This window comes from Hyperoodon ampullatus (assembly GCF_949752795.1).
Source record: "Hyperoodon ampullatus genome assembly, chromosome: 6".
Classification (NCBI taxonomy): Eukaryota; Metazoa; Chordata; class Mammalia; order Artiodactyla; family Ziphiidae; genus Hyperoodon; species Hyperoodon ampullatus.
The window spans coordinates 29,905,384-30,049,562 of NC_136919.1; the positions used below are offsets into that span (position 1 = coordinate 29,905,384).

Below are 144,179 nucleotides of genomic sequence, written 5' to 3' on the forward strand. Positions count from 1 at the left end.
AACTGTCCATTGGAGAGTTTGTAACTTGCCTAGCTTCCTTCCACTCAGTGGTAGAGCCTGCACCAGAGCTACATAGTGGTCCTTCCGACTCTAAATCCAGAGCCTTAGCCATTGTATTCTTCCTGTTTAGCTTGCAACAGTAATTCAAAGAAAATAAAATGTGTTGTGATGGTGTCAGGCTTAATATATTGCTTAAAGTACTTTGTTGTGTTGACAAAGTCCAGTTAAAAAGAATGTGAAAATCTTTAAAAGTTGTATAACCACCAATACTGTTATCCCATTAAGTAGACACGCTGGTATCATCTTAATTCAAATATTTGTAAGCAGAAAAGAGATGCTCATTTTTATTCACAACACCTTTCCTATACCATCTGGAACAAGCAATTTCCTTTTGTGTGCCTTTAAACTGTGTTATAAAGAAATTAATTTTACCCTGAAGGCTTTCACTATGAATCTCACAACTTTCCTTCTGGTTATTTCTCAATTTCATCATCAGTAACAAATTGTTCTTATGGGGGAAATTGTGCTTGTCAATTTTTTTAGTTTAGCCTATCAGATTTCTCATTAGGTCTTGCCACTAACAAATGCCTTTGTTTTCTTTCCAAAGTTGTCGGCAGCTATTATAATTATTTTATCATAAGAACACAATTTACGTTGGTGTGTAAGTATTAATTGGAAAATTACCTTTTCAAATTAGTTTATAATGAGAACGATTATGTTTACTGTCACTTAGACAGTGGCAAATAAAAAAGAGTCAATTCAACTAAATATATGTTTTTTTGTTGTTGTTTTTGTTTTTGTTTTTGTTTTTGCCATACGCGGGCCTCTCACTGCTGTGGCCTCTACTGTTGCGGAGCACAGGCTCCGGACGCACAGGCTCAGTGGCCATGGCCCACGGGCCCAGCTGCTCCGCGGCACGCGGGATCCTCCCAGACCGGGGCACGAACCCGCGTCCCCTGCATCGGCAGGCGGACTCCCAACCACTGCACCACTAGGGAAGCCCTAAATATATGTTATTAATAATTAAAATATAAATATCTGTCTTGTAATTGTTTAATTACATATTTCTTGCAGAGTTTTCATGATGACTTCAACAGGTGATTAGAAAAATCTGCTGATGCATAACCTCAGCTTCCTAAAGATCAGTGGTCTCTGGGAGATGAAAGACAAAATAATAGAAAAGTGCTATCTTTTATTAATTCTTTCTTGATTCACTACTCTAAATTGGGCTCAGGTTTGTCATCAGGGACATAAAGGTAGACAAAGCACAGCTCCTGGCCTCAAAAAGGTCAGTCTAAAATGTCACAATATCAACAACTACCAGTTAGTCAACATTTTCTGAGTAATGAACAGAACTCCAGGTTTTTTCACAAAGTACATAACTGTTTTCTCATTGAAATATCATATCAACCTGGAAGGAAAAAGCATTGTAAATAATGTGAAATTCACAGAACTCACTTATTAAAGGTTACACTAGACCTAGGAAGTAACAGATGGATTCAGGATGTGAACTGATTCAGTCTCTTTGTCTCTGTCTCTGTCTTCTCTCACTACGATGAGATAAGAGCCATACTGGTGGTGCAGCCACCATGGTACAGAAGCCCAGAAGAATCACTGCCTCACCTTTCTTGGCGAATGCTGCTAAGAAAGACCTGACCTTGAGTTAGTCAAAGAAAACCCTATACTCACTGAGCTTACCATTTTTCTAACACACACTGTCATTAGAACACATCCCAGAGACAATGTTGTCCATGGCATCCCTCTTCACAAATCATCAGGCATTACTGAGGCTTTTGGTCAAAGCTTCCACATGTCATTCTGCTCTGTCTAAGCCTAGAGCCATGACCACTTCAACTCCCACTGCAGTATCACAACCAATCTTTAGTTCAGGCAAACAGGCATTTTTGAGCCCCAGCTCTTGTGCTCTGAACCGGGAGATAGGGATAAATGGAAAATTGACACATGATGTCCACCCTCAGAAATTCTAAGGGAGAATGCACTACAAGCTCATTTTTGATGAGGATGAAGAGCACAATAGAAATCTATTTGGAGATAAATGGCAAAAAATGTTTTCTTTATTAGAAATATCCAAAACTTAAACATTGTCAGATGTACAAGAATGTTCTGCCTTGGTTGGCATCGGGTGGAGTTTAGGAGGGGCGTCTAAGTAAAGAAAGTTTAAACATTTAAGACAATTCCTAGAAATATTTATTTAAAAATTGAATTAGAGAGGCATCTCTTCAAAGTACAGACTGAAGTAGGCAGATTAGATTTAAAACCTAGTTTAATTTTATCAGTTTCAAACTTTGGTGCCAAATCATTTATCTACTTCTCGACTCAATTTCTTCAACCAAAAAAAAAAGTTAATGACATCTGTGTTTTCTTGCTGTATGTGTGATGCTAGAATGAGATAATGGGTTAAGCGCTTAGCACAGTATCTAGCATATATTATCGAAGCAAAGTGTAGACATGTAAGCTGAGAATTTGTATTAAAAATTTCAAGATACATGTAATTTACCTTCAGAGATTCTGAGTCATGTAGGGTCAGAATATAAGATGTTGGGCTGTTTTGACAATTATTTTAGATAAATGTATCAAATGTATCAAATATTTATATGTGAAAAAGGGATTAGAACTCAGAAATGCTAGCTTTTGTAGTCCTGTGATTTATGAAGCATCAGATAATGCTGCTTTTTGTTTTTTTAATCACACGGTTGTTATGAATTTTTTAAGCTGGAGACCTCACATACTCAAAGTAAACCCACGTATACATGACTTAGACCAGCATACCCTTATATGCTGATGTGAGTGCATCGTAGTTGTTCTGTAAATGCTTGTGGCGCTATTTGAGATGTGGGTTTCTCACAGCAGGAACCATGACTTCTCTCTTTGAACCTTTAGTGTCTGGTACCTAGCAGTTTCTCAGTATATACTGGTTGGAGAGAAACTGATAACTTTTACCCATTTAAACATTATACATTTCATTTTGTCTGATATGTACGTACAGTATATAACTCAGTTTCTCATCACAACATAATAGTGAGAAGTACTGAGAAAATCACACAGTTGGGGAATTTGATGCAATTACTCTACTTTAAATTCATGAATACCATGATCATCGGCCTCTGATAGATATTCACTTACACTCTGCAACCCTACTATGATTCTCCAAGAAGCTTATTTTTCTGTTATCTACTCAGCAACGTACTTTTCATTACTTTCACCTCCCCCCACAACCACTTTATTGTGGTTGTCTTGCCTCATAATTCACAGATAAAATAGAAGCGAAATTTGGGAAACCCCTCCTCTTCCTATCGCTAAGTCAACAAACCTACCTGACTCTGCGTCTATCTTCTCCTACCCTCCAGATGCAATGGAGATGGTATCTCCCTCACCATGCCCAAGCCAGTCATTCCTACACATGTACTCTGAATCCCTTTGATGCTCACCTTTTCAAGGACTTTGCTTCCTGATTATTCTCCCTCTCTTCTGCATCCTCCATTGCTCCTTCTATACCTAATTATTCCTACTGGCCTACAAAGATTGTCCACCATTGCTCGCCTTTGAACAATATTTCCTTACCTCCTCTTTCCCTGTTCCCCATTTCTCTGCTCCGTTCATAGCCAAGCTTCTTACAAGAGTTGTCAGCACTCACTGTCTACACTTCTCCCAGCTGCTCACTCTTCGATTCATTGCTGCTTAGCATCTGTCCCCTCCATTTCTCTAAAACTATTCTTGTCAAGGTCTCCAGTGCTTTCTGTTCTCCCTAGACCTTCAACAGTGGACCATTCCTTCATGAAATACTCTTCTTTCTTTGGATCTACAATACCTCTTTATCCTGACTTCTCTCTCTGCATACTCCTTCTGTCTCCTTGATCTTTCTCCATTCTACAACCTTCTCTTCTCTCTACATCCTTTCACTAGGTGATCTCATCCATTCCCATGACTTTAAATATCACATATGCACCAACAACTCCCCAGTATATATCTGTAGCCAAACAGTTTTTTCTTGTCTCTGACCCCATGAATCTAAATCCATTTAACATATAAAAAACAGAACTTCATGTTTTCCCCTTTAAGATTTATTCTTTCGTCTACCTTGCCTATATCAAAAAAATGGCATGACCATCCACCGAAGTACTAAAGCCATAAATCTAAACATCATTTTTAATGCCTCCTTCTTGTTCATCTTTTATATTCAATCTATCAACAAATACTTTTTTATCTTGAAAATGTATCCCTTCCTCTCCTTCTTCCCTGCTACCATCCAGCATCAGGTCACTATCATCTCCTACCTGGACATCTGCAGTAATCCTCCTACTGAGGCACTGTGCTTTCTTATTTTACCCTTAGTCCCCAATGCCTTCTTCACACATCAGCTAGTAATTTTTTGTAAAAACCCAATCAGATTATAAGACTCCTCTGCTTAAAACCCTTCTATGTAATTCCATTTTGTTTAGAATGAATATGAATTGCTTATGATGGCCCAAAAAGAACACTATGATCTTATTTACATCTATCAGCTCATTTCCAGTCATTCCCTGCCTTGCTCACTATACTTCTTTCAGTCCATAGGACCAACAAACTCATTCCTGCTATAGGGGCATTCTGTCTCTGGAATGCCCTCCTTCTTGCTCTTTATATGGTTAAATACTTCACATCCTCAAATACTGCTTTCTCAGAGAGAAACTTCAGTCATTAACTGATCATCTTACTAAGTAGCATTACTCGCATCTCCTTAATCATCAAAAAACACCTTTTTCACTTATCACTTTCATTGGTCAAGTTCATCAGTTGACTTTCATGTTGCCAATCCAATGATCATTTCTTAATATTCTACTTGCTCATGCTGTCAGCAGCATTTGACACGGTTTATCAGTTCCTCTTCCTTAAAACATCTTACTAGCTTTCAGGTAGTGGTATACTGGAGCCCACTTTGCAAGAGACAATGTTAATATTTTTGGAATTTTGCAAGCCTATTATTAAATAATTCATAGTTTAAAATAGTCCATGGTAAAAGTATTTACACTAAAGAAACTGGCAAGCACTATAGATCAGGGCATTGCTCTTTTAGTTTTTCTCCTGCCTTGCAAAATTTTCCTGATCTTTCAATGTTGGAGTACCCCAGGGCTATCAATTCTTGGACCTGTTCTCTTTTTTAGCTATACTCACCCTCTAGGGGATCTCATCCAGGTCCGTAGTTGTTGATGTTGACAAAATTTATATCTACTTTTCGTTGACTACAAAATGTATATCTCTAGCTGTGGCTGTTCTACAGAATCTCAGATTCCATCTATCCCCAACCACCTTGTTAACTTCTTCATTTCAGTGTCTAATCAAGCATTTCAAGTTTAATATTCCAAAAGCAAATAGTATGCCAGCTCTCCCCAAAAACCCCTCCATGAGTCTTCCCCATGTGTCTGGCCAAAATCTTAGAGTTGTCTTGACACTTTTCTTGCTCTTACACCCCATATCCAATCCATCAGCAACTCTTTCTACCTTCAGAATATACTCTGAATCTTGCCACTTCTCATCATCTCCACTGTTTTGAAGTACTATAGTTTCTTACCAAAATTTTTTCAATAACCTCCTAACTAGTATCCCTACTCCGCCTGCCAACAATCTATTCTCCACTCATCAGCTCTAAGGATTCTTGTGGCTTTCTACCTCATTCAGTGCAAAATCCAAAGTGATCCCTAGAACCCATAGGTCATATCCAACATGGACTCTGGCTATCTCTCTGACTTTGTTAACCATCCACTGGCCTCCCCATTCCCTAGGCTCCAGACACAGTGGTCTCATTGCTCTTCCTTTAAGTTCTAACAACCTTCAAGTAAGAGCCTTTGCTTTTCCATCAGGCTAGAATATTCATTGCCTGGATATCTGCAGGGTTCATTTCCTTCAGTTCTTTACTCAGATGTCAGCTTATCAGAAAACACTTCTATGATCACCCCCAATACTTCTATTTTCCATTTATAGTCTTTATGAAAATATGCTTTAATATTACATTATGTGTTTAGTTGATTCCCTCCATTAGAATTTAAGCTCCAAGAGGGAAGAGACTTGGCCTGTTTTATTTACTACTGATTTCTCAACTCTTAGAACCATGCCTTGCACTTAGTAATATTTACTGAGTAAATGATGACTAAAACCTTTTGTGTGTGTGTACTTGTTTACTTTTGCTGGGATATAAGCTCCAGCTCCATGAAAGCCTACCAAAAAGATTATATACTATCACAGAAGCTGTTGATAAACCCCTAATAAACCTGCTTGATACTTCCACCCAATTTTTCCAACAGAACCAAACTCAACATGTCAGAAATGAACACATCATTCTACCCATCGAATCATGTGTTTCTGACTTTACTGTTTCCATTAGAGCAATGTAATCCTCTCAGTCATGGAAATTTAAATATTTAAAGCCACATTTCACCTTTCATTCTTCTCCCTTATTATTAGGTCTTACATCAACAAATGCCAAATTTTAAATGATTACTTCTGTGAGGACTTTCTGCCTCTTTATTCTCACTGCCACCACACTAGTTCAGACTTTAATCTTTGAACTGTTTCAATCATCTTCTAAATAGTCTCTTGATTTTTATCTCTGAGTGATTTTTTATCCCATTATTAACTAATCACTCTAAATTATATCTCTTGTACTCAAATCTTTAAATGTCTAAAATTATCTATTTTAGCTTCAGTGACCATATAATTTATTGTCCAAACAGGAACACTTTTGAGAGTGAAAGGGGCACTATTATTAATTCCACTGGGACAGCAGGTATGGTCCAGAACTGTTCAGGAAGACTGTGGTCACTTTAACTTTCACAGGGACTGTTGGTTGCCTACTCAATAATCATGCCTCCCTTTTTCTTTCTGAAAGAAAAACTTTTTTTTTTTTCTGGAATTCACTCCTCCTCAACATAATTTAGTTGATACAAATTAAGTCATCTTAGCCAACATGACTTTTGTCAGTAATTGATCTAGGAAGAAGCATGTGATGTAATTTTAGCCCATGAAATATGAAAGATAGTCTGCTTCAGGGAAGGAGATTTTTGAAAGATGTTTCTATACATGTATTAAGACGGTTCTTATTCCTCTGATGGTTCATGTCTTGTCCACATTGGATGCCTGGGACTATAACAGACAACTTGTGATCATGAGGTAGCTCTCAGAGGACAAAGCTGATATCCTAGCTTTAGCAGAGAGAAAAATGAACAGAATTTGGTTCTTTGATGATATGGTTGAGATACTGAATTAACCAAACCCAGGATACCCTGAATCCAAAAGCAGGGTATTTTTCTGCTAATGTGAGATAACAAATTTTCCTTATTCTTTAAATGAATTAAGGCAGAGTTTTCAGTTACTTGCTGCAGAAAGCATTCCCATTTGATGCAAGCTAAATACAAATCTCTCTTTCTGGCTTTCAAGATACTTCAACTTATGTCCGTGTCCTCCCCGATCTACAACCTGTTTCAATACATTTCACTTATGAGCCAAACTGGAAGGCAGTAATCACTTTTTGGGAATATTCTTTGATTTCCCATGACCATATCTTTGTATAGGCTGCCACTAATTTCAGAAACAACCTCTGTTCATTTGTGCATACTAAAATACTTAGGGCCCACTCCTCTCAGATATTATCTCCTCAGAAAGGTACCCTGATTCCTGAGATAAGTCTTATCTTTCTCTCTTTTGAATTCATGCTGCAATAATGAGCATACTTCTCTCATGATGTACATTTGACCCCATTCTCTAGAATTATGTACAGTTCTTTTTTTTTAACATCTTTATTGGAGTATAATTGCTTTACATGGTTGTGTTAGTTTCTGCTGTATAGCAAAGTGAATCAGCTATATGTATACATATATCACCATATCCCCTCACTCTTGCATCTTCCTCCCACCCTCTTTATCCCACCCCTCTAGGTGCTCACAAAGCACCGGGCTGGTCTCCCTGTGCTATGTGGCTGCTTCCCACTAGCTATCTATTTTACATTTGGTAGTATATATATGTCAGTGCCTTTGTCTCAGCTTACCTTTCCCTTTCCCTGTGTCCTAAAGTCCATTCTCTCTGTCTGTGCCTTTATTCCTGTCCTGCCCCTAGATTCTTCAGAACTTTTTTTTTTTTAGATTCCATATATATATGTTAGCATATGGTATTTGTTTTTCTCTTTCTGACTTCACTCTGTATGACAGACTCTAGGTCCATCCACTTCACTACAAAAAACTCAATTTTGTTTCCTTTTATGGCTGAGTAATATTCCGTCGTATATATGTGCCACATCTTCCTTATCCATTCATCTGTTGATGGACACTTAGGTTGCTTCCATGTCCTGGCTATCGTAAATAGTGCTGCAATGAACATTGTGGTACATGTCTCTTTTTGAATTATGGTTTACTCGGGGTATATGCCCAGTAGTGGGACTGCTGGGTCATACGGTAGTTCTATTGTTAGTTTTTTAAGGAACCTCCATACTGTTCTCCATAGTGGCTGTATCAATTTACTTTCCCACCAACAGTGCAAGAGGGTTCCCCTTTCTCCACACCCTCTCCAGCATTTATTGTTTGTAGACGTTTTGATGATGGCTATTCTGACCAGTGTGAGGTGATACCTCACTGTAGTTTTGATTTGCATTACTCTAGTGATTAGTGATGCTGAGCATCCTTTCATGTGTTTGTTGGCAATCTGTATATCTTTGGAGAAATGTCTATTTAGGTCTTCTGCCCATTTTTGGATTGAATTGTTTTTTTTTTTTTTGATATTGAGCTGCATGAGCTGCTTGTATATTTTGGGGATTTATCTTTTGTCAGTTGCTTCGTTTGCAAATATTTTCTCCCATTTTAGGGCTGTCTTTTTGTCTTGTTTATGGTTTCCTTTGTGTGCAAAAGCTTTTAAGTTTCATTAGGTCCCATTTGTTTATTTTTATTTCCATTTCTCTAGGAGGTGGGTCAAAAAGGATCTTGCTATGATTTATGTCATAGAGTTTTCTGCCTATATTTTCCTCTAAGAATTTTATAGTGTCTGGCCATACATTTAGGTCTTTAATCTATATTGAGTTTTTTTTTTTGTATATGGTGTTACGGAGTGTTCTAATTTCATTCTTTTACATGTACCTGTCTAGTTTTCCCAGCATCCCTTCCCTTATTGAAGAGGCTATCTTTTTTCCATTGTATACTCTTGACTCCTTTATCAAAGATAAGGTGGCCATATGTGTGTGGGATTATCTCTGGGCTTTCTATCCTGTTCCATTGATCTCTATTTCTGATTTTGTGCCAGTACCATACTCTCTTGATTACTGTAGACTTGCAGTATAGTCTGAACTCAGGGAGCCTTATTCCTCCAGCTCCGTTTTTCTTTCTCAGGATTGCTTTGGCTATTCGGGGTCTTTTCTGTTTCCATACAAATTGTGAAATTTTTTGTTCTAGTTCTGTGAAAAATGCCATTGGCAGTTGGATAGGGATTGCATTGAATATGTAGATTGCTTTAGATAGTATAGTCATTTTTACAATGTTTACTCTTCCAATCTAAGAACATGGTATATCTCTCCATCTGTTTGTATCATCTTTAATTTTTTTCATAAGTGTCTTATAGTTTTCCACATACAGGTCTTTTGTCTCCTTAGGTAGGTTTATTCCGAGGTATTTTATTCTTTTTGTTGCAATCATAAATGGGAGTGTTTCCTTAATTTCTCTTTCAGATTTTTTCATAATTAATGAAATTAATTAATTTTTCATAACTAATTAATTTCATAATTAGTGTGTAGGAATGCAAGAGTTTTTTGTGCATTAATTTTGTATCCTGCTACTTTACCAAAGTCATTAATTAGCTCTAGTAGTTTTCTGGTAGCACTTTTAGGGTTCTCTGTGTTTAGAATCATCTGCAAACAGTGACACTTTTACTTCTTCTTTTATGATTTGGATTCCTTTTATTTCTTTTACGTCTCTGATTGCTGCGGCTAAAACTTCCAAAACTATGTTGAATAATAGTGGTGAGTGTGGGCAACCTTGTCTTGTCCTTGAACTTAGTGGAAATGGTTTCAGTTTTTCACCACTGAGAATGTTGTTGGCTGTGGATTTGTCATATATGGCCTTTATTATGTTGAGGTAAGTTGCCTCTGTGCCTACTTTCTGGAGAGTTTCTGTCATAAATCAGTGTTGAATTTTGTTGAAAGCTTTTTCTGCATCTATTGAGATGATCGTATGGTTTTTACCCTTCAATTTGTTAATATGGTGTATCACATTGACTGATTTGTGTATATTGAAAAATCATTGCATTCCTGGGATAAACCCCACTTGATCATGGTGTATGATCCTTTTAATGTGCTGTTGGATTCTGTTTGCTAGTATTTTGTTGAGGATTTTTGCATCTATGTTCATCAGTGATATTGGCCTGTAGTTTTCTTTTTCTGTGACATCTTTGTCTGGTTTTGGTATCAGGGTGATGTGGCCTCGTAGAATGAGTTTTGGAGTGTTCCTCCCTCTGTTACATTTTGGAAGAGTTTGAGAAGAATAGGTGTTAGCTCTTCTCTAAATGTTTGATAGAATTTGCTGGTGAAGCCATCTGTTCCTGGGCTTTTGTTTGTTGGAAGATTTTTAATCACAGTTTCAATTTCAGTGCTTGTGATTGGTCTGTTTATATTATCTATTTCTTCCTGGTTCAGTCTCGGAAGGTGGTGCTTTTCTAAGAATTTGTCCATATCTTCCAGGTTGTCCATTTTATTGGCATAGAGTTGCTTATAGTAATCTCTCATGATCGTTTGTATTTCTGCAGTGTCAGTTGTTACTTCTCCTTTTTCATTTCTAATTCTGTTGATTTGAGTTTTCTCCCTTTTTTTCTTGATAAGTCTGGCTAATGGTTTATCAATATTGTTTATCTTCTCAAAGAAACAGCTTTTAATTTTATTGATCTTTGCTATCGTTTCCTTCACTTCTTTTTCATTTATTTCTGATCTGATCTTTATGATTTCTTTCCTTCTGCTAACTTTGGCATTCTTTTCTTCTTCTTTCACTAATTGCTTTCAGTGTAAGGTTACATTGTTTATTTGAGTTGTTTCTTGTTTCTTGAGGTAGGATTGTAGTGCTATAAACTTCCCTCTTAGAACTGCTTTTGCTGCATCCCATAGGTTTTGGGTCATCGTGTTTTCATTGTCATTGGTTTCTAGGTATTTTTTTATTTCCTCTTTTATTGATTCAGGGATCTCTTTGTTATTTAGTAGCATATTGTTTAGTCTCCATGTGTTCGTATTTTTTCCTTTTTTTTTTTTGCTGTAATTGATATGTAGTCTCATAGCATTGTGGTTGGAAAATATACTGATACAATTTCAATTTTCTTAAATTCACCAAGGCTTGATGTTCCATGAGCACTTGAGAAGAAAGTGCATTCTACTGTTTTTGGATGGAATGTCCTATGAATATCAATTAAGTCCATCTTGTTTAATATGTCATTTAAAGCTTGTTTTCCTTATTTATTTTAATTTTGGTTGATCTGTCCATTGGTGAAAGTGGGGTGTTAATGTCCCCTACTATGATGGTGCTACTGTCTATTTTCCCTTTTATGGCTGTTAGTATTTGCCTTATGTATTGAGGTGCTCCTATGTTGGGTGCATAAATATTTACAATTGTTATATCTTCTTCTGGGATTGATCCCTTGATCATTATTTAGTGTCCTTCTTTGTCTCCTGTAATAGTCTTTATTTTAAAGTCTTTTTTGTCTGATATGAGAATTGGTACTCCAGCTTTCTTTTGATTTTCATTTGCATGGAATATCTTTTTCCATCCCCTCACTTTCAGTCTGGATGTGCCCCTACGTCTGAAGTGGGTCTCTTGTAGACAGTGTATATACGGGTCTTGTTTTTGTATCCATTCAGCCAGTCTGTGTCTTTTGGTTGGAGCATTTAATCCATTTACATTCAAGGTAATTGATATGTATGTTCCTGTTGTCATTTTCTTAAATGTTTTGGGGTTGTTATTGTAGGTCTTTTCTTTCTCTTGTGTTTCCTGCCTAGGGAAGTTCCTTTAGCATTTATTGTAAAGCTGGTTTGGTGGTGCTGAATTCTGTTAGCTTTTGCTTGTCTATAAAGATTTTTATTTCCCCGTCAAATCTGAATGAGATCCTTGCTGGGTAGAGTCATCTTTGTTGTAGCTTTTTCCCTTTCATCACTTTAAATATGTCCTGCCACTCCCTTCTGCCCTGAAGAGTTTCTGCTGAAACATCAGCTTAACAGCTGATCCTTATGGGGATTCCCTTCTATGGTATTTGTTGCTTTTACCTTGCTGCTTTTAATATTTTTTCTTTGCATTTAATTTTTTTTTTTTTTTTTTTTTTTTTTTTGCGGTACGTGGGCCTCTCACTGCTGTGGCCTCTCCCACTGTGGAGCACAGGCTCCGGACGTGCAGGCTCAGCGGCCATGGCTCACGGGCCCAGCCACTCCGCGGCATGTGGGATCTTCCTGGACCGGGGCACGAACCCATGTCCCCTGCATCGGCAGGCGGACTCTCAACCACTGTGCCACCAGGGAAGCCCTGCATTTAATTTTTGATGGTTTGATTAATATGTGCCTTGCCGTGTTTCTCCTTGGATTTATCCTGTATGGGACTCTCTGTGCTTCCTAGACTTGATTGACTATTTCCTTTCCCATGTTAAGGAAATTTTCAACTATAATCTCTTCAAATATTTTCTCAGTCCCTTTCTTTTTCTCTTCTTCTTCTGGGACCCCTATAATTCGAATGTTGGTGTATTTAATGTTGTCCCAGAGGTCTCTGAGACTATCCTCAATTCTTTTCATTCTTTTTTCTTTATTGTGCTCTGTGGTAGTTGTTTCCACTGTTTTATCTTCCAGGTCACTTATCCGTTCTTCTGCCTCAGTTATTCCACTATTGATTCCTTGTAAAGAGTTTTGAATTTCATTTATTGTGTTGTTCATCATTGTTTGCTTTTTAGTTCTTCTAGGTCCTTGATAAACATTTCTTGTATTTTCTCCATTCTATTTCCAAGAATTTGGATCATCTTTGCTGTCATTATTCTGAATTATTTTTCAGGTAGACTGCCTATTTCCTCTTCATTTGTTTGGTCTGGTGGGTTTCTACCTTCTCCTTCATCTGCTGTGTATTTCTCTGTGCTCTGATTTTGCTTAACTTACTGTGTTTGAGGTCTTCTTTTCGCAGGCTGCAGGTACGCAGTTCCCATTTTTTTTGGTGTCTGCCTCCAGTGGGTAAGTTTGGTTCGGTGGGTTATGTAGGCTTCCTGGTAGAGGGGACTGGTGCCTGTGTTCTGGTGGATGAGGCTGGATCTTGTCTTTCTGGTGGGCAGGTCTCTGTCCTGTGGTGTGTTTTGGGCTGTCTGTGAACTTCGTATGATTTTAGGCAGCCTCTCTGCTAATGGGTGGGATTGTGTTCCTGTCTTGCTAGTTGTTTGGCATGGTGTGTCCAGTGCTGGAGCTTGCTGGTCATTGAGTGGAGCTGGGTCTTAGCGTTGAGATGGAGATCTCTGGGAGAACCCTCACCGGTTGATATTATGTGGGGCCGGGAGGTTTCTCGTGGTCCAGTGTCCTGAACTCAGCTCTCCCACTGAGAGGCTCAGGCCTGACACACCTGGACGGAGCACCAAGACCCTGTCAGCCACACGGCTCAGAATAAATGGGAGGAAACAAAGAAAGAAAAATAAAATAAAATAAAGTTATTAAAATTAAAAAAAATTTTTTAAATTTTATTAAAATAAGAAAAATTTAAAATGTAGTAAAAAAAAAAGAAGAGAGCAACCAAACCAGTAAACAAATCTACCAGTGATAGCAAGGGCTAAAAACTAAACTAAGATAACCATATAAATCAGAAACTAATCAGTCGCATACAGCAAACCCCAAATCTACAGTAGCTCTCAAAGTCCACTGCCTTAATTTTGGGATGATTCATTGTCTACTTAAGTATTCCACAGATGCAGGGTACATCAGGTTGATTGTGGAGATTTAATCCGCTGCTTCTGAGGCTGCATGGAGAAATTTCCCTTTCTCTTCTTTGTTCACACAGCTCTCGGGGTTCAGCTTTGGTTTTGGCCCCACCTCTGCATGTAGGTCAACCTCTGGGGTTTGTTCTTCGACCAGACAGGAGGGGCTTAAAGGAGCAGCTGATTAGGGGGCTCTGGCTCACTCAGGCCAGTGGGAGGGAGGGATACAGAAGGCGGGGTGAGCCCGTGGTGGCAGAGGCCGGTGTGAAGTTCCAACAGCCTGAGGCGCCGTGTGTTCTCCTGGGGAAGTTGTCTCTGGATCACAGGACCCTGGCCGTGGCGGGCTGCACAGCCTCCCAGGATGGGAGGTGGGGATAGTGATCTGTGCTTGAACACAGGCCTCTTGGTGGCTGCAGCAGCAGCCTTAGCGTTTCATGCCCATCTCTGGGGTCCGCGCTGATAGCCGCGGTTCGCCTCCGTCTCTGGAGCTCCTTTAAGCAGCGCTCTGAAACCCCTCTCCTCGCGCACCAGGAAACAAAGAGGCAAGAAAAAGTCTCTTTCCTCTTCAGCTGGTCCAGACCTTTTCCCGGACTCCCTCCTGGCTAGCCATGGTGCATTAACCCCTTCAGGCTGTGTTCATGCAGCCAACCCCGGTCCTCTCCCTGCGAAGCCTGAGCCTCAGCTCCCAGCCCCCACCCGCCCCGGTGGGTAAGCAGACAAACCTCTCGGGCTGGTGAGTGCTGGTCGGCACCGATCCTCTGTGCGGGAATCTCTCCGCTTTGCCCTCCGCATCCCTGTTGCTGCGCTCTCCTCCGCGGCTCCGAAGCTTCCCCCCTCCGCCACCCACAGTCTCTGCCCGCAAAGGGGCTTCTAGTGTGTGGAAACCTTTCCTTCTTCACGGCTCCCTCCCACGGTTGCAGGTCCCGTCCCTATTCTTTTGTCTCTGTTTTTTCTTTTGCCCTACCCAGGTACATGGGGAGTTTCTTGCCTTTTGGGAGGTCTGAGGTCTTCTGCCAGCATTCAGTAGGTGTTCTGTGGGAGTTGCTCCACATGTAGATGTATTTTTGATGTATTTGTGGGGAGGAGGGTGATCTCCACTTCTTACTCCTCCGCCATCTTAAAGGTCCTCCCAGAAGAGACTTAAGATAAAGTTTTGTTTAAAGTAGACACTGCTCTTTTTGTGTAATTATCTAGCTGGATTATTGAAATAATCTTCAAAGGAGCAATTCCATTCTCCATTGTTACCAAAGACTGACATTTTTATAATTCTCTTTCCTGTTCTCTTTGACACTTTTATGAAAATCCTGACTTGCCCTACCTTTCAGATCTTCTTCAATATGTTCTTTGAGTTAGTTTTCCAGTCTGTTGGATCAAGGAGTTTTCCTTCTTCATATTTTACAAAGAATTCTCCCTTTTTTTTTCTGCTTCGTGCTTTCTAGTTTCACTCACTCATTTGGTGCCTGGGGCAGAGGCCTCACACCTGGCTCTTCAGACCAGAGTCCATAGTGCAAAATGGCTGCCGACCTATTATGTACAATTCTAAATCTTACCCCTACACTTACTCTTCTCTGTATGCTTGCACCTGACTGTAAACAAAAGGAATGTCACTTGCCATCTGGTTCTATAAAGATTAAGTTATTAGCCACTGCAGTCACTGACTTACAGTACAAAACAGGCCCTCAGATAGTTAGGTATATTTCAGGAGAAATTTTTATGAACACTGATGCTTGCATCTCAACTTATAGCTCTTACATTGTATTTTTTTTTTCCGTTGACATGACACAGAATTTTGCATATGCAGGAAATATTTCTTAAATTGAAGTTCTGAAAATATTTCTTTATCTCTAGTTATAGTAAGTTAAATAATATATTTTTATAATTTCAAGGCACTGCACTTAAATCACTTTTTTGTTCTCAAATCACTATTTTTAATTGTTTTTTATTTAGTTTGAGAGGTTTTTTTGGTAAGTTTATTTATTTTATTTATTATTTTTGGCTGTGTTACGTCTTCATTGCTGTGCATGGGCTTTCTCTAGTTGTGGCGAGCGGGGGTTACTCTTCGTTGCGGTGTGCGGGCTTCTCATTGCAGTGGCTTCTCTTGCTGCAGAGCACAGGCTCTAGGCACATGGGCTTTAGTAGTTGTGGCATGTGAACTCAGTAGTTGTGGCTTGCAGCCTGTAGAGCGCAGGCTCAGTAGTTGTGGCGCACGGGCTTAGTTGCTCCGCGGTATGTGGGATCTTCCCGGACCAGGGCTTGAACCTGTGTCCCGTGCATTGGCAGGCAGACTCTTAACCACTACACCACCAGGGAAGTCCTCAAATCACTATTTTAAAATAAAGAATAGAAAAAATGAGTATTTAATGATCAACATCTTTTTTTTGACTAGCAAACATATGCTACAAATAATGCAATACTTCTTTTGCACACATCAGCCCTAGGTAACCAGTTGGCCAAAGTAATTATTTTTTTGGCAGTGTATTTCTACAATAAATATCAGACGCTTTAAAGAGATATATGGAAGGTTGCCATATATGATGCTAAATTCCTTATTGAATTAAAAGGAATAGGGAGAAATACAGAAACATGTATCAGTTTATTGTTATACTTCTAACTCAGATGAAATGCCTCTGATTTAGCATGCTGTATTTCAACTAGGCTTGAGATTCTGTTCCTGTTCCAGTTACTTTATTTGAAAAAATTGAACTTAGCAAAAGAGTGAAAAGCAGGGAGAGGCAGGAAAGGACTTACTTACATTGACTGAGTGCCTATGTATGCCAGGTACTGTGTTAAGAACTTTTTGTACATTTTCTTATTTTATCCTCAGAACAATCGTATAAGGCAGGTATTTTTAATCTCCAGTTTACCAATGAGAAATTGGAAGCACAGAACAGTGCTCACAAATACAGTCATTAAATGATAGAATCAGGATTTGGAACCCAGGTAATTGATTACCTAAACCCAGGTCACCATTACCAAATATACTGGTAACTTAATATTTTTGGATTAAAAGTCAAAAGCTATGTTTAATAATATAGAATTTTTAGGATGTAAACTGAGGAACTCACAAGTTTGTAGAAGAAACAAATGCCCATAAATAATATAATATAAAGAAAAATCTAATAAGACCATAAAGAATTCAGAATTGAAGTGCTAAACTATCTGAATTTATATTTCCCTAAAGGAACTGGATGTGGATAGGTTATTTACAAAATGAATACAAAAAGTACAGTGAGAGGGTGCAGAGAGTGAGACAAGGAAGGGCAAAACACCAGTAAATGGTGCATTAATAAACAGGTACTCTGGGCAACTGATGCTTAATCCCATTGAGCGCCTCTGAGGAACTACTCCACCAGCAGATGGCAGAGCTGGAGTAGTTATCTACCCATTCCCATCGCTTAGAGCTTGAAGATTATCCCGGCGGGGTGTTAAATCCCCAGCACTTCTGGGCTTCCTTCCACTCCAAGCAGTGGCACTGGAGAAAGTCCTAAGGCAGAGAAGCAGAGATGCAAGCACTTGAGATGGGAAACTGTCAGATGCACATGCACAGGTACAGGACACGTCCACCACTCAGGGGAAATGGGTGAGTAACAACACGGTCAGCCACATATGGGAATGTAAAGGAGAAAATATTTAAGGAATACTGAGAGAATACTGACACTTATGATAGTTCTTGGATGATCAGATAGAAATAATAAAGCCAATATCTGTTTCTGACATTTAAGTTTACACCTACTGTGCCCTGACAAAATGAAATTCATTTGTATAGATTACCATAATTTGGAAATATTCTTAATTGTATTGAAGTTTACCTTTGTGCTAATGATGAAGAAATGGTTTGTTAAGCAAATTAATAGAGGAAAACCATTGTGAACAGAATACTTAAAGTTTATAACTAATTCAAAGAAGAAATTACTTTCAAGCAACCTCAATGGTGCTTTAAAAGCATCATTTACATTTATATGTAATACCTGGGATGATAGGCTAATTACAGTTGTTTTTATTTATTCACTGAGCCTATTTCTCAAAGCGTTCTCTTAAACTACATTCTCATATTCTATTATCCAGCTTCCTGGGAAGTAAAACAAGTGGGTTTCTAAAATATCCAATATTTTAGATTCTTCCCTAAATCTGCTTCCACCCAATCAATGAGGTTTGCCAACACTGAATTCACCAGCCATGAAGTAACATCCGCAAATTAAAATGTCAAAAGCCCAATGCTATAAGTTTCAACATGAAGAAATTTCAGGTTTTATAGCATTGTTTGAAAAGAACAAAGAAGCACTGAGTGAATATTATTTAAGCCAGATGCTAAGAGCTCCCTCGTGGAGTATAACACAGTGAGGGAAGCCATAGTCATATAAAGCAATCCTTTGAAGGAATCTTGTGCCTTTAGAAGATAGAGGAGCAAAGAGAAAAATGACTTTCTTGAAGTGTCTCATTGTCTGAGCACTGATATCTCCATTGCTTATTTCACACTGCAAACTCTAATGTCTTTTTATCCTGATAATTACTAGTGCTAAAAGGCATGTCTTCTGAATATTGTGTGGATATGTTCCTCCCTCCAACTACGATTCTGCCTCTGTTTCAGCCAGAAGTTCTCTGTATTTATCTATTATACTTTGTATGAGATTGTTTGAAGAAAGAACTTGAAAAACACGTCTTTAGTGTTTGCCCTAGTAATTAGTGTGATGATTTTAGTTTTTGTGTTTTAACTCTACAATGTCATTGTATATAACATTACCAGTTGCTATATAGATTCAGTGAATGAGTTTTTCTACTAAGAATAGTTATTCATACTAATTTTTCTTTGCTCACATTTTTTTTTATTCTACAAAGAAAATAGTTGCAAGCCAAAGACATATGGGAAATAGAAAGGCATGCTGAGGACAATTACTGACTGGCACACTGGGGTGAAATTAGGAGTACAAATGGGTCAGGCTTACACAGGGCTGACCAGCCGTGTCTATGCCGAAATTAGCTCCAGTATCTACTAAACAACGGAGGAAGGCAATTCATTTGATTATGCTTGGCTTAACACTCCCTTCTGTATTGTTACATCTGCCATTGAGACCCCCTACGTTGACTGGTTCAGAGACTCTCTAGTTCTGTTTCACCAGAAAAAAATATTTCTTGTCTCTTACAGGATGTGGAGGAAAGTTAGGTACCTGAAACACCTGAGTTGGGTTGACAGCCTGGAGCAATAGCTGGTCTTCATGTACATTTTCAAATCATTCTCTCATTTTTATCTACTCCATCCACTTAATCTCTCCCAAGCTTTTGTAACTAATGCTTCTAATTCTTTAGGCCTTTTCCGAATGCTATGGCAAAAAAAAAAAAAAAAAAAAAAATCTTCATTCTCATAGTGTCTCTCTCTGCAAACACTTAAATTTGAATTTGTTTATTCTGTTAAATCACATGCTATTTCACCACCCATTTCCATGTTCATATGTTTTAGATTAGAGTTAGACATTATCTAGAGTACATATTTAGAGAATGTGCTTCTGTGTCTTGTTCTCCTTACTGTTTGTGTGTGATTCTCCACAAGGAAAAAGAATTGAAACCTGAAGTTGAGTGTTCTCTCTTAAGAAAATCTGAAGTTAATTAAAACAGGAATGAGGCGAATGGTATTCCAGGGATAGGCAACAACGTGGTTTCTAATAGCTACTGTAAAGCATGTATGTGATAGGCAGAAGAATGCCTCCCTCCCCACAAAGATGTCCTTACCTTAATCTCCAGAATCCGTGGATATGATAACTTACAGGGAAAAAGGGACTTTACAGATATGATTAAATTAAAGATCTTCAGATGAGGATAGTAGCCTGGGTTATCCAGGTGGGTCCAATCTAATCACAAGGGTCATTAAAAGGAAAAGAGGGAGGAACGAGACAGATCAGAGAAGATGAGCAGAAGCAGAGATCAGAGAAGAGCAAGATTTGAAGAAACCACAATGCTAGCTTTGAAGGTGGGGGGATGGGTCACAAACCAAGGAATGCAGGTGGCCTCTTGAAGCTAGAAAAGTCAAGGAAATAGATTCCCCCTTAGATTCTCTAAAAGGAATGTGCCCTGCCAAAATATTTTTGACCTCTGACCTTCAGAATTGTAAGAGAACAAATTTGTCTGGTTTTAAGCCACTAGGTTTCTAGTAATTCTTTAAAGTAGCAATAGGAAACTAATTAAATATATATATGTGTATATATATATACATATATATTAATATATACATATGTGTGTGTGTGTCGGTGTGTATAGGAAAAATATAGGGAGGAAAGGTAAGTATGTAGTCAGGTGGAAAACAGTGAAGAGTCTGGTATATCAAGCTAAGGAATTTAAATTTTATCCTGAATGATATGACCATTGAGAGATTTTAAGCACAGGGATCTCACAATTAGTTTTGCACTGTGAGTTTTTCACTCCAATCACAATTTGGATGGAGATAAATTGGAGGGGTCAAAACCAAAAGCACATAAGTCAACTTGGAGACTATCTCTGTAATCCAGTCAATGAATGCAATATTCATTAGCTAAAATTATCAATAGGAATGGAGAAAAGGTAATAAACTGAAGATATACTAGAATGTCTGATTAGATATGGAATACTAAATAAAAAGCAGGATTCTAAGTGACTCACTAATTCTGTGATAAGGAGGATGCTTTCATTTTTATTTTTTTGAAAATAAAGAATGGAAAAGAAGGATTGGATTTGGTAAATATAGGAGCTGGATTTTAGATATTCTGTGTCTGAGGTACCTATAAGGCTTACAGGTAGAAACATTCAGTAGCAGTTGGGTACGTGGTAAATGGATTGGGCTTTTCAACACCCAGAGATGTATAATAAATGACAAAGAGGAAGAAAATATATGAAGAATAATTTAGAGAAACTTCCCACACCTTTTAACCTCATTTAGACCCATGAATTTAAATAATATTTATAAACTAATGATTCTGAATATATAGCTCTAGCTCTAGTCCTTATAATCTACCTGAGCTGAATCCCTACTCAACTGTTTTCTAGACCATACTACCTTAACATCTAAAGACATACTAAGTCTTATCCTTTATCTATCTAGGTTAATAGAACTATCACTCCTTGGTTTCCAAGCCAGAAACCTCATGTCATCTTCAACAACTCCTGTTCTCTCACTCATTATATCAAATCAATCAGCAATTCCTGTCAACTTTACTCAAATATCTCTGGAACCTATTCTATCCACTCTATCCTCACTGCCATTTCTTTGGTTCAGACTCATATAACAACCTTCAATCCATCCACTGCACTGGCACAGAAGAGATGTGATAATATCATGGTTCCAACATGGCTTTAGCATCAGGTACACACAGAATACTTTTGAGGCAGGAAAGAGCCACCATACAGTGAGCATTCTGAGGTATCATAATGAGCTCTACATATGGATGCTGAAAAAAATTAATGTATTGAATTCCCAATAATTATATTTGCAAAAAAATGTAGAGGAATAGACTGAGATAGTAATGCATTTTTATGTTTAAATGTGGGGAAGCACGTGTCTGCATGGAGGTTGGATCTAAGCTCACCTAAATTGACACCACAGTTCATCTCATGGCATACATCCAAAAGTCAGGCACAGCGCATGCAAATAATTATTTGATCTCCATGTGACTAGTCACTCATTTTGTGTTCATTTTAGAAGCATAACCTAACACATTCTGACTGCGTTTTCATATATTGCTATATCTGCCTATTTAATGTCAACATAGCAATTATAAAACAATAAAGTGGTCAGTGGTATCCAAATAAAGGATAGATGAAGCCAAATGAAAAGGGGAGAGAATATCACAGCCTTTTATTTTAAAACCCAATTTTCAAAATGCATCATCTCCGTGGCACATTCTGAATGTCAACAGTCTCTGTATTATGGTTTCTTTATTTGACCCTAAGGTGAAGCTCAATATTAGTTTCTCAGCATGTATTATCTTCTTTATTATTTTACTTTCATGTAAGTTATTGAACATAGATGTCCTTGCACCTAGATTGTAAATGACAATAAACAACTAGTACACCAAAAGGCTTACGTTACGTTACTTATAGTAAGTTTACAGTACAATCCACCAAATGTCCATTATCTACAATTATTTTTCTTCATGGACATTTCTTTTGGGTCTATTCTAGAATTCATGCTGATAATGAGTTTTTGAATATTAATTTTATATGACACAGGGTCATATTTGAAAGCTTTTTATCAAATAACTGGAGAGGTGATCTTAAATACACCTCATCAATACAGCTGTCTTAAATCTCTGAGAATAAATAGTGACAAATGAGACTTAGTTTTTGACTTGTATACCTGCAGCTGAAACAGAGTGGGTGTTTTAATGGCGCTTTTAAGTGGATAATAGACATGCAGTGAGCATTCTGAGGTATGATAATGAGCTCTATATGTGGATGCAGGACTATATTTTTCACTGTGTTTCTGCACAAGAAAGCATTTGCAATTTATAAAAGAATCAGGAGTCTATTTACATGGCCACTGGGATGTGTGCTAAATTTCCTTATGTATTTAAATATCCCTATTTTCACACCCACTACAACCATTATTTAGTTTGCAGATTCATTAAACTGTATAATGTGTTCTTATTAACTGCCAAAGAAATCATGTCAAATTAGGTGTAGATTTTTATGACTTAAAAAAAATCACACAATAATGCAACATGCTCAAGATGTTTGAATCACAAAATGGGTATGAGGAGAAAAAAAACTTTAGATAAAAATCTTTCATCCAAGACTTCAAATTAATACATTTAATGTTAATGTACTCCAATTACAGGAAAACACTAGCTGTGATTTTGGGGAGTGGTTTGATGAAACTACATCTAGATTCTCTAATTGCTAAAATGTGACAGACCACACAAGTGACTACAAACAGAATACAAGGAGCCATAGAATCCTGACAAAGCAGCAGAAACTCCTGCTCTTGCAAATCTCAGTGTGGTTAGTATAAAAGAAAGAGTAAGTGAAGGTTCAAGTATAAGCTATGGTCGGGTACTTTGACAATAAAATATTCTGATTTCCTAATAAAATCAACAATTGATTTCTTACAAATAAGATAATGTAAAAGCAAATATACAAGAATTTTATAATGCCTTATATTTCCCATTATATATACCCTACAGAAGGTGAGAACATGATTTGATAGAAACGGCATGGACTTTAGTACAGACAACTCTGGATTCCCATCCTATCTATGACACTTCCTAGCTCTATAGTTGTGGACAGACTATATATCCTCTTTATTTTTGGTTTTTCTTATTAAAATGTAGCAGGGGATGTACTTTTGACTCAGCTGATGAGCTGACTTCTATTTATAATCCTATGGAGTCAAGATATTCTGAAGGGCTCTCTAAATGATAAACAACTAGATATTTTATGTATGTATATAATCTTTAAAACATTACTGGACTCACAAGAAATTTTAGAAATTCAATATCTTCCCCTAAAAATTTTTTTAAATGGAACTAAAACCAAAAGGTTTGACCTTGATGGTATCTGAATCACCCTTAGGGCCCTCCTTCTCTTTTATTGAAGGGTAGCACAAGTTCACAGCCAAAGAACTCTAAGGTCCGGTCCTGTAGGGTATAAGAAATCCATCAGCCTTCCTTCATTTCATCCTACTTTCTCTGTCCCTTTTAGTGCAAACTGGCAGTGTCTTTGCTGGCATAATTCCATCTCTATTCTTGGCCTCTGTTGAGGTGGTTGATTGCATCCATGGTTCACACCCACACTTAATCTCCTTATCAAAAAGTCATTCAGACACACCTTGGTATTCTTGTTTTTTGTATATTTTTTGTAGTATGAACAGGCTGAGAATTTTCCAAATCTCTAAGTTCTCTTCCTTTTTGCTAAACAATTCCATCTTCAATTTATCTCTCTCCTGTCATACTTTACTATAAGTAGTCAGAAGGAACCAAGCCGTTCCTTCAACACTTTGCTTAGGAGTCTTCTTAGCTAAAAGTCCAATTTCATTGCTCATACATTGTATCTTCCAGAAAACACTAGAACACAAACATAATTCAGCCAAGTTCTTTGCTACCTTATAACAGGGATTGCCCATTCTCCATTGTCCAGTAACACATTCCTCATCTCCATCTGAGACCTCATCAGAATGGCCTTTACCATCTGTATTTTAACCACCATCCTGTACACCATTATTAATGTATTTTTCAAGACAATGGAAGCTTCCCCTACACTTCTAATCATTCAGTCCTGAGCCCTTAACAGATTGCCTTTCAAAATACCTTTTTAGGGAGATTGCCTCAACATGGTGGCAAAACATCAAACCACAAAAACATCAAAAATACATCTACATGTGGAATAACTCCTAGAGAACACCTAATGAATGCTGGCAGAAGACCTCAGAGTTCCAAAAAGGCAAAAAACTCCCCACGTACGTGGCCATGTGGCTGACAGGGTCTTGGTGCTCCAGCCAGGGATCAGGCCTGAACGTCTGAGGTGGGAGAGCCAAGTTCAGGACATTGGATCACCAGAGACCTCCCGGCCACATGTAATATCAATCGACAAGAGCTCTCCCAGAGATCTCCATATCAACGCTAAGACCCAGCTCCACTCAATGACCAGCAAGCTCTAGTGCTGGACACTCATGACAAACAACTAGCAAGACAGGAACACAACCACACCCATTAGCAGAGAGGCTGCCTAAAAACATACTAAGTTCATAGACACCCCAAAGCACCACCCCAGATGCGGTCCTGCCCACCAGAAAGACAAGATCCAGCCTCATCCACCAGAACACAGGCACCAGTCCCCTCCACCGGTAAGCCTACAAATCCCACTGAACCAACCTTACCCACTGGAGGCAGACACCAAAAAAAATTGGAAACGACAAACGTGCAGCCTGTGAAAAGGAGACCCCAAACACAGTAAGTTAAGCAAAATAAGAAGACAGAGAAACACACAGCAGCTGAAGGAGCAAGGTAAAAACCTACCAGGCCAAACAAATGAGGAAATACGCAGTCTACCTGAAAAAGAATTCAGCGTAATGACAACAAAGATGATCCAAAATCTTGGAAATAGAACAGAGAAAATACAACAAACGTTTAACAAGGACCTAGAAGAACTAAAAATCAAACAAACATTGATGAACAACACAATAAATGAAATTGAAAATTCTCTAGAAGTAATCCATAGTGGAATAACTGAGGCAGAAGAACAGATAACTGACCTGGAATATAAAATAGTGGAAATAACTACCACAGAACAGAATAAAAAAAAAGAATGAAAAGAACTGAGGACAGTCTCAGAGACCCCTGGGACAACATTAAATACACCAACATTTGAATTATAGGGGTCCCAGAAGAAGAAAAGAAAATAAAAAAGGACTGAGAAAATATTTGAAGAGATTATAGTTGAAAATTTCCCTAACATGGGAGAGGAAATAGTCAATCAAGTCTAGGAAGCATAGAGAGTCCCATACAGGATAAATCCAAGGAGAAACACACCAAGACACATACTAATCAAACTATCAAAAATTAAAAACAAAGAAAAAATATTAAAAGCAGCAAGGGAAAAGCAACAAATAACATACAGGGGAATCCCTGAAAGGTTAACAGCTGAACTTTCAGCAGAAACTCTGCAAGCCAGAAGGGAGTGGCAGGACATATTTAAAGTGATGAAGGAGAAAAACCTACAATCAAGATTACTCTACCCAGCAAGGATCTCATTCAGATTTGATGGAGAAATTAAAACCTTTACAGACAAGCAAACGCTGAGATAGTTCAGCACCACCAAACCAGCTTTACACCAAATGCTAAAGGAACTTCTCTAGGCAGGAAACACAAGAGAAGAAAAAGACCTACAATAACAAACTCAAAACAATTAAGAAAATGGGAATAGGAACATACATATCGATAATTACCTTATCGATATGTATGTAAATGTAAATGGAATTAATGAAATGTAAATGGATTAAATGCTCCCACCAAAAGACACAGATTGGCTGAATGGTACAAAAACAAGACCCGTATATATGCTGTCTACAAGAGACCCACTTCAGACCTAGGGACTCATCCAGACTGAAAGTGAGGGGATGGAAAAAGATATTCCCTGCAAATGAAAATCAAAGACAAGCTGGAGTAGCAATTGTCATATGAGACAAAATAGACCTTAAAATAAAGACTATTATAGGAGACAAAGAAGGACACTACATAATGATCAAGGGATCCATCCAAGAAGAAGATATAACGATTGTAAATATTATGCACCCAACATAGGAGCAGCTCAATACATAAGGCAAATGCTAACAGCCATAAAAGGGAAAATCAACAGTAGCACCATCATAGTAGGGGACTTTAACACCCCACTTTCACCAATGGATAGATCAAGCAAAATGAAAGTAAATAGGGAAACACAAGCTTTAAATGACATATTAAGCAAGATGGACTAATTGATATTTATAGGACATTCCATCCAAAAACAACAGAATACACTTTCTTCTCAAGTGCTCATGAAACATTCTCCAGGATAGATCATATCTTGGGTCACAAATCAAGCCTTGGTGAATTTAAGAAAATCAAAATCGTATCAAGTGTCTTTTCCAACCACAATGCTCTGAGACTAGATATCAATTACAGCAAAAAAACTGTAAAAAATACAAACACATGGAGGCTAAACAATGTGCTACTAAATAACCAAGAGATCACTGAAGAAATAAGAGGAAATAAAAAAATACCTAGAAACAAATGACAATGAAAACATGATGACGCAAAGCCTATGGGATGCAGCAAAAGAGTTCTAAGAGGAAAGTCTATAGCAATACAATCCTACCTCAAGAAACAAGAAAAATCTCAAATAATCAACCTAACCTTACACCCAAAGCAATTAGAGAAAGAAGAACAAAAAATCCACAAAGTTAAGAGAAGGAAAGAAATCATAAAGATCAGATCAGAAATAAATGAAAAAGAAATGAAGGAAACGATAGCAAAGACAAAAAAAGCTAAAAGCTGGTTCTTTGAGAAGATAAACAAAATTGATAAACCATTAGCCAGATTCATCAAGAAAAAAAGGGAGAAGACTCAAATCAACAGAATTAGAAATGAAAAAGGAGAAGTAACAAGTGACACTACAGAAATACAAGGGATCGTGAGAGATTACTATAAGCAACTCTATGCCAACAAAATGGACAACCTGGAAGATACAGACAAATTATTAGAAAGGCACAGCCTTCTGAGACTGAACCAAGAAGAAATAGATAATATAAACAGACCAATCACCAGCACTGAAATTGAGTCTGTGATTAAAAATTATCCAACGAAGAAAAAAGCCCAGGACCAGATGGCTTCACCGGCGAATTCTATCAAACATTACAGAAGATCTAACACCTATCCTTCTCAAACTCTTCCAAAGATAGCAGAGGTAGAAACACTCCCAAATCATTCCACGAGACCACCATTACCCTGATACCAAAACTAGACAAAGATGTCACAGAAAAAGAAAACTACAGGCCAATATCACTGATGAACATATATGCAAAAATCCTCAACAAAATACTAGCAAACAGAATCCAACAACACATTAAAAGGATCATACATCATGATCAAATGGGGTTTATCCCAGGAAAGCAAGGATTTTTCAATATACACAAATCAGTCAATGTGATACACCATATTAACAAATTGAAGGGTAAAAACCATATGATCATCTCAATAGATGCAGAAGAAGCTTTCAACAAAATTCAACACCCATTTATGGGTGTTGAAAGTAGGCATAGAGGGAACTTACCTCAATATAATAAAGGCCATATATGACAAACCCACAGCCAACATTGTCCTCAATGGTGAAAAACTGAAACCATTTCCACTAAGATCAGGAACAAGACAAGGTTGCCCACTCTCACCACTATTATTCAACATAGTTTTGGAAGTTTTAGCCACAGCAATCAGAGAAGAAAAAAAAATAAAAGGAATCCAAATCAGAAAAGAAGAAGTAAAACTGTCACTGTTTGCAGATGACATGATACTCTACATAGAGACTCCTATGAATGCTACCAGAAAACTACTAGACTAATCAATGAATTTGGTAAAGTTGCAGGATACAAAATTAATACATTACTGATGAAAAAATCTGAAAGAGAAGTTAAGGAAACACTCCCATTTACCATAACAACAAAAAGAATAAAATACCTTGGAATAAACTACCTAAGGAGACAAAAGACCTGTATGTAGAAAACTATAAGACACTGATGAAAGAAATTAAAGATGATACAAACAGATGGAGAGATATACCATGTTCTTGGATTGGAAGAATCAACATTGTGAAAATAACTATACTACCCAAAGCAATCTACAGATTCAATGCAATCCCTATCACACTACCACTGGCATTTTTCACAGAACTAGAACAAAAAATTTCACAATTTGTATAGAAACACAAAAGACCCCGAATAGCCAAAGCAATATTGAGAAAGAAAAACGGAGCTGGAGGAATCAGGCTCCCTGAGTTCAGACTATACTGCAAGTCTACAGTAATCAGGAGAGTATGGTACTGGCACAAAATCATAAATAGAGATCGATGGAACAGGATAGAAAGCCCAGAGATAAACCCACACACCTATGATCAACTAATCTGTGACAAAGGAGGCAAGAATATACAATGGAGAAAAGACAATCTCTTCAATAAGTGGTGCTGGGAAAACTGGACAGGTACATGGAAAAGAATGAAATTAGAACAGTCCTTAACACAATGCACAAAAATAAACTCAAAATGGACTAAAGCCCTAAATGTAAGGCCAGACACTATAAAACTCTTAGAGGAAAACATAGGCAGAACACTCTATGACATAAATTACAGCAAGATCCTTTTTGACCCACCTCCTAGAGAAATGGAAATAAAAACCAAAATAAACAAATGGGACCTAATGAAACTTAAAATCTTTTGCACAACAAAGGAAACGATAAATAAGATGAAAATACAACCCTCAGAATTGGAGAAAATATTTGCAAATGAAGAAACTGACAAAGGATTAATCTCCAGAATATACAAGCAGCTCATACAGCTCAATATCAAAAAAACAAACAGCCCAATCCAAAAATGGTCAGAAGACCTAAATAGACATTTCTCCAAACAAGATATACAGATTGCCAACAAATACATGAAAGGATTCTCAACATCACTAATCATTAGAGAAATGCAAATCAAAACTACAATGAGGTTATCACCTCACATCGTTCAGAATGGCCATCACCAAATGTCTACAAACAATAAGTGCTGGAGAGGGTGTGGAGAAAAGGGAACTCTTCTGCACTGTTGGTGGGAATATAAATTGATACAGCCACTATGGAGAACAGTATGGAGGTTCTTTAAGAAACTAAAAATAGAACTACCATCCAACCCAGCAATCCCACTACTGGGCATATACACTGAGTAAACCATAATTCAAAACGAGATATGTACCACAATGCTCATTGAAGCAGTATTTACAATATCCAGGACATGGAAGCAACCTAAGTGTCCATCAACAGATGAATGTATAAAGAAGATGTGGCACATATATACAGTGGAATATTACTCAGACATGAAAAGAAAGAAAACTGAGTTATTTGTAGTGAGGTGGATGGACTTAGAGTCTGTCATACAGAGTGAAGTAAGTCAGAAAGAGAAAAACAAATGCTGTATGCTAACACATATCTATGGAATCTAAAAAAAAAAAAAAAAAAAGGTCATGAAGAACCTAGAGGCAAGACGGGAATAAAGCCGCAGACCTACTAGAGAATAGACTTGAGGACACGGGGAGTTGGAAGGTTAAGCTGAGACGAAGTGAAAGAGTGGCATTGACATATATACACTACCAAATGTAAAATAGATAGCTAGTGGGAAGCAGCCGCATAGTACGGGGAGACCAGCTCGGTGCTTTGTGAGCACCTAGAGGGGTGGGATAAAGAGGGTGGGAGGAAGATGCAAGAGTGAGGGGATATGGTGATATATGTATACATATAGCTGATTCACTTTGTTATACAGCAGAAACTAGCACAACATTGTAAAGCAATTATACTCCAATAAAGATGTTAAAAAAAATCCCTTTATGGAAACATTGGATTTTTCTAGTATGCACCTCAAAAACTCTTCCAGCCTCTACTCACTATCCAGTTCTAAAGCCACTTCCACATTTTCAGTTATTTGTTAGAGCAGAACCCTACTTCGTACCAGTTTCTGTCTTAGCTCTGGCTGCCATTATGGGAGCTCTATACTCATGACCTCATTCAAAACTACTTCCTAAAGGCTCCACCTCTAAATACCATCACACTGGGGATTAGGAATTCAACATATGAATTTGGGGGGGGACACAAACATTAAATCCATAGCACTGCCATGGTACCCTACCATAAAATTTATTGATCTGTACAGTTATTGGCTGTTCATTTATCTGCCTTTTTTTGTTAGAATAAAGAACAGTATTTTTGCCATTTTTATGGTTGTATTCCATGCATAGAGCATAGTGATTATTGGGCCCAGATAAATATTTATTGAATTGCAAAAGGAATTAATATATGGAATAGAAAGATATAGTTCTTTTTCTAATAGAATGTTTTCAATATTTATTAATACTTCTCTAAAGGGCAGCAAATGCAATTTTATTATTTTACATATTTTCAATGAATTCACAGTTCTTTTCATTAATTTATAGTTTGTCATACCTTTTTCTGAGAAGAGAGAAATTACTATTAATTTATAGATAAACTCAAATCAGGTGATACCTCTTTCAGAAGTTAGTGCTAGCATTCAGACCAAGATCTCCTAAAAATCAGCATTCAGCACATAAAAATGATTCCTTAAAATGCTCAGTATTATGATGGTTCTTTCTGTGGTGTAGACAGAAAAAAGAACTCTATATTTTTAATAAAGAATTGTGTAACTTAATGGGGAATGTGAATGGTATAATTAGCCAAAATCCATACAGCTATTATTATTGAAAAAAAGTGTTCTCGTTTTTCAAAAATAACACACAAGACATTGAAAACACCATTTTCCAGAATTCATTTTTTCCTTTTTCCCTGTCTAAGATGTATTGAAGTGTTGAGAACTGGTGAATAATTGTTTTATCATTCATTCTAAACTCTACCCAATGCAGACTACATAAATCCAAGCCTATTATTCTCATAGCATTTATTTCATATTGATGTCAGTTTACTGCTTCAAGAACATTTAATTGAATCTGTTGAATAAAGGAGATGAAGCATTTTTGGAAATAGGAAATTATACTGATATTGATAAACTATAAAAAATCAACTTATAGGTGCCTCCAAGGTCTGACATGGGAGTAATTAGTTCCATTTTATCAATTTCTAATTCTGCTTTCTGTTTATAGCACAGGAAGCATTTTATCAATAATGAAAAATATAAATAAAAATTAAAATCTCTTGCAATCCCACCTCAATAAAGAATCCTTTGTTTTCATATTTTATGTTCTCTTTATCATAAGAAAACAAATTTTATGCATTTGAAAGTAGTGCACACTTTAATGTTTTTTGCACTTGACAGTATGTATAAGCATTTTTACATGCTGCTGTTCTTCACAACAATATGTTTTAATGGGTGGTTTATAGTGTACATATTGATATCCTGCTTTTTACTGAACCATTTCTCAGTTTCAGACATTAAGCTGCTTTCAAGTTTTCACTATTATAATTAAGTTGGCAATGAGTACTTTTGCATGTGATTTCTTTTTTCCTTAAAATAATATAGTCTCAAAAATGTCAACGAGAGGTCCAAAAACTTGAAAATTTTCAAACTTTTTTTTTTTTGCTATTTGGTTTTCAAAAAATTACTACAATTTATACTCAGGGCAGTGTGCATTAATGCAGTAGTTTCAACACACACTCACTTGCTCATATAAGGTAATTTAATAGTTGTAAAAAGATATATCATTTGATTTTACTTCTTTAATAAATAGTCACATTAAACTTTGTTCCCTATGTGATTATTGGTATGTGGACTCATTATCCCCTTCTAGATTGCATCTCCCTGATATAAGGACTCTTAAGACAATGACAAGATTATAAAGGAAGCTAATAATCCTCTGAAGGGAAAATGATCCCATCCCTCTTTTAGACCCTTTCCAATTTGCCGGTTTATTCTTTAACTATGTCTGATAGGGATTTGTATTATACTTTATTCTTACCACAAAATCACTAATTCAATATTTTCTGATGTTGGGACATGATATGTATCATTCTGCATTTCATCTTATAGAGGAAGTAGGGATACTAATTAAGTTGGGGACGTGGGTAGGTGCAAGCTCTATAATTACAGAATAGCATAGGTGTTTCTATTTGACATATAATCTAAGAAATCGTATCAGTAAAGTATGAGGAACCCCTGAACTTAAGAGTACCACTGAGCTTATTCATGATTGTGTCACTTTAAGGTCGCTATTAACACTTTGATTCTAAGGGGACTTTTAAAATGTATTAAATGCTAATTTTGTAAAAAATAGCTACTATGTATCAAGTGGTATATTTTTTCTATATACCTTATATCTAATTTTGCCAATAATCCTATAAAATAGATATCCATTTTCTCCACTCTACAGGTTAGGAAACTAGGAATCAGAGAAGTTAAGTATCTTGTCCAGGTCCATGTAGTAAATGGCTAAGGTGAATTTCATATCCAATGTTGTCTCTCTCTACAGCTATGATCTTTCACTTATACTGAGTTATTTAAATGGGTAAGTATATTTTCTTCTTTAAGCCTTAATTTTCTATTATAAATTATACTTTAACAGTATATTTTAAGATATGAATAAATTATAATCCATGTAATCAAAACTCTCAACCAATTTCTATTTCTGCTTATAAACCAAAGAATATTCCTTTCCATATAAATTTTCACCTGAATTTTAAAAACCCAGTATAAATAAAAACCACTTTGGAGGCCTTATCTCCCAGTGCTCTGTTACACTAACTGTACTTTCTGGGTAACAGGCTCATTTGCCATTCTTTGAACATGATTTACACCTTCTTGCTTTTGCACCTTAGCTTATTTTCAACTGCAAACCTCCTTCTCCAGCTATTAGGGGCGTAATCCAAAAGATATCTTCCTTATGACAGATTTCTTAATTACTTCAGTCAAAGTAACTCCTACCTCTTTGGAATAGCTATACGACTTTGTTCTCTGCTCTTCTACTTCATTATTTTTATTCCACACAGTGTATGGAAAGAACATGGTCTTTGAAGTTGTACAGGCGTGATTCAGTACTCTTCCCTAGTCTAAATTATGTCACTTTTCTAAAGATTGGCGTGTCAGTTAACTACTGCTGTGTAACAAATCACTCCAAAACTCAGTGTCTTAAAACAGTACAGATTTCTTCTTGCTCTTCAGTCTGTGAGTAAGCTAGGTGGTTCTTTTGGTCTTGGCTGCACTTACTTATGTATCTGCAATGAGACTTGTATCAAGGAGGCAGCTTTACTGGTCTTGGCTGGAGTTTTTCATGTATTTGGTGGTTGGCTAGCAATAGATGATGTAGAGAAGTCTCAGGACCGCTAGACTTTTCCCACATAATTTCTCATCCTCCATTAAGCTAGCCTGAGCTTTCTCCACATGGCAGTGAGCGTTCCAAGAGAGAGCAAGTGGGTGTCTTAGAGCCTAAGCTCAGAAATGACAGTCATTTCTACCACATTCTGTTGGCCAAAAACTAATCATAAGGGAAGTTCAGATTCAAGTGGTAGGAAATAGAGTCCGCCTCTTAAAGGGAGGAGCTGCCAAAATCAGCATAATGGGAATCTCTACATTTCAGAGCTGTTAAGAAATAGGATATCTGATTAAAAAGTACGTAGCAAATGCTTTAAATATATATGTATACTCAACATGCTAAGTTACGTGTTCCTTACACATCTCAGCCTGCCATACCCTGCACAAAGTCCACAAGAAATACCAAATGAATGGATTATACAAATATATAATTTAGAAGACTTTCTGAAAAAGATTTTTTTAAAACATTTTAATAAAAATATGCAATTAAATAGATACACTATTGCCTCAAAATTATATTTAACTCAAGTTATGTAAAACATATAGCAAAATAAAGATCGATGCTAAAAGTTATGACAACTTTAACCATTTTTCCTTAAACTTCTGTTTCCTAATTTATATTTTTATGTCATATAAAAAGTGGGAATTTTGAAAGGAGGTATTTGATCATTTTCAGTATATAATTTGATCAGGACCATTATTTTTGGCAATAGATTTTCTTTTATGGGAAGAAAATAGAGTATATAAATTCTGCATCGCATGCTGGGAGAAAATCAGTATGGCTACACACTTCTCATGCTTGAAGGATTTTTACTATAATAGAAATCTACAGGAACATAACACCTTCGAACTTCACTGCCTCAATGGACAGACATGGTGAGAATGCATTCTCGTCAGTTTTACTTGCTGAAATAAAGCACACATTGTGTTTAGTAGCCAAACAAATGTGCTGACTTCACTTACAGTTTTAGAAACCACCTTATTTTGTCAAAGAGCTTTGAAACAATAATCTGAGAAAACTAGTATTTCCAAGAGAATTTTAAACTATATACTTATATATATTTTATATTTATAAATTATATATATATATAAATGGTATGTTATAGGTATTACTTTTCAAATTGCTTTGTGAGCTTTATCCATATTAATATGTCTTGCTCAGGTTTGTCTGCATTATTTTTGTAACATTCTATTTTATGACTATATTGCACTATTTATTCTCCTGTTGATGGACACTGCAATTGTTTCTGATTCCTCCCCTTTTCAAACAATGCTGCCAAAAAGTCTAGGACATATCTCCTTTTGTACACATAGAAGAGTTTCTCTGCTAGAAAATGAGCAGCTGAGTTATAGGGAATATACTCCTTCAACTTGACTAGATATTACCAGTTCACAATTCATTTGCTGTGGTTGAGAGTTCCCATTCTCCACATTTTTCTCTCTGTAATAAGTTATGTGCTTTCTTATTATCATATAATAATACCTGTAATGTGTCTCTTAACTCAGACATCAGTGTAGTACTCAACTATGGTAATTGCCAGACTCCTCATGAAGATCATGGATCATGATTAAACATATCAGTTTGTCTACCACGGTTTGCAGCAAGGAAGATGTTTATTTTGTGAGAGGAAGAAATTGGGAATGTTGAGAATGGGACCTCTCTCTGCTCCCATATGGAAGGAATGTTTGATTGGTTAAAGACTGACCATATCCAGATGAATCCTCTGCAAATAAACATACGGATCCCACAGGGCAAGGCTCTTGGTATTTTGCAGCCTGGGAATCAGTAGTTAAGCATTCTTACCCCTCCACTCCCAAGTTCTCCTAGAAAGTCTATATATTGAGAAGCTCCTCTTGTCTTTGTAATGAGACACCTTTGGTACGTGTTGTGTTACAGTCCAAGAGACACCAGATTTTGCCCTCCTATCCCCCAGAAAGTGATAAGTCTATTTTGCCTACTGTTCTGATTTTGATCTTCCAGGTAGCATCAAGTTTGTCTGATATTATAATGATACATTACAATGATATATCATTATAATGATATAATGATACATTAACCTCTTCAATTCCCAGCAGCCTCATTTATTCCAGGAGAGACAACTGGGAATCAGAGAGGGAAAGCATTTTCTCAGAGCAGCGAGAAACTAGCAAACCATAGATTGTAACCCAGTCCTTCTGCTTCTTAGCAAAATGTTCTTTTTCTTATACAATTTTTCCAAAATGACTCCCTTTAGTTGCTGTAGTTTTTCCTCTGAGATTTTATTGGCATTTGCAAAACTGGGTTTTATAATGTGTTCCTAGAAATAATACTGTGTAAATATGGACTTTAGTCTCAATATTATATAGGTCCTCTGCATTCAGTATTCTATTCCCTGTCGAGTCTTACAGCCACAGAATTTCAAAGCAGGAAAGGATCCTCAAAAAGTTGGCTCAACACTGTCAATTTCCAGATAAGACAAAGGTGAAAAATTAAATATAAAGAGATTATTTGCCCAGTGTCATACTGCTAGCAAGTGGCACTACCACTATCATACTAACTTCTTCTAATTGTAACTGTAAAGGACAAAATAAAACTCAGCTACAAAATCCTACTAAACAGAGATAACTACTATTAAAATCTCTTTGTTTCTCCAATCTAAGTATCCACCAGAAAAATTTATAAAAGAGAAATAAAGGGATGCCTTCTCCCCTGTATGAATTGTTTATATCTGAACCATAATACATTTTTAATTGAAGACAAAGGCAAATCTTTGGGTGTCCAACTTAGGCTGACTTACATTACAGTATGTCACAAGGGCCATGCCTCTGTGTTTTTGCCTATCTGTGTTTTGCTCCCACTGCCTGTATCCCCTTTTCTCCTTTCACCTCCAACTGTTCATCATCACCCTGAAGGAAAAAAACCTAACCATATTGCCAGACACAACTTGATTCTCCTCCTGAATTAAGATTTTATTAATTACTCAATAATAATTGACCTCTCCTATCTTTGTAACCCATTGTAGTTTGAACATATACTTGTCATAAAATGAAGCATTTTTTTTTCATCTTTCCAAGTATATGTCTGTACATGGGATTACAGACTAATTCATCTTTCTTTCCTCAGTACTTAGCAGAATAGGTGTTCTGTGAATATTTGTTAAGGAAGGAGAAAAAGAGAGAAGGAAGGAAAGAAGGATGGACTCTGATAAACTGGAGCCAGACTATGGTAAGGGACAATAGCCTTTCAGCAAGAGAATTGTTTTTATGAATAGAAGGAATTGGTCTGAAAAGAGATGGACCCCTTTCAGTGTTAAGTTTTTATTTGTATCCGTTCTAACCCAGCTAGGATTGTGTATATGTCCAGAGAGAATAAAAAGGGCTGTGTGTCAATTGAAAGGTTTGTTTCACTAGACTCAGTAATGATTTGGGACCCAAATAACTCTGCTGTGGAACACTTCTTTTTACAACTGAACATAACATACTTCATAAGTGCAGAGGTACTTGCATATTGGCAGCAGTAATACTGGCTCATGCCATCATAGATCACTGGACATGATACCGTTAAAATAAGGGCAAAACAGTTTTGGAGCAGCAGCTGGGAAATCCCTATTATACTAGCAACCTTGGCTGTGACATCAGCAAATCTTGAGAGTAGCTCGTTTTCAATAAATTGTGGTGGTAAAAATGGTCAGATTCTAAGGCCAGTGAGAGGTATCTCTGCTTAGAGCAGAGATGTGTCATCTTGGGGCAGCATTTCTGTAGAATTTTTGAGGCTGGTGGTTGTGGAATCCTGGTTCAGTTAACAGAAATGAATTAGCTAATTAATTTCTTCACAAATTCATTCATCATATATTTGCCTAGTGCCTTACCTCTATGTAAGTCATAGTCCTAAGTTTTTGCAAGTGCTGGACACACACTAGGGGACAAAACATTTGAATTTTCTTACCTCGTGGAACTAAAACTTTAGGAGGAGGAGATAGGAAATAAACAAGTAGATGAGTAAATAAGTAATGGAATTTTAGGTATTCATACACAGCATGGGAAAGAAAGGAATCAAGAATGGCTTCTAGGTTTTGGAGAATGGTTATGCCATTTACTGAAATGTAGTAATTTTTTGATTTTTTAGTGAGCAAAACCAAGTGTTTGGTTTTGAACATGTAAATTTGAGATGCTGACTTGATATTAATGGAAATGTTGATTAAGCAGTGGAATATAGGAGTCTGGAACTTGGTGCCCAGCAATGAATCTCCACTGCCACAAGCATGGAATTAGGGATAGGAGCATTGGTAGTGCAGCCTGGAGCAATACATATAGGCTGACAGCAAGTGGCTGCCTGGACTGATTCATAATCCATATGTCCCCATCTCTTGTGTGTTCCCATATATGTTTGAGGATGGTTACTCTGAAAGGAAAGGACCTAGAATTGTTGAGGAGCATGTGGGAGCTTGAAGCAAGAAAGATTTGAGTGCTAATGTTGATGTGCTCACATTGATACCTACAAATTAGTAAGGTATGGCATATTCCCATAATAGATGTACATGCAGAGTGCTATGTAATTGTTTAACAGTGTCCCAATGTGATTATTTACTTTCACTGTATAATTCACAATTAACATTTATTAATGTCAACAGACTAGTGGTGTTACATCAGTGGAGATGGGTGACAAAATGGGAGGGTACTGGATTTGGAACCAGTGTAAGTAATCTTCCTTCAATGAAGAACTTGTTGCCTCACTTGCTGGGAATCCTACTGGCAGACAATCCTCAGCTGTCACCACCTTCAGGGGTTGCTTCAGCTGCAGAGAACCACATTTCCCCAGTTCACGCCCCTTCCCAGGGTGGCCCACACCCAATGTGGAGAGCCCATGTAGGCAGACCACGGAGAGAGCTATGGCTGAGAAGCCCAAACTGCTCTCACACTGTTAGAGACTTCTCAGCCCAGGCATCAAGCATGTGAGTCAAGCCTTAGAGGTGACTTAGCCCCAGCCATCACCTGATGGCAACTGCTTGAGAGACCCCAGGTGAGGACTGACTAGCTGATCCTAGTCAACCCTCAGGTGAGCAAAGAAATGAGCGCTATTATTTTAAGCCACTGTTTTAGGGTGGTTTGTTCACAGCTACAGATAATTGCAATTATGATTAAATTATTTTACTTCTTTCAGCCTCAATTCCTCTATCTATGGTATGGGAATAATTTTATTAAAACTTCCTGAACCTAACTCATGAGCATGTTGTGGAAATAACTTTAATAGTAATGTAAACTAGGCATTAGAGGAGCAACTTACTATAATTATCACCGTAAATCATCATTAACTTGGAAGGGACTGTACAGAATACCAAAAAGGCAGGGCTCTTAATTTCAAGGAGCAATGATATCACCTTTCAGTTCACAATCATTTGTCCTAACCACATAAACATTTGTGGCATTATCTATGGAATTTTTTTAAATATAAATAAAGGATCTGGAATGGGAGGTGTGGAATGGAAATCAAGAAGTGGACTTCAAAGCGCTAATGTAACACTTACTTTTGTTTAGCCCCTCTATATAGCTCAGATCAGCAGGTTATTTTCAAGCATATTTGTAGAAGGCACAATTTTGTCCACTCCAGCTTCAAACCTGGAAACTCGGCACTTAACAGTTAGCCTCTTTTACACTCACTAAACACGGCCTGCCCCGCACCCGTCTTCTCTTTGTTCTCTTCCCCTATATAATTTCAATGCCTATATCTCCAACTAGATATGTCTTTAAAGAAACAGATCCAGAGATTTTTTTTTTGTAGTTGTGCCCTAAGAGTAACCATCATAGCACTTCGTAAATAGCAGATACCTAATACACGTTTTCAAAATAGATAAATATAAAATCCAACAGTGCAAATATAATTTGAAAGATAATAAAGGATCAATGAGTACTTACTACTAAGATGCTTTTCATTTAATTGAAAGTTGAAAATTCAACTATCAGTTTAACCTATTTCTTTTCTTTTTTGATTTTCTAGATTCCAAGATTTTCCCCTAGTTGTTAGTGCAGCCTGCCAAATAGTCCAGTTCTCCCCTTCTCCTTGTACCTTTCCAGGCACATTTTGAGATTGCATTTCCTGAGCCCCTTGTCATAAATAGCTGTGGTGAATTGTGAGTGTAAGTGATGTGTGTCACTTTGGATGGAGCATTTTAAATTCTGGTTCTAGGCACTTCCAGACCTCTTGTTCCCTCTAGCAGGTATCTACAAGATTCTAGGTAGTGGCTGCTCTATTAGGCTGGCTTCCTTACTGACTATGAAAAGAAGAAATGCCTCCTCCCTCTGCAATGGATATGTAGCATGAACAAGAAACAAGTCGTTGTTTTTAAGCCCTTGGTAATTTTTATTTTTTTTCCCCACAGCATAACTTCCTGATATAGCCATTCTGATAGAGCACCTAACGCTTAGCGACCAGAACTGATTGATGGGTTTGGCAAAGCCTGGGAGCAGAAGAATCACAGCTCAGGTATGATTTCTTTCCTTTTCAGTTCTTTGTCAGTGGAATATAAATCGGTTTAGTAATTCAGCACTTAACTTGAGATGCCAACTTGTTACCATAGAGACCACGAGTCAGCACTTCTAATGACTGAATCATATGCACACTTTAGGCTTTCCAAACTCTACATTAAATTCTGTTAAAATAGCCTATAGTATCCCAAATTTTATCTGGCATTATCTTAGGTGGGTTCCCCAAAGAGTAGACTGAGACAGAGATTTGTGTGCAGTAAGTTTATTTGGGAGTGCTGTGGAGAACACCTGTGACCTAGTGCAGAAAGCAGAATTGGCCAGAGGGAGAAGCCGCACTGCGATGCAGTCACAAGGCTTCAACTGATGGCATGGGGAGCTCTTTAGATGGCCCTTTATAGTTGTCCTGGTTGAAGCAAAGGGGCTTTTGTGTCCCTGCATCAAGTCACTGGATAGGGGCCAACACAGAAGAGGAGGTGTAACTTTCAGCTGGGCAGCTTCCTTCTGTGGAGGACAATGCTGGGGAAGAGGCTCAGCTGTAAGCAATCTGCAGCCAACACTCCTGGCAACTGGAGGATCTCATGCCTCGACCCGAAGGAGGATTCTGAGTGGTATGGCACAGCACCCGCTATAAGAGTGGTATAAATTTCTAGTAAAATTATTGGAAGCCTGTACAGGGTTATCTCCTATCAAAACCATTACCTCCTTGTATTGTCCCCAAATGATCTGTCCACTTGGACTGTTGTTTCCCTATCTCCAACCGTCAAAGGCATAATTTTCCTTAAGGATTCAGCTCAAATACTGTCTAGGAAAATCCTCTGAGGATGTATCTCTTGATGATGTCCCCAGCCATGACTTTTTTCTTCTTTTGGGCTTCCCTGGGACTCTGCACCAATCCTGTGTTACAAGTTTGCCTTATATGAGGAAAAGGTCCTTTAAGTGAATGACTGTAGGGTTGCTTCTCAAGCAAGGCATAGAGAAACTAAGATGGAAGATGGTGGGGTCGGGGGGAATAACAGGAGGGATTCCGATGGGACACTCTAGTGCCATTTGTTTTTCTGGGGTCCCACACAGATGACACTATGCCTGTGAGTCCCAGACTATCTTATTGACCCATGTTGTGTCTTGTAAGTTAGAGTCTTCTCTCTTTTCACCATATTCTATTGGTTGTTTCCCCAATATTATTCTTAAAGTTCTAGTCAAGGATTGTTTAAATGTTCCATTCTTGACTTGGCCTTATTTCAGAGCCTTAAAGGGAGAACAGATCATTTCAATTCCTTCTCAGGCTTTCTGTCCCCACTCCCCACCCAACTCTATCTGCACCCACAGGTGAATCCTGCATGGTGGTTGTGCTATTACTTATTGAGGTGTTTGTCGGAGGGAGAGGGAAATGTCAGATAATAAAAGTCTGGGCTGTTAGGTCTAACTGTTATTTTACAAGTAAAAATCCTACCTACAGAGTCAACCTCTGATAATCTGTTTTAATTTTTATTTCGCAGGAAAGCAATTTCTTTATACTTTGAATTAAAATCATTCATATACCTATTTTATTTCCTCATTAGACCTTAATTTATTTGAGATAAAGAATAAATTTAAGAAAATCATCAGAAGCCTTAATTTCCCCATTTTCAAAATGAGTGGCTATAATTCTTCCAGGGCCCTTCCATCTGTAGAAGTTGCTGATTTGATGTGAGTCAGCCTAAAATGATAGGAGGTCACAATTCTAGAAAAGTTGAGAATACCTTATTCTCCAGTTTCCATATTAGTTTGCTGGCAGATATGCTGCCTACATCTTTTTGTTACTGTCAAGTAAAATAACCGCTCTGGAATAGAGGGCAAGAATAACACAAAGAAAGTAAAACAAAGAAATTTCACAACAGCCATCATCAGGAACTCAGGGGCAACTTGACTTAACAGCAGCTTGAAATTTTAAAAGAAAAACAGAAAATGCAGCCTGTTTTTTCATTTGCTTTCTGTTTCTTCTTTAAACAAGCATATTCTATCTCCCCAAAGATTTTCCCCTAAAAAGAAAACACATTGCACAGCTTGACCTCTAATTTAAATCATAATTAAGCTTCCAGTTAATCCCCCAGTGTTCCGTTAAATCCCCTTATCCTCTTAAACAGCATGACCCCAGTTTTATTTTCCCTAGACATAAGATGCTGAATTATAGCTTATTTATGAGTTTCATGAATAAGACTAATTTGATTGCCGTTTGCAGAGAAATTCTCACCAGGTTATTACACTTCTAGATCCCATTAACTAATAAAAAATATACAAAATATAAAAAGAAGACGTGGGGGCTTCCCTGGTGGCGCAGTGGTTGAGAGTCCGTCTGCCGATGCAGGGGACATGGGTTCGTGCCCCGGTCCGGGAAGATCCCACATGCCGCGGAGCAACTGGGCCCGTGAGCCACAATTACTGAGCCTGTGCGTCTGGAGCCTGTGCTCCGCAACAAGAGAGGCCGCAATAGTGAGAGGCCCGCGCACCGCGATGAAGAGTGGCCCCCGCTTGCCGCAACTGGAGAAAGCCCTCGCACAGAAACGAAGACCCAACACAGCCATAAATAATAAATGAATGAATGAATAAATAAATAAAAAAGAAGACGCCACCAACCAGCCCAATTAGGAAACTTTCCTCCTGTTGTCCCTGCTCAGCACTACCACCTATGCTAAATCCAATCTATTTTTTACTTTACGGGTCAAAAGAGCAGGACTGAGGAAAGTATATGGCGCTGAGAGCTCTGTGAAACCAAAAGCTGTAATGTTCATTTCATGACAGATTCCTCAGCCTTATGAATGTCACAGTGGTCGCTGGTGGTATTACACAAAAAGAACACTGCGAGCTGAAAAAAGTTTTCAGTGTTAGATCAATGAAATAATCACCACCATTAACTTGCTGAATCTTATAATATTGACTAGTTTGTGGATCATGTCATATAATTCAATATTTTCCAAGTCTTTCTTATTTTTTAAATCTATTCTTTCCCTTTACCTTGATCAGAAAGCAGCAAATGAATCTCCTAAATTTATTCATATTCAACCAATATTGTCTACTATGTGCTGTGTCACAAAGATATGTCACAATAGGAATATAGGTCAGAAGAAAAGTGGATAAAGGGTTAAGGGATTACAGAAAAGGTTGCAAATAAGTCACCCAGAAATGGATAAGATTTGGGGTTTGAAGTATCAGTAGAAATACACATGGGGGTAGATATGGAGAAGGGATAAGCATTTCAAGTTCAGCATGGGCAAAGATACAAAGAAGATGATAAAGAAGAGAACATCAATATTTCAGGAATGACAAAAAGTTCTTTAAGATGGCACATAAAATGCTCCATAATCTGGCTTCTGTGCATCTCCTACACTAAATCTTGCTACTTCTTGCCTCATACATTATGTTTATCTTCTATGCCCTTGCCTGTGCAATCTATTCTGTTTATAATGCCTTTCACTCTTCCTCTGGTTAATGTCTTTATACATGTAATCTCTATTCAACTACGGACTCCTTGAGGACAGGCCCGCATCTTATTCATCTTTGTATCCCAGAACATAGTACAATTCTCAGAATAAGGTAGGCATTCTATAAATGCCTATTGAATTCAAACATTCATTAATCTATCCATTTAAAAAGTTATCAAACATTTTTTTTTTTTTGTCATTGGTTGGTGCTTAGTTTACAGTAGTGAACAACAAATGACATGGTAATCTAAGGAAGAAGCTGCAGGAGATGAGTCTAGGAAAGCAAGGTTGAGAATAAATTATGAAAGGCCAGGCATGCCACCTTAAAGAGGTTAGAATTAATTCTGTAGGCAATTTTCACCAAGTTTATACAGAGTAAAGAGATATCATATTTCTGATATAGAAACATATATTTTGTAGGACATTAGAGAGGGCAGAGACTGGTGGCTAATAAGTATTGTTGAAGTAGAAATTTAAGTACGAATTTGAATAATGTAACAGAGAGGAAACGTTGATTACAGAGGGGCAGATCTTGTGGGAAAAAATCTAAGAGTGAAATCTAGTAAGAATTGAGTTGGTAGTAAAAGGAAACGAATGGAGGAAGGTCAAGCAGATGTGTGTGGATTTGAAATAAAAAGTAATAAGAGACCACTGTGAGAAGGGAGAACAATGAAATGAGAATGATATTTGAGAAAGGGGAATGAATAATCCTCCCATAATGGAAGGGGTGTGGCAAAGCAGAAGAGCAATGAGATGAGTAGTGCTGGCTATTAACCAGTGTGGAAGTGATAAAAGCCAAGGAGAACTAGAAAAACTGAACAAATGTGAAATAAGTACATAGACACTGGATTTTATGAGTAGTGCATGAAAATATTTTCTTAAGTGCTAGTACCAGACATCTTTCTCTGTTTTTTAGGAAAAGCTAATTTGGATGTGGAATGTGAGAATCTGGAAGCAAGGTTCAGCAGGAACAAAACAAAGATCCCTGATGTGCTTCATGAAAGGTCAATGGGAAGACCTCCTCTAGCCTGGATGACTAAAATTCCCTTTATAAACTCATAGGAATACTGGGTAAAACATAACTATTGTCATGTAAACCATATATCAAGCGCGGTAACAAAAAACAAAAAACACTTAGAAAATTCTAAGTGCCAGAGACAAACTGAAAATTTGAAGAGCAGGCACTGACAGGCAGCCCTCCAACATTTATTTTACACTTGGCTATAGGGCTCAGAAGCCAGTGGCTGGTCTCTAATGCATAAGCACTGGCCCTTGAGCTTCACTGAGTCAGAGGAGCTGGAACTAGGCCCTTAGGTAAAACCTGGAGCCTTAAAGATCTGCCAGTCATTGGGATTGGAAAAACTCCACCTACTAGCCTGGGTAAGAGGCAAGGAAATTTGTTCTTTGCCTGGAGCTTTGGATAGGGGAATAAAACAAAAGATTACTCCTGAGCAATCAAAACCCCAGACCTGCAACAGATATAAATTTACAATATCTGTATAATTCAGGAACCAAAAACTGAGAAACAATCATTTACAAATGTTCCCAGATCTTTAAGAGCCAAAGAACCCTGGCAGAAACAAATGTGTAACTGCTCTGAAAGGACGCTTTCACAACTCAGGGCATAAGAGACTCCCATAAAAAAACAACCCCATCCCAGAACAGCACCGCAGGAGGAAATAAATCACTATGAGTAAGAGTCAGCCACAGCTGTAAACAATAAGAGTTAGGAACTCAAAAGCTGGAAATAGTAGAAGTACCTGAAAGAGAAGACAAAGATATTTAACTTGACTAAGGAGGCAAAATAATAGAAATCATAATGAAAGTACAGGCAGATTTCACAAGGCACCAAACAGAACATGGAGTACTGAAAAGAATATTGTCATTGAAATGAATGTGTCCAAGCAGATCCCACAAGTGAATGAATATAATCAACTCCTTTTCTATTCCTCATTTTAAATTATGCTCAGCTGTATTTCTTTCCAAGTTTGTCAGAAGGTTATACTTGGTGTATTCAAAATGTGCTGCTACTCAATACAATTTTGCAGTGTGAACTTCAGTTCATCCCCTTGAACCAAAAATGAATCTCTCAACAAAATGAATCAACCTTTCCTTATTTCTGCAATGAAGGTAAAGTTCTTTCAGTTTTTTCCTTCTGTCCTAAATTCCAGGGAAAGAGGATTCACCCAGGTCCACAGAAGAACTACTGTAGGACTCCAAAATTTGAAAAGTGCACCCAGGGAAAGACGGTCCCTCCCAGTGCCCTGGAAGAGTAGAAGACCAAATCTTTTTCCTAGGTCTTGTTTTATGGCTTTTATCAGTGTCCTTGCTGGTGCTGCTGCCTTCTACATAAGGACGAAGACTACACTAGCCAGCCAGTGTTAAAGCTTTCAAAAGCTTTTGATACATGGTGATGAAACAAGAACAGTGCTCTATTTATACTATATCCACCCTACAGTCTATCTTTACTTCCAGCCCTAACCTCTCCACATTAGAGTGGTTTTAGCAGCTTTGTGCCTTGGTGTTCTCCACTTCTCTGTGGTGATCTCAGGGGCCAGTTGTAAGTCAGCCATTAGTGATTTCCTCAAGTTCACCTGTACTAACGGAAATTCCTTCGTGCTTCTGATGTGTTCTAAGACTAAAGTTGCTCTAGATCTCTCCTTTTATAAGGAATTTTCATTTTAATAATTACTTTTGGTAGTAGTTAGATGTGTTTGTTTTTATAACTACCCAGAAATTCTTATCCAGCAAGCGTATTTGCATGTATTTTTTATCCACTTGACTTAAATAATATCAGCTAGTTATTAACTTATTAAAATAGTGCAAAGGCTAATAATGTCTGTCTTAACACTTACACTTTCACCCCAAAGAACTGTTTATCTCACAACTTGGTAAAATCCACATTAGGGTTTGTTGGCAAATTAAAATTCTTTATTCACAGTGATGAAGAGGACAGAGTTGAAAAGAAATGTATATTAAGACTGAATAGAATCAATACAAGTGAAGCGCTGTGGAGTGTAGATGAAGGAATCACAGTACGCAGAGATAACTGCTTGACTAAATGATGTTAGGCCTGTAACGACTGACTTATATAAGTGGGTGGGATGAGAGTAAACAAATGAATTCTTATACAAACAAAAAACTTCATAAAACTTATTCTCTTAAGTAGAGAAAGAACTTCAAAACACTGCCTCGGGGCTTCCCTGGTGGCGCAGTGGTTGAGAATCCGCCTGCCGATGCAGGGGACACGGGTTCATGCCCCGGTCTGGGAAGATCCCACATGCCGCAGAGCGGCTGGGCCCGTGAGCCATGGCCGCTGGGCCTGCGCATCCGGAGCCTGTGCTCCGCAGCAGGAGAGGCCACAACGGTGGGGGGCCTGCGTACTGCAAAAAAAAAAAAAAAAAACCACTGCCTCATTCTTGGTAGTTCTTGGTAGTTCGACTGGTGCTGAATATTGCAAAGCCAACCCGGGGAGACGAAAACAACTTTAAATATACAACCTAAAACAGCATACTGGCTGCACCATCTTTTTATACATCACCTAGGAATAGACAGCACCATAGGGCACTATGAAGCCAAGCCCTTCCTAACTCATTAGTATCAATATCCTTAACTGAGTAAACTGGCCTTTTTTTTTTTTAAAAAAAAAAGAAAAGTACACACTGATAACAGGATCTGTTATTACTAGTACTGGAGTCTATATACGAAGAGCAGTAATTAAGAGTACGTGCTCTGGAGCAAGATTGCGTGGGAACAAATCTCCGCTGCTCCGCTTACTACTTGGAATAAGTTGCTTAACCTGTGACTCAGTTTGCTCATTTGTAAAATGAGAGCAATATCACGGATTTCATAGGGTTGCTACAAGGATTTTAAAAAGCCCTTGGAACGCAGCCTGGCACACGAAACGCAATAAATATCAGCTGTTACAAGGTGTTCCCCCTAAAATTCTCTGAAATGTTAGTTCTGCCATTGCTTATCATTCTACAGCTTTTCAGTGAAAGGAGGGGAACTCCTATTCGTCCAGCACCTACTATCGGCCCCACTCAATTTCTCCCCTGGGCGCTGCATAGCTCTGGCTGCGCGCCTATCGTCCCTTCCGGCCACTAAACCCGAGATGAAAAGGCCCGCCAGGCTTCGTAGCCGGCGAGGGGTGGAGCCAGACCGCGACACAGTCCTCAGAAGTTCGGTCGGCGCTGCCCCAGTCCCAACAAGGGGCAGCTTCCATTTTTGACGAATCTGCGCCAGCATGGGGAGATTCCGGGGCTTCTGAAGCAGAGCGAGGAGACCGGTAGGAAGCCACCCTGCCTCCGCTGCTCTCAGACCACACAGCGGCCTGCACCTGCGAGTCCCCCCAGGCCCGCGGGAAGGCGGGGCTTTCCGAACGCGGCGGCCGCACAACGGGGCCTGAGGCGGGGCGGGGCCGGCGAGCGCGAGGCCCCGAGGCGGAGGTGCGGGGCTGTCCGAGGTGTGCCGGACGCTGAGCTCAAAGTATGCCACCAGCTCCTTTAGTCCTCAGGCCCAAGCCGTCGCTTTCCCGGAGCCGGCACCGTCGCGACCTTCTTTTCTATCTCCCTGTCACTTTGGTTGTTTGATGGAAGAGAAAAATGGAAGTCAGGCATCTCTGAGGCACCAGCCAATGAAATAGGCAGAGGAGGTGGGGTCCTTTGCTCGCGCCTAAATTCAAAGGCATAAATAGTTCCTCTCCGCTGCTGAGCGCGGGCTGAGTGTTGTAGCAGCTATGGTGGAGTTCGCTTCTTAGCGCCCGAAGCCGGGCAAGGCTGGCCCACTCTCCGTCCTAGTGACTAGGAAGAGCTTTGGTGGCGCCGCAAGCCCAGGCGGCCTGACGCAGCGGTGAGGCAGGTGCGTGCGCGCGGCCGGTTGGGCCTAGCCTGGCATTCCTGGCTGGAGATGGGCGTCGGGGGCTGGGGAGTCGAGGAGCAAGGGACCTCAGACTAAAGTTAGTTCTAAGGGGTTCCTGGCAGAATGGCTAGTTCCTGCCATTGAAGTAGGGCGAGGAAGTGTTGACAGAAAGGCCTGGTGAGGCGAGGAAAGAGCCTGAGTGAAAGCAAAAAGCTTCATCTCTTTATGTGGGATTTATCTATTTAATAAATATTTACGAACCTTCCCTCGCCCCCATCCCGCGCCCTCGAGTCAAGGACTATTCCGGCATACAGCGGTGGACATAGGCGAAGATGCTACGGAGATTACATTGTGATAGGTTGGATAGAGGAGTAAATAAGTACTGTTTAGTGTCAGCTTTAAGTGCAATGAAGGAAAAAGGAAGCAGAACGAGGGGGTGGGTAGAGGTGCTCTTTTATATAGGGAAGTCAGGAAGGACCCCAGTTAGGTGACGTTTGAGCAAAAACGTGAGTGTTGGAATGGAGAGTGAGCCATGCCAGTATCCGGGAGAAGGGCATTATGGGCAAAGGGGATGCGGTGTGAAATAATCAGCCTACGTTACCTAGAGTATGATAACGGTGGAAGATAAACCTGGAGAAGTAAGTGGTTGGCTTCCAGGTTGAATTAATGGTTTAATTAAGTTCTAACTAGAGACTAACACCTGTATATCTTTAAGTTAAAGAAAGATACCTTTGCATCAGAGGAAGTAGCTTGGCAGTTTTATTTCTATAGAGCTGTCATTCTTATGTTTCAGTCTTCTACATTTATTATGGTTCCAGTTTTACATTCCACTTATGTGTTGTTATTTGTTTTGTACAGAACTGCAGGTCTTATGTTTCAGTCTTCTACATTTATTATGGTTCCAGTTTTACATTCCACTTACGTGTTGTTATTTGTTTTGTACAGAACTGCTTTGTGGCTTGCTTGATTTCTAGCAGAGGTTTGCCTGTCGGAGTCAGTAGTGAAAATGCACATTAAGTCAATCATTCTTGAGGGATTCAAGTCCTATGCTCAGAGGACTGAAGTCAATGGTTTTGACCCCCTCTTCAATGCTATCACTGGTTTAAATGGTAGTGGGAAATCCAACATATTGGACTCCATCTGCTTTTTGCTGGGCATCTCCAACCTGTCTCAGGTAAAGTGTAAACTTTCTCATTTATGTGAATTTAAGTTTGAGGAGCCTCGAGGGAATCCTCATTGCACTTGGAGACTATTGCCAGTATCCTCTTCATTTGCATTTTTATGTGAAATATCTTATACCTCACCACAGTCCTTTAAAGGTCGGTATTATTACTCCATATTTAGGTGAGAAAATAGAAACTTAGAGGAGTTGCCTAAGGTTCATCTTCTTAAGATGTTTGGAGCAACACTGAAACTCAGGCATTCTCATTTCAGAGTTGTACCCTCACCCCATCCCTGCCCCCCCCCCCCCCCATTATAATGTCTTTTCAGGACCTTCTAATGGGATTGGATGAATAGTGAAATTCTTAGACACTGTCTTTTCTTAAATCTTTCAAATGAACTTTTGTTAAGAAATGAGTAGAAAACAGTTCTGTTCAGGGTTGAAAAAGTCCTATAGAGAAAGGTGCCCATTTCAGGTTGTTACCCATTTTCTTTGCTCTTCTTGCTTATGAATGCCACTGCCTATCCTTGGCTGCTTAACGGATACTACATGGGTGATTTTCCAACAGCAAGAAGCACATTTTTTGTGCTATTTTGCATAGTATGGGGTTTTGTAACTGAAACTTTTCCTTTATTTTAGGTTCGGGCTTCTAATTTACAAGATTTAGTTTACAAAAATGGGCAGGCTGGTATTACCAAAGCCTCCGTGTCAATCACCTTTGATAATTCTGACAAAAAGCAGAGTCCTTTAGGATTTGAGGTTCATGATGAAATTACAGTAACAAGGCAGGTGAGTGGATACTAAATAGTTGGTTACCTAGAAACTTGCAGGTCTGATGTGTGTTTTGGCAATGTGACTACTGGAGAGAGAAAGTTTATGAGCAAAATTGATGGATCAAATACTGACTAGGTTCCTTAAGAATATCTTCCTTATGTTAAATTTTGATCATGCAAATTCCGCCATGTACCAAGAGGATTGAAAGGGATCTGAAATCCATCAGTCCAAGCACTCAACCATGCTTAAATCTTGAACCACACTTGAGTCTTCTCTCTCTGTGCTGGAACACCTGTAGCTCTTGGGATCTTTCTATGTTCTGAGGTAACCCATTCTGTTTTTGGAAAGGTCTAATTAGAAAGTTATTCCTATATATTGAGCCAAAGTGCTGTCTTCAAGTTTTACACATTAATCCTCGTTTTCTTGAGAGCATCAAGAGTAAATCTAATTTATTCCGTATTTCAATATTTAAGTGTTCTGTAAGTCTGTTTCCTAAGCTAAATCTCTAGGTCTTTCAATTGATATTTAGTTGTTTATAGGTCTTTCAGTTGTCTCATCACATTGAATACAAATTTGCTCCAGTTTTTTATATCTTTTTTTTTTTTTTAATGCTTGGCACCTCAAATTGCATATACCAGAATTGGTCTAGCTACGACAGGATTAAGCAGAATTGTTGCTTCTTTTATTTTAAGTACTCTACTTCTATTTTTCTCAATATGATGTTGGAGAGTTCATGATACATTGTGAATTCATATCTGATTTACTAAAAATCACTCTATATTGTTCATGTGTGTTATTACTTAGCCACATACTGCCAGTTCTGTATCTAATCAGGTTTTTGAAACCAAGGGAGGACCTTACATCTGTCCCTTAAAATCTTTTTCATTATAGTCAGACTGTTTTCAGTTTGTCAAAGTTTTATTTTAAAAAATTCTGTTAATTCGCATTTACTCTCCAACTTAGCATTATGTAACTTAGATTTCCCTCTCTTTTAATGAAAGCCTCTGGTGAAAAAAAGGGGGGGGGATTGACTAGATTGGGACAGAATCCTGTTCTCTGTCATTAAGCATCTATCAAATAATAACCCTTTAAGGATTTTAAGTAAGTCTGCTACTAATCTACCCCAAATTCCTGTCCTCATGCAATCCATATGCCTGTATCTTCACCATAATTTCGTTATAAAGAGTGTCTCAAATTACTTATGGGTATATTAGGACTGTTGTTCAAATGTATTAATAAATAATCTACCACCCTCGTAATCCTGTCAGGGAAAAGGAGCGAATTAATATTTATTTAATATTTATTAAGTGCTTAATGTGTGCTGGGCGTTGTTGAATGCACTGGGAAATACAGATAGAAAGAATGAGAAACATACCTTGTCTTTAAGGACCTCAAAATATGGGTGAGACAATCATACCCAAAAAATGATAATGCAAGTGCTGTAGTAGAGTGTGAATAAGCTGGTATCTCGTATAAGTTGTTCCTATTAAACCCATGCCGAAGTTCCATGGTTACTCTTTTTCTTTCAAGTATTTTCCAGTCATGTCTTTTACTAATCCCTTTTAGCATCTTGACAAGGATTGATATTAAACTATTTGCCTTTCATTTTCAGTATCTGACTTCTTTTCCTTTGGAAATCAAAAGGGAGGAAGAGGGGTTAACCTCTGAGTATGGAAAATTGTAGAAAGAGGGTGATCAGGGATAGAAACTACAATCTACACATACTTGGAAACATGAAGCTAGAAGGGTCCTTAGAGACCTAATCCACTGCAGGGGAGGTTAGGAGGCTTGTGCTTGGTTACATAACTAGTTAGCAAAAGTCCCTGGATTAGAAGCCAATTATCCTGACTCAGTCTCATATTCTTTTTTGACCATGTCACACTTTCTTTATTATTTACCCTATATTGATTTTGTTTACCATTAGTTGGACAGAACAAACATGAAAAATAATGTATTTGGGAATTTATCATCATAGCTCAAGATGTGTGTGTTCATTTATATCTTTTAAAATTCTTTCCTTTTTAGGTGGTTATTGGTGGCAGAAATAAATATTTAATCAATGGAGTAAATGCAAACAATACCAGAGTACAGGATCTCTTTTGTTCTGTTGGCCTTAATGTTAACAACCCTCACTTTCTCATCATGCAGGTATTTCGTTTGTGGTCTTTATATCTCTTTCATAATAGTTTTGACATCTTTTATTTTTTAACTTAGAAGTGCTTCTGTCTGGATTTTTCATTTTTTATTTTACTATTAGCCTGCTGTTTGGGCACCTGTTAAGAAATGTGGGTTAGTTTTTTGTACTTACGTGTTCTAGTATATTGTATACATTTGAATTTTGAAGAATGTCTGGAAGTAATTTTCTTTGACTTATCTTGGAGGGCCATTGTTCCAAAAAATCAAGAAATGTTCAATAAGTATGCTAACATTAATTTATATACTTAACCTGTCTTAGAATTGGAGACTTCTACATCATTAATATTAACTGTCTCGGAAATATGGTCGAGTTAACTTTGTATCATTTAATAACTTATGTAATTTGTATCACTCGTGAGAAAGTGGGTAACAAAATTCTAGAGTTATAAGCTACCTTTGGTCTCAAATCTAATAAAAGAAACATCTTTTCATGTAGGTGGAAGAAATAACTCCCAAAAGATTGGTGTATTAGGATACAACAGCTTCAGTGCAGATAAACATGTATGTCTTTAGGTTATTCTTTCTGTATTTTGTTATTATCATAGTAAGTTTGCCAATTTTATTTTCAGGGCCGAATTACAAAAGTGTTGAATATGAAACCTCCAGAGGTAAGAGTACTCTTTAAGGACAGTAAAAATAGTAATTATAGATATTGTCTTAATCTTCTAGGTAATCAATTTTTTTAACATAATTTTTTCCATTATTAAAATTCTTGGAAACATTTAAGAATGATTAGTAGAGAAAATAGTTTTGTTTTTTAATATTTAACACTGTGCCCCATTTTTTTTTAAGTTATGTAACATAAACCTTCTGAGCCTTACTTTCCTCATCCATAAATTGGAGCCAATAATCCTTACCTCAGGGTCTGTTCTGAGGATTAAATGAGAATCCTTAAAAGAAGTAAAAGAAAAGCCTTAGGACGTTGTTAAGCAAAATTTTTAAAAAATTATTTTTTTAATTGAGATATAATTCATAAAGTAGTTTCAGGTATACAACATAATGATTCTATATATATACATATATTTAATATATGTATATATCACAAAATGATCACAGTAGGTCTACTCAACATTTGTCACCACACAGGTAAAATTTTTTTTTTTTTTTTTTTTTTTTTTTTTGTGGTACGCGGGCCTCTCACTGCCGTGGCCTCTCTCATTGCGGAGCACAGGCTCCGGATGCACAGGCCCAGCAGCCATGGCCCACAGGCCCAGCCGCTCCGCGGCACGTGGGATCCTCCCGGACCGGGGCATGAACCCGTGTCCCCTGCATCGGCAGGCGGACTCCCAACCACCGTGCCACCAGGGAAGCCCTAAAATTTTTTTTTAAGATGAGAACTTTTAAGATTTATTCTGTCAAATATGCAGTACAGTATTACTAACTGTAGTCACCATGCCATACATTACATCCTCAGGACTTATAGTTTGTACCTTTGGCTACCTGTACTCATTTTGCCCACCACCCTTTCCCCACCTCTGGCAACCGCCAATCTGTTCTCTGTATCTATGAGTTCACTTTTTTTTATTTTTAAAGAGTTTACATATAAGTGAGATTATACTGTTTTTGTCTTTCTGTGTCTGACTTAATTTACTTAGCATAATGCCCTCGAGGTCCTATCCATGCTGTCACAAATGGCAGGATTTCCTTTTTGTATGGCTAAATAATACTCTATTTAATTTATTTATATATATAAATATCACATATTCTTTTTTTTTTTTCTTTTTCTTTTTTTTTTTTGCGGTACGCAGGCCTCTCAGTGTTGTGGCCTCTCCCATTGCGGAGCACAGGCTCCGGACGCGCAGGCTCAGCGGCCATGGCTCACGGGCCCAGCTGCTCCGCGGCATGTGGGATCTTCCCGGACCGGGGCATGAACCCGTGTCCCCTGCATCAGCAGGCGGACTCTCAACCACTGCGCCACCAGGAAAGCCCTCACATATTCTTTATCCATTCATCCATCAGTGGACACTTAGGTTGTTTCCATGTCTTGACTATTGTAACTAATGTTGCAGTGAACATGTGAGTGCAGATGACTTTTCAAATTCGTGTGTTTGGTTCTTTGAGATAAATGTCCAGAAGTGGAGTTGTTGGATATGGTAGTTCTAGTTTTAATTTTTTGAGGAGCTTTCGTGCTGTTTCTCATAGTGGCTGCACCAATTGACAGTCCCACAAACAGTGCACAAGAATTCCCTTTTCTCCACGTCCTCACCAGCACTTGTTATTTCTTGTCGTTTTGATAATAGCCATTCTAACAGGTGATATCTCATTGTGGTTTGGATTTACATTTGCCTGATGATCAGTGATGTTGACCATCTTTTCATGTACTTGCTGCCCATTTGTATGTCTTCCGTGGAAAGATATCTATTCATACCCTCTGCACATTTTTTATTTGATTTTTTTCTATTGAGTTGTATGAGTTCTTTGTGTATTTAGTTATTAACCACTTATATTTATGATTTACAAATATTTTCTCCCATTCAGTAGGTTGCCTTTTCATTTTGTTGATGATTTCCTCTGCTGTGCAGAAGCTTTTTAGTTTGATGTAGTCCCGCTTGTTTACTTTTGGTTTTAGTGCCTTTGCTTTTGGTGTCAAATCCAAAAAACAATCATTGCCAAGACTGATGTCTAGGAGTTTTATGTGCCCGATACGGTATTAAAAGAAATTTTGCCTCTATAAAGTAGCCTTTCTCAACTGGTGTTCCATGTCAGCCTATAGAAAAAGATCTGAGTGAAATTAATTCATTACATACAATGGATTGCTTAGGACATTAAGACTTAATTTTCTCTTAGAGCCCCCTTGAGAAGAGTTGGTATGAAGGAATGAATGTTTTGTATAAGAGCAAAAGCTCTTTTGGTATTTTGTTTTCTATGGAGAAGAACTAAGAAGATGACTGATATTTGATAATACTAGTCTGGTTTGACCATAGGTCATGTTTATTTTCTTTAGATAACATCTTAAGGGAAAACTTCTAATTCAAAACCTGTCAAATACATAGAAATCAAAATGGTTTTCAGAGAAATAATCCTCTTGAGATAGGGGTTGATGGTGACTAGAAGCTTCTGAAAAAGGAGTGCTAGCAAAATTGTCCTTACAAAATTGTAATTAATATTTGCCTTTTTCAGAGTACTTCTCATGAATTATTTTACTTCATGTTTACTTCTCAGCAATGTTGTGAGATATTATCAGTACTCTGCAGAAGAAGAAACAGAGGCACAGAGAAAATTAAGTTACTTTCCCAAGTTCTTAAAGCATGTGCCACAGTTGGAATGCAGATGTTAGGCCATGCTTCATCCTTGTAGGAACAAAATGGCTGAAGTCTCACTTGGAACAATTTTAAGTAGAAATTTCTAAAATGAAAACTGAATGTTGTTAGCCTTTACTTTTTCTAAGACTCGTATTTGAAGGAAAAGAGGAGGAAGGAATTATTGGCTTCAGTTTTAAAGGAGATGTACTCTGGAACCTCAGTGTGGCATAAAGTTTGATTTCAGAATTGGCGTGAAGGCCAGAAATGTTTCTTGAATGTTAGGGTTATTAGCTAATATGTACAATTTTATGTACTTAACTTTTATGATCCATAATTTTGTTAAGATACTTAGGTTAAGGCATTAAATAATATCCTTAATGTAAATTCCAATGAGACTCATTGTCTTGGATTCTGAAAACATTAATACAATCGTCTTTCCAGATTTTGTCCATGATAGAAGAAGCAGCTGGAACCAGGATGTATGAATACAAAAAGATAGCTGCCCAGAAGACTATAGAAAAAAAGGAGGCTAAGCTGAAAGAAATTAAGACGGTAATTAAATTTATATAAAATATTTTGGGAGAAGAGAGTACTTTTGCATTTAGAGTTTCTCTGCTGTAAAAAGGGAAATTTTACCGCCCCCCTGCCCCCGCCTAGCCTTAGTTCAGTTTTCCTTAGTCTTACATCCTACTTCTCCCTTTTAAATTTCTTTAATGGTACTTCACATACTGAAAAATATGATCTTCCTTTATTTTCCAGATACTTGAAGAAGAAATTACTCCAACCATTCAGAAATTAAAAGAGGTATGTACTATATATGTGAGAACAGCCAGCTAGTATGTCTCTCAAAATTGGTGATGTATCCACGATCATACACATGGGGATGAAATGGGTACCACTTCTCAGGAATTATTCTGGCGGGTGAGATAAGGCGTTAGAGTTGATAGTCCATACTCAGCCTTCTGCTTGTAGAGGACAATGTACTTCATATCTATTAAGTCATAATGGTTTTGTAAATAGATTGCCTGTCTTAATCTCAGAAAATATGCCAGATTTTAATTCTTTGTTGAAGAGAAGTAAGTCTAAATTTTCCTGTACACTTAGAATTGAATGGAATAATATTTCATAAAGATATGGCCCTCTCTGACTTTTCTTGGTAGAGTGAATAACTTCTCCGATAAGAGGGGGCTGTCATTATAATTGCTGCTGTCAAGGCAGTTGGTAAATGAAAGGTATTGAAACAGATGACTGTTTTCTCTATAATCTTTGCAGCTTCTGACATTGTAATTAGTGTTTCAGTGAAAGAATGTTTATAGCACATTGGTTTTAAATTATGTATTTAGGAATTTATTAAATGTTCATTAAAGTTTGATATTTCTCAAGCTCTCTTCTGAATCCATATAGTAGCATAGACATTATTGGAAAAACTGAAAAATTGTGATCTTGAAGGTTCTGGCTTTTGTATGTATGATTTAGTAGAAAACACTAGATCATGAGTTTAAACCTAGATGTCATGTTTGATTTTGACAAGTTCTTTCTAAATCTAATAATATAGAGTGGTCATTTAATCACCCTGAATTTGTTTCTTCAAATTAGGAACTTTTTGTTATTTTGTTACTTTGTCCCAGTAGGTCCTAATGGGAATCAAGTTTAGTAATGTGTGAGCAAATACTTATAAATAGTTACATGAATGACTGTTGGGTGGGCATCATGGTAATACTACTACAAAGTACATTTAATAGTGCATCATTCATGGTTGTGTAGGTTGTATTTATATAGACTTCTTATTACTGCCAGTCTGTGAATCTTATGTCTGCATTTCTTTGTTAATCCCAACTGCCTGATTATATTTGAGAAGAAATAACCACAAAGGATTCACTAGAGATGGTATTATGCTATCTAACCACAGTTGTAATGTTATTTAAATCTCCCTAAAATTTATAATCCATGATCACTCAGTTTAAGACAAAATCCATTACATCATGTAATGGGAAATTTTATACATGTTGCTGTATTTTGATTCTTTCCAAATTTGTTTAAAAATATGAATTTTGAGTTATACTTTACTGGTGATTTCTCTTTCAGGAAAGATCTTCCTACTTGGAGTACCAAAAGCTTATGAGAGAAATAGAACATTTGAGTCGTTTATATATTGCTTATCAGTTTTTGCTGGCTGAAGATACCAAAGAACGCTCAGCTGAGGAGTTAAAAGAAATGCAGGATAAAATTGTGAAGCTTCAAGAAGAATTGTCTGAAAATGATAAAAAAATAAAAGCACTTAGTCATGAAATAGAAGAGTTGGAAAAAAGAAAAGATAAGGTCAGGCATATATGTAAGAATAGAATATACACTCTGAAAAAAATATTAAATTATATATTATACAATAACTATTTAGGATTTACTGGGTATTGTCTTCTGTATCGATTTCTTAATCTTAAAGTATAATAATGAAATAGCTTATAAAAAGTCAATAATTTATGTAGAAATTATACAAGAAAAGGACACCATGAACAAATTTTTAAGTACATTGATTGAATTGGGTGCATTTGATTATAGGAAATTGGAGGTATACTCCGATCTTTAGAAGATGCTCTTGCAGAAGCTCAGCGAGTTAATACTAAATCTCAAAGTGCCTTTGATTTCAAGAAGAAAAATCTGGCAAGTGAAGAGAACAAACGCAAAGAGCTGGAAAAAAATATGGTAGAGGTAAGCAAACGAGAAGTGTAATTTAATTCTAGTAGTATACATTTATCCATTCTGTTAATATTTATTGAGTGTCTGCTATGGATCAAGGGTAATTGTTTGGGGTAGGATGTAGCAATGGACAAAATACCTTGTAGGTCTTTGTTCCAGTGAGGGAAATGATGATAAAGAAGATAAATAAGTGAAAAATATCATATGTTATATAGTGATAACTGATGTGGAGAGAAAATAAAGCAGTGGAAAGGGTTGTAGTATAGGGGAGGCGGGTGTAGTTTGGGATTTTAAATTGGGTAGCTATCGAAGGTCTCATTGGAAGGGCTGTATTTCATTAAAGACCTGAAGGAGGTCAGAGAACCTCCTGTAGATAAATTGGGAGGCTGTGGGGAACGATGTTCCAGGCAAAAGAACAGCAATTGCCCCAAGTGCCTAAGGTACTGGAAAAGTAAAGAAATAAGTGTAGCTGGTTATCACTAAGTAGTAGAAATGCAAAAAGGTAATGGGGTGTAGGATCACATGTGATTTTGCAAAACATGTGAAGGACTTTGACCTTTATTCCGAGTGGCATGGGAAGTTGCTGGAGTTGGCTGAGCAGAAGCATCACTTTTTTTAATAGGACTATTGCTGTTTTGAGGATAAACTAAAGATAAATGGAAGAAGCAGGGAATCCAGGTAGTAGGTGTCCAGGTGATAGCCCTTGGATAAATGCAATAGAAGTTGGGATATTAGAGAAGTTGTGGGAATTTATGTGTATTTTAAGGATAGGTCCAGCAGACAGACCCAGTAGATTTTTTTTTTAATTGAAGTATAGTTGATTTACAATGTTGTGTTAATTTCTGCTATACAGCAAAGTGACTCAGTTATATGTATATACTTTTTCATATTCTTTCCCATTATGGTTTATCACAGGATATTGAATATAGTTCCTTGTGCCATACAGTAGGGCCTTGTTGTTTATCCATCCTATATATAATAGTTTTCATCTGCTAATCCCAAACTCCCAACCCATCCCTTCCCCACCCACCTCCCCCTTGGCAACAAGTCTGTTCTCTATGTCTGTGAGTCTTCCTGTTTTGTAGATATGTTCATTTGTGTCATGTTTCAGATTCCACGTATAAATGATATCATATGGTATTTGTCTTTCTCTTTCTGACTTACTTTGCTCAGTATGATAATCTCTAGGTCCATCCATGTTGCTGCAAATGGCATTATTTCATTCTTTTTAATGGCTGAGTAATATTGCATTGTGTGTGGGGTGCGTGTGTGTGTGTGTGTGTACATACACACTACATCTTCTTTATCCATTCCTCTGTCCATGGACATTTAAGTTGTTTTCATGTCTTGGCTGTTGTAAGTAGTGCCAGCAGATTGGTTTTTGACTGTGAAAAAGGACTGAAGGATAACTCCAGAGATTTGTCTTTGACAGTTTGAAATATGGTTACCATTTACTGAGTGGAGGATAATAGGCTTGAGGAGCCAGTTAGACATCTAAGTAGAGATGTTGGTTTGATAGTTGAATATATGAACCTTGAATCCAGGTTGGAAATACAAATCAAAATACATATGCTGGCATGCCCCAGGGCTAGTGCTCAGACTTCTTTTATATACACTCATTTCTTAGGTGATCCCATCCAGCCCTATAGCCCTAAATACCGTCTATATATTGATGCCTTTCAAATCAATAATTAGCCTTGACTCCTTCTTTGAAGGACTCATTTGTCAAGCTATTTAATTGACATTTTTACATGGATGACTTTAGAAGTCTAAAACTTAACATAACCAAAATAGAACTCTTAAATTTTCCCTACCTACCCAAACCTGCCTGAGTTACTGAATTTTCCTCATGTAAGTAAATGATACCACTGTTAACCTAGCTGTTCACTCCAGAACCTGGAGTCCTCCTGAATTTTTCCTTTTCCCTCAAACTCTAATTCATCAACAAATTCTGTTGACTCTAAAAGTATATCCAGAATACAGCCACTTTTCACACCTCCTTCACTGCTAACCTGGTTGAAGCTATCACGTCCCAGGAGGGATACTCAGTAGTGTCCTTAATAGTTACCTTGCTTTTACTTGCTCACTGTGCTCCAACCACAGTTCCTCCAACACCCAAGCATATTCCTCAGAGCTTGACAAGTATGCTGTCCCCCTAGTATTAGGGTGATCACTCCTTTTGATTCATTTAGGTTTCTGCTCAAAATATCATCACAAAAGGCCTTCCCTCATCATTCTTAAAACAGTAGTCCCATCATTTCTTGTCCCTTTACCTTGCTTTAGTTATTTGTTTACTATGTCTTCCACCTTAGAAATGTAGGCTCCCTGAGGACCCTGTGTCTTTAATGTCTAGAATAATGCCTGGTACATATCTAATAAATATCCAGTGAATCATGAATTAAGTAAGCCAAAATTTCTGGTCACTTTCATGTAAATATGACTAGATTTTTTTTTTCTTTCAGTGCTGGTATCTTACATAGCATTAGATACCTGGTTACTAGAACTTAAAAGGTGTTAAGTGGGCCTTCCCTGGTGGCGCAGTGGTTGGGAGTCCGCCTGCCGATGCAGGGGACACGGGTTCGTGCCCCGGTCCGGGAGGATCCCACATGCCGCGGAGCGGCTGGGCCTGTGTGTCCGGAGCCTGTGCTCTGCAACGGGAGACGCCACAGCAGTGAGAGGCCCACGTACCGCAAAAAAAAAAAAAAAAAAAGGTGTTAAGTGTTAGTAATGCTGTTCCCATAATTATTTAACACTTAAATTTATGGCCTTTAATAGCTTATATTTTCAAATACATGCTCTTAATCCTAAAATCTCTACTTTTAAGCTTTGGGTAGGGTGGTTATTATTTCAATTTTATAGGTTTAGAACTTGATTTTTAGTTTTTTCAAGTGGTTTGTTTAAATTTGCAATGATGTTTTAGTTCACTGTCTCCCAGATTTGACTATAACGTATGGAATGAAAGTATTATTAGGATAAGAGGTACATTTATCCTAAAAACTGAGAAAGGCTGAATTTCAAAATGGGAATAAAGTATAAAGTTATGATGGTTAAAGTACCATGTTCACTTCAAATTGCTGTGAAATTTGATGACATAAAGGTATATGTGTTTAAGAAAATGGATGGTTTTCGAAAATATAATACTTTCCAATCTGAAACTCTTCCTAAAGGATTCTAAAACTTTAGCAGCAAAGGAAAAAGAGGTTAAAAAGATGACAGATGGGCTGAGTGCCCTTCAAGAAGCAAGTAATAAAGATGCTGAAGCTTTGGCTGCTGCACAGCAGCACTTCAATGCTGTTTCAGCTGGCCTGTCCAGTAATGAAGATGGAGCAGAAGCAACTCTTGCTGGTCAAATGATGGCCTGTAAAAATGACATAAGTAAAGTTCAGACAGAAGCCAAACAGGTAAATATAGACAGTAAGCACTATGTGATTGCAGTTTTTATTCACTTTTTTATTTTCATTTTTTTTTGAGAAGCTCCTTCACATTATGCTTTGGCAGTTGTTATAAAATGTTGAAAATAATCAGATCAATATCAAGGAACTTGTTTATTGTTTACTATATTCTGTCACTCTTTAGCACCTAAAACAATGAAATTCAAATATGTTCATTGCTAACTGTTGACAATGTTAGTTTAAGATGCTATAAAACGTAAAATACCTTTATAGATTAATTGAAATTATAAGTGCCATAAATGCTGTATTCTGCTTTCAGCATTGTATGGAATATTTGAGGTTAGTTTGTTTTCATCTTTTTGCTATTTTATTGACATCATAAAATTGAAGTTTTAAGCTTTAACAGGAAAACAAAAATGTCTTCATTTCTATGTCCACCACACTTAGTTCTTTAAAACTTTGTTTCTGAAACTTTTTAGTATCCTCCTTGGAAGTATCTCTACCTCCCATTTACCCCCATTCCAGTCTTTGGTTTCCCTGCTCTGATTTCATAATCTTCAATGGCTTTTTGATCTATAAAATTGTTTTCATATTTGTTTAGATGTGCAGCTTAGAAGTCCTATGAACGCAGGAGTTTTGATGGCAGAAAGAAAAAATGTATATATACACACGCACATTCTTTTATTTGTTTTTTAATGGAGGACTCATCTTTAAAAATATTCACAGATGTGTGTGTATTAATCCCATTCAATGTTTTCTATTATATATTTGCAACTTTTTCATTTGAAGATTATGGTCACAAAAAAGGTGATGGTCAGTTTTTTTTGTTAACTTATTTTATACTGGGAAAAGTCCACCATTCAGTTTTAAAGGAAGTATACATTCATTTAGATCTTAGAATACTAGTTCATGGTTTTAAGGAATAGTGCTCAATTATATAAACTAGCATTTAAGTATCAGACTTACAGCTTTTAAATTTTTCTGTCCGTTTAGCTTCCTTTTCCTGTATAATTTTATTTCTCATTGTTCAATACAGTTGTACAGTTAATTATACAACACAAATATACATAAATGCAAACATGCATATCTAAGTGGAAAAGGAGGGAAGAAAGTGATAGAAATAGCTTTCTATTTTGTTTTTAATTTAACCAGCTAATGACAGTTATTCTTTGATATAATTTTTGAGCTCATTGATGTCAGTTTTATAAATATTAAAAATATGGACTTAAATTGCAAATTATTTAATGATTGGAGCTTTTATTCATTTATATTCTGAGTAGTGTTTTGAGGTGAAAACATTGGGAAATGATTGATCTATTGAGATATTGATCCAAGTGACCAAACAGTTACATTTTCAAGGCTGATGTCTCTTAAAGCAGTCTGAATCTGTGGCCATTTTATCACTAGCAGTGTCTGCCTCATATAGTCTGTTACATTTTTCTGTTATAGGCTCAGATGAAGTTGAAACATGCCCAGCAAGAATTAAAGACTAAACAAACAGAAATTAAGAAGATGGATGGGGGCTATAGGAAGGATCAAGAAGCTTTAGAAGCTGTGAAGAAACTTAGAGAAAAACTTGAAGCCGAAATGAAAAAGCTAAATTATGAAGGTTGGCCTTTAAAGATGTTAAATCATTAGGAAGTAGTGATTATTGATAGAAACTTCCTTAAATAAAGGAAATAGCAAGTAGGAAATATTTTATCCCATTAATATTAATGGGTATTAGTATAGGAATTATTTATAAATATAGTCACAAAAATAAGTATAAATCAACCCTTTGAATTTTTGAAAGCTCAATAGTGAGAATTTCCTGCTTCAGTCACTCTGAAGTGCCACTTGAAAACTCAAAAATGTTATTTATATATTTCTACGTTAGTAGGTATCCAATTCATATGTTGTTTCTTGGCATGAAAATGGTGTTATGTGTTGGAAATATGTCTACTTGACACTTGATAGAAATTTGAATGTCAAGCATGCTTTTATTAATAATACTTATCAGAAGTTTGTATTTTGCTTTTAGAAATGCTTTGGAAATAGAGGTTACTAATATTTTCCTTAAAGCAGTAGAATATTTGAGTTTTTAAAACTTGGTTTCAATTTACTTATGACTTATTGTTCAGAAAACAAGGAGGAATGCCTTCTGGAAAGGCACAGGCAGCTATCTCGTGATATCAGTAGATTGAAAGAAACATATGAAGCTCTCTTGGCCAGGTTTCCCAATCTTCGATTTGCCTACAGGTAAGAGAGCTAAACATTGAATTCTAACATCATGGTAATAACCAGGACATATTTTTGTATGAAAGTTATTGTAAGCTGCTTTTCCTTAATTGATATTTTTTCCTTAAATGTTTTTTGAATGTTTCAGATTTGTAGGCAGGGGAAATTCTTGTGAAGTTTAAGGCTACTGATGCCACTAATCTTAAAACCAAAATGAGGGGAATTTAATCTCGGTTGGAAAGTTCCTTTAAAGTTATTATATCATTAATATTAAATAACTGTAAACGTTAACATTTTACAGTTTGTTTTACTATATGGTTCTTTTTTCATGGAATACTTAATATATATATTACAAAGATTAGAACATCAAAGTTATTTTGTTACATTGAAAACATATATACTGAAAGATCTTTCAATTGATCTTAAAACAATAGTCAAGTGTATAGTAGCATACTGTGTAAAAAAACCAATGTACATACCTTAATTAAAAAAGGCTTTATTACTGAAAAATACTATCAGCTGACAATGCAGGGTTGCCATAAACCTTCAATTTGTAAAAAGCAAAACAACAACAAAAAACAGCAGTATTTGTGAAACACAATAAAAGGTATGCCTGTAGCTGGCTAGTCATCTGAGACATTTGAAATTTTTTGTTTCATTAAAACTATATGATTCTTGTGCTATCACTTTAATGTATTGTCAGAAAGAGCTCTTGACTACTAAAGTACAACTTTTTCTATTTTCTTATCTAAGATTAATTTTTGTCCACTTTTCTGTTTTAGGGATCCAGAGAAGAACTGGAACAGAAATTGTGTGAAAGGACTTGTAGCTTCACTGATTAGTGTGAAAGATACATCTGCAACCACAGCTTTAGAATTGGTGGCTGGGGACCGACTCTACAACGTTGTAGTAGACACAGAGGTAAATTGATTTTAATGAAAGAAAACCTATAATTGCTGTTTAGCTTGAAAAATCATGTGCTCCTAGTAGAACTGGGTACTTTCTTGATGTTTTAAGCTTCTCCTAAGGCTGGATGCTTATCTTTACAGGGTAAAACTATAGAATTAATGACTTTTTTATTATGTTATTGATTATATTTAATTAACTGTATTCCGTTCTTTATTATGGCTGAGTAATGCTAACTCAGGAGCCCAGAATGCATATTATCGATCTTAGAATTTTGATTGTTCAGGATAGTAGGCACTCAGCATTTATTTGATTATGGATTCCTAAACTTGCACTCATTCCATTTAAATGTTCTCTGTCATTAATATTTTTTTCATTTCTAATGCACAATGCTTTAGGTTACTGGAAAAAAGCTACTAGAAAAGGGGGAATTGAAGCGTAGATACACTATAATTCCACTCAATAAAATTTCAGCCAGATGTATTGCTCCAGAAACTCTGAGGATTGCTCAGAATCTTGTAAGTCTTTTTTATATGCTTTATCTGCATCTTACTTTTTTTTTTTTTTAATTACAGGACATTAGCTTTGTCCTTTGAAGTAAATTGGGATTTAAGTCATATATCAAAGCACAAAATTTTATTGTGATACCATGCTTTAAAAAGTTAAGATACCAAAGAGAATAAGTTGGCTTTTGTTAAATTAGATGGAGAGAGAATAGAAATGTTGGAAGACTAAAATACCCTTTGATATTTTAAAGTTGTAGTATTAAATGTCCTTATTTTATTTTTTAAATTTTTATTGGAGTATAGTTGATTTACAATGTTCTGTTAGTTTTAGGTGTACATCTACGTGATTCAGTTATATATATATATATATATATATATATATATATATCTCCATTACTTTTCAGGTTATTTTCCCATATAGGTTATTATGGAATATTGAGTACAGTTTCCTCTGCTATACAGTAGGTCCTTCTTAGTTATCTGTTTTATTTATAGTAGTGTGTATATGTTAATCCCAATCTCCTAATTTATCACTTCCCCTCATGTTTCCCCTTTGGTAACCATAAGTTTGATTTTGAAATCTATGAGTGTTCCTGTTGCTGGTCTCTTAACTTCAAATGCATTTCCCATTTCTTGGCATTTGTACTCTTCTCACAGTTGCTGGTTTTGATATCGTATTTGTGTCTGGATGATTTCCAACCTTTACTTTATGTTTGCCTTTCTTGGTGAGCTTTCCCATTTGTGATTTTCTTGCTTCTAGTTGTGGACTCCTTTTTGTTTTTTTTTCCTGCCTAGAGAAGTTCCTTTTGCATTTGTTGTAAAGCTGGTTTGGTGCTGTTAAATTCTCTTAGCTTTGGCTTGTCGGTAAAGCTTTTTTTTTTTTTTTTTAATATCTTTACAATGGTGTGTTAGTTTCTGCTTTATAACAAAGTGAATCAGTTATACATATGTTCCCATATCTCTTCCCTCTTACGTCTCCCTCCCTCCCACCCTCCCTATCCTACCCCTCTAGGTGGTCACAAAGCACCGAGCTGATCTCCCTGTGCTATGCGGCTGCTTCCCACTATCTATTTTACGTTTGGTAGTGTATATATCTCCGTGCCACTCTCTCACTTTGTTACAACTTACCCTTCCCCCTCCCCATATCCTCAAGTCCATTCTCTAGTAGGTCTGTGTCTTTATTCCCATCTTACCCCTAGGTTCTTCATGACATTTTTTATTTTCTTAGATTCCATATATATGTGTTAGCATATGGTATTTGTCTTTCTCTTTCTGACTTACTTCACTCTGTATGACACACTCTAGGTCCATCCACGTCACTACAAATAACTCAATTTCGTTTCTTTCTATGGCTGAGTAATATTCCATTGTATATATGTGCCACATCTTCTTTATCCATTCATCCAATGATGGACACTTAGGTTGTTTCCATCTCCTGGCTATTGTAAATAGAGCTGCAATGAACATTTTGGTACATGACTCTTTTTGAATTATGGTTTTCTCAGGGTATATGCCCAGTAGTGGAATTGCTGGGTCATATGGTAGTTCTATTTGTAGTTTTTTGAGAAACCTCCATACTGTTCTCCATAGTGGCTGTACCAATTCACATTCCCACCAGCAGTGCAAGAGTGTTCCCTTTTCTCCACACCCTCTCCAGCATTTATTGCTTCTAGATTTCTTGATGATGGCCATTCTGACTGGTGTGAGCTGATTTCTCATTGTACTTTTGATTTGCATTTCTCTAATGATTAATGATGTTGAGCATTCTTTCATGTGTTTGTTGGCAGCCTGTATATCTTCTTTGGAGAAATGACTATTTAGGTCTTCTGCCCATTTTTGGATTGGGTTGTTTGTTTTTTTGTTATTGAGCTGCATGAGCTGCTTGTAAATTTTGGAGATTAATCCTTTGTCAGTTGCTTCATTTGCAAATATTTTCTCCCATCCTGAGGGTTGTCTTTTGGTCTTGTTTATGGTTTCCTTTGCTGTGCAAAAGCTTTGAAGTTTCATTAGGTCCATGTGTTTATTTTTGTCTTTATTTCCATTTCTCTAGGAGGTGGGTCAAAAAGGATCTTGCTGTGATTTATGTCATAGAGTGTTCTGCCTATGTTTTCCTCTAAGAGTTTGATAGTTTCTGGCCTTACATTTAGGTGTTTAATCCATTTTGAGTTTATTTTTGTGTATGGTGTTAGGGAGTGTTCTAATCTCATACTTTTACATGTCCCTGTCCAGTTTTCCCAGCACCACTTATTGAAGAGGCTGTCCTTTCTCCACTGTACATTCCTGCCTCCTTTATCAAAGATAAGGTGACCATATGTGCGTGGGTTTATCTCTGGGCTTTCTATCCTGTTCCATTGATCTTTCTGTTTTTGTGCCAGTACCACACTGTCTTGATTAATGTAGCTTTGTAGTATAGTCTGAAGTCAGGGAGCCTGATTCCTCCAGCTCCGTTTTTCGTTCTCAAGATTGCTTTGGCTATTCGGGGTCTTTTGTTTTTCCAAACAAATTTTGAAATTTTTTGTTCTAGTTCTGTGAAAAATGCCAGTGGTAGTTTGATAGGGGTTGCATTGAATCTGTAGATTGCTTTGGGTAGTAGAGTCATTTTCACAATATTGATTCTTCCAATCCAGGAGCATGGTATATCTCTCCATCTATTTGTATCATCTTTAATTTCTTTCATCAGTGTCTTACAATTTTCTGCATACAGGTCTTTTGTCTCCTTAGGTAGGTTTATTCCTAGATATTTTATTCTTTTTGTTGCAATGGTAAATGGGAGTGTTTTCTTGATTTCACTTTCAGATTTTTCATCATTAGTGTACAGGAATGCCAGAGATTTCTGTGCATTAATTTTGTATCCTGCTACTTTACCAAATTCATTGATTAGCTCTAGTAGTTTTCTGGTAGCATCTTTAGGATTCTCTATGTATAGTATCATGGCATCTGCAAACAGTGACAGCTTTACTTCTTCTTTTCCGATTTGGATTCCTTTTATTTCCTTTTCTTCTCTGATTGCTGTGGCTAAAACTTCCAAAACTGTGTTGAATAAGAGTGGTGAGAGTGGGCAACCTTGTCTTGTTCCTGATCTTAGTGGAAATGCTTTCAGTTTTTCACCATTGAGGACGATGTTGGCTGTGGGTTTGTCATATATGGTCTTTATTATGTTGAGGAAAGTTCCCTCTATGCCTACGAGGCCACCATCACCCTGATACCAAAACCAGACAAGGATGTCACAAAGAAAGAAAACTACAGGCCAATATCACTGATGAACATAGATGCAAAAATCCTCAACAAAATACTAGCAAACAGAATCCAACAGCACATTAAAAGGATCATACACCATGATCAAGTGGGGTTTATTCCAGGAATGCAAGGATTCTTCAATATACGCAAATCAATCAACGTGATACACCATATTAACAAATTGAAGGAGAAAAACCATATGATCATCTCAATAGATGCAGAGAAAGCTTTTGACAAAATTCAACACCCATTTATGATAAAAACCCTGCAGAAAGTCTGTAAAACTTTTGATCTGTTGAATCTGAATGAGAGCCCTGCTGGGTAGAGTATTCTTGGTTGTAGGTTTTTCCCTCTCATCACTTTGAATATATCATGCCACTCCCTCTGGCCTGCAGAATTTCTGCTGAAAAATCAGCTGATAACCTTATGGGGGTTCCCTTCTATGTTATTTGTTGCTTTTCCCTTTTTACTTTTAATGTTTTTCTTTGTATCTAATTTTTGCCAATTTGGTTATCATGTGTCTCGGTGTGTTCCTTCTTTGGTTCATCCTGTATTTGATTCTCCTTGCTTCCTATAGTTGAGTGTTTCCTTTCTCATGTTAGGGAGGTTTTCGGCTACATCTCTTTAAATGTTTTCTCAGACCCTTTCTCTCTTTTCTCCTTCTGGGACCCCTATAATGTGAATGCTGTTGCATTTAATGTTGTCCCAGAGGTCTCTGAGACTGTCCTCATTTTTTCTCATTCTTTTTTCTTCATTCAGTGGCAGTGCCCAGTGTTGTGGTGACTAGAGCCTGCACTGGATATTGGGCGGGTCCTCCACTTTCCTCTGTGGTTGTCACTGCCGTCAGGGGCAGGGTCTGCTCCCTAGTTGTTGGAGTAGAAGCCCCCAGATCTGTTTCTGAGCTGTGTTCCTGATCTGTGGTGTGAGGTAGGCAGGATTTCTCTCCCACTGGGAGAGAAACCACTGAGTATTCCTCCTCTGGAGCTGTTCACCTGTGATTGTGCTCTGTTGTGTCACCTTCCACCCATTGTGCTGGCTCACAAAGTACACTGCTCTTGGCCCTGCTCTCGTCCCCTCTTAACTGTGGGTATGCTGGCAGTTGGCCCTGGTGTCTCTAAAGCATTGTTTTCACCAGGCCACCAATGCACATCCAGTGAAGTCAGGTGCCAGGACTGCAGCAGTCATGCACATGGAGTTGCTGTGGGACCTATGGAGGCAGCTCAGACTCTGGCCTGGTTCAACCCGCACAAAGCCCACAGCTGCTAAAGCCAGACCTGTCTCAGCTGCAGGAGCACTCGTTGTCTGTTTGGATATTCTGCAGGTGGTAAATTTACAAAGCCGGCAGCAGAGGTGTAAATCCATGGTTCACAAAGCTGCAAGGAGAGATGTCAGCTCTTCTTCCTTAGTCACACGGCCCCTGAGGCTCAGACCTACCAGCCTCTGCTCCTGAGGCTGCCCCTGAGGAGCCTGCCCAGGTGGGAGGGGGCCAGGGCAGCGGTCAGGATGTGTGGGCTGCCCAGGCAGGAGCCCCTAGTAATGCCTGCAGCGGCAGGTGCCAGTGCGTGGGGAAAGAGGCTGCCGTGGCGGCTGTGCCCTTCACACACTGCTCAACAACAGCGCTTTGCTTCTGTGGTGGCTGGGGCTTCTTCCACGAACATTCCTGGTTGCTCCTGTCCCTTCAGGCTGACTCCATGCAGACAAAAGTGGTCCTCTCTGCAGGTCAGCTCTCCAAACCCCACATTCCAGCGCCCAGCCCCTGTCCATACCACCACACGTGTCTCAGGCTGGAGCGTGCAGGACTGTGGCACGGACCATCCGTGTAGGTCTCACTCTGTCCTGCCTGTCACAGACTGGTTGCTGCACTTCCCTGTGAGCCCTCGAAGCTCCCCTTCTGTCCCATCTGATCTCCCCACTGGTGAGGATATCTCCCCAGGTGTGGGAACCTCTCCTCTCCTTCAGCTCCCCTCCAAGGGGTACATGTCCCATCCCACTTCCTCTTTTCTTTTTTATTTCTTTCATCCTACCTGGTTACATGGGGATCTTTCTTGTCCTTTCAGGTGTCTGAGGTCCTCTGCTAGTATTCAGAAGGTGCTCTGTGAGAATTGTTCCATTTGTAGATGTATTCTTGATATATTTGTGGGGAGGTGTGTTCCACGTCACCCTACTCTGCCATCTTCTAGAATGTCTTTAAACCTAAGTCACATGACTATCAGGTGGCATTAAATGTTAAATTTTTGATTTCCAAATAGAATTATAGAGCTTATAGATAAATACAAGAATTCTTCAGGTTTTTTCATGCCAGGCACACTTAAACTGGCTGCAGTGACAACCGTTATGGAAGGTATCCATCCATCTTGCAGAGATGCTTCTCTATCAGAGCTTTTCTAGATTGCTTACCAACCTATGAACATACAAAGCAGGTAACCAGTATATGCAGTCAGCTGCTGAGATAGATCTAAAGTGGTGTGGTTACTAGTAAACAGATGAGTACAAGGAAATACATTTAAAAGGCTGTAGTGGTTGCATAATATTTGGTAAAAACATGAAGCCAATCATAAGATTCAGCAGTGATATCAGTTATTGAACAGGCATTCCAAGTGCATGAGTTGAAAAGAAAATACTATGAAACCTGAAAATGCATGTATAATTAAGATACTAAATGGATAGTCAGTAAATTTCTTGAAATTGAGACACCTTCAATGAAAATTGTTTACTATCAGAAGAAGAAAGATGAGTACAGAGTAATTGAAAGGTGGTATTTTTGGTTAGTATTTACATCCTTTACTTAGAAAAATCACCTTAGGGTCTAGAAGGTTTTGGAAGTTATTTTAGTCCTATGTCAAGTTCCAGTGTTAGAAGTCAATTGGGGTTTTAAGTAACAACTAAAACACTTCTACCCAGATCCCTCAGCCAGACCCACTTAATGGTAACTGCTATGTCAGAGGACACTGCTGTACATTTGTTACATAGATCTGCCTTCATTATGATTTCTGCTACTACTAAGCTCCATAAAGTATGCTAAGTTCTAAAAATGTGGGCAGAGGTAGACATTATAAACAAAGGTTGAGAAAAGACAGTTGGATCAAAATAAAAGATTGAGGGATTTAAAAAAGATTTTTTTTTTACTCAATTATTGTTTTTATTTCTGTAACTAGCAGGTGGTTGCCTTAGCATGTTTTATTTGAATGAAAAAGTATTCACTTTGGAACAACCAAGTTAATAATTGAAGCAAAACATTTTATGTAATTGTGTTGATCCAGAAATTGATGTACTTTAATTAAGAAAGGATGTTCACTAGAGGGGTGGGATAGGGAGGGTGGGAGGGAGGGGGAGACGCAAGAGGGAAGAGATATAGGGACATATGTATACGTATAACTGATTCACTTTGTTATAAAGCAGAAACTAACACACCATTGTAAAGCAATTATACTCCAATAAAGATGTTAAAAAAATTTATTTTCTAAAATAATCCACTTTGAATTTAGAAACTTGGTAGTGGCTTCTGCTTGATTGAAACTCTCATAATGATTGGTATTCTAACTAAATATTTTACTTAGATTTTTCAGTGTTTAAACTTAGAATTGTTTTTTTCTAAAAGTGTTGAGTTTTCTATAGCATTTTAGAAAATTCGAAAGGAGTTGTAGTTCCGGATAGGTATTCAGTTTCTGTTGTGGCAGTTCTTACTATTTTATAAAATAATATTTGAAAGGAAAGGAGTAATATGTATCACGACATAACTGTTTTCCCCTAGGTTGGCCCTAATAATGTTCGTGTGGCTCTTTCCCTGGTTGAATACAAACCAGAACTTCAGAAAGCAATGGAATTTGTCTTTGGAACAACATTTGTTTGTGACAATATGGATAATGCAAAAAAGGTAGCTTTCGATAAAAGGATAATGACTAGAACCGTGACTCTAGGAGGTGATGTATTTGATCCTCACGGGACATTGAGTGGAGGTAGGTTTTATATCATTTTGTCCTCACAATTCTGTGTGGTAAATAGGATGGGGGCTTTTTTTTTTAAACAGGAAATATTGGGCTTGGAATGACTTAATCCAGTGTTTTATTCCTAATCAAAGGATCGAGTTTTCTTTTGAATACCTACTTTGTGACAGGTGCTTAATATTAATTGAGAAATTATACACTGTCATTGTCCTGAAGGAACTCATAGGCTAGTAATCAGTCCTATAGCTTTTCTTATTCATCTTAAGTCTATTCCTGTTTATTTTCTCTTGCTTTTTGTCTTATTAAGATATTCTAGTCACTGGGATATGAAGTCTTTTTAGTCAGAACATTTGTAGCTTAACTACCCACTTCTCCTTTAGGAAACATGTTAACTTGTAATTTGTGTATATGTTACTGCTCCTGTCAAAAGTAAAACAAAAAATTAAATCTGCCTGAATGCCTTAAGTAAGGAATTCTTAGATAATGACCATATATTTCTTGTTCTAATATTTGCAACACTGAGTTTCCAGATCTGTGTCAAGTGACCATGTAATAAATAACAAACACTAAATAGTACTTACTGTGTACTGGGCAGTGTTGTAAGACTGTACTGTCCAATACAGTAGCTACTAGCCACATGTGGCTCTTTACACCAAAATAAGATAATTAAAATTAAATAAAATTAAAATAATTTCCTTAATTGCACTAGTCATATTTCAAGGGCTCAGTAACCACAAGTGGTTAGTGGGTAATTGGACAGTGCAAATATAGAACATTTCTATCATTCTGTAAAGCCCTATTCTAAGGACTTTAAATGATTAGCTTATTTAATCCTTATAGCAACCATAAGGTAGACATTACTATCATCTCCATTATACAGTTTTAGAAACTAAGGTATAGAGTGATTAAGTAACTTGCTGGTAAGTGGCAGAGCTCAGAATTTGAACTCAGGTGGTCTGATTACAGAGTTTGTGCTTTTAACCAAACCAAGAGACTTGGATGTTTCTTGAGATATCAAGTGTCTTAATTTCTTTCTAGGCCAAGAAAACAGCCAATATAATGAATTCCATGATAAAGTATCAAGTTCCCCAGTGTACAAGATGACTAGCATCTGCAATTGGAAGATAGAGACCAAATATTTTTAAATATCTAAAATAGAAGAAACATTTTAGATTTCATTGAATTGGAGGTTCTTAAAATTCCTGCTTAAGAGATGGCAAATATGTAACCCCATATCTATAAACAAGGTGCTCACAATAGCATTGCTAATTGACCTTTGCATCCTCCCATCAAACCTAGAGTTTTCTTGCCAACCTAACACCTCAGCCTGTTACTGCCAGTTATAGTGCACGTAAGGTGAAACCAGTTTACACTGCTACATCGAGTTTAGACCACATTATGATGTGGTAATAAACAGCTCCCAAATCTCAGTAGCTTACAAGTTTATTCCATAATTATGCTACATTATCTGTGGGTCACTTGTCTCTGCTCCCTGTTATTCTCATTATGGGACCCAGGCTGACTGAGAAGTAAGTCCCTTTTTTGAACATACTTTTCTCATGGGAAGGGAAGGGGAAAACATGGTAAATTATGTGCTGCCTCTTAAAGCTTCCTTTCAGAAGAGGTACATTTCCCACTGATTGGCTAGAGCAAAGCACATGGCTAAGCCTGATGACAGTAGAGAGGGAAATGGGCCTGGGAGGGATGGGCCCAGACGGCAAGGGCAATGATTATTTTGAATAAATAATCCACCACATCTACTTAGAAGTATTTGTTATCAAGTATGTATGCCCTACGATTCAAATGATGAAGTGAATTCCGTAGCTTCATAAACTTACTAAAGATTGGCTGTTGAATTATTTCAAGTATAATTCTCTCAGAAAAGTTTTTATTGCTTACTAAATACATGGTAACTTGGTGTCAAAGGCCTGTTTCAATTTGCCTCTGTCAGGTGCCCGATCCCAGGCAGCTTCTATTTTAACCAAGTTTCAAGAACTCAAAGATGTTCAAGATGAGCTGAGAATCAAGGAGAATGAGCTACAGGCTCTAGAAAAGGAATTAGCAGGTCTTAAAAACACTGCTGAAAAGTAAGACTTTGGTTGGATTAAGCTGTATTTAAACATTTTCTTGGTCAAAGATTTGCATGGTAGAAGATGAAAGAAAATTTTATTTAAAGAAATACTTCTGACTTTTTAAATAATAACCTTGGTATTATTGAATAAGTTGTGAATTGATAACTTGTTTATCAGTTTTTTTTAATATAAATAGTGTCTTTGTTTTAAGAAATTGGGGAAAGCTAATTAAAAGAAGGAAAGAAAAATCAGCCAAATATTCCCCTTTTTCTGCTGAGATACGCTCTGTTAACATTCTGCTGGGATTAGTGAGGAAATCCATAGATACTCTAGAGGTTGATGCCAGAGGATATTTGAGTCCTTGATTTGAGATGATGTGATATTATAGCATCAATCAGGTGACTTCACTAAGTTTTGCAGCATTATGGCTGTCCTGTAGATGTTGAAGATCTCTAAGTTTACTATGGAGAAGTTAAACAAGTTATGTCAAAAGTCACTGCTAGAATTAAAGTGTTTACTTACAGTGTATTTTCTGTGTGGGTGTGGATATAGGTATGTATGCGTACTTTTCAACACTACTTCTGTTTGTGTATGATGCATATTTTGTGTATGACACAATATGCGTATGCCATTTTTTTTTTCAAAATTGGTACCATGCTATTTAATGTAACCTTTTTTTGTCACTTAACGTTGTTTACTATTGTGTGCCTCATGCCAAGTACTCTTCGAGGAGCTGGGAATATAGCAGGGAGTCAAACATATATTTCTTCATCTTGTTTTGATATGTGTAGCTGGGGCAACAGACAATATAAAAAGTTAAACTGGTAAAATGTATGTTAGATAATGCTAAGTTCTAAGAAGAAAAAAGTAAAATAGTAAAGGAGATATGAACTATCCAGGGCAAAGAAAGAGGTGTTGAAATATTATATGGGGTGGGCAGGGAAAGCCTTACTGAGAAGAAGACTGTTGAATAAATACCAGAATGATGTGAGTGAACTCGCCATGTGGTTATCCAGGAGAACAGTCCTTACTTGCTATAAAAGCTTCAGGAGTATAAATGCCACAGACTTACTAAGTACAGTATTTGAGAGCTTAATTGTAATTTTTTTCTAGTCACTCTGAAGATGGCAAATGGGAACTGAGATAAAATTAAAATCAAACATTTTATTTAGAATTCACAATACTGAATAAAGCTTAAAAAAAAAGAGAGCGAGAGAGATAAAAACCTTGAAATGAGAGACTTTCCTGGTTCGAGCCCTGGTCTGGGAAGATCCCACATGCCTCAGAGCAACTAAGCCAGTGCGCCACGACTATTGAGCCTGTGCTTTAGAGCCCGCGAGCCACAACTACTGAAGCCTACACACCTAGAGCCCATGCTCCGCAACAAGAGAAGCCACCACAGTGAGAAGCCCATGCACTGCAATGAAGAGTAGCCCCCGCTCGCCTCAACTAGAGAAAACCCATGTGCAGCAATGAAGACCCAATGCAGCCAAAAATAAATAAATTAATTTAAAAAAACTTGAAGTGATTTTTTTTTTTTTTTTTTGGTAAACTTTTGGCATTCATCTTCTGAAATCATCAAAACTTAGAATGGTACCAAGACTTCTTTGGGACACAGTATTATATGGAAGAGATTGCTACAGTAAGTCGAAGTGGCCATTTGAAGATGTAAATTGTATCAAAATGCCCACTTTCAAACATTATATACATGTAAAGTCTGCCTTTTACCTTCATTACCATACCTTAACCATAAAGTGAATGAACTTTTTCTGTGAGAAAGATACAAAAAGATTTCTTTGATATGTGGAAGCTCTGTCAAGGCAATGAGTTTGTGGTTACATTTGGCTTGGAACTGTTAACTTTGTTGAGCAATACTGGATCATTTATTCTGCAGAGTTGTCTTGTAGACTAATTGTGGCCCAGAGGTTAAGGAAGAGAAATAGATTTGGAAAAATGAGAGTGGAAGGGTCAACTAAAGCCATTCTTTCATAGATCATATCAGGAAAATAGCTTATATCTTTTTTCACATTTCTACACTTTACATTTTTAAATGAGTTGGAAAATGACTGAAGTTAAAATTATGCTGTCAAGCAGTCTCAGACAAGAATACTCAAGGGAGTACTTAGGCTTTATAAGTTGCTTCCTTACTTTTTCCTCAAACCTCATGAATTTCTAGTGACAAGCAACCTTTGAATTTACTGTAATTTAAAATTTCACTGCAGCTGAATTAGCAAAATACCTTCCAAAGAAATAACTTGAAGCATCCAGAACTGGGGGAGGATTATAGGGTTTGCAAAAAAAGTGCTTTGCAAATGTTTAAGTTCAGTACTGTGCCATTTTAAACTACCAGTCTCCTTACAAAATGTAGGGAACAATATTATTTTTTTAACATTTGAAACTAGGGATTAATAGATAACAAAATTTTTGAAATATTATATAATTGTTATGTATTCTATTTCTGTGATGGGGAGCTGTTATGGAGTTTTTCTTTTTGATAAGGATCAGTGGGAGGAGTTATTTTATTATTATTATTTTTTTTTGTGGTATGTGGGCCTCTCACTGTTGTGGCCTCTCCCGTTGCGGAGCACAGGCTCCGGACGCACAGGCCCAGCGGCCATGGCTCACGGGCCCAGCTGCTCCGCGGCATGTGGGATCCTCCCAGACCGGGGCACGAACCCGTTTCCCCTGCATCGGCAGGCGGACTCTCAACCACTGCGCCACCAGGGAAGCCCGGGAGGAGTTATTTTTAAGGAAACCTATTTATTCAAAGATTATTAGTATTTTCTAAAATTAAGAATATTTCTCTGGATAGTTACAATTGGTCTTGGTCATTTAGGGTTGTTTACCTTCAGTAACCAAGTCAAACGAGTTTAATTGATGCCTCAGAAATGCGGAAGTTATCAAAACGAGTCTTGTAACCAGTGGCATCTTATATTATGTTGTATGAGTTTGTTTTGGGTAAGAGCCTGTTATTTAAAAGTATGTCTCTAACATCAGAAAAACTGTTGTCATTTATTATAAACTTCTCTTTCTTAAGGTATCGCCAACTAAAACAGCAGTGGGAGATGAAAACTGAGGAGGCAGATTTATTACAAACCAAGCTTCAGCAAAGCTCATATCACAAGCAACAAGAAGAATTAGATGCTCTTAAAAAAATCATTGGTAAGACAAAAACATTCTGTGCTAATCTGTTTCTACTGATAACCTTACTTTAGGTATTTAGCAGCTCTTGTGTTTATTATATATTTATCTGCATTAATTACTTTAAATATTTTAATTTTAAAAAATATTTTTCAATTTAAATATTTTAATAATTCTCTATTAATTTGCCCTTTTTTAATTGGGTTGCTCATAGCTTGTTTTTATTGTTCTCATACACAAGAGTCCTGATTTTTTTTATAGATCACCACATTACAAATATCTTTTTTGTTATGTGCTTGTCTTTTAGTTTTATGTTTATAGTATTTTTGTTATATAGAATTTTTTAATGTGTAATTCAATTTATAGCTACCTCTGTCCCAAATTTTAAGAACCTATATTATACCTTTAATCAGAATTTAATTGTATATGGTAGTTTTAAATTTGTCTTGTTCCTTAGGACAATATTCACAGGCCTATTTCCCTCACTAGTATTTTCATTCTTTTTTTTTTCTCTTTTATAAAATTAAAAATTCATCTATTTCACTCACCTCCCCCACCCCTGCCTCTAGCAACCACCAATCTTTTCTTTGTATCTACAAGCTAGGATATTTAAGAGTCCACATATAAGTGAGATCATATGATATTTATCTTTCTCTGACTTATTTCACTTAGCATAATGCCCTTAAGGTCCATCCATGTTATTGCGAATGGTAGAATTTCCTTTTTTTTTTTTTATGGCTGAATAATATTCTGTTGTATGTATATACCACAGTTTCTTTGTCCATTCATCCATCAGTGGACTATTAGGTTGTTTCCATGTCTTGGCTGCTGTAAATAATTCAGCAGTGAACATGGGGGTGCAGATATCTTTTCAAGTTAGTGTCTTTGGTTTCTTCAGACAAATACTCAGAAGTGGAAAGTTGGATCATACAATAGTTCTATCTTTAATTTTTTGAAGAACCTCCATACTGTTTTCCATAGTGTCTGCACCAATTTACAATCCCACCAGCAGTGTACAAGTGTGCTCTTTCTTCACATTCTTGCTAACACTTGATATTTCTTGTCTTTTTGATAATAGCCATTCTAATGGTCAAAGTGATATCTCATTGTGGTTTTGATGAGCATTTCCCTGGTGATTAGTATTGAACATCTTTTTATGTACCTGTTGGCCGTCTGTATGTCTTCTGTGGAAAATGTGTATTCAGGTCCTCTGCCTATTTTTGGATTTGGTTGTTTTTTTCTGTTGAGTTGTATGAGTTAATATATTTTAGATATTAACCCCTTATCAGATATATAATTTACAAATATTTTCTCCTATTCAGTAGTTTGCCTTTTAATTTTGTTGATGGTTTCCTTTGCTGTGCAGAAGCTTTTTAGTTTGATATGTAGTCCCACTTGTTCATTTTTGCTTTTGGTGTCAAATCCAAAAAATCATCAAAACCTATGTCAAGGAGCTTACCACCTGTGTTTTCTTCTAGGAGTTTCATGGTTGCAGGTCTTATGTTCAAGTCTTTAATCCATTTTGAGTTAATTTTTATGTATGGTCTTAGTGGTCCAGTTTCATTCTTTTGCAAGTCCAGTTTCCTTCCACCATTTATAAAAGAGACTGTCTTTTCCCCATTGTATATTCTTGACTCCTCTGTCATAAATTAATCGACCATGTATGTGTGGGTTTATTTTTGGGTTCTCTATTCAGTAGTTCCATTGACCTGTCTGTTATTAATATCAATACTATACTGTTTTGATTACTCTAGCTTTGTAATAAAGTTTGAAAACAGGGAGTATGATTCCTCCAGCTTTGTTGTTCTTTTTCAAGATTGCTTTGGCTGTTTAGGGTCTTTTGTGGTTCCATACAAATTTTAGGATTGTTTATTTCTGTGAAAAATGCCATTGAAATTTTGACAGGAATTGACTTGAATCTGTAGATTGCTTTGGGTAGTATGGACATTTTAACAATATTCTTCCAATCCGTGAGCACAGAATATCTTTCCATTTATTTCGGTCTTCAATTTCTTTCATCAGTGTTTCCTAGTTTTCAGTGTACATGTCCTTCACCTCCTTAGTTAAATTTATTTTTAGGTATTTTCTTTTTGATGCAATTGTAAATGGGATTGTATAGAAACACAACAGATTTTTTATATATTGATTTTGTATTCTACAACTTTGCTGAATTTGCTTATTATTTCTAACAGTTTTTTGGTGGAGTCTTTAGGGTTTTCTATTTATAATATGTCATCTGCAAATAGTGACAGTTTTACTTTTTCCTTTCCACTTTAGATGCATTTCTTTTTCTTTCCCAATTGCTATAGGACTTCCAACACTATGTCAAATGAAAGTGGAGAGTAGGCAAGGATCCTTATCTTCTTCCTGATCTTAGAGGAAAAGCCTTCAGCTTTTTACCGTTGAGTGTGATGTTAGCTGTGAGCTTGTCATGTATAGCCTTTATCATGTTAAGGTATGTTCTCTCTGTACTCACTTTATTGTGAGTTTTTATCATAAATAGATGTTGAATTTTCTCAGATGCTTTTTCTGCTATTCAGATGACCATGACTTTATCCTTCATTTGTTAATATTATGTATCACATTGACTGATTTGCAGATGTTGAACCATACTTGTATCCCTGGAATAAATCCTACTTGGTCATGGTGTATGATCCTTTTAATGTATTGTTGTATTCAGTTTGCTAAAATTTTGTTGAGAATTTTTGCATTTGTGTTCATCAGGAATAATAGCCTGTAATTTTCTTTTCTTGTGGCGTCCTTGTCTGGTTTTGATATCAGGATGATGCTGGCCTCACAAAATGAGTTTGGAACAATTTCTTCCTTGTCTGCTTTTTGGAAGAATTTGAGAAGGAAGGATTGGTATTAATTGTTCTTTGAATGTTTGTTAGAATTCACCAGTAAAGCCGTCTAATCCTGGACTTCTGTTTGTTGGGAGGTTTTTGATTACTTACTAAATCTCCTTCTAATCTCTTTTCAGATTTTGTTTCATCATGATTCAATCTTGATAGGTTGTCTTTTCTAGTAATTTATTTTTTCTAGATTGCCTGGTTTGTTGGTGTAAAATTGTTCATAGTAACCTTTTATGATTCTTTATATTACTGTGGTATCAGTTGTAACATCTCATCTTTTATTTCTGACTCTGAGTCTCTTTTTTTCCTTAGGTCTAGCTAAAAGTTTGGCAGTTTTGAAGAACTAGCTCTTAGTTTCATTAATTTTTTTTTCTATTTCTTTTTAGTCTCAATTTCATTTATTTCCACACTGATCTTTGTTATTTTCTTCCTTCTGCTAACTTTGGGCTTTGTTTGTTTTTCTTTTTGATGTAGTTGTAAATGGGATTATTTAGTGTATAGAAACACAACAGATTTTTGGTGTAAAGCTGTTTGAGATTTTTCTTGTTTCTTGAGGTAGGCATTTATGGCTATGAACTTTGCTATGAACTTCACTCATAGCTAGAACTGATTTTGCTACATATGATGTAAGTTTTGGTATGTTGTATTTCCATTTTCATTTGTGACAAAGTATTTTTTTTATTTCTCTTTTGATTTCTTGGAATGACATTTCTACAATGAAAAGTAGTATAGGAAATTGTCTAATCATGGCTTTTAGGGTTATATTTGTACCTAGGTCCTAACGCTTAACAGCGTATGTCAGTTGTGACCATAACATGCTCATTCTATCATCTTACTTTTTTATTTTTAAAATTATAAATTTAGAGGTAATATGTTTACTATGCTTCATCCTAGACATGTTCTCACAGTGCTTCTCTACTTTAATAAGAGATTCCTTGAATAAAAATAAAGGAGCAAGGAACACTAAGTAAGCTTGCTTATGAAGTAAACTGTAAGCTTTCTTTTTTTTTTTACAACTTTATTGGAGTATAATTGCTTCACAATGGTATGTTAGTTTCTGCTTTATAACAAAGTGTATCAGTTATACATATACATCTGTTCCCTTATCCCTTCCCTCTTGCATCTCCCTCCCTCCCACCCTCCCTATCCCACCCCTCCAGGCCATCACAGAGCACCGAGCTGATCTCCCTGTGCTATGCGGCTGCTTCCCACTAGCTATCTACCTTACGTTTGGTAGTGTATATATGTCCATGCCTCTCTCTCGCTTTGTCACAGCTTACCCTTCCCCCTCCCCATATCCTCAAGTCCATTCTCAAGTAGGTCTGTGTCTTTATTCCTGTTTTACTCCTAGGTCCTTCATGACATTTTTTTTCTTAAATTCTATATATATGTGTTAGCATACAGTATATGTCTTTCTCTTTCTGACTTACTTCACTCTGTATGACACACTCTAGGTCTATCCACCTCATTACAAATAGCTCAATTTCATTTCTTTTTATGGCTGAGTAATATTCCATTGTATATATGTGCCACATCTTTATCCATTCATCTGATGATGTACACTTAGGTTGTTTCCATCTCCTGGCTATTGTAAATAGAGCTGCAATGAACATTTTGGTACATGACTGTTTTTGAATTATGGTTTTCTCAGGGTATATGCCTAGTAGTGGGATTGCTGGGTCATATGGTAGTTCTATTTGTAGTTTTTTGAGGAACCTCCATACTGTTCTCCATAGTGGCTGTACCAATTCACATTCCCACCAGCAGTGCAAGAGTGTTCCCTTTTCTCCACACCCTCTCCAGCATTTATTGTTTCTAGATTTCTTGATGATGGCCATTCTGACTGGTGTGAGATGATATCTCATTGTAGTTTTGATTTGCATTTCTCTAATGATTAATGATGTTGAGCATTCTTTCATGTGTTTGTTGGCAGTCTGTATATCTTCTTTGGAGAAATGTCTATTTAGGTCTTCTGCCCATTTTTGGATTGGGTTGTTTGTTTTTTTGTTATTGAGCTGCATGAGCTGCTTATAAAGTTTGGAGATTAATCCTTTGTCAGTTGCTTCATTTGCAAATATTTTCTCCCATTCTGAGGGTTGTCTTTTGGTCTTGTTTATGGTTTCCTTTGCTGTGCAAAAGCTTTGAAGTTTCATTAGGTCCCATTTGTTTATTTTTGTTTTTATTTCCATTTCTCTAGGAGGTGGGTCAAAAAGGACCTTGCTGTGTAAGCTTTCTTTTAACTAAAATAAAAAGAAAATACCATAGTTAGTTACACACTCAGTTCTGATGTTAGGAAGCATACAGTCATATAAAAAAAAAGATGGTCTGTGATCTTTTTATAAGTTAAGTTGTAGGTAAAGTTTATGTTACTCAATTTCATGTGATTGGAAATAATTTCTTTACAGATCATTAGATATTTCAAGTATGGCTTTTAGGCATGATCTGTGTTTCAATATACCATTTCTAGAATAAGGTTAGAACAGTTGATTTTTTTTTTAACTCTTGGCTCCAACTTTCCATACCTTTTCTTCTATTAAAAGTTGAATTTGTAAGCCATTAATATCTATACCTGTTAATAGTTGTTGGAAGACCTCACATAGGCATATTTATCTGCTTTATGATGCAGAGGAAAGTGAGGAGACCTTAAAAAACACCAAAGAAATTCAAAAAAAAGCAGAAGAAAAATATGAAGTATTGGAGAATAAAATGAAAAACGCAGAAGCTGAAAGAGAGAGAGAACTGAAGGATGCACAGAAAAAACTAGATTGTGCCAAAACTAAGGCAGATGCTTCTACCAAGAAAATGAAAGAAAAACAACAGGTAATAACTTTGTTTTGAAATGGAACTAATCTTTTAACATCAGAATAGAACTGAAGGTGGTAGAGCACCACTGGTTGGCCTTGGCCTTATTCATCGGTATTTATCACAAAATCCAAAAGTGAGATGTACTTCTTTAGGAGACACATTACACATCTTACGAGTCAAATTAAAATATGCTTTACTCTGAAACCCTGGAATTAAGTGTTAAGTAATTTTGAATAGGGGTTGCATTGGCTTGCTAATTTTGGAGAAAGAGCAAAGTTGCCTTTTGGTAAATGTTTCATTCAAGAGTGGAACAAAGCTTATATCATGTACACAGAGCTGTGTCGTATCAGAGATTCACTGTTGACATTTCTGTTTGATCATCTTTGTGAACATGCATACACTGTGAAAGAATGATGTAAGACCAGGCATGTTATATATACAAAGTGCTATTCGATCATAGACTGGTGATATCTGATTATATCTTTTGGATAGTGCCAAGGCTGGAATTTGACCTGCGTTTTTCTGTCTGCAGAGGCTGTGCTCAATCACTATTCTGTACAATTTCCCTTAAGTCTAACTTTTGTTCATAGTTTTTTTGTTTGTTTTTTTAACCCACTTTATGATTCTTTCATAGCTTGCACAGTATTTTCTAAAGAACTAAAGGCTATAATGGGAAAGAAGAAAGTTAAGAAACTAATTTTTTTGTCACTGAATAATTGTTTTTAAAAGGCTTTACCTCTGTTAATTTATCTGCTATGTAGAACTGTATATTGTTTATCCCTATAGGAATAAAAGGATAAAGGATATAGTTTATACAAAGTTCTTTGGACCCATAAAAATTGTATGTACATTTGTCTTTTTTTTTAATATAGAAAAATAAATTTCCTTTCCTCTTTCTTCTTTGGAAGTAGCTTACATGTTTTGGTAGTTGAGTAACTAAGCTATGGGTCTTACTTGCTTGAGAATCTTACTAATTTTGTTGACATGCATGTATTTATTTTTCAGTAGTTAATAACCTGTTGAATGCCCAGATGCTGTGTTTCTTATAGGAAGTTGAAGCTATCACCCTGGAGGTAGAAGAGCTCAAGAGAGAGCATGCATCCAATGAACAACAGCTTGAAGCTGTAAATGAAGCTATCAAATCCTATGAAGGTCAGATTGCAGTAATGGCAGCTGAGGTGGCTAAAAATAAGGTAAGATTTACTAACCGTATTAGAGAAATTACAGATGTTAATCTACTTCTGAAATGGTGGCTTGAAGATGTTTGACTTTAGAGGTCTCAGTCTCTTCACTCCTGTCATGATGAGTTAAAATGATTACCAATCCAGAAAGAGACCTGAAATATTACTAATAGTTTTGGTCCAGGTCTATTCAGAAGACAAAAACTACACAGTAGTTTGACCAGGCAAAGTTTAAATAAAAATTATTAACTATAACAGGAGTTTGGAATGATGCAGCATTGATTGCTAAGAGATAAAGAAAACTCTAAAGACTATATGAACAGCAGATACAGGGAACAGCGTTACCCATAAGGCTGAGGCAGTGCACCCTTGGAAGGAACAAATCTGGAAAGGAGCCCCATTTTACCTGCAGGGCTGAGAACCACATCTACTTGGAGAAGATAACTGTGGCCCACTGGTGGTGGAGTTTGGTGGAGTACTAGGGGAAATCATGCATAGGAAAGTGCTACACAGGGGCACTTGCTGGGAAATAGCTTTCCAGGATGCCATGGGGAGGTGCCCAGCCTGCGGACAAGCTGGGATGCCAGGGGAAGCCATGAAAGCTGCTAGCCCCTGCACGACAAGCTTGCCTTTGAGAAAAGCACATTGGACCAGGAAGTAAAGCCCCTTCCTTCTACAGTGACCCTATAGCATCCTTTACTGATGAGGCTTCATGCTGTTGCACCTGGCAAGGGAGAAATGTCCCCATCTCAGAAGCAGGAAGTAAAGGGTGGATTTGGGGCTGAGGGGCTTTCAAATGTTATGAAGACATTTCTGTTACCTACAAATATTAGAAATGGTCCCTCATGAGTATTGGATACCCTCTTAACCCTTTTTTTAATTCTGAACTTGAATTCTGTTTTATTTCATATTATTTCTACTCCTGCTTTTTAAAACTGAGATATAATTAGCATAACATTTATATTAGTTTCCTGTGTACAACGTAATAATTCAATATTTGCATACATTGTGAAACAATCACCACAATAAGTCTAGTAGCCATACATAATTACAGAATTTTTTTTCTTGTGATGAGAACTTCAAGATGTACTCTTAGCAACTTTCAAATATACAGTAGTGTTATTAAATATTGTCACCATGCTGTACAAAGTGTACCCACTTTTGTTTTTTCAATATAACTTTCATTTTTAAGTGTTCTGCTGTGTGGCTATATAGATACTGTTTTTGTAAGTAATATATCATTGATCTTCATGTTAACTAAAATATAACAGCTTTTAACAGGGGAGTTCCATCCATTTTACCTACATTATAGTATAGTGTGTTTTTGCCTTTTGTCATCAGCTTTTACATTTTCTGTTGTTTTTCCCTTGAGATGATTGGTTTTTTTTGTTTGTTTTTTTTTGTTTGTTTTTGTTTTTTGCGGTATGCAGGCCTCTCACTGTTGTGGCCTCTCCCGCTGCGGAGCACAGGCTCCGGACGCGCAGGCTCAGCGGCCATGGCTCACGGGCCCAGCCGCTCCGCGGCATGTGGGATCTTCCCGGACCGGGGCACGAACCCGTGTCCCCTGCATCGGCAGGTGGACTCTCAACTACTGCGCCACCAGGGAAGCCCGAGATGATTGTTTTAATTGTTGTAGCATGCAGTGTTTTAGAAAGTAGTTCCTTCCTCTTCATTCTGTTTGTGGTTAAATTCAAGTTTTGTTGTTTTTTTTTAACACATTATTTATCATACCAATAGCAGAATAACAATTCTTTACTCTTTTTGAAGATAAGGGATAGAAATGCTTTTCAGCTTTGTGTTTTGTGTTGCTGATTACACTTTCTACAGTTTCTTTTCTGCCTTCTGACTTGTCTTTTAATCTCATTTTTCATCTCGTTCCTCCATATTTTCTACCATCTTTCATGGACATCATGTTGTGGAATTTTTAAAAATTAGATGTCATGTTTCTAAAGAGAAATGTGGAAGTAAAATAAGCCACTTCTTCCTTTATCTAAATAAAGATAAAATCAAAACATGTACATATTTCTATAAAGAGGGCATCCATTTCTCTTTATGGAAAACTATAAAGTGGATCACTTAGTTTGTAAAGGTGGTTCTTTCAGGCTTTACATTCTAAATTGTTTCCATTTGCTGATAAGAGTAACTAAGGACACTCTCAGGGAGCTAAGAAGAGAAATTGCCTACTAACTAATTAGGTTCAAACAAAACTAAAATTTTATTTTTGCTCAATTTTAAGTGATAGATTTCCTTGTTTTTTCTTACCATTGTAAAGATTGAAACAGTCATACCCGTGATGCAATCTTCAACCTCTAGGCATGAGGGAATCTTCTTCATAAACACGATTTTGTCATGGGTTTTTGTTTTGGGTTTTTTAGCTGAGTGCTGTGATTTATCTTCCTCCTGCAAAGGACCTTAAGTGAGACAAATTAAACATTATAAGGAAATTAAAGCATTTATGGCACATTCATAACCTAACCATAATGTCAAGTATCGTTTACTACTCAAAATGATCTTGTTTTCTAATGAGCATGCCTAAAAAATTCCTAAATTTTTACTGGTGCTTTTCATCACTTACAGAGATCTGTTCTTCCTCAGAGTCTTTTAGCAGGTTGTTCTACTTATCTGTTTTCCCTCTACCTAAATCTGAGTTGAGCTAGGTTTTTTTGTTTTCAGACATTTGTGTGAGTCTGTGACCATATCTTTACCAGAAGGACTTTTAAGATCTAGCAAAGAGGTTTGAGGGGGAGGAGGTGAGAGTTGATAGACTAAATCCCAGCTGTCATTATCACTTTGGAGGTTGAATAACTTCAGCCTCGGGAGGTGGGGGATAGTAAGAGTCAAAGCAAGAAGTTTTCCTTTGTGCCACAGATCCATTTCTTCAAAAAAGTTTCTCTTCCTCTTCCATATCTCCGTTTTGATCCCTCTGCTAGAACGAAACACTGACTTTCTACTGCCACTGGTAAAGTCCCTATGGCTTACTTCTGTAGAAGGGAAAGGAACAAATGCCAGCTTACTTGCTTCCACCCCTGTTCTTTGCCCCTACTAATAAATGTCATTTGGGAGTCTGTCAGATTATCTTGTAAACTCCCCAAAATGCCACTTTTTTGAGAGACCTCACAAGGCGGCGGACGGCGCAGGACCACCTCCCGGGGCGGGGGGTAGTCCCCCTCCCTGAGGTGATCCCAATTACACTGTATCTTGCAGAAACATTGTTGCTTTCAGCGTGAACAATACATCCCATCCTTTTTTTTTTTTCTAGTGTTAATACAAGTTTTCACTTACCTGTAAATTCATTAGTCATTTTAATGGGGATATAAAATGTAGAGGGTTAGATGACTACCTGTCTGTAATCACATTGCCATCTTGCCCAGAAGTCTGTTAGATGATCTTTCAGTAAACTAAAAATGTCTCCATCTTACCTTGCTATATGTTGTCTTCTAATTATCTGTTTTAGGAGTTAGTAAATAAAGCTCAAGAAGAGGTGACCAAGCAAAAAGAAGTGATAACAGCCCAAGACAGCATAGTTAAAGCTAAATATGCAGAAGTAGCAAAACATAAGGAGCAAAACAATGAATCTCAGCTTAAAATCAAGGAACTGGACCACAACATCAGCAAACATAAACGGGAAGCTGAAGATGCTGCTGCAAAGGCACGATTGTGTTGTTCGTTTTTACCCTTGAGCACATTTTTGCCTCTGTGTTGAAATATTCTGGTAAACTGCTCAATGAAGACCTTACTATAAATGGCAGAACTACTGTGTAACATAATTTTGAGGCTTACAACTATGTTAACTGCCCCTCAGCAATCACCAAGAGGCAAAAATGTTTTATTTTTAAATTTAATTTCAGGTGTTTATTCCATCTCCAAGATGTTTTTAACCAAATATTGAGTGGTCTCCTATGGAAATGACTGGTTTTTATCCCCAGTTGCTCATAGAACTAGTTATTAATGTGTTAGTAGTAATAATATATATATTCTTTACCTTACTGCAAATTGAATTTAGGGAACTCACAGAGAAATATACACAGGCAACTTCTAAAATAACGTCTTAAATGGTTTCTGGATGCCCTTATGAGGATCGGGTATAGTCAGTTTTAGCAGCCTCATTTGAAATCTGATGTTTTGCCAAGCAGTTATCTTTTTGAAGTTATCCCACAGTTTTTTGGTCACTCTTGAAGTTTTTTTCTTTCATGTGTCACAGTGCTTTAAGTACTTTAGAGAAAATACATGGTTTTGTAGAAATTCGTTGTTTAGTTAAGAGATTGCATTTATGTGGTCTTAGTAATTCACTCAGCATGTTTTCTTACTGGTGTGTAACAGTTTGGTGCCTTTTAAATCTTTTTAACATCATAAAAATACAAGAGATTTAATTCCAAAAAGATAAGAACATACAAAACAGTCTTCCACCCTCTCTGAAAGAGCCATGAGTATCTGTTCAGGTTCATTACTTGGTTTAAAAAACATTTTTTTATGGCCATGTCATAATATCCTAGTATTTTATTAGTATTGCTTTCCTAGTAGCCTCCTATTAGTGGATTCACTGAATTATTACCAATGCTAATATTACTGTTAATGTTTTTTTTATAATTGAAAATGCTAGTATTGGTGATTGCTAGGGGATTTTATTTACAGTTAAGGGAAGGGGGTAGAAGGAAGGACTTGTAAGTGGAACTGCTAAAAAGTCAAGGATTCTTTGAAATACATAGTTTGTCAAATATTTATTGCATACTATGCCAGGCACTAAAGATATAAGAATGAGCAACATGAACACAGAATGTGTTCATAGAGCTTACAGATCAGCAGGAAAGAAATGATTATTTTACTTTGGATTCTAGTGGTGAGACTGTACCTATGGAATTAATAAGGATGATTGATGAGGATTAGATTCTACCAGTCAGAACCAACCTTGAACAATTCTAGTAGAAGAAAGTCTTCCTTAAGCACTATAATTAAAAAAACTTTAATTGGTTATATTATATGAAGAAGTATTTTACTGTGCCTTGTCAAAAGAGGGTGGCAAGGGGATAGAGTCAATATTTAGGACAGTTTATTACTTAGATTATAATTTCCAGAAGAATTATTAGATATCATTCAGGATTAGGCTTCCATGATTTTACCAGATCTGTGACTTAAGTATTCTTATAAGACTTTTAACTTTCACAAGTTGTTTTTTTGAAGCAATAGATTGAATTTGGTAAAATCTGGAGCCTCATCTTGTATTTCATTATAATGGAGATGTTCTATATGTGTATGTGTGTGTATATACACACACACACTTTGTAACTATTTCTCTTGAGTTGGCTCTTACTCTCATGCTTGAGTAATTGGAAGATCTTTTTCTATATAGTCTCAAGTTTCTTACCTATCCTCCAGGTAAAAATATTCATACTTATTATAGGTTCACTGTCAACAGTGAATCTCATTTTTTCCAAATGTGTCATTGTGGGATTTTTTTTCCCAAATGTTTGGTTTAAAATTAGTAAATATTTAAGAAACTAATTTTTAAATAAAGGTTTGTAAGCAATGATATCATTCTATTATCATTATCACATGTGGCTAGGTGTCCAAAATGTTGAAAGATTATGACTGGATTAATGCAGAGAAACACCTCTTTGGGCAACCCAATAGCACTTATGATTTCAAAACTAACAACCCAAAAGAAGCTGGTCAGAGACTTCATAAGTTGCAAGAAATGAAGGAGAAACTAGGAAGAAATGTCAATATGAGAGCTATGAATGTACTGACAGAAGCTGAAGAGCGGGTAAGTCACTTTGCTATGACTATTTGGCCACTTCAGAATATGAGTAGCATTGATGGCTTCATATAACCCCTGAGGCGATTATTAGAGTCAATTTTTTACTTGATGCTTTTGATAACTTGTTTTCTTTGCGTTTTCTCTTTCTCCCTTTTCAGTTATTTCTTTTCTTATTTCATTCTTTTTGCATCATCAGTTATATATTCTGTTTTACCTTGAATGACTTTTCCAACTCCTTTCTTATTTTTGGTGTAAATAAAAACAACATTTTTGGTCATGTTAGCTCTTCACATTTCTATCATTTCTTTCACTTGCCTTTTTGAAAGATTTTGAAAAATAGAGTACAGGTTTCCCCCACTGTCCAAAAGTAGCACCAATCCTGTGAAACTATTCCTGTGAAATGGTATAAAGCAAAGAAGCAATTACCTTAGGGCACACCTTGCTAACAGATGCACAAAATAAACTGAGATAAAGCACAGATGCTCATCAACACAGTTCAAAGCTCTGGCGGCTTAATGCTGAGATGCTTACTGGTGTTCCCTGTGAGGAGCTTGATGGTGCCGCTCTCCCTGCTCGGGGTGTGTGCTGCTTCTCTAAGGGCCACTGCAAGACACATGCTGAACACTATTTGTGCTTTTTACCTTTTCTTGTAAAAGTAGGGGTGTAAAGCAAACTTTCGAAAAGTGGGGGACACCTGTGTCCTGCTGTCTGCCTCCTCACGGTCAGCCACTCCATAACTCCTGTCTTCCTTTGACTCCAGTATATACTGGAGCCATCACATAAGTAAATGGCTAAGATTGTTATATACATAAACACTGTTTTACTAATCTGTAAATGCAGCAGCATCTTCTCTGTTTTAGTGCTCTCAGTTACTTGATAATGTTATCCATCTCCCCTACCTTTTAGTCTGCATGTCCCTAGAAAAACCCAAAGGAGAAAGCAGTTCCTATTCTTGATGGCTCCATAGGAAATAGCAATCTGAGTAATTTTATATTATACCTTCTTTAATTCTGTAAAATTCTGTTTGAATTTGTATAACAGAGTTAATGAGAGCTCTGTAAAGATGGAAATACTTTGAGCTCAATCACTTTTAACAAATTTTTTGGTAACAGGTTTTTTTAAATTGTTATTGACATTAGTGTCTACAGAGAATCTATATTATGTTAGATGCTGAACAGTCTAATAATGCACATGCTGTGATCTCTCTATAAAATGTTCCTGCTGGTTTACATTTCTCATTAAAGCTTTGCAATATATGGCACCTTTTTGGAAAGGAAATATTTTTTCTGAATTTGAGCTACTTAACATCATGAAACTTGTTTACTTTTACTTGTTTGCTTCCATTAGATAATGATAACTGGGGCTAATATTTTTTTAAAAGAATTTACCAACTCCCGTCTCTTTACCAGAGAGGAAGGCTCTATTGTTGATCAGCAGCTGGCCTTTTGGTTTTTGTTATATTTTGTGTCACCACATATAAGAAACTGTATGGAATTAGCAAGGAATAGGATAAAAATATGGCCAAGCTCCTAAGACCTCCTCTCCACAAAGGAGAGGGATGGCAAGGAAACTAGAGTTTCCTTGGAGTTTTTCAGGGAGAATTTGAAGCTCCTTGAAATGTGAGGCTTTGAGGAGAAATAAGTTAAAAGGATTTTTAGAAAGTTTTGCTGCTGCTCATGGTTTATTCTCCCTCTGTTGCCTCCCTCAGAATTTTTTTCAGTAAATTTCTACATTAATCAGGGAAGGCTACTTTGAAGATGTGATGTTTGAGTGGAAACTTTAGGCACCTGTTATGTTAGAAATAGAGGAAGAACAATGCAGGGGCCATAAGGCTACAGTGAGCTTATTATGTTCACGAAACTGAAAAAAAGAGACCATATGGCTGGAGCCTGGGGAGGAGTGTGATGCCAAAAATTCAGAGATAAATAAGATCCAATTTATGTAGGACTTTATACATCATGGTGAAGAATTAAAATTTTATTTGTGTCACTGCTAAGACTGACCTTGCTTCTTAAGCATGAAGGGCTACTTTTGAGTTTACATATGACAAATTTTCTTTTTGCCTTGGCTGCTAGGAAGATAAGGGAATATTAGTGGAGTCAAAATATTTCAACAGCTTGTCCTATAAATTCTCAGTTATAGTAATTGAATTTTACATATAGATGATATATTTACTTTCCTTAATTTGGCTTACATTATAACTCAATGTAGTATATCTTTTTGGTAAATAGGAGTTGTATATATTGCATACAAAAATAATGAAATATCTTTATTCTTGACTGAATTCTAGAATATAAAGGAAATTGTGTTTTCCCAATTAAGTATGCCTTTTATCTTACTAGTATAATGACTTGATGAAGAAGAAGAGAATTGTAGAAAATGACAAATCCAAAATCCTTGCAACTATAGAAGACCTTGACCAGAAGAAAAACCAAGCCCTAAATATTGCTTGGCAAAAGGTATTTGAGCCAAAAATTGTATCATTTATTCTGTATGAGGAAAGGATGAAAGATAAAGTCAATAGGGTTGTACTCTAAGATGAATTTGTAATAGCTAATTTTTGTTTGAAGCACAGCTCAGACCTTAATTAAAACCTTGCAGGCTTTTTAAAGCATTTTGTCCTTTTGGACTTTACTACTGATTTGCAAAGGTAAGTTATGTCATTCCATCATGCTCTCATAGTCTACTTCTCTGGTTCCTAAGCTATATTAAATTTCTAATTTTCTAGATTTCTACATTTTTCCTTCTTACATCGTTTGCCGGGTCTGGGTTACTGTTTACCCTCTTTCCTTCTTATGAGATCATAGGTTCTAATATTGGACAGTATCTAAGGTTTCTTCCAAATATCTGCTATAGTCCCACTCATCCTCTGCTTAAAACTGGAAGCATTATCTGTTTCACATTGGGGAAGCTCTAACTGTTGGAAAACCTCTCCAAAGGACCCCTTCAGTTCTTAGCTCTTCAGTTTCTCTTGCCCAGACTCACAGAGGTCAAATATTAGTTCTCAGAATGTTTCTATAGCAAGATTGTGTATTCCTTACCACTTATAAATTAATTGCATTTCAGAATTCATAAGTATTAGGCATTCTTAGGTTTTTAGCAAAGGATTTTTATACATGTTAGATTAATAATTACATAATTATAAAGTAATATTAATTTTATATTATTATATTATAATTAAGAGCAGTTCTGTCATTTTACATGAATTATCTTAATTCCATAACTTTGATAATTATTATCTCTATTTTACAAATGAGGAAACAAGCTTAGAAAGGTGAAATAGCCTAATATCCTAACAGTCAAAAGGTAGAAAAAGTGGAATTCGCTTTTCCTAATTAGAACTAAAGTTAAAATTGCCTTTTGTTGCTCTTTAAGAAGTAGAACTGGGTAATAAACAAGGAAGTTCAGTATTCATTTCCAGGATTCATATGCAACAGAAGCCCGATTACCATTTTTGTTTTGTTTTATGACAACTTTGGCAGATTTCAAGGTTCTTTACTATTATTTCTACTTCCCTGGCTGCATAGATTTGTCTCCTTTAGGATAATTCCTTAGCCTCTTCTGTGAAGTTTTCCTGTATCTACCATAGAAAAAGACTCCTCCTCAAAAGATTCCGTAGTTACTATGCTGTTTGGTACTTTAACAAGCCTGGGCCTCTGGGATTTAACTGGCACCTTACCTCTTTTTCTCTTTTTAATTCTTTGGGAACTTTATTTTTGGTAATGACAGAACAATTATGTCTTTCAATTGCGTTGTTTTTCCTGCTCTACAACTTATTTTCATTGTTCAGTCTCCCTGTAGTATTTGTCTTTTTAAAAATGCTTGCAAAAAGTTGGCCCCATTATTTTTGGACAATATGTGGATTTAACACTAGATCTGAGAGATTCTGTCTTTTGTTTTCCCCATGGTTCCTGGATTTAGTGTGAGTACAAATTTATCTTTTAAACTGATTTTTCCCCAGTCTCTAAAGTTCTCCCAAAGCAAGTAAATTTATTGAGTGCTTATGATATATGTCAGGCACTATTCTCCTATTAATTTTCTCACTTAATTCTCAAAGTAACCTAATGAAGTAGGTACTATTATTATCAGCATTACATTACTTCCTTATGGCTTCAAGTATAGTTGATTCACAAAGCCAGAGTATTTTAGGCACTGGTTGTGTTTTTTGCTTTTTTGTTTCCTTCTTAGCCTTATTGGAATTTCAAAATTCAGTTTATTTCTTATCTATATTCTTCTCTACCCATTAACTGATAAGTTTGTCTTTTCCCTTTTGGAGGAATTTCCACATGGGATCCATGGTCATCTTTGGGATTTAGTAGCAATTAGTAGTCTTAGTTTTGAGCTGCCTCTCTCCTGCCTGGTCAAAAAATTTAAAAAAGAACAGGGTGTGTATAAATACTATGCTATCTTCTGTCAGTCATTCTCCTAGAAAAGACAGTGATCCTCTCCTCATTGTGATGAACCTTGCCTAGCTCTGGAAATCTATCCCAGATAAAACTAGAATTTACTTTCTCTGTGTAGGGTATTAGCATGTGTGCAGTTGTTCTTAAGATATGTGTTCCTTAGTAAATTTATATTTGGAGACTGTTTATGTCTAGGAGATTTCCTTATTACTACAAATATTCATAAAAAGTGTATTTACACTTGAATTTTATACTTGAAGGTGGAGATTTCCCTAGAGAACATGGATGTCAAATCCTCGTGTGTGTGTGTGCACATGTGTGTGTGCATGTATACATTCTCAATTTTGTCTGCTGAACTCTCTAAGATTATTAGTCATGTCTTTGAAGACAGATGGCTGAATTCTCAAGGCATTGATCAAGTGTGTATGCACAAAAATTACTCAGTTACAGTCTAGAATATTGGTCCTAAATCTCTGTAATATTCTGCTGAGCCTTTATGGGAATAGGCCAAATAGCTTCTTTAGCCTTTTTCTTTTGGGGCTCAATCCTGTTCCTGTCCCTTGATACCTTAACTTCTTTGGCTTTGAGAAGAAGCATAGAAAAGAACCATTGAACACCTTTAACAGATCTGGTTTGATTTCATGCCTCTTTTTCTCCTAGACTTCACCCTGATCTTAGCCTTCTTAAAGTTAGCTGATAACCACAGGCCTTACCATACCAGTCAGCAGAAAACAAATTTTTTAAGAGAACATTTTATGCCAAAAAGTTTTTGTTTTTCTTCTCCAGCTGAAAGTTCAATCTCCTATATTATCCAATTGGGTGTCTCTGAGGATTCCGGCAACCATGGCTTTTTGTTGTATCAAAACTTCATGGTAGGGCTTCCCTGGTGGCGCAGTGGTTGAGAGTCCGCCTGCCGATGCAGGGGACACGGGTTCGTGCCCCGGTCTGGGAAGAGCCCACATGCTGCGGAGCGGCTAGGCCCGTGAGCCATGGCCGCTGAGCCTGCGCGTCCGGAGCCTGTGCTCCGCAACAGGAGAGGCCACAACAGTGGGAGGCCCGCGTACCGCCAAAAAAAAAAAAACTTCATGGTAGAGTTAGAGGTATAGCCTCTAGTTTCCCCTGGAAGTTAGAGCAAAGCTCAGTAAACTCTTTCTGTAAAGGGACAGGTAAGTATTTCAGAGCCATATAGTCTGTGTTGCAACCACTAGACTATATTGCTGGCAGCCATAGACAATACATAAATGAACGGGCATGGCCAGATTTGTCACATGGACCATAACTTGCCAACCTCAGAGCTAGGGTAACAGACAACAAAATGCTCCTGCTGGTTTGTGTATATACACATCATTTGGTTCTTCTTGGAAAACCTTCTGATATTTTAATATCATTTTTTTATCCAGGTGAACAAGGACTTTGGATCTATTTTTTCCACTCTTTTGCCCGGTGCTAATGCTATGCTTGCACCACCAGAAGGGCAAAATGTATTGGATGGTCTGGAGTTTAAGGTTGCCTTAGGAAATACTTGGAAAGAAAACCTAACTGAACTTAGTGGTGGTCAGAGGTGAGTGAGTAATCCCTTTGCAATAATCCTCTTATTTTATTAGAGTCCAACATCTCATTGCCTCCCAATTTTATTTCAGATTTGCTTTGCTATATTTGCATGTAGAATTTAAGGAGCCTAATATGTGAGACTACAAATTTTAGTTAGGACATTTGATTAACATAGTAGGCAACAAAGTAGAAATAAGGATTAGCAACTAGAAAACTAGACAAAATACATGAGAAACAATTACTTTCAGACACTGGAAAATGGATAACCCAGGAGATACCTGACAGAAATGAAACAAAAGTGCTGAGTCCAGCGTTTACCCTAGCTTTCTCCCTAGGAGCAATTTTTTGACTGCAGATGCAGGGAGGGAAACCCACACAAAGCCCAGTAGTCTTACTAAATGAAGGAAACAGATTAGAATTTGGGGAAACCCCAGAGAGCTACACATTAGAATTACATTTTCACTACCCCTAAAGTGAAGGCTATTTTAGACACCCCTTAGCAAAGGTTCATTGCAGGCCCAAGATGCTTTAAAGACAGACAACAAAGTTGAGACTGTAAACAACATAATCACAGTGTTCAGCATCTAATAAAAATTACTAGACAGAAATCAAGAAAATATGATTCATAACAGAGGAAAAACAGACCCAGAAATGACAGGTGATGAAACTGGCAGACAAGGAGGTTAAAGAGTTACATTAACTACTTACAAGAAAAAAAGAATGTGATGAGAGAAATGGAAGCTATCAACGAAGAATCCAGTGGAACTTCTAGAGATAAAAAATTTACCTGAAAGGAAAAGTTTACTGCATAAAATTAACAACAGATTCGACAGAATAAAAGAAAGATGACTCAATTTGAAAACATATCAATAGAATCTATTCAAGCCAAGCCAAGCTTAGAAACACAAAACTGTAAAAACAAAAAGAGCTTCAGTGACCCGTGGGACAATATTGAGAGAGCTAACATACATGTAATTGGAGTTTCAAAGGGAGAGGAAGAGGTAAAACAAAAGAACATAAAAAAATCATGGCCCCAGATTTTCCAGATTTGATGACTTCTGTAAACCCACATACTTGATTTCTGTGAACCTCAGGTAAGATAAACGCACACACCTGCTTCCTGCACATACAGTAACACAGCAAGGCATGTCATATAAAGTTGCTGAAAACCAGTGATTAGGAGAAAAATCTTAAAAGCAGTCAGAGGTAAAAGGCATATTAAGTGCCAAGGAACAAAGAAGAATGACTTTAGACTTCTTGTTAAAAACTATGCAAGCCATTATAAAGCAGAAACTAACACACCATTGTAGAGCAATTATACTCCAATAAAGATGTTAAAAAAAAAAAAACCCAAAAAACTATGCAAGCCAGAAGTCTGGAACAACATCTATAAAGTGCTAAAAGAAAGATGTGTCAACCTAGAATTCTGTATCTAGTAGAAATATTCTTCATATTGAAGGCAACATATTTTTTCAGAAAAACAAAAGGTGGAAGAATTTGATTCCAGCAGAACTGTACAAGTTAAAGGAAGTTCTCTGGTGAAAGGAAAATGATACCAAATGGAAACTTGGATCTACATAAATGAAAGAAGAGTACTGGAAATGGCATGTTCTGGGCTTCAGGGAAGTTTCTCCCAGCCTTACACGTGATTCAGACAATCAGTATATTGAGAGAAACTTAGAAAGTCATTTGGCCTAACTTCTTAACTTCAGAGAGCCAAATAATTAAAACCTCCTGAGAGAAAATTGTGACTATCAATATAATTGAAGATGCTTATTAATTTTGTATTTTTTCCCCTGCAGGATGTACAGCCCACAGTTCTTGAATTGTTCTCATGTGCTTTATGCCATCATGTAACTCTTCTCTTATGGATGTAGAAAATACTAAGACCTGTTAATTTCTCTTATGAAATATTTTGTCATTTTTATGAATAGAAGTCCACTCTTTATTTTTCATTATTGATAAAATTCTAAAATATTTTAAGTCAAAAAAGACAGCTTCTGCTGCCTGTCAATCAAAGTTGAATTCCACAATTTAGATCACAGCATCTTTAATTGTTTTTGCCAAAGTCCTACAAAATTTTTTGAGGAAAATAGAGAATGTATGCCTATTTTCTTACTGGAATCTAAAAATTATTTCCATAATTAAGATGATATAAACTTATTTTCAGATATACCATAATCCAGCATAGTAGTTTAACTGTTGAGTTGTTTTTAAGCTCAGTGCCTTAAATATTTGGTACAGAGAAAGACACTGAAAAGTAATTTTAGGTTTCTTGAGTGACCTCAGCTACCTTCTATAGCAGTAAAGATCAATTTGTTTGGTTTTTATTGTACTGTTTCATTCATTTCCTTTGCTAGAAATTTTGGTTTCACCTTCCTAGACCCCCTCTACTTATACACACAATTTTTTTCCCCACTTACATGTTTCTTATTAAACACCCTATTGGAATACAGTAAGCATTAGACTGACTATTTACTGCAGTGCTGCATGCCAGGAGATATTTGAAGTTATAGAATTAAGTGTGCTACAGATGTTATTGTAATTTTAATACTATTTTAAAATAATTCTAAACATTTGTTTTACAATAAACAAGGCTTTTTAATGAAATATTTAAGAAAAATATAAGAATTGTTATATTTCTTCATTCCAGACTAGAACAAAAACAGCTATAGTTAAAGGGGATGTAGAAAAGAACTGAAAAAGAGTTTTAGGGAGAGAAAGAGAAAACTATTAACACTAATATGATCTTTTCTTAAAGTTAGGTGCCAAATATAACATCCTAATTATCTGACAGGAAAGAAGAATATATACCTGTTTTATTCAAAATAAAACTTGTTGAAGAGAGGGAAAAATGGAAAGCTAAAGTAAAAAACATTTTAATGAAACAAAAGTTTTCAAGTTTGAAACTTAAGATTCTTTTTTCTCTAACTATCTTTTAGCTAAATCGGCACTATTCATAATAGTAACAGGATAGCAGATTTGCTTCAGTGCTTTGGTAAAAGGTGGTAAAATCAAGTTCTGACAGCTTTTCTTTCGGCCTTCTTTTCTTAGGTCTTTAGTGGCTTTGTCATTAATACTGTCCATGCTGCTGTTCAAACCTGCCCCAATTTACATCCTGGATGAGGTAGATGCAGCCTTGGATCTTTCTCATACTCAGAATATTGGACAGATGCTACGTACTCATTTCACACATTCTCAGGTAAGAACCAAAAAAAGTCTCAGAATAGTTCTAGTGTTTGTTTTCTAAAACTATTTTTTAGTTATGGTCAATATAAATAAGATATTCAGGATTGAGGAATACTAAGGTGTTATGTATCTCTTTAAATATATTTCTATTCAAATGGGTATAGAAGGAAAGAGGGTTTTGTCTCTTATTAAAGAAAAGAGCCTGGAATTATAAATTATAGGTTGTAACATGAGGGAGAATCTAATTTTTTTGTAATTTGGAATTTTTTAGGGTAATTATTTTCTCTAGCTAGCTGCCAGAAGATGCACAATCAAAACAAGACTGTTTCAAGGATACACCTGAAAAATATATCAGAAAATCATGTGGCACTTGATGGGGTACTCTTCATTCCTCCTAGAAAGTGATTTAAAAAACCCTTGAAGCTAAAAACAGTTTGTTTTTATTGAACTGTTGCTGCAGGAACTAAGGCTACTAAATATGATTGTATAGATAATGCATTGAACAATTCTGGGAGGCTTCACTTACCATAGTTAGCATAGACTGTGTATTTATTGTGGCAGTTTTTTAGCAGCTAACAGCGGCATTTAGAGCTAGCAACAAGACTAGTGATACTAACTGGAGAAGATAGCAACAAGCAGCCAACCAGCAGAAGATAGTAACTTGGGTAATGAAGTACTCAAAGTAAAATTAAGAGACTCCTAAAGCTGCCTATGGAAAGAATTCATTGAGGTGCCTAATAATAACTATTTGTTACTTGCATTTGAGGATGTGCATATGCATGGAGCCAAGCATTTAAAGCAATAACAAAATCACAGTATCTCCAAATGATTCTTAACCTCAGTATAAAAAGAGTGAACTTCTTCAAGGATACTGCAAAAAGTACTTTTTATGCTGTTTTTCTTTTTCCCTAAAGTTCATTGTGGTGTCCCTAAAGGAAGGTATGTTCAACAATGCAAACGTCCTTTTCAAAACCAAGTTTGTGGATGGTGTTTCTACAGTAGCCAGATTTACTCAGTGTCAAAATGGAAAAGTTCCGAAGGAAACCAAATCCAAGGCAAAAGGACCCAAATGATCACATATGGAAGTTAAAAGTACAAATCTATTCTTTCACCTTGACTTATTTTTTAAACATAAACTTTTTAAGAACTGGGGATTCATGTAATTTGTTCATATAAAAAATTTAATCATTTTGTTACCTAACCCATTTTCTCTTCCTTTATATAATCACTTATAAATGAGCATAAATTCCTCTGTTCTGAATTAGTGTTAACTATGGTCCAATTACTGGGATTGTGATTTTATGTATGTCATCAAATGTTTTTCCTTACACAAGTCTTTTATATATTAGGGAGCCAGAGATACATATTTGGTGGTAAATTTTGTATGTAAAAGCAAAATTACAAAGAAACAGATGAAATTAAATTATAGTATAAATATAGCTGATAATCAGCTTTTAATAATTAGCTAATTCCTACGGTAATAATTGTGTGTTTTCTATTGCTAATAATGTCATTCAGGTAAGGAAGAATTATAAAGCAAGTAGCTGGACCAACAAAAGGAACACAAAGAGAGCTATTAGGCATGGACTGAGTTATTTGTGGTTAGCTCCTTGAGGACAATGCCAGATCCTTGATTTAGACTCAGATGGGAAACAGATCTTAAAAGATTTCTGTCATTTTAATGATGTTTGAATATCATGTTTCTGTATGCTTAGTAATTGGTCTGTGCAGTCTTGGCTTTTTAAAAATATGAGTATTTTAATAAAAGCTTGGGAGAAAGGTATGTTGCATGCTGCTCTCTGTTGCAAGTTTATCTGAAGTCTCCTAATTTCAAATATTTTTGTCAGCCTTTTCATAATCCAATCAATAACAATCTATTGGTGAGTGAGAATATAGGAGCTAATATATATAAATAAATAGATCCATCTGTTCTACCAAAAGGATTCAAAATTTGATGATTATTATATTTCTTAGTGTCCTCTGCTTTCCAGCTTAAAACCATGAATTTCCTTTAAGATTTCAAAAGATGGCACTAATAAACACTGTAAGAATACTATATATGGTTCTTAGTATCTCTTAGTATGTCCCTAGAACCATGTGTTCCAAACTCCAAATCTTGAAAGTTCTGACACGATCTAATTTGACCTTGGGTATGTTATTTTGGCCCCACATTTCTTAATACTTGAGTCTCAGTTCTTTGTGGTATTCTTTTCCTAATGTATGCTCATACTTCCTGGCCTGGGTTTAATACTTCTCATCCTTCGTCCTCATATCATATCTGAGCATGTCAGATAACACCCAGGTAACCAATACTGTGGGGCACATTGGAAAGACAATATGGAATTAGTTCTGTCCACTGTGGGAGGAGAAGGAGACAAAGCTGAAAATGCTGAGTTACAGGAAGCCCAGTATCACATGCAATAGACGTAAGTATAATTCTTTTCAAATGTTTTGCAAATCATTTGCCAAAAAGAATTACATCAGTTCACACTGTCACCAATATAGTATGCCTGTTGACTAAAACCTAGTCAGACCTGGCTATTAATTTTAATATTTCTAATTTACTAGTTATAAAATGGTATTTAATTGCTATTTGAATTATAAGTAACTTACAGGATTGAATATTTTGCATATGTACTAATTTTGTTTCCTCTGCTAACAAGTTTTCTATTTGTTTGCTTTGTGATGGAAATCCCCAAACATCAAATTTTTGTGAGTAATGTCATTATTCTTTGATTAGAGGGAACACATTAAGGGGAATGGGAACATTTGTTTCAAACATCTGCAATAATATGAGTAACTAATATTTATTGAGCTTTTTCTATACATCAGACACTATTTTCATTTGCACACTTTCACACTTAATCCTAGTAATCCTAGTAATAATCCAGTGAGATAAGTAACTGTTGTCATCAGCACTATATAACTGACGAAATTGAATTGAGCAGAGAAGTTAAGAAACTTGCCCACAGTGTTCATACAGTTAGTGAATAGCAGAGCCAAGATACAAATCTTAGTAGTTGGTCTCCAGAACCTATTATACACTACCTCTCTGACAGCTCAAACATCTGCATTAATTGTACATAGTAAATTTAAAAGAGGTCTGGATGACTAGTATGCACAACATGTGAAAATTATCTTTAGGAAGAACTGCCAACATTTGAAGAAAGGATTCCTTGTATTTTTGTTTTGGTATTTCACGTATGCTAACAGCAAATGCAAAAGCAAAGACTTGAGAATCCCTCTTCCATGTGGTGGAGTAATCTAACAGGCCAGTACTCCCACAGTCATGTCATTTGCAAATAAGAGTGATGAGAGTTGGCATATTTGCCTTTTCCCCAAAATTAGGAGCATTCAATCTATCACCACTGAATATAATGTTATCTCTAGGCCTTTGGTAGATACTCTTTATCAAGTTAAAGAAGTTCCCTTCTATTCCAAGTTTGATCATCATTTTGTCATGGATGGGTGTTGAATTTTCTCAAATGCTTTTTCTGCATTGATATGACCAGATGACTTTTTCTTTACACCTGTTAATGTTATAAATTTACATTGCTTAATTTTTGAACATTAAACAAGCCTTGTATCCTTGGAATAAACCCCACTAGGTCATGATATATATTTCTTTTTAGCTGTTGCTGGATCCTGTTTGCTAATAGTTTGATCATGATTTTTGTGAATATTCATGAGGGGCATTGTTCTGTAGGGTTTTTTGTTTTTGTTTTTTTTCTTCTACTTTTTGGTTTCAGGGTAAATACTAGCTTTATAAAATGAATTTGGAAATGTTTCCTCTTCTGTTTTCTGGAGGGTTGTATAGAATTGGTGTTAATTCTTTAGAATTTTCCTGCAAAACCATCTGGGCCTAGAGATTGGGGAGGGGGGTGGTAAAATGAGTACAGTTTCTTTAATAGTTATTGGGCTTTTTAAATTATCTATTTCATATTGGGTGACTTGTATTTTTTGAGGAATTGGTTCATCTAAACTGTCAAATTAGTGTATAGAGGTTATGGCATTTCCTCATTATCCTTCTGATGTCTTCAAGTTCTAAATTGATATCGCTTGTTTTATTCCTGATAATGGTAATTTGTGTCTTTTCTCTTTTTATCTTTGTCAGTCTTGCTGGAGATTTGTCAATTTTATTGTCTTCAAAGACTTTCTAATTTACATTTTGACTATTGAATTTTTTTTGGAGTGTTTTTCTTAATATCCAAATACTTGGAGATTTTCCAGGGAGCTTTATTTTACTGATTTCTAGTTTAATTTTGTTATGGTCAGGGCTCATACTTTGTATCATTTCAATTTTTAAAAAAATTGTTAGAAAATGATAGATTTAAGTACTTCTATTAGAAAATTTAAAAAGATACAAATTCAGTGGTCTAAAGTTCTCTTAATCTTTTTTCTAGATAAGAATAAACCCAAATTAAATAGATAGAAATAATAAAGTGTAAAAGTCAACAATGTGTAAGACAGAAGAATGGAGAAAATCAATGAAACCAACATCTGTCTCTCAAAAGAGCAACAAAATCAGTAGATCTCTAATTAGACCAATCAAGTAAACCAGAGAAATTACAAATCACAAATATCAGGAATGAAGGAAGAGTTGACACTATGGATCTTACCTTACTTAAAAGGATGCAAAATTATGACCATTTTTATGCCAGTAAATTTGACAACTTAAGACAGAACAATTAGGAAAATAAAACTCACCAAAACTGACACAAGAAGAGACAAAACCTGAATAGCCTCACATCTATGAATACAATTGAAATTATTATGAAATATCTTCCCACAAAGAAAACTCCAATCCCATATAGTTCCTCTTATAAATTTTTCCATTCAATGAAGAAATAACACCAAGCATAATTATACAAAGTTTTTCAGAAAGTAGAGGGGAGGGAATACTTCCAACTTATTTTATGAGGCCAGTGTTGTCTGATACTAGAACTTGACAAAGACATTACAAAACAAGAAAATAACAGGACAGTGGTCCTCATGAACATAGGATCAAAAATCCTGAAAATATTAGCAAGCCAAATCTAACAACATCTATAAAAGTTAAGCCATTTTCAAGTTTTTCAAAAGATGATACTGACATACTTATTTGGAAAAACAAGCATACACGAAGAGTAACTAAAAATGAGTCATAGACCCAAAAGTAGTTAAAACACTTCTAGAAGACCATTTTGGTGGCCTTAGATTAGGCAAAGATTTCCTAGGTCAAAAAACAAACCATAAAAAAAAAAAAGACAAATGGAACATTAAAATTGAATTGAAAATCTCTTCAAAAGATAACAAAAAGACCACAGACTAGGAAAAATTATTTGCAGTGTACAGAGTTGACAGAATTGAGTACAAGATGTATAAAGAACTTATAACTAACATTGGATATTTGCATGAATGGTGCAAAAGCAATGGTAGGTAAAACTGCTGTCACTTGGCATAAATCAAGGCAGTGCCACACACTGTACAAGTAGTACTGATTGCATTCTTCACTGCCATTTATTTGAATTTTTTAAAAATGGCAGTTTCACTTGAGTGTATTTAATGAAGCTGTAAAAGGTATATCTCAACATCCTGAGATCCTATCTCAACGTCTTCAATAACCTGAGTGATAAAATGAGAATTATGTATAAAGCACATATCAAAACATGATGGTTTTTTTCAGAAATGCAGTTATTTCAGTTGGGGTCTGAAGTAACCCTTTTCATGGAATTCCATTTGTACTTGAACAGATAGACTAAGACAAACTATAGTTATTAAGTCTATGGTATTTGGTAGACATTTGTCAAAAATGAACAAAGTAAGCCTGTCATAAGAACCTGACATTTTTGTTGCAAATAATAAAATTGTAGCTCTCAAATGAAAATTAGAATTTTGGCAACCTTGTATTCCACATTGTGGACTTGACATCTTCTCAATACTAAAGACTTTTCTGATAACACTGGTAGTAATATTAACACATGGGATTTTTTTTAGATATTGTATTATGAAATGTGTTAACATTTTGAAGATCTGCATAACTCAGTGAATGGTATTTTCCAGTGACTAATGTGTGATGTTACAAAATCATGGATGGGTAAAATAGCCATTCTAATTACAGGAAAGACCAGTGATTCTAGTGTTAGAAGGTAGGAGAACTTTTTTTTTTTTTTTTTTTTTTTGCAGTACGCGGGCCTCTCACTGTTGTGGCCTCTCCCGTTGCGGAGCACAGGCTCCGGACGCACAGGCTCAGCGGCCATGGCTCACGGGCCCAGCCGCTCCGCGGCACGTGGGATCCTCCCAGACCGGGGCACGAACCTGCATCCCCTGCATCGGCAGGCAGACTCTCAACCACTGTGCCACCAGGAAAGCCTGGTAGGAGAACTTTTGATACAGTTTCAGATTCCACATAGCAACTGGCTTAAGAAGCTGTCACTTGCTGCATTTTGTTGTTAGTATCAAGAAAGAATATCTACATTATCTAATACTCCTCCCCTTCCCAACTATGTATTTATTCTCAACTCTAGACAGGAAACTTGAATAAGCTGTATAAGTAGAAAGGGGTGGAGGCAGGATTTAAACTCAGACTGTCTAGCTGAAGAGCCATACTCCTAGCCATTATTATGTAACAAACTGTAAGGTAGGTATACTCCTTGCTTTGTACCTGGAGCTGAGAGAACATTCACATTATTTTGCATAGGTGAGATTCTTATGTCACATGTCATGCATGGGTGGGAGCAAGGAGTGATATATTTAAATCCATTGTAGAGAACAAAGATTGCAGAGTAGTCCTAAGGGTTTAGTGAGATAGTATGGCTACTAATCCCTAAAGGTGTGACAGAATGGTAGGCATAAGCGGTCCCTTTTCTTGCCACCAGTTAAGGACCAGAGTTTTCTTCAATGGCCTGAGGCTTCACGTATTATCCTTTACCACTTACCAGGGTTATAGGATGAGCTCTGTTACCTGATGGTCATTAAGTATCTAAAGTTCTTTTAAATCTCAAGGCTCACTCTTGCTCCATTCTGCATATTGGTCCTAGTGCACACTGCTGCCCTGTTTAGACATTTTGGCATTCTAAGCCCTCTAATCACAGCCTATCTTAAACTGTCTGTATGAAGGAGCCCTACCCCACCCAATCTGCAACAGCTGCCACTCCTAAACACAGCTTTCTTCTCTATCTCTGCGTTTTTGCGCATGCTCTTCTCTCCACGTGGAACAGTTACTCTGTACCATCCTACCGACAGTGTACCCATTCCTCAAGATTCTGCTCAAAAGTCGCCACTTCTATGGATACTTCTCTATTCCCATCCCCTTCAAATAGCATCAAAAAATAGTCCAAAGTTGTAGTAACTGAACACGTCTTAGTTCTTCTAGTAGATTATAAACTGCTGAGTGCTTCACTTTAGAGCTCGTAACCTATTAGTGCCTTGATCTCAAAGATTATTTGCTTAATAAATGAGTATAAGGAATCATAAAAGTTAAAGATGGAATAGACCATTAACTCATTACCACACTGTATGGATTATCAAACTAACTAGAATGAGATAGATGGACCCACAGTCACTCTGAAAAGTTACTAGTAGGATTTTTTCATGTAACCATGCTTGTTAATGAAGTGTCACAGTAAAATTTTATAAGCCAGGATTTCATGCTAGAGATTTTTTCCTCCAAAGAATTAAAAGAATTGATGGTATAAGCACTTTTGTATATTATTATCTATTATTTCCTATTATACTGATATTTTTGTAGGTGTGAAAAGTATATAAATTGTCTAAACTGTTGTAGTCCAAAGTTGAAAGGGTTTTATTTCACATCAACTTTAGTCAAAGGCATAATTTTAAATCCCTTAGTAACTTAGGTATAGAAGTTTGCTTCATTGTTAATTACTTAGGATTAAAAATCCACAGCAGATGTTAATTTGAAGAAAAGAGAAAGATCTCAAAAAGACTTATCCTGAGAGTGCTTCCAGCTTAGCATAAGGAGGCAGGTGTTAAACATACCCTGACTACCCGTGCTTTTGGGGACCAGAAAGAGAATGAATAATTTACTTTTATAAATAACTCCAATACATGAGCTTTATCTTCCACTCCCTCTCTCAAGTAATTTCCACCAGGGCTACGTGTACCAAAACTGCACTGCACTGCCAATCCACAGCCTATGCTCTTCCCTGGTGGGTTGCTATTGAAAACGTGAGAAGGCAAAGTGTAGATTCAGGATAAAGAGAGAAAAGAAAGGAAGAAAACAAGCATACATTGCACATAGTTTCACCTGTTACCTGATGTTAACAACAAAGTTGCTGTGATCATTCTCATAGATGAGAAAACAGGCTAAGAGAAGTTAATTTACCTCCTCAGTTAAGGTGTAGCAAAATCAGAATTTGAATATGTCTAATGCCAAGGTTCATGATCTTTCAAATACACAACTGTTTCTAAAATATTTTAAAATGTAAAAACTATTTAAAGGAAAAAAAACTTTACACACAAGATTTACTTAAATATGTATGACTTTGAAATGAACTCCTTTTGCCTTCCATTCTCATAAAACTGTAAAATAACAAAAAATACAAAATAAGTATAAACCACCACAAAAACAAAGTTTAGCTCAATAACGTCTAATTATGCAGGTAAAGGTGAAATAGTTAATGCTTAGAGCGAGACTCTGAAGAGCAGCATGTTAATGAGAATCTTGTAATGACTCATTTTCCCACCACTTTCCTCACTCTTCACCACTATAAAACCTTGTACGGCACGCTATAATGTCATTTTCTCATCACCTGCTGGGTGTACATATTAAGAACACCTCGGTTCTTTTATTTCATAGCCTATTAAAATACCTCTACTTCATGCTAAAAAGATTGTTTATAGAAGTATAAATAAAATCACCATGCAATGCTTAATATGCAAGCTGTTGAGATGAGCCCCAAATATGTATGTATGTATTTTTAAACTTACCAAAATAAAAGCACAAAAATTTAACTGAAGGCATTACAGACCTGAGAATGTATCCTGAGATTGCTCCCCAGAGATCCTCAAATTGCAGTTTGAAAAAGATTGCACTATAGTATATCAAAGATATACTTACATAATTTGTATAGAGGATCATTATTCTCTAACATAGGCAAGGTTCTTTTCACAGCATTTTTACTAGTACTTCACATCTCTGTTCTACTATACTTTATGTAGGATAAAGCTTCTCCACCTTCCTGAAAGGTGACAGCTTCAGAACACTCTTCCTGCCTGTTATTTTGGGACTAAGGAAAGCTAGCTGGAATAGCTCTCCCATTTTGGGTCTAATTTTTAATTTCACAAAGTCCTGTAAAAATGTCAAATGTAATGCATCCTATTTATTATGCCTCTTTCATAATGTGAAATTGATAATATCAAACTGATAAGATGATAGAAAAATTAAATTAGACAATGGTACATGTTTGTCCTTTCTTGAAACATATAAGGTACAAAAAACATGTTAAACCCTATTCCCACTAGCATATGGAGACAAGGTATGGAAACAACCTAAGTGTCCATTGATGGATGAATGGATAAAGAAAATGTGATTCACACACACACTGGAATATTATTCAGCCATGAAAAAGAAGGACAGACATCTTGCCATTTGCAACAACATGGATGGACTTTGAGGACATTATACTAAGTGAAATAAGTGAGTCAGAAAAACAAATACCATATGATCTCACTTACATGTGGAATCTAAAACAAAACAAAAAAAACCTAAACTCACAGAGAACAGATTGGTGGTTCCCGGGGTGGGGGATGGGCGAAATGGGTGAAGACGGTCGAAAGGTAAAAACTTTCAGTTATAAAATAAATAAATAATGGGGATGTAACGTACAGCATGTGATTATAGTTAATACTATATTGTAATTTGAAATTTGATAAGAGATCTTAAAAGTTATCATAAAAAATTTTTATAACTAAGTATGGCAATGGATGTTAACCAGGCTTACTGTGGTGATCATTTTGCAATATATACAAATATTGACATTATATTGTATACCTGAAACTAATGTAATATTATATGTCAGTTTCACCTCAATTTTTAAAAAACAAAGCTGGAAAGGCAGTCTAGGACTGGATTGAGAAAAGTCTATTTGACTTTCAACTGTCCTCTTAACAAATTAATTTGAATGGAAAATTGATGCTAGAAAATCTAATCAGATATCAGGAGAATAAAACTGAAACTCCCTCCTAAAATATAAAAGGAAAACGGACAAAAATTATTCAAAGTGGCTGTAGCCCCATTTAGAATTTAGAAAATTTAGCACAATTCTAACAAGAGCAATAACCAAAGACATAATTAAAATGTTCCTGAATGGGAGAAAAATACTACAAAGGCAGGTAAAAGATGTTCCTGCATTTTAGGCAAAATTGTTGGAAAAGGAACCACACCTAAAGCTATCTAGGCCTTCTGATTTGCTTTTTATTACAAAGGCACCGTCTCTAACTAAACTGGAAGTCTGATAAATTCAAACTTGAATTCATGGTGTGAAAATCGTCAATTTACTAACTATTTAACTCCAGGCACATTAAATAGCCTACACTTTTTGGTGCCTCCCGCTCTGTCTAAACTACAGACAATGACAACAAACCTAACTCAGTAACCCGGGATGGAAATAAGGTTCCGCTTAGGTTCTTAAGCCTTAGAGAGAGTCTGGGTAACAGAGCATCAGAATCAACAAGTCACTTTCAGGAGCCTCTCATCCTTTCACGCCTGCCTCAGGCACTCCTTCCCTCCTGAACCTATCCGCTCAAGTCTTGCTGACAAACCTGATTCTCCCACTTTTGCCTGCTCTTTTGGTGTTTAATGGCATGCTCTTGTAGGTAGATCATTTGCCAGTATTTCTACAGGACAATTTTTCCCCAATACTAGCTTTTTTTTCCCCCAAAGGCCTGTTCCTACCTCACTTCCAGGTCCAGCCTGTCTCTAGAACTACAGCCCAGGCTAAGCCTTGCATCCTCTGCTTGTCTGGGAAGGAAATTTGGACCTTTAGAATATTTTTAAGTAAAAATATTTTTAAGTAAAAATATTCTAATAAGGAATTCGACTCATAAATGCTTTCTTTCTCTAAAAGAACATCCAAACTTTGGGAGAATAATGCCAACTAATCTAGTTATTGCAGAATCCCTTAAAGCAATGATGCTCTCCAACATGTCACAGAGAACATTATCAAATAATCCAGATAAAAAGGCTTGTTGCACATTAAGTTTATAAATGTAGCAACTACCACAATGGAAGAATTTCTTAGCACTGAATCTTTCAGGTGACCACAACAAATTAACGTGCTGGTGCAAAGACCTGTTTTAGCCTTGTGCAGGTTGTGACAGATTCCACTGAAATTGCAATTAGCAGTCTTCATGTTTTTACATTTTTTTTTCCTGTGAACACACGCTCAGAGATATTTCAGTTCTAGTTTTTAGCTTCTCACCCAAATTATCATTCTTAATACAAATTCCTGTTTGCACCTGAAAGCACTCCATTTCAACTGGTGTTTTCTTACAGCATGTATATATTATTTAATATTAAAATGTTTCAAAGTGAGCTTATTAAAACCCGCACCATCTTTTTGGTTGGTATGACTCAGAAAATACAGTGAGAAGGCAGCAATTATTTGGAGAGGGAGAGGCATCAGTTCGTAGATCACTTTTGTTAGAAAACATGGTGGGGGAAGTTATATGTTGAACACTTCTGCTATTTGCCATTTCCCAAGAAAGCGAAAAATGCCCCAAACCACATATAGCTTTTCCATTCTACATGCATATGAAACAAAATTAGAAAGTACTAACAGTAGTGCAGGACTTTTAGAATTACACTTGGATATTCTCTCATTTTCAAACTTTAAATTACATCATTAAACTTATTTTAACTATTTTTTTATGATTTTGTTTTTTTTTAATTTTATTTTTATACAGCAGGTTATTAGTTACTATTTTATACATATTAGTGTATATATGTCAATCCCAATCTTCCAATTCATCCCACTACCACCTCCCCACGCCCAGCTTTCCCCCCTTGGTGTCCATATGTTTGTCCTGTACATCTGTATCTCTATTTCTGCCTTGCAAACTGGTTCCTCTGTACCATTTTTCTAGATTCCACATAACTGTATAACTGTTCCCAGTTTGTGAGTCACCCACCCAGCAGTTGTGGGATTTGATTTTTATTGTGATTGTGCCCCTCCTACCATCTCATCGTGGCTTCTCCTTTGTCTTTGGATGTGGGGTATCTTTCTTGGTGAGTTCCAGTGTCTTCCTGTAGATGACTGTTCAGTAGTTAGCTGTGATTCTGGTGCTCTTGCAAGAGGGAGTGAGTGCACGTCCTTCTACTCCGCCATCTTGCAACTATTTTTTATTTATTCTAAGTTATAAGAAAAATGGATGTGCAGGGCAGAAGAAACTCAATTTATATTTTATATCTAAACATTAAAAAGAAAATTAGTCCTCCCCCCTCCCCACCCACACTCCTATTTCTAGAATAATGCCTTTGGACCACTTCTGTTTCAGTCTTTCCTAAATAATATTAGCAATTCCCTTTCCATTGTGTCAGTATCATAAAGTTTCAAGGTTCTATTTGAGCAGGTTTCTTTTTGATCTACAAGATATGGAAGTGACCTTTCTATTTAATTGGTTTAAGAAGAAATTCCATCATGCATTCTACTTATTTGCATCCTCAATTAAATATTGTAATCCACCTATCATTGTTGTATAGTGGACTTCTCACAAGCTATACAAGGCAAATCAACTTTAGCCTATGACAAGACTCAATTGAATGATACAGTACTGGTTCACACTTGTTTTTCTCTCATTGGTGATATTCTTTTATGTCACTCTTATTGTAAACATAGAACATTAGTTTGTCTCTGAGGCCATTCAATTATTTTTACAAAAGAATTCAAGGCAGTGTTTCATGTCAAGTTTTCTGCGGCTTTCCATACATCTAGTTATTTAAGGTTCAACAACGAATAGCATAGCTTCTGTATACTTTGAACTCTGTTTAGACAATATTGAATCAATTTTGCCATGGTCCGCTGACCTGCCTCACTGCCCTCTGGGTAGAAGGAAAGAAAATTATATCCTGAGGGAGGAACACAACTCTGTAGGTCCCAGCTGTCTTAGAAAGGCTTTCTTGGTCAAAACACAAATGTGCATTTTTTCCTTATTTATGATTGCTTCTAGGAGAATACTACATATGTTTACTTTCTTTCTTCCTATATAAAATTTTGAAAGATTACATAAAAGATTTGGAAGGTATTGTGCAAAACATGAAATCACAGAGGATAGTGGTATTTATGAGTGTTTTTTATATTCAAATAATTCATCCATAATATTGATAAGTATATATATTGTTATGTAGTATACTTCATGTTTTAAAAATAATGTTTATGTGGATAACATTGTTAAGAAACTAGAAACCACCGTAGTTTGTATCTGACCTGGATGCTGGGACACAAAGGAAGTTATGTAAAGAAAATTGATTCAACTCAGAAGAAGCCTAGTGAATAATATGTAACTTCCCTGCTTGAATTATCCATGACTCTATTTTGTTTCCCAATCAGCCACATCTGAGCTGATCATACACATTTATATCAATTTATTAGCCATCCATCTAAAAATGAAAGTAAGATTCTAAGAGTAATGAAAGCGTATAGTGAGGATGTCCAAGAAATAAATAACCACCTATATATGTGTAAGCACTAGGCTGTCAGACACTTCTAATAGGTAAAGTAAATAAATTACCCCCCAAAATCACTTAACAGTATATAGTGTATAACATGATTCTGCAACATAAAATAAAGGAATAAATTACTTAAAATGTAGAGAAAATACACTTTAAAACTTTTAAAGCAATAAGTCAAGAAAATCAGGAATTAGGTGCTTCCTTTTCTCTCAATATTTATGAAACAAAATACACTTTATGAAATAAGAAAGATATGATTAAATGAAAGAAGAGCCTGGAATAAAATTGTGCTGAGAAGCAAACAAATAAAAATAAACTGCATGAGATAAGAAAAAATATGATCCTAAAAAGCAAATAAAATTAAAATTTACATTAGAAACTGTTAAGCTCAGTCTGAAAAACCAAATCAATATTATGGAAAATGTACTCTTTTAGTTACTGAAAAAAAAAAAAAGGACATAAAAAGAGAAAAATAAGTAATTGAAAATAACAGAGTTTAGCCAAAAGGGGCCTAATACTCTTCCTAAAGAAGTGTCAGGAACAAATTTCCTAGAAAATAAAGATGTAAGGGAAGAATATTTTTCTGAAGTGAATAAAGGCTTGAGCTTAAAAGGTTTCACTGAGTGTTTAATGTTTAATGTATCTATAAATAATATATAAATATATAAATTAAATATAAGTAAGGTATAAACATATGTATTTTTTAAGTGTAAATAAAGAACTTCATTAGCATTTTGGCAAAAATGTCTTATGAAGGAAAAATCTCCGACTGGCCTTTATATCTCCTTCACAATATTATATATCAAAAGATACTTAAATAGAATCTACATGGAAAAAAGTTGTAACAGATGAATCCTACATTCAGTCAAATTGATAACCATTTGAGAAAGCAATTAAAATTGCATATAGTCCAAATTGTATTCCAGTGGTGCCTAACTTAAATGCTTTTCCTTCTAATTTTTTTATTTGTTTGACAAACTACCTGAAAAGAATTCAAATTAGGTTAGGCTTACAAAGCGCAGTTGAGTTCCATAAAACAAAGAAGTTATACAGCACAGTGATGTTTACTATGTACATTTCCACTAGAAGTCTACATTCTAATTTTTAAGTGGTCACAAATCTGTATTTCATGCAACATAAAATTTCTTTATAATAATAGCTTATTATAATTATGGTACCTTAAATTTATTGGGGCTCTAAATTTTATTAGAAGTATTAAAATAAAATTAGAAACAATTTAGCTCCCAATTTACTGACATACTATTGAAGAAAAAGTCAGCTCCACAGGCCAAATTAACTCTATGTGTGCATTTAAACATTAAGTGCATGCTGTTCAGATTGGTGCAATCTAGATTTATGATCAAGATTTCTATGCCAAGAATTTGAGGACAGGCTGACTTAGCCTGACATAAACAACTCTGGTGTATTGCTAAGGTAACATTCAGAATTGCAGGAATAGTGTGGACAGAGGTAAGATTCAGATATTGCTAGCTAAGAGTTTATAAGTAACCATCATGTATAGCCAGGCAAACATATTCACATTTCACCTTGCATTCATAGGTCATAGAATAGTTTGTGCAAGTTTTATTGGCCTTTGCAACCTCATAAAGAGATGGACAAGTTTTGACTATATCCGGTCAAAACTATTTTCTCTTTACAAAAATATGTAGTTCACTACTGAAAACACATATAAGACAATAAAAATCACTCACAATGTTATTACCCAGTTATAACCAATTCACATTGTCATGTATACACTTTTGGTATTTCTTTCTGTAAGTATGGAATATATACTCTTTTTAAAAAGGTGCATATTTTTACAACTTTTTCTTGAACAACCTATGTTGTTTGCAAATGTTTTCATGTTCTTTTACTATAAAATGTTAAATTATGTGTATTACTTAATGCATTCATAATTATAGTACACGTTTTTATATGATATCTCAATACTTACGTGTGTTACATGTATACATATATGCTATAACTATGAAGGAATGCATTTACATTCAGATGGCAAATAATTATGGAAATTGTTCATGATATTTTGTAAAAGGGAAGAAAATGTACAAAAATGTGCCTTTAAAAAAATAAATTGTATACATATACTATATATATATATGTATAGTGTATACGTTTGTGTGTGTATAAAATAGAAAAATAGATATTTTTAGCCAATCTAATAATTGTGGGTCTCTGATTGTTTCCAGATCTTGTTGTAAGTAACCTTGTGATGAACATCATTATAGTTAAATATTTGCACACATCCTTATATATTTCTGTTTTTTCAATGCCTGTTACATGACACAGGTATCTAGTAAATGTTTGTTAAATAATTTTCAAAGCATTTATAAATTTAATTGCAAACATATAATTCTGCCTTTGATAAGACCTTTCCAACACTGAAAATATGTTAAATGTGACAGTAAATTTTACTACTTCGATTTTTGCTATGGCCTTGCAACATGTCTCTGTCCTTTGTCTATTTCTTCATGAGTCCATTGTTCACACTACTTCCAGTATTCTTCTAAAATGAAGGATGGTCCAATTACGTCTTTCTTTTAAAACTATATGTATTCCCTGTTATCCACAAACTAAGTATCCAAGCACAGTGATATTGTAACCGTGGTCTCTGCTTCAGGTTCAGTCTCCACCACACAACTCCTTCACCCCAGGTCCTTCGCTGCAGCCATAAGGTGATAGGCATGTTCATTCATGCCCCAGCCCTCGTGCAGCTCTTCTTCCTGATGAACTCTCATTCTTCGAAGCCCAACTTACGCATGACTTGCTTTGTCATGATTTTCTTCCTGCTTCTAGGATTTTGAACATTCTTCTAGTATAGCCCTTTTGACTCTGAACTGTATTTATATTTTTAAATCCCAAAATTAGACCATAAACTACTTGAGTTCAAGGATAATATTTTCATCTATGTTTTCCTAGCACCTTAGTACAATTTGTGAATAATCCATTTTCTTTAGTATGGGTTTAGAATAAAGAGAGTAACTACAATGCTTCACATACTTCTAAACATTTTTAGAACCTAACTTTTTATCAGAGCAATTAAATACTATTACACTTTAAAGATTAGAACTGTTAGAAAGATAGATCAATGGGACAGGATAGAAAGCCCAGAGATAAACCCACGCACATATGGTCACCTTATCTTTGATAAAGGAGGCAGGAATGTACAGTGGAGAAAGGACAGCCTCTTCAATAAGTGGTGCTGGGAAAACTGGACAGGAACATGTAAAAGTATGAGATTAGATCACTCCCTAACACCATAAACAAAAATAAGCTCAAAATGGATTAAAGACCTAAATGTAAGGCCAGAAACTATCAAACTCTTAGAGGAAAACATAGGCAGAATACTCTATGACATAAATCACAGCAAGATCCTTTTGGACCCACCTCCTAGAGAAACGGAAATAAAAACAAAAATAAACAAATGGCACCTAATGAAACTTCAAAGATTTTGCACAGCAAAGGAAACCATAAACAAGACCAAAAGACAACCCTCAGAATGGGAGAAAATATTTGCAAATGAAGCAACTGACAAAGGTTTAATCTCCAAAATTTATAAGCAGCTCATGCAGCTCAATAGCAAAAAAAAAAAACAACCCAATCCAAAAATGGTCAGAAGACCTAAATAGACATTTCTCCAAAGAAGATATACAGACTGCCAACAAACACATGAAAGAATGCTCAACATCATTAATCATCAGAGAAATGCAAATCAAAACTACAATAGGGCTTCCCTGGTGGCGCAGTGGTTGAGAGTCCGCCTGCCGATGCAGGGGACACGGGTTCGTGCCCCGGTCTGGGAGGATCCCACATGCCGCGGAGCGGCTTGGCCCATGAGCCATGGCCATTGAGCCTGCGTGTCCGGAGCCTGTGCTCCGCAACGGGAGAGGCCACAACAGTGAGAGGCCCACATACCGCAAAAAAAAAAAAAAAAAAAAAAAAAAAAAAAAACTACAATGAGATATCATCTCACACCAGTCAGAATGGCCATCATCAAAAAATCTACAAACAATAAATTCTGGAGAGGGTGTGGAGAAAAGAGAACACTCTTGCACTGCTGGTGGGAATGTGAATTGGTACAGCCTCTATGGAGAACAGTATGGAGGTTCCTTAAAAAACTACAAATAGAACTACCATATGACCCAGCAATCCCACTGCTAGGCATATACCCTAAGAAAACCATAATTCAAAAAGAGACATGTACCAAAATGTTCATTGCAGCTCTATTCACAATAGCCCAGAGATGGAAACAACCTAAGTGTCCATCATCGGATGAATGGATAAAGAAGATGTGGCACATATATACAATGGAATATTACTCAGCCATAAAAAGAAATGAAATTGAGCTATTTGTAATGAGGTGGATAGACCTAGAGTCTGTCATACAGAGTGAAGTAAGTCAGAAAGAGAAAGACAAACACCGTATGCTAACACATATATATGGAATTTAAGAAAAAAAAATGTCATGAAGAACCTAGGGGTAAAACAGGAATAAAGACACAGACCTACTTGAGAATGGACTTGAGGATATGGGGAGGGGGAAGGGTAAGCTGTGACAAAGTGAGAGAGAGGCATGGACATATATACACTACCAAACGTAAGGTAGATAGCTAGTGGGAAGCAGCCGCATAGCACAGGGAGATCAGCTCAGTGCTTTGTGACCACCTAGAGGGGTGGGATAGGGAGGGTGGGAGGGAGGGAGACGCAAGAGGGAAGGGATATGGGAACAGATGTATATGTATAACTGATTCACTTTGTTATAAAGCAGAAACTAATTAAAAAAAAACTATCATGACACAGCCACCTATTAACTCCAAAAAAAAAAAAAAAAGATTAGAACTGTTAGTCACTAGACTTTGGTGTTTACGAAGTCCATTTTTGGCAAAGATAAACAAGACACCACGAATACCTATAGCTCACCTATCTCTAGTCTCAAATAAAATGAATTCAAAATGTGGCCTCTATAATACGGTTTCCTTTTTCCTTTGCTCAAACTCTGTACTCCTCTTTGTGTGAATAGGGGATAAGCCCATAAACAAACAAATGAAATCCCACAATATTTCAGAAATATGGCTCATAATAACCTCAGAGTGTCCTAAGGGAAAAAAAATAAAATTTTTCCACGGTAGCATAGTTTATGTAGATTAGGGTTATTCAGTGCACTGTCTTGTCATGATATAACTTATCTATAGATAGTTTTTACTCTTGTCCTCCAGATTAATCACTTAAATGAGCTTTCCTGATCCATAAAAATTACTAGTAACCTTTTCATATCTGAATTTTCTCACCCCAGCCTACCTGGGACTCAGGTCAAGTTGAACTTTAAATAACAGTGCTGAATACGTTTTATGGCCTGCTCAACATCAGACAGCAGAAACATTTATATTATGTGTGAAAACATTTGACATGGCTATAAATTGCTGCTGGTTTTGGCATACTGGGGTCAGTACAAGATAGGTGTTCAGGAGGGCACAGGAAGTGGGGCAGAGCCTAGAAAAACTGACCCTGAAATAGGCTGATTTTTGAGAAGGCATTAGGGTGCACAGCCCTTATTCTGTCACCTGCAGATGCCAATTAGGCAGTTATGGGCACAGCAAGGGAAACCCAGATATGACAGAACCCCTGGAGTCACAAGAGTAATATGGAAGCTTCTCATCAGAAAAGTACCAGGTAGCATTTTGTAAAAATCATTGCTGGGTTTAACTAAAGACAAGACACCTCTGAGGGCTTTTTTTAGCTGTTTGCCTTCTTTCTACACACACACACACACACACACACACTCTCTCTCTCTTTCTTTCTCTCTCTCTCTCTCTCTCTCTCTCCAATGCCTAACAGAACAATTTATCCAACTTCTCTGAGCATGTAGACAGTCTCCTCCCAAATCTTGTCCCTGTAAGATACATAAAAACTTTTTCCAAATCCTTGGTGTCTTGGACTCAGCCCTCTTATTTTTCCCTAAAGTTTTTTACTTTAATAAACATCTTGTTAAGTATAACATAGTAAAGAAGGGAGAACAAATCATGAGAATATAGCTTAATCAGAGTGAACACATCTACCCAGAGGCTGGGGACTGTGTCAGCTCCCGGATACCTGTTCAGGAGGGGAAACATTATTGTAAAGGGAGGTAGTCCTGGGCATTTACAGAACACCATTCTCAGGAAAGCAGAACATGAATAGCAAATAAGAAGGAAACTCAGTCCCAGGAACTGGGCCAAGGAGGAAGTGAATAAGGAGGGTCACAACTCAGAGTCTAAGGGACAACAGGGTTTATCACTAATCTACTAGGTATTCTGGTTGCCAGTGAAGCCTAAGGATTAAAACCAAGGGAAATCAATTCTAGCAGTTGTTGGGGAGTAAGAGAGTGGGCAGTGGTGGAGAAAGAAGTTTCTGGGAAGTGGGGATTGAGGCAACAGAGGAGCAAAGAGGGAGGGAAGTGCTGAAATGAATTATGAATTACAGAAGGCATCAAACAACAAGCTTTCTCCATTTTTTCCCACACTGGTCCAACTGCCAGTCTAGTACGGACATAATAAAAAGATTTAAACACTTTCATTTACTTTTTCCCCCAGTTTTTTTGAGATATAATTAACATATAACTTGTGTAAGTTTAAGGTGTACACGTGATTTGATATATGTCCATATTGCAAAAATGATGATCACAATAAGGTTAATTAACACATCTATCATCTCACATAATTACCATTTGTGCTCTGGTATGTGTATGTGTATGTGTGTATGTGTGTGTGTGTGTGTGTGTGTGGTGGGAACACTTAACATCTACTCTCTTAGCAGCTTTCAAATACAAAATACGATGTTAACTACTGCCATCATGTAATATATTACATCCCCAGAACTTATTCATCTTATAACTGGAAATTTGTACTCTTTGAACAACATCTCATGACATTTGGGGAAGCAATCTCCTCTTCCAGTTTTACAAGTTTGCTTCAGCAGGGAAAGACTTTCACCAGTCAGTTCAGCTTGGGACGCTGGATGGGTCAGCTGGGAGCATTCACACACAGGCAGGGCTCTAGCTGGGCAAGGCTGCTGCCTGTGCTCTGAGGTGGGGTGGGGGGATGGCCACTTGCTGGGCTCCATGGTCAGGTGGGCCCGCTGGCTATGCTCTGCAGTCAGCCGGGGCCCCTAGCTGGACTACACTCACCCTTGATTGAGCAGAGTCACAGACTGTGTTCCCTGGCATGGAGGTGCCCTGGGTTGGACAGTGTAATTGGGTGGGTGGGGTTGCACTCCTGTCTCCAGAATCACTCCTTGGTTGGGGGCCTCCGGCTGTGCTCCCCTAAAGGGTGGTGCCATTGGCTGTGCTCCACGTTCAGGTGTGGCTGTGGGTAGGGCTTCATGACTAGACAGCGCCTGAGGCTGTGCTTGGAGATCAGGCAGGGGCCTGCCGTTGGGCGGGGCCTCAGGTAACTTGCTGGGCTCCCTGATCTGGCAGGGCCTCCAGCTACACCCTGCTGTTGAGTAGGGCTGGAGGCTGTGCTCTGTGGCCTGGTGGGGTCACTGGCTGGGCTGCCTGCCTGGGTGAGGCAGCAGGCTTTACTCTGCATTTGCAAGGCCTTAGCCTGGGCTTGGCTGCTGGATGGAGCTGTAGGCTGGGCTCCCCCATGGTTGGGCATTTGTAATACTGTGATTTATAATAGGAAATATGTATTTGGTCTTTGTCCCCATTCCTGGCACAGAGTTCCTAAACCCCTTTCTGTTAAATGATGAGAACCCTAAATGTGTTTTTGTTATGTTAATGAAGTGACTTTTAGAAAGCCCCTAGGTAACCAAAGGATGAAGGACTGGTTCCAGGGGAACCAATCTTGTGATTAGAGTGTTGGAACCTCCTTTCTGAGAAGGGGAGAGGGGCTGGAGACTGAGTTCAATAACCAATCAATCATGCCGATGTAATGAAGCCTCCGTAAAAACCCAAAAGGATGCATGTGGGAGAGCATCCAGGCTGGTGAACAGGTGGAGGTGCTGGGAGAGCTCAGGAGCACGTGAGCTCTGTGACCCTTTCCCTATACCTGACCTTATGTATCTCTTCATTTGCCCCCTTTAATATCTCTTGTAATAAACCAGTAATCTAGTAAGTACGCTGGTTTCCTGAGTTCTGTGAGCTGCTCTGGCAAATTAATCAAACCCATGGAGGGGGTCGTGGGGACCTCTGATTTATAACCAGGCAGTCAGAAGCATCGGTAATGACTTGAACTTGTGATTGGCATCTGAAGTGGGGGCAGTCATCTGGGACTGAGCCCTTTGCCTGTGGAATCTAATGCTACCTCCAGGTGGATAGTGTCAGAATTGAGTTAAATCTGTGGGACATTAGGTCAGTGTCCATAGAGAACTGAGTTAATTGGTTGGTGGTGTTGGAAGAAACGCTCATTGAAGGGGTACCATAGGCTGGGCTCTAAGGCTCCCTGCTCAGGTGGAGCCGGGTTCAGGCTCCACAGCCGGGCAGGGCTTCTGGTGTCTCCTGCAGGGGCAGGGCTGTAAGATGGACTCCTCATCTGCCTGGGCTCTCTGACCAGGCTTCCTGGTAGGGCAGAGTGGAGGCTCTACTCAGCAGTTTAAAACCCTTTGAATATGTAATATATTTTAATCCACATTCTTATTTCAAACTCAATTATTTCCCACTACTCCCTCAGACAATGGGCTTAATCTGCTCCCTGTATTTGTATTTGTTCCTATGGAGCCCTTCGAGATGAGAACTCTGAGCTGTATGGATTAAAACGAGGAAGTGAAGAGAGAATAGGATTTACCATATCTCACTGAAACATACTTAGAGAAACCATAATCAAGAGGGAGGCTTAAGCAAATCTTCCACAGAGCTGCGACCCTCCCTATAACCCACAAGACTTGGTAGGAGCTGCGAGGAATACGTTTGCTTTCAGGACAGATAGGATCACGAACTCCTTTGTTATATGGCAGGCCTCTGACTCTTACTATTTTAATGAAAATGTAACAAAGAATAGAATTTGTGATTTTTGCTCAGGGTAATGATCATACGTTGTTCTGACAAGATTTTTGCATAAAAGAACATGGGAGGCACTGAAGAAAAGCGAGATTGTGCAGACACCGTTCAACAGGACACTCTTCGCATCTGATATGACAAGTAGTGGTACCTCTTTAGGAGGATGGTTTTCAAATTGGGTTCCACAGGGTTCCTTAGATATACTGCCACGGGGTTGAGAGAAGCCAAGAGGCTTTGAAATCCTGTCCCGAGTCTATCAAAACAGTTTCAGTTTTTACTATTGGGATTATATTTTGTGGAAAGGGTGTGACCCTAAAAATATACAAATAGATTTTAAAAAGTAAAGCACTACTTTAGAAGAGGTTTCTATAGTGTTTAACCCCGCTGTGTGTCTGTCTCCTGTCTTAGTGTACCAATAAGGAAATAGAAATAGGAAAGGAGAGATTTCCATTGTCATTCCTTTCCTGTCAGAAAGTTGTGACAGGAATACCTGGGGACTCTGGGGACTCAATTTAGATCAGAAGGGTGGTGCAGGGTATGCTAAAGATGATGCTACCTAGAAATAAAAATTAGCCATGAAAGTTAACTCAAAAATTTAACTTACTACTTTATCATATGTCAGAAAGTCTGCTAAATGCTGAGAGCACTAAGATGAATGAAACAAGATCCCTATCCTGAAAGGACTTATAATCTAGTTTAGGGATTTCTAATTTTTCCACAAATCTGTGGGTAGGCATATTTTTTCTGCATTTTAATTTCTAGATCTCAGCCCAGTTCTTGGTATACAGTTGGAGTTCAGGAAATATATGTTGAATGCATGATTCCCTTTGCACTCCTGAAAATAATTCAATTGTCCCTTTGGCTCATTTCAGCTTGGTAATGTCACCATTACCAAGCTTGTCCTGATAGCCTTCCTAAAAACAACTGGTCACTAAGAAACTGACAGTAATGTTTTCACCCAGTACATTCTTCTAAATGGAGAACACACGAGGATTCTACTAAGAGCACCCACATGATGGGATCAGAGGGGTTATACTTGGTCCAGCCGGGGACACCAAGAATAGCACAAATGTCATCTACTGACAGTGGGTGAGTTTGATCATGAGAAGGTATGGTGGTAGTATGGAGAAGCAATACCACATTAGAACCATTAGTGACTACAAATTATGATGCTTGTCAATTTCACAGACATTGTATCCTCATTGAATCCTAGCAACAATCGTGTAAAGTGGTGGCTGCTGTTCCAATGTTATAGCAGAGAAGCTGCAGCAACAACAGACGAAGTAACTTGCTTAGAATGATTTTTAGTAAGAGATGGAATAGAGAAAGATTTTTTAAAATTTAAATTTCATTATCAAGATTAAAATATTCATGTGAATTTGAAAATGTAGAAATTATAGGAGGTGTGGCCATTATTAAAAGTTAAATTGTTCCTTTCTATTATGAAAAGTATTCAACTTAGAATTTAGTGCATCATTAAGGGGTAGTTTTACAGCCAATGTTCTTTCTTGTTATAATGCATTTAAAATTTTTAAAGTTGTGCATAGAGCATGTAGATGCTATTATGTAATTTACTATGAAATATAGATGTTAAAACCATTTTTGCTATAAAGCAATTTATTCTCAAAAATGACTAAAATTCTTAGCATTTAAGAAGTCATTTCGGGGCTTCCCTGGTGGCGCAGTGGTTGAGAGTCCGCCTGCCGACGCAGGGGACACAGGTTCGTGCCCCGGTCTGGGAAGATCCCACATGCCGTGGAGCGGCTGGGCCCGTGAGCCATGGCTGCTGAGCCTGCGCGTCCGGAGCCTGTGCTCCGCAGCGGGAGAGGCCACAACAGTGAGAGGCCCGCGTACCGCAAAAAAAAAAAAAAAGTCATTTCACTTAAGAAGAAAAATAATACAGAAAAATTAAAAGACCTTTACTCTTTGTAGTAGAAATGTCAAACAATTCCACTTATTCATAAATAGGTCAAATGAATCATTTGTCAAACAAAGCACTTCCAGTCCTTATTATGTCAAGGAGTGATGAAATCATTTAATGCATGAGAAGAACAGAAACTACAGGATAATTCAAATCCAGCCAAGTAAAAAGGGCCTAACATGAAAAAAAAAAAAAAAAAACTATTGAATGCTCCTTACAGTTATTTTTTAGGTTTCTTAAATGTCATGACCCTAATTTATCAGAATAGTAATGACTTAGTAATATGTAACATTCTTTTGTGAGGTTCACATTAATCTATTTCTAAATTTTTCAAACTTCATTTTTTTGAGGTTTGAATTCTCATCAAGATGGAGTAAACACAATCCACCCTATTTCTCCCAAACTTATTAAAACTAAAACCCCTCATCAAAATGCATAAAGGCACTAACTGAGGACTCTCAAAAGTAAATAACAGCAAGCAGATTTGGGAGGTAAATAAAAAACATGAAGAATAACTAATACAGCTTTGAGTCACCTGTTTTGTTTTTTTCTTTTCCCATGACTCCCATGATCTTAGGTTTTAAGACATCCCAAATCTGTGAGTATAAGCAGAAAAATCACCAAGAAATTCTCTCTTTTTCTGTCCAGAGAATGAGGAAAGGGAGCCCTATAGAATAGTTGTACAGGAAATTTAAGGTTTTTTGGGGGGTGGGTGGGTTTGTTTTTATTGAGATAACTTTGGTTTATAGCATTATATAAGTTTCATGTGTACATTATATTTTGACTTCTGTATACACTAGCATGCTCACCATCCAAAATTAAGTTGCCATCTGTCAACATACAGTTTTCCCCCTTTACCCATTGCATTGTCCTCTCAGCCCCTACCCCTGGTAACTAGTACTCGGTTCTCTGTATCTATGTGGGGTTTTTTTGTTATGTTTTATTTACTTTTGTTTTTTTGTTTATTTATTTGTTTATATTCCACATATGAGCAAAATCATACAGTATCTATCTTCCTCTATATGACTTATTTCACTTGTATAATAACCTCAAGATGCATCCATATTGTTGCAAATGGCAACATTTTATCTTTCTATGGCTGAGTAGTATTCCACCGTATAAATGTATACCATATATTCCTTACCATTCATATCCATTGATGGGCACTTAGGTTGTTCCCATATCTTGGGTATTGTAAATAACACTGTGATAAACATAGGGGTGCATATACCTTTTTGAATTAGTGTTTTCATTTTCTTCGAATAAATACCCAGAAGTGGAATTGCTAGATTGTATGGTAGTTCTATTCTTAATTCTTTTGAGGAAACCCCATACTGTTTTCCCCAGTGGCCCCATCAATTTACATTCCCACCAACTGTATATGAGGGTTCCCTTTCCTCCACGTCCTCGCCAATACTTGTTATTTCTTGCCTTTTTAATAACAGCGTTCCTAGGAGTGTGAGGTGATATCTCACTGTGGTTTTGATTTGCATAGGAAATTCCAGTTTTAAAAAAACTCACCCAGCCCAGCCCTATGCAAGCCCCAGTCAGGAAGCTGCACTTGCATAGCAAGTATAGGAGTTGTGGCCACTCGGGCACCTAAAACTATGAGATAAAATTCTTCTTTCTGATAAAAAGAACTCAGAAGAGAAGTTCCTGTGGTCCAAAGAGTGTGGGGGAAATTCAGGTTATCTTTCTCTCTCTTTTTTCTCTCACCAGTTTGCTGCTGAGGTAGACCCAATAAAAGGAAGTGAATAACAGAACAGGACACTAAAACTTCAGCCCAGTGGCTAAAGGGTCAGCAAAAAGGATTTCCTGAAGTCAGAGAGTAAGGGGGAAATCACAGAGAGGAAGGATCTGTAGTAAGGGATCCCTAAATCTGTGTATAAAGCCACAGGCTTACCCTCTAAACTGCATAAGCATGGAATTAACCTGAGATGTGCTGTTACACTAGAGTTTAAACCACTGATGAGTTCCCAGACTGGCACAAATAGCACTGTATAAACTTTGAAAACTACATTGACATGTAAACTATAGCCCACAAGATACAGGTTAAGACTTGCATCTGAAACTAATGAGGTTGGTTGCTGCTAAAACAAAATGCCAACAACATTCTCTGAAGAATTTAACAATGATATTCAAAAAGTTCTGGATACAATTGAGAAGTACTTGATATACAAGTACCTGTAAAATCTTAATAAAACTCACAGATGCTAGAAAATTCACATATGCTAACCCTGAGATGACTCAGATGCTGGAGTTATCAAACAATTTAAAGCAGAAATTATAATCATGCCTCATGAAGGGAAAATATTCTTGAAATGAATGGGAAGATAGAAGTTCTCAAAAGAGAAGTAGAAACTATAAAGAAGGAAAAAAATGGAAATTTTATAACTGAAAAATACAATAATGGAATTAACAAAAAGCACATATAGCTTACTTTCATAATGGATATGACAGAGGAAAGAATTAACTTGAAGACAGAGCAATTGAAATTTTCCAAACTGAAACTTTTTTCAGATTGGAAAGTTAACATATACATCAGTGGAATCCTAGAAAGACAGAAGAGAAAAATCAATGCAGAAAATTTATTTTAAGAAACAATGGCTTAAAATTTCCAAGATTTGGTGAAAGATATAATTAAACAGATACAAGAAATTTGGTGACATCTAACCAGGATAAATGCAAAGAAAACTACATCCCAATACATCATAATCACACTACAAAAACTAAAAATGAGGAAAAGAATCTTGAAATTAGCCAGAGGAAAGCAACATATCACATATAGGGGAATGCCAACTTGAATGACCTCAGATTTCTCACCAGAGACCATGAGGGGTGTAAAACAGTGGGAAAATGTCTTTGAAGTTCAAAGAGAAAAATTTATCTTCCCAGAATTCTATATCCAGATAAAATAGCCTTCAGAAATAAAGGAGAAATAAGGACATCTTAAGATGGAATAAAACAAAGAGAATTTGTTTCCAGGAGACCTTTTCTAAAAGAAAGAAGTTATGTAGGCAGAAGGATGACATTAGAGGGAAACTTGGAACTTCAGAAAGAAGAAACACAGAAACAGTAAATAAATATACAAAATAAACTTCCTTAGTTCTTTAAAACGTATGACTATTGGAAGCAAAAATTATAAAATTGTCTGATGGGGTTTTTGATGGGTCTTCTGATCTTAAACATACATATCTTCTCCAAAGCACCACCCCCATCCCAACTTGTCAGCCTCCAAGCCTTTCTTAGCCATGGCCAAAATTGAAAAGCAGCATACTGATGAATGAAATAAGGAGCCTGTTTAGTGTGGATATTTTACATTTGATAGGAGGAATGAAAACACGAGCTTTAATTTCATTGAAAACTTCTCCAAAAAAAATCCCTAAGAATTGAATTTGTCTTTCTGTTAGTAGAACTTATCAATATTAAGAAGCTAGGTACTTTTTCACTGCTCCTTCTTGCTTAGTCTTTCTTCTTTAGTTTATTACTTTCTTGTTCATGTCCTAGTCCCTCCCCACAACTTCATATCATGTAAATGCATGACAACTGCAAGATAAAGCAGGTAGGGTAAAGACACCTATGTAGCCATAAGGATTCTACATTTCACTTGAAGAGGTAAAATATTAACTTTAAGTAGACTGAAAAATTAGGTGTATATACTGTAATCCCTACAGCAATCACTAATGAAAACTAAATAAAGGCATACAATCAAAAAGCCACATAAATTAAAATGGAATACTAAAACATATTCAAATAATCCACAACAAATCAGGCAAGAAATAGAAAAAAAAAAGATGAAGAGAATAAGAAAATGGTGAGCCAAAATCCAAATATATCAATTATTACATTAAATGAAAATAGTATAAACACACCAAAAGACAAAGATTTTCAGACTAAATTAACAAAGAAGACCCAATTATGTGCTAGGAAAATTGTGTCCTAGGGGAAGGTAAATAGCCAAACATTTTATGGAATGATGGGTAAAGAGTCTGAATTAAATTGATGCCTGGAAGTCTAAAGTATCATCATGATCTGTCAAAGTGGGGCCCATAGAGGCCAGGTAATAAATGAAAACTGGCTCAAAGGATTCACTGGGTGCTTGAACCCACCAGTGGTCATTTTCCTGGTCCCAAATATAGTCAGAATAGGCATCCTTGGTAATGGCACAACACCTACAATGTATGCTTGGCCTGTGGGGTAAAAGGTGTTACGGTGTGAAATTCTAAAGGGAAGCTTCTGATACTGTAAAACTCCCTTCCAACGCAGCAAATCAAAATTAATACTACAGGGCTTCCCTGGTGGCGCAGTGGTTAAGAGTCCACCTGCCAATGCAGGGGACACAGGTTCGTGCCCCAGTCCGGGAAGATCCCACATGCCGCTGAGCGGTTAGGCCCGTGAGCCATGGCCGCTGAGCCTGCGCGTCCGGAGCCTGTGCTCCGCAACGGGAGAGGCCACAACAGTGAGAGGCCCGCGTACAGCAAAAAAAAAAAAAAATTAATACTACATCCCATTTGACTGATGGAGATGCACGCCACTCAACAATCTACAGAATACAGAGTTGGTGTTTCCAGCCAGTTTTACACTTTCTTCACTAGTCTGGCCCCTGCGATAACCAGATGGATTCTAGAAAACGGCATTAGACTATGGCAAACTCAACCAAGGAATAGCCCTAATTACAACTATCATGCCAGGTGGGATATCTTAGCTTGAGCAGATTAAAATAGCCCCAGGTACACAGAATATAGCCATTGATTTATCAAATGCACTCTTTCCCATAACTATCGGGATAGGGGATCAGAAATAGTTTGAATTCAGATAACAGGCAACAGTATAAATTTAGAGTTTAGTCTAACTTCTTGCAAAATACCATGTTGATCCACTATATCAACGACCGCATGCTATTTGGGCGAGATGAGTGAGAAGTGGCATATCAGAGACCTTGGTAAGATACCTGTGCTCCAGAGAGTGGGAGATAAACCCTAACGACTCAGGGGTAGGCCACATCAGTGAAACTGTAGTGGGCACGGGCATTCCAGGACATTGCAAAGTAAAAGATAAATTATTGCGTCTTGCACCTCCCAATACAAAGAAACAGGCACGATGACTGGTAGGGCTCTTCAGATTCCAAGGGCATTCAATAACCGGGAACACTGTACTGACATGTACACCAAATGACATGGAAGCTTTGAGTGGGACCCAAAGAGGAAAAGCTCCGTAGCGAGGCCAGGCTTCAATGGAGGCAGCCTTGCTTCTTAAAACAAACGAGGCAGACCCTGTGGCATTACCAGCTGTGGGAAACGATACCATGTGGAATTTATGACAACCTCCCAATGGGATACTCACAACCCAGAACCACAGGGCAAGGCCATACCACCTGCAGCAGAGACTTTAATATCTTCAGAAAAACAATTCCCCGTGTGCCCTTGCTGAGATGGAGCACCTAACCGCGGGGTACCAAGTGACTACAGCCTCAACTTCACGTCATCAGCTCAGTTCTCTCAGACTCGCCTAAAGTCAGGTGGGCCCCGTAACAGTCCTTTTTAAGGTAAAAATGCTCTATCAAGAATCAAGCACAGGTCCCTGATGAGCTAGCCCGCTGTTGAACACGCCACATGTAGTCCGCCATTGTTACACAGCGCCTCTCCCTCCTGCCCTTGCCCGCACCTGCGCAATCTCGGAAAAACCATGGCAAAGGGATTTCCCAACAAACTCCCCCTGACCCAACGGTCAGGGTCACACTGCGACGGCAGCCGCCCCATGGTCCTGGCAAAGAGAGAGGGACAAGGCTTGGTCCCAATGGGAGTGCGAGGGCAGGAACCTCTGAGACCTGGTCACGGCAGAGACCAGCACAGGCAAGCAGGGGAGTCCATCCCCTTCCAGGCTGCCCAGTGCGCCGGGGGCCAAAGCCCCAGGGTACCGGCGGCAGCACAGGCTTACCTCTAGCAGGGTCCAATGGCGCCGCAGCAATCCAACAGCACGGGCTCAGAGCATCCTCGGGGCAGCTTCTCCTCCCAGCAGCTGCGAGGGGTCTTGAGTTCGTCCCAGGACACCGTCGCTGTCTGCTCCTCGAGCCTTCCCCAGAACGGCGTCTGAGCGCCGCCCTTCCTCTTGACTCAGCCCTACCGCCGGCACGCCGCGACGGGGCAGCTGGCTCCTTCACCCAAGCCTCCCGGTCAGCAAATGTTCCCCTCTTTTGAATATCCCGAGTGGCACCTGAGGGCCGGGCCCAGGGCCAGGTGGGGGCAATGCGGTGGAGTGTGGCGCTTCCCAGGAAGGCAAACAGGAGCCCTCCGGCTGCGCTTTGTAGCTTAGCGGGGAGTAAGTAGGGGCCCTGCTGGAAGGGCAGGGAGAGGCCGCGCTGGGACGCGCTAGGGGTCAGGGAGGCTCAGAGAAGGGCAGAAGCGGGCCCGAGGTGCTGCCGCCACGACCACTCTTCCTAGAGGAAGCCCAGTATTGCAGGATCTCGGGGGATAGAGTGGGGGGTGAGGGTCGGCATGGGAGTCCTGGGATGAGAAACACCTGGGTGCCCTCGGCCTCAGCAGCCCCCGCATCCCTGACTCTTCTGGTTCACAGGACCTGACCACAAGGGGCACACAGTGCAAAGGGGTACGTGCTTGTGCCCAAGAGTATGGATTTTTACTTACCACTGCTGAGTGAGCTAATATTGCTACCGATGGTGCCTCTAAAATGGAGAGTGCTGGTCTGCTGTGAGGGAGACAATGAGTACCAGCTGTGGCTCTGAGATCTGCTGCAGGGGCTGTAGTTTGTCCTCCCACTAACTTTCCTCCGCTATAAAGTTCATTTAAGAAGAGAGGTCTGCTAGAATCCTATGGAAGTTGCTTGCAGATTGTTTATCGAGAAATTGGATGCTATTTGCACAAAGGGTGGATTTGGTGGACACTGTGATATGTCCCCTGGATCTCCCTTCAGTGCAGGACTTAAGGCCCCAATTGTTGGAAGTGCTGCTGGCTGACAGCCTTCAGCTGTCCGCTCTTTCAGGATTGACCTCAGCTGCAGGGAGTAACCTTGCTCAAGATTACATTCCTGCCTGGGAATCACATCCAGTGAATGACTGATAAAATTGTATGGAGGCCTGGCCATCTTGGCCCAACTCAGGACAACTCTTAAGGGGTATTCGAGCTCCAGAGAAACTTTTGGAGTAGGTGGAGGTTGTCACTGGTCCTAATTCCTAGCTTGACCTTTCTCTCTGTTCAATCCTATTTCCTTTTCGTCCCTTCTACAGGGATTGTCCCCAGGAAAGCTCCTTGATAAGCATTCAGCAAACTAAACTCAGTCTTACAGTCACCTTCTGGAGAAACCCAGCCTGTGACAATACTTCACACTCAGTGTGAATTTTTCTCTTTTGCATTTGTTAATTCTTGTTATATTCTTCTAAAATTATTCTTGGGTAGTTTCATGTCTGTGTCTTTTTAAGCTCTAGAACAGAGAAATTTGGGACTGAAAGAAACATTACTGGTCATCTACCTAGTTTTTTCTTGTGTACAATACTTTTTCCCCCTATAGTGTTCTCAACCTCAACTTATGTTTGGATATTTCCAGCGGTATCCTGAGCAGACAGTCACGCACCACTCGGACGTTTACCAAGTCTCCCCCTTGTGTCTTCTGACAATTTGCCTTTGTTTTGTTTATTAATCCACTTCCACATTTAATAAATTTAAATAATGAAAGCATCTAGCATGTCCTCTGCTGAATCTTCTTGAGGCTAAATAAATCCAGTTTCCTCAACCCTTCTTCATACGTTTCAGGATCCCTCACCATCATAGTCCCACCTCTCCTATAAACTTCTGGTAAATTGCTTATCCCTAAGCATAAAGAGAACTCAATTTTTTAAACTGTTCGCTCATTCCCATTATCAAAACATCTTGTCCAGAGTGGGTATTAAAATACAAATGAACAGATAGTACAGGAAAGATGATACTTCAAGTTATTTAATCCTTTTCAAGTACTAATATACTTAAAAAGTATCCAAACCGGGCTTCCCTGGTGGCGCAGTGGTTGAGGGTCCGCCTGCCGATGCAGGGGATGCGGGTTGGTGCCCCAGTCCGGGAAGATCCCACATGCCGCGGAGCGGCTGGGCCCGTGAGCCATGGCCGCTGAGCCTGCGTGGCCGGAGCCTGTGCTCCGCGGGGGGAGGGGCCACAACAGTGAGAGGCCCGCGTACCGCAAAAAAAAAAGTATCCAAACCTTTTTATTTAATCCTCCTCTTCCTCAAATATAATGGCTTGCCCATAAATGTTATGGTGGGAATTCTGGTCCCTTTGTAGGCCTAATATGGTTTATTAATGGTATCGTTACTCTGTGAAATGATTTGACAAATCAGAGGTAATTAAATCTTTCCTTCTTTAAGTTAAAAGTGGGTGACTGATTTTTATTCTGTTTGTCATCACTAATGGCAGTGCGGGACTTAGCATTCTGTGCTCTGCATCAAGGACAGCAAAAGGGTGAACTAGCTGCCAGTTTGACTGACATTTTATGCAAATGACATGAAGCAGTATACCTCTTGTACAGGGCTCATTGAAAATTATAATTGTGTATTTAAAAATGTATACAAGCCATATTTTATATTGGCAGCATGTGTTTTGCAGTGCAGGTAACACATGACAAGAAACAAACATCCTTAAATTGCTAAGGAAATGAGGCTGCTGGCTATGTTAACATACTTTTTTTCTTTTTTTTTTTTTTTTGGAGAATGAAAAGTGTCCACTTCAATGATAAATTCTAATTATTAAATTCTGTTTTTAACTCCGAGTTCCATAGAGGGCTGCAGTCCACATCTTTTGATAACTTAAATGGCAATTTGCTTTGGAAACTACGATGATATGAGGCTTATGTCATTAGGAAGAAAAGCTCATTAAATTAATTCCCAGTTCGTAATTTACTTTAGGAAATTATTAATGTTGAAAAGATTAGTTGGGAGGAAGATTGATGAGTTTAGTTTTCTCATGGAACACTGAGGTTGTAAACAAAAGTTCACTGATTTATCATTTTTATATTGTGTGTACTTCTTAACGAGCAAGGTGACTTTTGGTTCACTCGATTTTTATTATTTGATAGTTCCCTAAGAGAATAAGTTTCCATCTTTGCCGAGGAGCTGTACGGCATAGTGGATATGAGCATAAGCTTCAGAATCAGAAGTTGACATTCCAACTCTGTTGCCTATTAGCTACGTGACCTTGGTCCAGTTGTATTTTACCTTTAACAGCCAAATTTTCCTCATCTGAAAAATGAGAACGGCAGCAATAGTCACACGGTAGCTACTCTCATTATATTTTGGATGGAGCAAGGTTCAGGAGCTTTGCTCTAATCAATGTTCTCTTCATATTAGAGAAAAATGACTCTAACACAGATATTCATTAAAACTTAGAGAACAGTAAAAGAGGAAAAATTCAGGTATTCTGACTCCAAAGGCCATTTTTTCCCACTTCTTAGCCCAAAACATATGAGGGTATCTAGCTGAGAGAAGATATTTTGATAACTCTAGAGAAAGATGCAGTATATTTTTCTGGGGGCTTCAGGGAGAAAAGCTATTGGAAGATTATACAGTAAATATTAGACATAAAGTAATCTCAGAATGAGAAGGGAAGGAAAATGAACGCTGATTTCTTACTGTGTGCCAAACTCTGTGATGTCACCTCCATGATTTTACAGCCTCCTTGAACTTTGTTCAGTGTCTGTGGGAACCTCAGTCAACAACCACATAGGTATGTCTTCCATGAAGGCCTGCACTTAATACCTTTGTTGCTATAGCCCAAGGCTCCAAAGTTGTCCTAATCATCGCTACAACCTCAGCTACTTCCAGGGAGCCACCAGTCTCACTGAACATTCTGGCATTCATAAAGCACTTTGTTAGCTAGCACGGGCTTTGCCTCCAAGGATGGCTGGAGAGCACTTTCAGAAGTGATGTCTTATGATATTCTCACGTGCCTATTCCTCAAGTGGTAGTTCTACTACTGTCTTGGATGTTTTTCTCTTAAAATACATAGCATGCAAACCTTCCCAGAAATGAGATGTTTCAAGCTGTTACATGGTTCATATAGGGGTTTCTTCTATGGGGACTCACTAGAACCCACAGACCCAGGATCCAACCTATGACTTAAATGTCTAATAGGTTATTTCCTCCTTACCAAGTTGCCTCTTAAGTGAATTGTAGCAATTCTAATGTAAAATAAATATTGAAAGTAAAATATTGGCTTCATATTTAAAAGGTAACATTTTATAAATTTGGGGTACCAGTTCAATTTATACACATGGTCTCCAAAGCAATAGTGGCATAAACTCTCAGTATATATCTATTGTATTAAATTTATAATGCTGCTATTCAAAATCGGGAATAATCAGAGGCACCAAGAGATACACAGGGATCTCAGAGAGGAAATTTTGTTGAAAGAAAACAATAGATCATAGCAATAATATCTTTTCAAGTTACGGAAAAATGGCTTGATACCTTAACTGGTTTCTTATCTGAGGCTCTGAGATCTCAATTGTGAAAGATATTTTATTGTGGAGAATAAAAAGAAAATATCCCAGAAGCTCTAGTGAGTTAAAGGGAAAGGCCACTGACTGAGGCAATCAAGGTAAATGATGCTTGTATGATGCCCAAGGCCCAGACTGAGAACTAGAGGAACCCAAGGTTTACTGACTTCAAGGCAAACCTAACAGCTTAGACTGTGAGCTGGAAGGTCTGTTGAGACACGTAGTAAATCAAACCCAATTAGTTCCCAATGCAGATAGTTCAACTGGGAAGTGACTTTCTAAAATAACCTGCTTGTTACAGCAGTGTGGGTTAGTGGCCTTCTTTTACTTTAGAAGAATACTTACTAAACGAATTTTGGCTTGACAACACCCTTCTTCTGATTCTGGAGGGAAAACTCTTACATGAAAGGTGAAATTATTTGAATCAGTCACTCAGTCCTGCTGACTGCCTGTGGACAAGGCCTATCCTCAGATCAGAAAACGGAATTTTTATGTCTGATTACAGTTTTATTATAGGAACATTCATATATATTTTAAAAACCTATCAAGAGGAAAATAAAAGACATAAGCATATTACCTTGAAATAAAAGCTGTTAATCTTGAAATAAAAGCTGTTAATATTTTCTTCTAGAAACATCATAATTTTATAATAAACATTTTTTAAGCAAACTTTGCACACATCCACTATTATTTCCTTAGGATAAATTACTAGAAGTAAAATTTGGTGGTCATAGTTTATGCAGAAGTTTAACACATCGTATTTATCACAAAACTGCCCTCCAGAAGGTTGTGTCAACTAAATATACTACCAGCTCTTTCTATCAAAGTATTAATGATGTAGTCTTTTGCATTTCTTCTGGGAAAAGCCAGGTAGCTCCTTTGTAGCAGAGATAAATTGGCTCTCAGGAGTAATGGAAACAAAAGGGCCTGAACTTTGGCAGTATAGAGACTTTATTTTGGATCAGAGACAAATTACTTGTGATACTACACTTCAGGAGAAACAGGCTGGAGATTTGGGAGGACAAAATGAGGACTGTTTGGTGAGCTACTCAGCCCTACCTGGAGGATTGTGTGTGTGTGTGTGTGTGTGTGTGTGTGTGTGTGTGCAGTGCACACAAATATTGTCTACCCAAAACATGGAGGGTCTAATGGTTTGAACAGGGCTGTTCCTTTTATTTTCCTAAGTTTCCGATAGAGCAAGAGATTATTGTAATATGGTATAATTTATTGATAGATTGATTTTATAATTGCTTATTGAACACCAAATGAAAATATGGGTGTTCCAGATGTTATATCAACTAATATGCAAAAGGACTCATATTCTTCTCTCTGCTTTGTTAAAGCATTGTATGAGAAGTTGACTGCCATGCAGAGATGCCATGTGCTTTGAAGAGGGTAACAGAATTGGAGGTGCATTTCTGGAAATGACTAGTGTAGCTTCAGTAATGGATAAAAAGGGCATAGAAAGAGTTTGAATGGTTTTGGCTTTGAGCAAAGAGATAACAGATTGTATTCAATAGACAGGGACATTGCATTGCTGAGGATGAGACGCTGGGGCACGTTAGCTGAAGCACGAGTATCTACAATTAAACTAGGAGGGGTCTCCTCTAAGAACTTTGCTGGTGGGAATGCAGAGGTGTTTGTATTTTATAGACCTATCCAGCTTATTTATACCAAGAATATCTGTCCTCACGCTTTGAAAGATAGAGGTAGTAAAGGGGGTAATAAGTGGCAAGTGTGATACGATCCCTGTCTTTAAAGTTCAAGGCTGTGAATGAGGAAGAGAGGGTGCGTAGACAGCACTGAGAACAGGCTGGATCAAAACACCAAAATGGAGATCCGGAGGAAGATGGTGGAAGAGTAAGAGGCAGAGATCACCTTCCTCCCCACAGATACATCAGAAATTCATCTACATGTGGAGCAACTCCTACAGAACACCTACTGAACGCTGACAGAAGACCTCAGACCCCCCAAAAGGCAAGAAACTCCCCACATACCTGGGTAGGGCAAAAGAAAAAAGAATAAACAGAGACAAAAGGATAGGGACGGGACCTGCACCAGTGGGAGGGAGCCGTGAAGGAGGAAAGGTTTCCACACACTAGAAGCCCCTTCGCGGGCGGAGACTGTGGGTGGCGGAGCGGGGAGGCTTAGGAGCCGCGGAGGAGAGCGCAGCCACAGGGGTGCGGAGGGCAAAGCGGAGAGATTCCGGCACAGAGGATCGGTGCCCTCAGGCACACACCAGCCCGAGAGGCTTGTCTGCTCGGCCGCCGGGGCGGGCGGGGCTGGGAGCTGAGGCTCGGGTATCGGGTTTCGGTCGGAGCGCAGGGAGAGGACTGGGGCTGGCGGCAGGAAGACAGCCTGAAGGGGTTGGTGCGCCGCGGCTAGCCCGGAGGGAGTCCGGGGAAAAAGTCTGGAGCTGCCAAAGAGGCAAGAGACTTTTTCTTCCCTTTTGTTTCCTGGTGCGCGAGGAGAGAGCATTAAGAGCGCTGCTTAAAGAAGCTCCAGAGACGGGCGCGAGCCGCGGCTGAAGGCGCAGACCCCGGAGACGGGCGTGGGACGCTGGGGCTGCTGCTGCTGCCGCCACAAGGCCCGTGTGCGAGCGCAGGTCACTGTCCACCCCCCCTTCCGGGGAGCCTGTGCAGCCCGCCACTGCCAGGGTGCCGGGACCCAGGGACGGCTTCCCCGGGAAAGCGCACGGAGCGCCTCGGGCTGGTGCAACGTCACGCCGGCCTCTTCTGCCGCAGGCACGCCCCGCACTGCGTGCCCCTCCCTCCCCTCGGCCTGAGTGAGCCAGAGGCCGCAAATCAGCTGCTCCTTTAAACCCGTCCTGTCTGAGCGAAGAACGGACGCCCTCCGGCGACCTACGCGCAGAGGCGGGGCCAGGTCCAAGGCTGAGACCCGGGAGCTGTGAGAGCAGAGAAGAGACAGGGAAATCTCTCTGTGCAGCCTCGGAGGCAGCGGATTAAAGCTCCACGGTCCGCTTGATGTGCCCTGCGTCTGTGGAGTGCATGAATGGACAGCGAATCATCCCAAATTGAGGAGGTGGACTTTGAGGACAAGATTTAAGATTTTTTCCCCTTTTCCTCTTTTTACAACGAATTATCCCAAATTAAAGAGGTGGACTTTGAGAGCAAGATTTCAGACTTTTTCCCCTTTTCCTCTTTTTACAACGAATTATCCCAAATTGAGGAGGTGGACTTTGAGAGCAAGATTTTCGATTTTTTTCCCCCTGTTCTCTTTTTGTGAATGTGTATGTGTATGCTTCTGTGTGAGATTTTCTCTATATAGCTTTGCTTCCAACATAGGTCCCAGGGTTCTATCCGTCCGTTTTTTTTTTTTCCAATAATTACTTTTTTATTTTTAATAACACTACTATATTTTATACTTTATTCTATTTTACTTTATCTTCTCTCTTTCTTTTTTTCCTACCTTCCCTTCCTACCTCCCTCCCTCCGCACCTTTCTTTCTTTCTTTCATTCCTCCCTCCCTCCTGTCTGTCTTTCTTTCTTTCTTTCTTTCCTTCCTCCCTCCCTCCTTTCTTTCTTCCTTCCTTCCTTCCTTTCTTTCCTTCTTCCTTTCTTTTTATCTCTCTTTCTTTCTTCTACTAATTCATTCTTTCTACTTCTTCTCCCTTTTATTCTGAGCCAGGTAGATAAAAGACTCTTGGTGCTGCAGCCAGGAGTCAGTGCTGTGCCTCTGAAGTGGGAGAGCCAACTTCAGGACACAGGTCCACAAGAGACCTCCCAGCTCCACATAATATCAAGCGGTGAAAATCTCCAAGATATCTCCATCTCAACACCAGCACCCAGCTTCAGTCAATGACCAGCAAGCTACAGTGCTGGTCACCCTATGCCAAACAACTAGCAAGACAGGAACACAACCCCACCCATTAGCAGAGAGGCTGCCTAAAAACATAATAAGGCCACAGGCACCCCAAAACACACCACCAGACGTGGACCTGTCCACCAGAAAGACAAGATCGAGCCTCAACCACCAGAACACAGGCACTAGTCCCCCCCACCAGGAAGCCTACACAACCTACTGAAACAACCTTAGCCACTGGGGACAGACACCAAAAACAAAGGGAACTACGAATCTGCAGCCTGCAAAAAGGAGACCCCAAACACAGTAAGATAAGCAAAATGAGAAGACAGAAAAACACACAGCAGGTGAAGGAGCAAGATAAAAACCTACCAGACCTAACAAATGAAGAGGCAATAGGCAGTCTACCTGAAAAAGAATTCAGAATAATGATAGTAAAGATGATCCAAGATTCTATTTCCAAGATCCAAAATCTTGGAAATAGAATAGACAAAATGCAAGAAACAGTTAACAAGGACCTAGAGGAACTAAAGATGAATCAAGCATCGATTAAAAACACGATAAATGAAATGAAAAATACTCTAGATGGGATCAATAGCAGAATAACTGAGGCAGAAGAACGGATAAGTGAGGTGGAAGATAAAATAATGGAAATAACTGATGCAGAGCAAAATAAAGAAAAAAGAATGAAAAGAACAGAGGACAGTCTCAGAGACCTCTGGGACAACATTCAACGCACCAACATTCGAATTATAGGGGTTCCAGAAGAAGAAGAGAAAAAGAAAGGGACTGAGAAAATATTTGAAGAGATTATAGTTGAAAACTTCCCTAATATGGGAAAGGAAATAGTTAATCAAGTCCAGGAGGCACAGAAAGTCCCATACAGAATAAATCCAAGAAGAAACACACCAAGACACATATTAATCAAACTGTCAAAAATTAAACACAAAGAAATCATATTAAAAGCAGCAAGGCAAAAACAACAAATAACACACAAGGGAATCCCCATCAGGTTAACAGCTAACCTCTCAGCAGAAACTCTACAAGCCAGAAGGGAGTGGCAGGACACAAAGTGATGAAGGAGAAAAACCTGCAACCAAGATTACTCTACCCAGCAAGGATCTCATTCAGATTTGATGGAGAAATTAAAACCTTTACAGACAAGCAAAAGCTGAGAGAGTTCAGCACCACCAAACCAGCTTTACAACAAATGCTAAAGGAACTTCTCTAGGCAAGAAACACAACAGAAGGAAAAGACCTACAATAACGAACCCAAAACAATTAAGGAAATGGGAATAGGAACATACATATCAATAATTACCTTAAATGTAAATGGACTAAATGCTCCCACCAAAAGACACAGATTGGCTGAATGGATACAAAAACAAGACCCATATATATGCTGTCTACAAGAGACCCACTTCAGACCTAGAGACACATACAGACTGAAAGTGAGGGGATGGAAAAAGATATTCCATGCAAATGGAAATCAAAAGAAAGCTGGAGTAGCAATTCTCATATCAGACAAAATAGACTTTAAAATAAAGACTATTAGAAGAGACAAAGAAGGACACTACATAATGATCAAGGGATCGATCCAAGAAGAAGATATAACAATTGTAAATATTTATGCACCCAACATAGGAGCACCTCAATACATAAGGCAAATACTAACAGCCATAAAAGGGGAAATCGACAGTAACACACTCATAGTAGGGGACATTAACACCCCACTTTCACCAATGGACAGATCATCCAAAATGAAAATAAATAAGGAAACACAAGCTTTAAATGATACATTAAACAAGATGGACTTAATTGATATTTATAGGACATTCCAGCCAAAAACAACAGAATACACATTTTTCTCAAGTGCTCATGGAACATTCTCCAGAATAGATCATATCTTGGGTCACAAATCAAGCCTTGGTAAATTTAAGAAAATTGAAATTGTATCAAGTACCTTTTCCGACCACAATGCTATGAGACTAGACATCAATTACAGGAAAAGATCTGTAAAAAATACAAACACATGGAGGCTAAACAATACCCTACTCAGTAACCAAGTGATCACTGAAGAAATCAAAGAGGAAATTAAAAAATACCTAGAAACAAATGACAATGGAGACACGACGACCTGAAACCTATGGGACGCAGCAAAAGCAGTTCTAAGGGGGATGTTTATAGCAATACAATCCCACCTTAAGAAACAGGAAACATCTCGAGTAAACAACCTGACTCTGCACCTAAAGCAATTAGAGAAAGAAGAACAAAAAACCCCCAAAGTTAGCAGAAGGAAAGAAATCATAAAGATCAGATCAGAAATAAATGAAAAAGAAATGAAGGAAACGATAGCAAAGATCAATAAAACTAAAAGCTGGTTCTTTGAGAAGATAAACAAAATTGATAAACCATTAGCCAGACTCATCAAGAAAAAAAGGGAGAAGACTCAAATCAATAGAATTAGAAATGAAAAAGGAGAAGTAACAACTGACACTACAGAAGTACAAAAGATCGAGAGATTACTACAAGCAACTCTATGCCAATAAAATGGACAACCTGGAAGAAATGGACAAATTCTTAGAAATGCACAACCTGCCAAGACTGACTCAGGAAGAAATAGAAAATATGAATAGACCAATCACAAGCACTGAAATTGAAACTGTGATTAAAAATCTTCCAACAAACAAAAGCCCAGGACCAGATGGCTTCACAGGCGAATTCTATCAAACATTTAGAGAAGAGCTAACACCTATCCTTCTCAAATTCTTCCAAAATATAGCAGAGGGAGGAGCACTCCCAAACTCATTCTACGAGGCTACCATCACCTTGATACCAAAACCAGGCAAGGATGTCACAAAGAAAGAAAATTACAGGCCAATATCACTGATGAACATAGATGCAAAAATCCTCAACAAAATACTAGCAAACAGAATCCAACAGCACATTAAAACGATCATACACCATGATCAAGTGGGGTTTATTCCAGGAATGCAAGGATTCTTCAATATACGCAAATCAATCAATGTGATACACCATATTAAAAAACTGAAGAAGAAAAACCATATGATCATCTCAATAGATGCAGAGAAAGCTTTTGACAAAATTCAACACCCATTTATGATAAAAACCCTGCAGAAAGTAGGCATAGAGGGAACTTTCCTCAACATAATAAAGACCATATATGACAAACCCACAGCCAACATCGTCCTCAATGGTGAAAAACTGAAAGCATTTCCACTAAGATCAGAAACAAGACAAGGTTGCCCACTCTCACCACTCTTATTCAACACAGTTTTGGAAGTTTTAGCCACAGCAATCAGAGAAGAAAAGGAAATAAAAGGAATCCAAATTGGAAAAGAAGAAGTAAAGCTGTCACTGTTTGCAGATGCCATGATACTATACATAGAGAATCCTAAAGATGCTACCAGAAAACTACTAGAGCTAATCAATGAATTTGGTAAAGTAGCAGGATACAGAATTAATGCATAGAAATCTCTGGCATTCCCGTACACTAATGATGAAAAATCTGAAAGTGAAATCAAGAAAACACTCCCATTTACCATTGCAACAAAAAGAATAAAATATCTAGGAATAAACCTACCTAAGGAGACAAAAGACCTGTATGCAGAAAATTGTAAGACACTGATGAAAGAAATTAAAGATGATACAAATAGATGGAGAGATATACCATGCTCCTGGATTGGAAGAATCAATATTGTGAAAATGACTCTACTACCCAAAGCAAGCTACAGATTCAATGCAACCCCTATCAAACTACCACTGGCATTTTTCACAGAACTAGAACAAAAAATTTCAAAATTTGTTTGGAAAAACAAAAGACCCCGAATAGCCAAAGCAATCTTGAGAACGAAAAACGGAGCTGGAGGAATCAGGCTCCCTGACTTCAGACTATACTACAAAGCTACATTAATCAAGACAGTGTGGTACTGGCACAAAAACAGAAAGATCAATGGAACAGGATAGAAAGCCCAGAGATAAACCCACACACATATGGTCAACTTATCTTTGATAAAGGAGGCAGGAATGTACAGTGGAGAAAGGACAGCCTCTTCAATAAGTGGTGCTGGGAAAACTGGACAGGGACATGTAAAAGTATGAGATTAGATCATTCCCTAACACCATACACAAAAATAAGCTCAAAATGGATTAAAGACCTAAATGTAAAGCCAGAAACTATCAAACTCTTAGAGGAAAACATAGGCAGAACACTCTATGACATAAATCACAGCAAGATCCTTTTGGACCCACCTCCTAGAGAAATGGAAATAAAAACAAAGATAAACAAATGGGACCTAATGAAACTTCAAAGCTTTTGCACAGCAAAGGAAACCATAAACAAGACCAAAAGACAACCCTCAGAATGGGAGAAAATATTTGCAAATGAAGCAACTGACAAAGGATTAATCTCCAAAATTTATAAGCAGCTCATGCAGCTCAATAGCAAAAAAACAAACAACCCAATCCAAAAATGGGCAGAAGACTTAAATAGGCATTTCTCCAAAGAAGATACACAGACTGCCAACAAACACATGAAAGAATGTTCAACATCATTAATCATTAGAGAAATGCAAATCAAAACTACAATGAGATATCATCTCACACCAGTCAGAATGGCCATCATCAAGAAATCTAGAAGCAATAAATGCTGGAGAGGGTGTGGAGAAAAGGGAACACTCTTGCACTTTTGGTGGGAATGTGAATTGGTACAGCCACTATGGAGAACAGTATGGAGGTTCCTCAAAAAACTAAAAATAGAACTACCATATGACCCAGCAGTCCCACTACAAGGCATATGCCCTGAGAAAACCATAATTCAAAAAGAGTCATGTACCAAAATGTTCATTGCAGCTCTATTCACAATAGCCCGGAGATGGAAACAACCCAAGTGTCCATCATTGGATGAATGGATAAAGAAGATGTGGCACATATACACAATGGAATATTACTCAGCCATAAAAAGAAATGAAACTGAGCTATTTGTAATGAGGTGGATAGACCTAGAGTTTGTCATACAGAGTGAAGTAAGTCAGAAAGAGAAAGACAAATACCGTATGCTAACACATATATATGGAATTTAATAAAAAAAAATGTCATGAAGAACTTAGGGGTAATACAGGAATAGAGACAGAGACCTACTGGGGGTGGGCTTGGGGATATGGGTAGGGGGGGCTGTGACGGGGCGGGGGAGAGGCATGGACGTGTATACACTGCCGGGCGTGGGGTGGATGGATGGTGGGGGGTGGCCTCGTGACGCGGGGGGATTGGCTCGGTGCTTTGTGGCCGCCTGGAGGGATGGGATGGGGAGGGTGGGAGGGAGGGAGACGCAGGAGGGAGGGGATGTGGGAACAGATTGTATATGTATGACTGATTCACTTTGTTGTAAAGCAGAGACTAATAAAAAAAAACACCAAAATGTTTTAATTTTATATATTTAAAAATGCATTTCTCTGCTTATAAAAATAATGTAGCTTATTACTAAATATTTTGAAAAAAGCAAAGTATAAAGAAGATAATAAAAATGATCCATAATCTCACAAGCCTTTTAATTCAAATGCTTATACAAACACATATTGTTAGTGCATAACTATTTTGCCTTTATATCTTAATTTGGAAATGTGTAACTGAAGAGATAACAACTCAGATAATTACTGTCTTAGTTTCAGCAAAAGTTTGCAGAATAAAGTTATTAATATCTTACTGTCAGTCTCTGTGACCTATGATTCTCACAAAATTATTGGAGGTGTTATTCTCACCTCTGAGCTAAGAATTTTTTAATGTAAAATCCTTTGTTGTGGATTTGTT

The 144,179-nt window shown here is 37.5% G+C and overlaps 1 protein-coding gene across 1 annotated transcript; it reads left to right on the forward strand.

Moving 5' to 3' along the window:
• Positions 1 to 49,239: 49,239 nt before the first annotated feature.
• Positions 49,240 to 100,525, forward strand: SMC2 (structural maintenance of chromosomes 2; the record flags this gene model as incomplete). Its single annotated transcript, XM_079705812.1, has 24 exons — positions 49,240 to 49,407; positions 50,035 to 50,184; positions 52,195 to 52,317; positions 52,935 to 52,973; positions 56,049 to 56,159; positions 56,367 to 56,411; positions 57,693 to 57,926; positions 58,164 to 58,313; positions 61,469 to 61,702; positions 63,143 to 63,302; positions 63,814 to 63,931; positions 64,693 to 64,831; positions 65,215 to 65,334; positions 72,311 to 72,515; positions 74,455 to 74,590; positions 77,613 to 77,737; positions 83,195 to 83,388; positions 84,423 to 84,566; positions 88,009 to 88,203; positions 90,115 to 90,315; positions 92,652 to 92,768; positions 96,113 to 96,273; positions 99,318 to 99,465; positions 100,367 to 100,525. 24 exons carry the CDS (start codon positions 49,240 to 49,242, stop codon positions 100,523 to 100,525), a joined length of 3,576 nt encoding a protein of 1,191 aa, XP_079561938.1.
• Positions 100,526 to 144,179: the final 43,654 nt, after the last annotated feature.